This window comes from Astatotilapia calliptera, chromosome 6, assembly GCF_964374335.1.
Source record: "Astatotilapia calliptera chromosome 6, fAstCal68.1, whole genome shotgun sequence".
In the NCBI taxonomy this organism is placed as follows: Eukaryota; Metazoa; Chordata; class Actinopteri; order Cichliformes; family Cichlidae; genus Astatotilapia; species Astatotilapia calliptera.
The window spans coordinates 31,231,659-31,351,645 of NC_137427.1; the positions used below are offsets into that span (position 1 = coordinate 31,231,659).

General features: G+C 41.7%; 4 protein-coding genes across 10 annotated transcripts; 2 read left to right on the plus strand and 2 right to left on the minus strand.

The window, feature by feature from the left end:
- Positions 1–2,854: 2,854 nt before the first annotated feature.
- On the minus strand, positions 2,855–9,619 carry LOC113024494 (fascin-like). The gene is made up of 5 exons (XM_026171637.2): positions 8,579–9,619; positions 5,540–5,696; positions 5,297–5,418; positions 4,879–5,049; positions 2,855–4,122 (listed from the first exon to the last, which is right to left on the minus strand). The coding sequence occupies exons 1-5, from the start codon at positions 9,399–9,401 to the stop codon at positions 3,917–3,919; spliced, it is 1,479 nt and encodes a 492-aa protein (XP_026027422.1). The 5' UTR covers positions 9,402–9,619; the 3' UTR covers positions 2,855–3,916.
- Positions 9,620–13,661: 4,042 nt separating this feature from the next.
- On the plus strand, positions 13,662–22,277 carry iqce (IQ motif containing E). Of its 3 annotated transcripts, none has more exons than XR_013909764.1 (21): positions 13,662–14,100; positions 14,306–14,347; positions 14,518–14,563; positions 14,654–14,803; positions 15,236–15,337; positions 15,567–15,637; positions 15,827–15,940; positions 16,051–16,101; positions 16,195–16,265; positions 16,360–16,432; positions 16,519–16,559; positions 16,694–16,845; positions 17,488–17,543; positions 17,640–17,869; positions 18,028–18,135; positions 18,403–18,670; positions 18,801–18,887; positions 19,377–19,504; positions 19,603–19,683; positions 21,171–21,272; positions 21,401–21,878. XR_013909764.1 is itself a non-coding variant. In XM_026171638.2 (21 exons), exons 1-21 carry the CDS (start codon positions 14,029–14,031, stop codon positions 21,496–21,498), a joined length of 2,142 nt encoding a protein of 713 aa, XP_026027423.2. In that variant the 5' UTR covers positions 13,662–14,028; the 3' UTR covers positions 21,499–22,277. The 3 variants fall into 3 exon arrangements, 2 of the variants coding, with proteins under 2 accessions (XP_026027423.2, XP_080159267.1); XM_026171638.2 differs by having other exon boundaries at positions 19,603–19,685; positions 21,174–21,272; positions 21,401–22,277; XM_080303141.1 differs by lacking the exon at positions 16,051–16,101 and having other exon boundaries at positions 13,695–14,100; positions 19,603–19,685; positions 21,174–21,272; positions 21,401–22,277.
- Positions 22,278–23,332: 1,055 nt separating this feature from the next.
- Positions 23,333–50,751, plus strand: ttyh3b (tweety family member 3b). Of its 5 annotated transcripts, XM_026171639.2 has the most exons (15): positions 23,333–23,854; positions 24,818–25,003; positions 34,141–34,337; positions 39,578–39,689; positions 39,768–39,988; positions 40,638–40,733; positions 40,891–40,963; positions 41,094–41,169; positions 43,389–43,444; positions 43,544–43,636; positions 43,724–43,816; positions 44,141–44,277; positions 46,182–46,355; positions 47,797–47,872; positions 49,311–50,750. In XM_026171639.2, exons 2-15 carry the CDS (start codon positions 24,878–24,880, stop codon positions 49,443–49,445), a joined length of 1,665 nt encoding a protein of 554 aa, XP_026027424.2. In that variant the 5' UTR covers positions 23,333–23,854; positions 24,818–24,877; the 3' UTR covers positions 49,446–50,750. The 5 variants fall into 5 exon arrangements, with proteins under 5 accessions (XP_026027424.2, XP_026027425.2, XP_080159268.1 ...); XM_026171640.2 differs by lacking the exon at positions 46,182–46,355 and having other exon boundaries at positions 49,311–50,744; XM_080303142.1 differs by lacking the exon at positions 47,797–47,872 and having other exon boundaries at positions 49,311–49,477.
- Positions 50,752–54,507: 3,756 nt separating this feature from the next.
- LOC113024500 (beta-1,3-N-acetylglucosaminyltransferase lunatic fringe-like) lies at positions 54,508–64,052 on the minus strand. Its single transcript, XM_026171648.2, has 8 exons — positions 63,515–64,052; positions 59,672–59,720; positions 59,189–59,291; positions 58,957–59,110; positions 57,969–58,054; positions 57,699–57,858; positions 57,391–57,476; positions 54,508–56,199 (listed from the first exon to the last, which is right to left on the minus strand). Exons 1-8 carry the CDS (start codon positions 63,878–63,880, stop codon positions 56,133–56,135), a joined length of 1,071 nt encoding a protein of 356 aa, XP_026027433.1. The 5' UTR covers positions 63,881–64,052; the 3' UTR covers positions 54,508–56,132.
- Between the last annotated feature and the right edge of the window lie 55,935 nt (positions 64,053–119,987).

The window sequence follows — 119,987 nt, forward strand, 5'->3', positions numbered from 1 at the left end:
TTTTTAAATGATGTACACTAGATGGCAGCAGTAGACACATTAAAAAAGCATTGAGACAGTTGGAGTTGCAATTAAAAACTGGGAAGTTGCTGCTGTTGCAAGTATGTGATCTGTGCAGAAGTAACAGCAAAGAGTCATCGATATGTTACACAGGAATCATGGGTATAAATAATGAAATCGGCTTCATATCTTACAGTAGCTTACCCTTAAACAAAGTCTGTCCTGTCTCAGTCAGAGAGGCACATTAAAAGAAAACGTTTTCATGCAGTTTAGATGATTCTGAAGTGTGTCAACTGTGGGCTTCTTCAAAACACTAGCATCTGCTGCAGTTCTCTGATATATGTGTACATGTTTAGACATCCTTGTGAGGACAGAAAATTGCAATGCTACTGTACATGTGGGGACCAACAGTCACCTCTCCCCACGAGTTTGAAGGCATGTTTGAGGCTCAAACTGTGGTTTTAGTGTCAGGGTTACAATTAGGTTATAGTTAGATTTAGGCTAAGGGTTAGGGTTAGGCATTCATTTTTGATGGTTAGGGTAAGAGGCTGGGGAAGGCATTATGTCACTTAGATGTCCTCATTAAGACATGAACATGAGTGAGTGTGTATTTTATTATGGTTATGGTTTTTTACTTCAAGAATCATAAAAGATTTAACGTCCTTTTATGAGTTTGCATAAAGGGACACTGCTGCTAGACATAGTGTATGAGAACACTGTCATTGTGAGTGTGGTACATTCTAGTATTAGCATGTTACTCAAGAGTTCTCCCACTGGTATGACTATAGACACATTACATAATTTATCCTAAAAAAAGAATATATATATATATATATATATATAAATAAATAAAAAAACAACTGTTCTTACAGTTTTCTCAGGATGGTAAAACGCTGTCCCATTTCACTTTGAGGAGTTTCTTTATCACGTTTATTGCCCAGGAGAAAGAAAACCTCATTCCTGCTTTGTCTTCACTTCTGTTCATTGCTCTGTCCCTCCGCTCCAGTGCCATGTGAGCTTTTTTCTGGCAGGAGGATTTGGCTCAAACCCGACATGTGCTTTCTCTTAAAGACTTTATGCACACAGACTGAAAAAGGCATGGGAGGTTATCATATTACCTTGAGCACAGTGGACGCTCCAATCCATTTAATAAGCACTCAGGCTTTTAATTTCCACAGTCCTCATGTGAGTGTGTCAGAAACTGTGTTTGTAGTTACACAGGGCGGTTCTGTTTTGGTTATTACAAGGTTTGCTGGGATTATTCAGCAATGTGTGTTCCATCTTTCAACAGTCATCTTCCTAAAGCCTCGCTCCTGCATTACTTGTTGCCATGGCAACACGCAGAGACCCTGCAGTGAAAGATGAAGGATGATCGTTCGTCTGCTTTTGCGTGTATTCAAACACGTAAGTTTTGCACCCATTATAGCGTTCAAGAGTTGAGATTTGGTCTGCAGAAGAGAGAAAGTGGAGTAGGTTACCTCGTTCTTGAGCTCGGCTGGCTTTCTCCTCTACCGTTTTGGCTCAGTGCACTCTCAGGGGGACGTGATGCAGGCTCTGTCTTCCTTCTCCCACACACAACAGCATTTGCTAAATAGCCTCATCAGAACAAGATGGTTGGAGGAAAAAATCTATGAAAAGAATAATAATGTAGGTCCACCTTCTTTTCTGTTTAGGTGTAACATGAAGAAACATGTGACCCAAATGCTGAGCTCAGTTGTTGCACAGACAGATCAGCTGAGCCCTGTTATTGATCCATATGCACAATTTAATAACAATAAAAACAGCATTATTAAGTATTATCAGGTTTATCTTTTTCACTATGTGCATTTTGTTCAAGCTGTCATCTCTCGACTCGAGCTGTTCAGTTTTAAAGTTACATCTATCAAGCGGATTCCTGTAAAGGGGCAGGGTGACTTCTTGCTCCCAGAGTAGCTATCTTACCTAATCATGTGATCTGCAATATTGCTCTCACTTCCTTTTTCGGACTTGTTTTTATGGGATCAATTCAGTTATATTACGGGCAAGATTAGACCAGAGGCAGGGAACTTGTGAGGCTGTACTTTGAGCATGCTCAAAATGAAATTGTAAGCACACTACCATTTTGCAGCAGCAGAGCCAAGGGCTGGCTATATACACCTTATAAAATGTCTTGTCACTGCACACAATCATCATGATTGGAATATGACTGAAATGATCCTATAAAAACCAGAACAAGGAAGTGAGTGATTAGGCAAGACAGCTGCTCTGGTAGCAAGAAATCGCAGGTGCAAGCTTAACACTGAATAACTTACAAGTTATTGTAAGCACATTGTAAGAACTTTGGATTGAAAGGTCGTCAGGCAGTGAGGAAGCGTGTGGTTTCACACATCACATCCAGTTTAAATAACTCTGAAAAGTGATTTGTGCCCAAGGCTTCATAAGGAGATATCACTAACCCTTTCATCAAGGTTCACCACTTATAACTTTTATACTGTCCCTGTTTCTACAGTTATTGTTCCCATCAATCCTCTTCCGCTTATCCTTATCAGGGTCACATACAACCAACAATTTAAACTGCCATTAAAGAATTTAGTGTTGCATTGAAAAAGTTATTATAGGAGTTCTCATGGTGTAGTCCTGCCCAAACAAGCAAGGAATAAAGATATTTTGGCCTACATCAGTTTGCCCCACATAAAATAAATGAATGTCATATCAGTTTCTGTAACACTCTAATTGGCTGTAGATGGAAGCAGATGAACATGTAGATGGAAGTTAGTGTGAATCTTTAGAAATAATCCCTCAAACCCACAAATGCCCTCTCTTTGTGGAGCTAACCCTTTCAAGTAAAATCAACCAAGAGAAAAACAAGACGATCCACTGTTGAGAAGGTAAACTTTATTGGACTTTTCACTTGATTGAAATGTACGAGCATGAAAGGGAAAAGACAGAGTACTCTATGAAAGGCACAGCCAGAGAGATGACTCCACCATTGTGTTTACACACCAGCAGCAGCAGCAGCAGCACACAATCCAAGGCGGGCACTTCATCACCACAAACATGTGCTTTTAACGTAGTTCAAAAAGGACGCTGTAATATTGTGCTCATTTTTGGGCGCTGTGTTAGAACAGCTGGAATTAATGCATTTTTATTTATATGCATTTGTGTGCGTTTGAGTGCGTTGTGTGTCATTATTGTGCTAAGGCGACTCCTTCACTCGGTGAGTGAGTTTCGAAGCTCCTTTCAAACTGTTTTTATTTTATTCACCAAGAGTGTACAGGCAAAAAAAGACACATCTGCCAGCCCCTGGCTCTGTGTTTCCCATGGTTGCTATGGTTTCAATAATTGAGTGACAAAAAAAGAGCAGTATTTACAGCAGACGCGTGTAAATCAGTAACATTCCTTCATCTGATGAGCATTATGCGTTACACTTTGAACGAGAATAGGAGATGTAAGCAGCGTATAGAGGCAGCAGGACAATTAGCAGGAGAAGGTTAGATACTGCGAGTTATGGGTTATAGTATTCAACACGTTCATTTACACCAGTAGTTACCACAGATAGGCACAACTTATAACAATAACTGTCCTGACGGTTATTAGGTACGGCATGTGTAAAGTTTAACTGGGAGTGAAACAAATACTGTGCAATCACACTACAATGCATTCAGTTAACAGCAAGTCGTTGTAAATCCAAGCCTCCAGTACAAAGACCAGTAAGATGAGATCATTACTGAGAAATTTTTAAAAAACAACAAAAACAAAACACCTTTAGCACTTTGGTTCCTCTCGTCAGCGTCATTTTTCCGCCACCCATCCAAACAAATTCAGAACTGCGCACACGCACACAGGCACGCACACATATGCAAAAGAAAGAAAGAACTGCTACCTACACTAACTACCTCTAGTTTGAAGCATAGTGGAGAAGTCCAGCTGTGCTTTCTCAATATTCCCAGAGGGTGGCGCTCTCCAGGGAGTCTGCACTCGCCTTGAGCCCTCCAGCGTGATCCCCTTTGAGATACTTCCCCCTCAGAGTACGAATGGCCATCTTGTTGAGGTCACAGAACTCGAGCAGGAACTGGACAGGCGATGAGTCGCCGCACACAATGGCTGTGCCATCTCCAAAACACCAGTACTTCCCCTGGGAGTCTGGACAAACAACACACTTAATGAGGCTCCGCAGACACACAGTACACATATATAAGTATATCAATTTTATCAATTTAGTTTAGGAATTCAAGGAAAAGATATGTGACATAATTTTATTTAAATGTTTAAAATACTTTGGGATCAGAATTTGCTGGCCAACAATACAATACAAGATGAAAAATAATGCATCATACTGGCTCCCTGTCAAGCCTGAGTATGATGGTTCAAATGGGAGATGGCCCCGGGTGAGTGATCCATACAGCTATAATGGCTTTCCCATTAGATGCTTAAATATTGACTTTCCCTTAAGCAGGGTGGGGTTGAAGAGGGTTGGGTTGTGGAGAACACTATTTTAAACACCATGGCAAACATCACCACATTCATTAGAAAATCAAATCAAAGCCACGAGACAAGAAAATAGAAGCATTGTTTATTGAACGATCTGAATCTGATACAGGCTCTTTTGCTACAGAGGTTTCAGTCAGCTTCTTTGTCTCATTCTAGCACAACTGCTGTGTTGTGTAGGTAGCTTCAGTTATATTAAGTATATCTATGACAAAACACTAAATATAACTGCACATTTCTTGTTATCCACATTAGACCCGGCTCCCTGGAAAGTATTCAAATGCATTAACTAGTCTCACATAAGTCACGTTCTGTGACTTCTAGTAAGAAAAAAACAGTATGACCTGCCAAAACAACACATTGCATCTAAGTGACACACAATTTTATTGTTCTATTCAAACAGTTACCCACCTTTGAAGGAGTAAGCACCATTGTGGAACTCCAGCTGAAAAACATCGTAGGATGCTCGGTTGGAGTCTAGGGTTGCCGTTCCAGCTTTTCGAGCCCCGATGAACCCGTGCTCCCCGCGGAGGACGATGATTGGACGGTTGATGAGCTTCATCAGGAACTGTTCGGCCTCCCCTGAAGTGAAAAAAGATTAAGGTTGGACCAAACTACTCTGTGGCTTGTTTCATAAAAGCACCTTACGCGGGTATATGGGGGCATTAGAGGACGTGGCATAGGTAACTCGAACATCTGCGCAGGCACCATCAATGCTGAACCATAACATCTTTTTTTCACACATATCACATTTAATATGTTGATATGTGCATCAAAGCTTTTTTTTGGTGAAAACGTTGTATTTGGGAATGTAAGGAGCATGGCTGACCTGCGCTGTCAATGGTAGCAGCCAGCTGCCCGTTCTTCTTAGCAGTCACATACTTGCCATTGGCTGCACGGATACACACACGGCCGTCACGCCACTCCAATTCAAAGTAACTGTTGGCAGACCTGAAACACACCCACACAATAAACAAGCCAGTTATTCCACTGAATGTTGGTTATGCATGAAATAAAATGGGTGTTAACCAACATTCAACATTATATGGTGTGTGCGTATGTGTGTTGTTACTTGGTGGAGGCAGTGCACTGCAGTCCTCCGGTAGCTGTGAGTGTCCAGTATTTTCCAGCAGCGGTCCTGAAAGCACACTTCCTGTCCTCACGGCTCATCTCCAGCTGAAAGACTTCCTGGTCCCCTTCCTCATCCTGATTGGCTGACAAATCCATGCCTAGAAAAGTGGGGCAGACTGCTGTCAGCTTTCCTTCTTGTCTCTGGATGTCTGAAACTTTCAAACCCTTAAATTTATGAACTTTCTCCCGAGAGACTCTTAAAGCCAGAGGATGTCTCAAACTCACAAAGATCTGGGCCTTACTGCACCCATTCAGTGGATTCACCAGTCCTGAATGGGACTAGATAAAAGAAGAAGAAGTAGATGTGGTCATTTGAGCAGAGTAACGATAAAGTAGAAAGTTTTTCCTCATCATTAAATGTTTCATTGATCAGTTAGAATTCTAATGTGTCGAGAACATCTCTGCTTATGATCCATTTGTCAGCCTGCTGACTCAAAACACGTACACTCCAACTATATGCTAAAGATTTGAAACTCAAAAGCAAACCATTCAAATCAAGTGCTGTGTAAAAACAAATGTGTGTGTTACATAGCCATATGTTAACACGCCTTGATCCAGAGCTGATCCAGTCAGCTGTTCCATGCAGAATCGTCTGCTGCTGATCAGGGGGATGACCACTGAGTTGGAGCCATGTTTGAGGTCAAATGACAAGTGCCCCTTAAATGTTCCCCACTTTAAGCTGTAATTCGTTTCACTTCATCTGCAAGGGGAAATAGCTACTTGAGTTCACCCCCAATCTGCTGTTTTTTTCTCCCTTTTTCTTTGTTTTTTACTGGACAACTATATTAAAGTGAATTAATTGTTTTTAAAAAGGCAGCCATCTGCAAATATAGGCTCTGAGACTAAAACCAAAACAATGAGCTAAATTGTAGAGCTGAAAAATAATTGTGAGTTCATCAAAACAAGAAAGAGTTCACCCATAAATCAAATCATGAATTAAATACATGTGCTGTAATGATATTTGTCTAAGCTTTTTTGGTGTGAGTTGCCAGTTTTGCAGATATAAGCGGTTTTCCTACAATATAATGGAACTAAATGGCACATAAAATTGCATTTTAAAAATTCAACTGCAATGTATTTTACATAAATCATGACATGGTTGCTCAGAACAAATCCACCAACCTTGTAATGAACAATTACATGAAGGGACTGGTATTCCACCATATCCCTCCATAGAGGGAATCGTGTTCTTACATATGAGGAGATGTTAGTGAGACCGTGATCAGATTTAATGTATTTGGATATTAAGTTTAAACCAAGCATGAAAATGGAGACGAGATGTGATTCAAGTAACAGTTTACAGAGAAGATAAATTACAGAGAAACAGCAGTTCTCTAGGCAAAAATGCCTTGTTGATGTCAGAGTTCAGAGAAGAATGGTCAGACTGCTTCAAGCTGATAGGACAGCAACAGGAAGGCAACCTCTGGACTGTACAGCATAGAAGATCTCACTGAGTGCCAGTCTTGTCAGCTAAGAACAGGAAACTGAGGCTACAAGTTACAGAAGCTTACCAAACCTGGACAACAAAAGACTGGAAAAAGCTTTTCTTACTCTGTTGAGTTTCAATTTCTGCTGCAACATTTGGATAATTGGTTCAGGATTTGATATAAACAACATGAAAACATGGATCTATTTTACTGTATATTACTGGCTCAGGCTGGTGGTGTAATGGTGTGGTGGATATTTTCTTGTCATACTTTGGGCCCCTCAGTACCAACTGACCATTGTTTGAACACCATAGCCTACCTGAGTATTGTCGCTGACCATGTCCATCCCTTTGTGGCCGCAGCATACCACACCACGTCACAAAGCTTAAATCATCTTAAACCGGTACATGGAAACAAATTCACTGTACTCAAATAGCCTCCACAGTCATCCAGTAGAGCACCTTTGGGATGTGGTGAAATGGCAGAGCCCCATCATCTCTGCAACCCACATCGAGACAACATATTTTGAATACCAGAAGAAGAAACGCGTTAATATGTTTGAATATGAATTTAGCGCGAGTTTAACACATCTATTGATAGGGAAAATGGTTCCAGACAAAGAGCAAAAAGATTTGACCAGTAGATTTCTTACAAAGACACGAAACTGGACTCAGCCTCGCATTACATAAAACCAGTCCACCTTGGAAGAGTTGAGAGAGTAAAAATGTCTCTGTCCTCATTACTGACACCCAAGCTGCCAGTTAACAAAATGCTTGTGCAATGCCCATATTGAGCCCACTGAACCATTAGTGGTTTGTACAAATGCAGCAGCACTGTTATTTCTTTAACAAAGAAAGGAAATTGTGATGAATTATAAGTCCAAGTCCCCTGGTCCTGCTTTCCATCAGCCTTTCAATTATGGTCACAATTTAGGTCACAAGTCACTGCCTTACATACACTGACCTCATTCAAGCAAACCATCCTCTATTTCCCTTGGTATGCTCTCTGTCTGTCTCACACTCACTCACACACTGATAAATCCCCGCTAATGTTGTGCACAGAATCAATTAGAGACCGGGAGGCAACGAGACAATGAGGTTGCATGTGGGATAAAGACCTGTGTAAGGCACACCTCGCTCTTTGTGGCCCGCGTTCTCTGCCTCTCCACCATTTTCCCATTGTCTCCAAAGCAAATCTGCCCTCGTTTTCTGTCTGTTCTGAGATAAAGAACGATGCACAGCTGCAGACTGAAGCTGACCCGGGGCCAGCAACCACAGAGCAGGGGTAGAATTACTGCAGGAAAAATGTTAAACTGGCAGGGACTGCCCCCCGCCCCCCAACAACTACAAAAAAAAAAGCGGAGGGGGGCGATAATGAAAAACACATGGTGTGGGAGGAAAATGAGCTAACGGGGGTCTCTAATTCTGCTCTACTTTTTCATGCAGACACGCAACAGCTGCCTCCTGCTGTGTCCAGCTATGCGGTGACCTCACGGTGAAACTGCATTTCTTTTACTTGGTGTCTCTTGGGTCAGTGCAGCTGTACAGCCTCACCTTGCCTTGTGGAGACGTTTCTCTCGTTGCCTGCAGTCAGCACGACCTGCGCGTGGCTGCGCTCCAGGCCGAACTGTTCATCCTTTCCCACCCGGGTGCTCCTCCCAGACTTCATAGTGCCGGTGGGGCCTACGGGGGCCAGGTAGCGACCGTTACAGTCGCGGAATGCCACTTTCCCGGAGTGGAACTCGAGCATGTAGCCGGTATCCTTGTCCGTTGCTGTGGACAGGTTGCCGTCGTTGCGCAAAAACCGGTTGTCAGAAGTCTCGAGGTGGTAGCGCTGATCGCGGTACACCAGGGTCACAAGCGAGTCGACCCCCCAGGGGACATCCCGATCTATTGACACCTCCTGCCGGGCGCTCAGGTGGGCGAAGCGCTTGCGGGCGAAGCTGTAGAGGTTGACCTGCGGGTGCACGGCCAGGTGCATGCTCCATCTCTCCGCCGGCGAGGCGGTCTGCGCAAAGCAGGTGATCCGGTCCTCGCTGCCGCCGAGGAAGCGGCCGTAGGGCTCGGACTGCAACGACCACCGCCCGTCCTCGTGCACCGTTATGACGAAGCGGCAGTCCCGCTCGCGCGTCTCGCTGTCCGCGGTAACGTTGCCGTCTTTGTCCGTGGCGAGGTAGCGGCCCAGGTGGGACAGGAGGAACACGGCGCTGTCGTCTTCCCCTGTCTGCTCCAGGGTCCACGTCTGCTTCTTCTTCAGGCTGCTGGCCGAGGCGTTGATTTTGAAGCCGAATGTTTCCGCAGTCAGATACTTGCCCTCGCTGTTGATGAGGCCCAGAGGGATCTGCAGCAGGTCCCCGTCGGCGCCGTTTGAGGACATGATTGCAGCTTGACAAGAGGAGCAAAGAAAGGAGATGCTGGTCTTATAGAGAGGGATAGACAGACGGACAGAGGGAGGGAGAAAGACTGTGGGGGTGTTTGAAGGAGAGAGAGAGCTGCTGCTGATGGTGCTGATGGTGATCAGTGTCCCCTAACTGGGTAAAAATCCGGACTGGCTCGCTGGAGCTGCAGGAGTTGCAAGCTTGTGAGGTTTTTTTTCCAAGGCAGTACACGCCCCAGATACAGGCAGAGGAGCTGGAGGGAGATGACTGCAATTTTGACAAACCACTCCACCCCTGCACTGATCTTCACATAGCCCCACACATATAACCAGTATCATCCACACCATCAGCACTAACTTTTCCATTGCTCCTGGAGAACTCTGTGGATTCACCACCTAACAGATTTGGTATGTTTGTGCTGGAAAGAGGCAGAAAAAGGCCATTTTCTGACAATGTCAGCATACAGAAGGCCATGTGCTGGGATCTCTTATGAGTCAAATGTCCCCTCTGAATCTGATGTGGGGTAGTTTGTAGTTTAATGTTCTCTTCCCCCTGTAGTTTTCACAAAATCTGTGCTGAAAAAAAATTACCAAACAAAAGCTACTGAGTGTGGAACAATGCAAACATTGTGTTTTCACACATGAACATCGGAGAGATCAGAGACAAAAGTGCGAATTTACTCAGTTGTTTCCCTTCATTGAAATTCCACCCATTTTCCATCCTGTAGTCTGATCAGCCCTTCCGTCCTTCTCCCCCGTGCTTTGTCATAACTCCTGTCTACACATCCACCTATACTCTGAGAGAGAAAGAGAGAGAGAACGGCGGGTGCTTATCCTTTCCTCACGCCCACAACCCCAGGAGAGCTTTCTGAGGTATAAAAAGCTCCATGAGAAGCTAAATGAAGCTTTTCTCTTTTCTTCTTCTTTTCTTTTCCAGTAGTTGAACATATAATTGATTATGGTAATGGTGTTTTGATTTTGTACCGCAAAGTTATCTTCCTCATAGCTATAAGCCAGTGAAGTTTTCTCACAGCAGCTTTGCCTGCAGAGCTAAAAACCTTAATTCCTAATGTAATTCGAGGATGTAGTTGAAAGACGGGATAGTTCATGAACAGTTCACTTTGTATGCATACATTTTCAGTTACTTGGTTTTAATTTAGGGAGATTAGTGGCTTGCAAATTTGCTGCATGAAAAATTGGTGTGCTGCTGAGTCAGTAACCTGATAAAAATCAGGAAAATCTTTGACAACTTTTCACTTTAAGCTTTTGATCTTTGATAACTGTAAAACAAACGGAGGTTTTTGATTGGTTGATTGATTGATCTGGTCAAGATGAGCATTTTGATGGCACTACTTTTGCATCCCATGCTTGGATCTTTATTTATCATTAGTTATGGCTTATAAAATAATTAGATAATTGGTTATAAATCGCTAAAACGAGTAGCACGATATACCCAAAACAAAGAGAAGGGGTAGCAAGAGAGGAAAGGAATCCCAGATTTGCCCCACCAACAACATTGTCCAATGAAATGAACATGTAGGATAAGCAAACCATGAAAAGTACGGATTTTATATGAGCTTGTGCATATAGTTTGAAGCGGGAGGTTGTGCAGGACATGAAACCTGTGCTGGGACACAGCCTGCAAAGTTAGTGCGGAGGTGGGATATCTGGGGGAGAGGATATCTTACAGCTGGGACTACATCGCCCCCATCTGGCTTTTTGGAGAAAAGCAGCAAGGACAAGAATCTCGGAAAGAAAAAAAAGCAAATTCATCAAGTTAAGGAGAGTCTGGATGTTTTTCATTACCTAACAGTAAAGTCCTTGAGTCTTGGTAATGAACACTGAGTTGTGTATACTTTTGAAGTATAATGCCTGGTTGCCTGTATTTTAGATAGCTCGTGGTGAGAAAGTGTAATGAAGTATAACTCAGCTTGCTCAAATGATACAGTATTTACTACTCAAGTAATGTGAAGCACTGTAAGCCCCGTGAATGCTTCACGGGGCTTACAGTGCTGCGTTCACCCCCTTCCCATTTAATCACGTGTCAGATCATCAAACAAATGTTAATATCAGAAAACGATAATCAAGATTAACACAATATTTTATAATTATTATTTAATTTTTTAAAGAGAAAACGAACCAAACCTACTTGCCCCTATTAAATCATGAATGACCGGGGTTAAATTTCAATTCCACTAGCCAGAGCCCGGCCTGATTACTGGCGGAAGCACTGAATCAAGTTAAATGACAAAATGAAATAGACTAAAAGATCTCATAAAACAACAGCTGAGAAGCAAAATGATTGACAACTATCAGTCTAGATGGTGCTACAAAGGTACAATTACATCATTCACAGGCAGAAAGGTTTTCTATCAGGGAGTTTTCCTTTCATCCCTTTATCTGGATAAAAACAGAAATTCTCTCTTGAGAAGGAGAGACTCCAAAGGGAAACTTTGATATTTAAGATCATTGTTTGAGGACACCGGGCATCATGGTGGTCCAGTGGTTAGGACTCTTGCTTCAAAGCAAGAAGTCACTGGGTTTGAATTCATCTCACTGGTAGGGGTCGTTTCTGTGTGACCTTTGGATGGTTTCCCCTGATAATCTAGTTTTCTCCCACAGTCCAATGGTAAATTGGACCATACTTGTCTAGAATATGTCCCCTTTGCCCTGTGACAGCGGGGATAGGGTCCAGCTTTAGTAGGTGTTGACCAAAATGAAAAGACATCGTGGATGGTTTGTGGGAAGTCTTTATTTTATTATAAACTATGTGATGAAGTCAAGTTATTCAGCAGACATCTGCCCCTCCCTGAGCCTGGTTCTGCCGGAGGTCTCTTCCTGTTAAAGGGGAAGAAACCACTGTTGCCACGTTCATGTTCAAAGTGAGTTATCTGATTGTTTTCTCTGTATCATTGTGTTATTGTATTTTTTGTATTATTGCAGGGTATCTACCTTTCAATATAAAATACCTTACGATGACTGCTGTTGCGTTTTTCTGTTACATAAATAAAATTGAAATGAATTTTAATTATACCATTATCATCTCTCTGTATATGAGCAAAATAGGTGACTGGTTTTATTCTAAAGATACAGACTGGTGAAGCTCTCTAAGAAAAAAGGGACAGCTGTACGATTAAATGGGTTACAATGACTTTGCTCTCCCTGAACAAAAATATGCTGGTCTGCCTGGTTGTGTGGCACTGGGGGTCCAGCACCTGTGTAAACAGTATGAGAAAATGATACAGGAACATGGCCACTCAGCTCGCTGCAGAGTTTGCAGCAAAGAGGAGAATTTGAGGAATGACAAAACTCAACTCCTGACAGTGGACATACAAAAGAGAAAGATTTGATCAGGTTTTTTTCAATTCAGGCAAATATTCTGAACAAGCCAAACTTACTCAGCATCAGAGAGGCTGATACATGTTTGATGTTAGGACAACACCCCTGTGTCTTCTATAAGGCAATAGGACTATTAGGTTCTGTCAGTTATTCTTTGAACTTCTCTTATTAGTTTTTCTGACTTTTTCAAACTGAGCTCAAAGGTTACTTTTACATCCTCATCCCCTTGACTCATGCTATATGGAACCAAGAATGGGTTCAAACAACTGGACTTCAGAATGGTCATATCTGGGCAACTGAATGGCTTTGCAAAGTGATAATAGAAGTCGATAATAATGTTATATTGGATATCTCAAGTTTTTTAGATCGTAAAGGATTAAAAACATTGTTACTCTTTAGTTTTAAAACGCACGTGAATGTTTTGCGCCTTTGTATATCCACTATGATGTATTACAGCGGTGTAAGCTGTAATGCACAAGTAAAAACTAACACCCTTCCATCTGTTAATCATCTATTTTGTAAATTATGGAGGTTTTTTTAGTCCACCCCAGATAGGATCAAATTGGGCTGTATGTGTCCCACGGACCTGAATGATTCTGGGAAGAAGAACCCACTTTCAGCCCCTCCTTGTAGCACCACTCCGAGAGCAGCGGGCAAAACACTACCTGGGCTGTGCTCTATCAAGGTAAACAGAGCTAACGGGTACAACCGGCCAATATTTTCAAAATAAGTTTCTTGTTTAAAGAAATGCGTTGCCCTTCGCTTGAAATCGAAGCGTAGTTTGCCAACTTAAAACACATTATTTCATAAACTACCATTAAATTAAGATAAGCATCACGCGTCACGTTTACTTTCGCCTGTCACGCGTTTACGTTTTTATTTTGAAGACGTCCTCATACAGTTCCGGCACCGCTCGGATTCTTTCTTGGTAATTTGACATCGCTGGTTAACGGCAGCCTGGTTGCTAGACGACTCAATCTGCGACGCCGATGAGAAATCAGTAACCTCTGTACCGAAAGACAGCAGCATTTTAACAGTTTTAAGGAAGCTATGCTCTACAACCCACGTTACCGTATGAACTGCTTATTATTAAGGAAAGTTAGCTGTCCCAAAACACGTAAATTCTCAGTTGTAGCATAGCTAGCGTCTCTTTTGTTGCCCCCTCTGTGTATTTCTTAGCAAGAGAGGAGGCGACGTGAAGTGAGATTTGGGAGTTGGGAAAAGATGACCGAATTAGAAGTGGAAAAAGTCGAGTTTTCCAACCTAACATAACATTTATTTACTAGCGATGTTCAGTGCCAATGCTAAGACGTCTTTTCAGGCGAGTGATGTCCAAACAGATGAAGACTACGAGGAGCTGGTGAGTGTTCTGATCTGGCTGGGTTAAAGATACAGCTGTTTACTTAAAACTGACTTTACAGTGGTTCTTGTTGGAATTGCTTATTAAAAGCCTATAAGGTTCTATAATTTAAAGCCATGGTAGTTTATGGCAGTTGTTTTCAGCACTTTTGACTTCTCAATCAGAGGGGATTTCTGTCTTAGTATGGGTGTCTTACGCCTCCTAGGTTGAGGATGGCTTCTCGCTCCCTGCTGATGTTCCAGTAAAGGTAAACAAATGGACTCGTGAATCTAATCTGTGCCACATGAACACATTGTTATGTCTTTGTTTTTATGGCTGGGACATTTCCTTTGCTTTCGACGTGCTCTTCCGCATGAAACCAGTTTCATAAATACTCCTGTCATCTGCTTTGCCCCCTTCGTGTTTGTCCTCTATCAGAAAACGAAAAAGAAAGTCTCTTCTGGCAAGCCTCCTCCTTCTCCAGGTGAGTCCTGTTCGGCTGCACTGTAGGTAGTATTTTCAGACTCTGTAGGAAAACCCACCTTGAAAGTTATGTTTGCTTTTGTATTTGTAGGGTCTCCATACCTCACCAGTCTGAATGTGAATCACAGGAGAGCAGCAGTGGGTGCTTGGAGACTACCAAGGGCCTCTCTGGGGGACACCAGATTGGACACTCCCGGGGAGACTGGCCCAGCTCGCCTTACTTCCCTCAGCAACGGCCTTGGTAGGTGTCATGAAGGCACAACAAGCTCTGTGAATGGTGCCTACATAAATACATTAACAGTGAATGGGTTTATCTGCTTGCTTGAAATGGAACAGTTTATGGAAGGCTGTACAGCAAAAACAAGGAGGTAAAGGGAAATATAGGTTTTCAGTGATTTCGTCACATATCTGAACTTAAATGCATTATTCATGCTCTGCAGCGCGTCCTCGAAAAGTGTGAAAAGGCATGAGTCAGATGCAGTATTGACTCGTGTTGGAACAGTTTGTGTAAGCCAAACTTCTTTTTAATGTTTATTAGCACATCATCTAGGCTTAAAAACAAGCATGGCACAGGCATCTAACACTGCGTTATTAAAAACAATAGAAATCTGCCAAATGAATCAGGAAACCGAAGCATGTTGACAAGTAGCCTCTGTCTGTTTCTCTTTTTCAGATGTGTCTCAAACTCTGAGATCAGAGTGTGACGCCACACCAGAGCTCCTCATGCAGACCCTGAGCACGAGGAAATCCAAACATCTCCACTCTGCTTCCAACGGTGAGAGAACGCGTTTGTGTATCAGACTTAGAAATGGAGCGAAGAGGGAGACAGAGCTGAAGGTCAGGTTTTTGTGCTGAACAGGAGACGCTTAAAAAAAGGAAAAATACTGGCTGTGAAGGGAGTATGATGTGATATTAGTGCAGTCAGTGTTGTTTTTCACGACTTACAAAGCCAAGCATGTGTTGTCTTCTTTGTGAAATCATTTACCTTCTCCCATCATTTGCAGGTTTGACTTTAGTTACAAGTGATTTCATGAAGAAGGAGGACATGTACGATGAGATCATTCACCTCAAGAAGGTAAGGAGTAACACAATCACACGTTAAAACAAGACTGCATGCCTGCACATCGGTGTAGTGACTTTTCCATCTCGTTTTTGTTCTTCTTCTCAAAAATTCTTCCTCTTTAATTTAGTCAGGCTTCTTTAAAATGTAAATCCTTATGCACTTATTATATGTTTGAGTAGTCACTGGTGCTGTTCTCTGCAGAGCCTTCATGAGCAGAAATCTGACAACCAGCAAATGAAAGCCAAAATACGACGCCTGGAGGAAGACAATGCCAAGAGAGAGAAACAGATAGAATCACTGTTGGATCCCACTAAGGTAAGAATAGAAAATTATTTGTTTTTTATTTTTTCGTGTGTCGTTTTTTTGTCAAAGAAACTAAAATGATGGAAAAAAAAAACCCCAACTGTGCAATGTTTTTCCTGTAGGGATCTGAATATACGCGTAGTTTGGTAGATAGGAAAAGAGAAGGGAGCGTGGTGAGTATATCCAGTGGGTTAGTGAACATGCCGGGAATAAATGTAATTTTTAGGATGTGTTTATAACAAGAAAAGCTGATCCTCTTTGTCAAGGTTATCAATGGACTGAGGCAGAGGATCCTAAAGCTGGAGCAGCAGTGCAGAGAGAAAGAAAACGCCCTGAGGTAATGCCGTCCTCCAACTTTGTCTCTGTATGTTTGGTTTCTGTGTAAAACAGAATGATGCTCATGTGATTTATTTATTTTTTTGCTTGTTCAGTAAACTGCAAAGTGAGCTGAGGGCCACCAACCTGGAAGAACTGAAGATTCGAGTCAAATCATACTTTGAGGAGGTAAAATCAGTCCCACTTTGCCCACAGTGAGTTTGGTGGTGTGTAAAGGAGTTCAGTAAAGTGGGTCTGTTTGCCTTTCCTTTTAGATCCAGAGACTGAGGATGCTTCTAGAAGCAGCTGAGAAAAGGTGACTGACACACACGTGTCTGAGTGTAGCCGAGTTCAGGAGAATCACGGATCTCCGTCGTCATCATTATAAAAGGTTAACGAATAAACGAGTATGTTTCTGGCATTGAGACTTCCTTACCTGCTCTGTTGCAGCTGTCGAGCCGAGAGCAAATGCTCCCAGAGGCAGCAAAAAGCTTTGAGCTCCACAGTTCACCGTCTGACTGAGAACCTGGAGCAGCTTCAACAAGAGAACGTGGCACTCAGAGAAGAACTCAACACCGACAGTCCTGCTGGAGGAGCCAAAGGTCTTTTCTCACACGCCACAACGTAGTGCTGAAAAAACCAGCAAGAGTCAGATATCAGTGTAAAACGCCTACAACTCGCTGTATATTTTACATACAGTATGTACATATGTATAAAACCGGGAGGAGTAAAAAACCAATGATACTGGAACCAGTGTGTTCTATATGTTGATTTAGGGTCCCGTTAAAGGAGCTTGTACTAGAAACATGCCTTCCTGTCTCCTAGTAAAGCTCGCTGCTATAAAACAATTGTATTGTTTTTAAATCCTAATTGGTTAATACAGTTTTTCTTTATGATCTACGTAGGTTGCCATTACTGATTACATTCCAGCTAACATTAAGTGCAATGCAAAGACAAAGGAAACAAAGGAATTGGTATTAGTCTTTACATCTGTGCTGTTGGGCGAAAGGGGCAAAAAGTCCTTGTGGTCATGGATGCAGGCAGCTTCCAGAAGACTCAAAAGTTGTAGTTTTTAAGCCACAACTAAAACAAAATGCTGTGCCTCCAATTAAACACACAAGGAGACTAAATGCACTTTGGTCACAAGTGAAAATCCTGGAGATCAAGAGGATGGTCATAAAGTGGTTACAGTTTTCTGCTGTGTGCTGTAATGTTACTGAAAATAGTGTAATGATGTGTCCCAGATTACAGAGAGTGGAGTAAACAGAGACTGTTGAGACGGCTGTTGGAGGTGGAGAAGGTGAGAGGAAGCCGTAACCAGTTGTTCATGTAAACACGAGCAGTTGCCTGCCTCTGTTTCTAAGCTCGCAGCTAACAGACTCTCTCCTCCTGTCAGAGGCTGGAAGACAGCAAAAGACACGCCCAGTCACCAAAGAGCGCCATCCTATTGGATAAGGAAGTCCAGACCACACTCACTGAGAGTCTGGCGTTTACCATGGCAACAGAGGCAGTGGTCTCCGGGGGAACGCTCACTGATGAAAGGGAGGAGGTTTCGGAGTTGAGGGAACGCTTGAGCCAATTGGAGGAGGAGAAAATGGCACTTGAAGAGTTGCTGTCAAGTAGAGAGTGAGTGACGAGCAGCCTGAGACTGCTCAGTTAAAAAACAAAACACTACTTCTAAATGTAAAAGTCTAATAAATGAATGATGTGAACCTACCACATTATTACATCCGTAACAGCAGCTGTTGTTCTCTATACTTAATCTGTGTTGTCTGTGGTTCCAGTGATGAACTGAAACAGCTGAAGGCTGAAAGAGAAAAACTTGAGAAAGCGACAAAACAGTGGAAAGCTGAACAGAAAAAACTACACGATGAAGAGAGACGGCAGCATAAGTACACTTTCACTCCTGCATTTGGTGTTTGACATGGGTGTGATTCAGTGTGTCCACACTGTTCTTCAATTTGCATTGTTCATAAAATTGATCATTGTAGTTTTAAGTTAAAAGCCAAGTGTAATTCCATTTTAAGTCTTAAGTAATAGATAAATATGTAATAATAATACTAATACTAATAATTATGATGATTTGCAGGTGGAGTTTGCTTTTCATGCAAAGTTGTGTTTATTTACTGCTTTGCACGCGTGTGTTTTGTGTTTCCCAGACAGGAGTTGAAACAGTTGCGAACTCGGATCCAAACTCTGGAGGAGGAAAACAGTAAACTTGCACAGGCTGAGCTTTCCTCTCTTCCTCCCACATTGGCAGAGGAGACTCAGGGCAGCACAGGTGTGAGAGAGGGAGAGGAGAGGGACACGGGGAGCAAAGAGGAGGCAGAGGGAGGTGAGGAATCAGTCACAGATGACGGAGAGAAAGAAGAAATGGAGAAAGCAGCATTAGACATTCAGATATGCTGGAGGGAGCACAGAAACAGGGTATGTAACACGCTTATGCAAAGGAAGTTATTAATATCTGATAGAAATGTTATGTAAAAAAAAAAAATGTCTAGACACTGGCCCAGATTTCTCTTTCTGTCCATATCCGTCCTCTGCATTCTCTTTTAAGGACACGGTGATGCTGCAGTCAGCTTTAAGAGGCCACCTCTTCAGAGACTCGCAGCTGAAGGAGCTACCGGAAGATGCACTGAATCAGGTTTTACCCACACGCTTCCATGCGATGCACTCATATCAAGCCGTACTTGTAAAGCATCGAGAACAGTGTACTAATAAAAACAATAAATGCTACTTTTCATGGATACTTGAAGACTCATGTCTCGTGTTAAGGTTAATTTGAGCATAACGAGTGCTGATTTTGTTTTTCTAATGCTGGGTAATGATCAGCAGGTGTGTGAAGTATTTTCAGCAATGAAGGACTTAAATGTAATTTTGTTTTTCTTTCTTTTTTTCCCTTCAAACCCAAACAAAAGGGGAAAAATTGATTAAACCAGAAATTACTTGTGTGCTGATGTACTTCCAACAATCCTACTAGAGATCATGATGTCCTTAATAAGCCAGAGTCAGCGTTGCAGCTAACACAAATAACCACTAGGTGGCTCTAAAAAACATTTTCTGGTGGGTTGGCTGTAAGCTTTTGTCCCTGCTGAAGCTTTCTTATCTCTTCCCCCTTTTTTGCTGTTTCCAGGTTGAAAAATCCTCAAACTTCAGCGATGAAGCTTCCTCCGTTGGTGACACGCTGGATGATGACGCCTTGACGATGATACAGTCGGCGTGCAGGGGACATCTGGCTCGATGTAGTCTTGCACAAGAAAGGTGACTCATTTATGCACTGAATTAAAAACCAAAACAACAAACAAACAGTCAAACCAAAGAAAAAAATCCACAATTGCTTGTTTGCGTTTGTGTGTTAGGTCTGTGCCTTCTTTAATGGAAAACAATTTTCCCACGCTGGCACCAAGAGGAAGTGCATTACCACACCCACCCAGCAAAAAAGGTGAGGTTCTCGCCATCTTTTAAAAATTGTTTCTATGCAAACACATCCACAGCAAACTATCAAAATATTCATCAGAACACAGCAAAAAACCAAAAAAAGTCACAGCTCTCCATCCATCTTCAGTTCAGGGATAGGGGTTGATGCACCCCAACACGCTGTACAAATGTATTCAGTGCCTTCGTGCTACACTGTAACTGCTCAGTGCTCAGACTTCATATTCACTGATGTATGCACCTCCCTGCTCTCAGGTTCCAAATCACTTATGATTCCTTCCCCCCGGCACTGCTTTGAGTATTGATGGATTTCGCTGGAGCAGTAATGTAATTCTATTGTCCCTGTCTGCTCAGCACCAGCGAGGGCACCGTCTGCCTCAAATAAAATAAAGACTTAAGAGGGCACTCAGCAGACCTTCACACCACTACTGCCTCTACTTTACTAGGAGTAAAAAAGACTGTTTAGGAGCTTAACTGTTTAAACAGAGGCGCAAATGACAAGAAGAAAAAAAGAGTTTGGAAAAATATCCCCCAAACTCTCTGCAAGTAATTCAATGTTAATTAAACTTTACAGAATTATATTTAATGCGCTCACGTCAAGCGATCGCAACATCCGCGATGACTCAGGTCTGTCGCAGCTTCCCATCAGCAGAGCCATCACACAAACGATTGCAGGGATTTGACTGTGTCATGCTGTGATGCAGTTCATTTCAGCGCCGAAGTAGAACCATTTTTTCCTGTTAAATGCCAAAATAGGAAATCAGATGATGACAGTGATTAATTATGAACAGATCGAATGAGCATGGAACTTTCCATGTGACTGAACCGCTCTGTGAATTATCCTCAATCCTTCCTAAGCAAGAAAGTTAGGAGTTCTCTGAGAACATTGTGCGAAGCTGTTTCTGTTTCAGGAGTCCTGCCTTCACATCTGTCTGCCCTAACTGACTCCCCCATTACTTTCCCCGCCATGTCCCAGAGTATTGAGCATGTCACAGCATGCTTGTGCATAGAGCAAAGTAGTGATGTCAGCATTTTCCCCCCTATAATCTTACAAGGATGCCTCTGCATTTGATACCTTGTGGGCTTCACTGAGAGAGTTTAACCTGCATCGTTCCAGCTTCTTTTCGATCTGAGAACACGTGCTTTCTTATGGAGCTTTACAGTGTGTCGTATTGTGTCATGCTTCACTGGTTACATTGTAGTTATATTTTATAAGTTGTAAAGGACAGCCTCCAGTGAAGCTGTTTTTTACCATCTTCATTTGATGTTTTTAATAATGTGGTGAAAGGCCTATCATGAGCAACATGAACTCCCTCGCTGAGCTGTTCTAGATTCCTACAGACAGGGTTTTATTTGTTGAAAAGTTTAGTCAATGCCACGAGAGAAGAACTGGTCCATATTTAAATGCATGCTGTTAGCACTATAGCATCTGTACATGTGTCTCTGAGGGTGTGGCTGAATGGCATTAATTACTCTTTGCTGTTCTGTTAATAAGATGCTGCATCTCTCAGTGATGATGGTGAAGAGGAAGGTGTAAAGAAAAATACCCGGCCTGCGTCTAACATCTCTGCCTCCAGGAAGACACTCACAAAAGGTCAGACAGAGGTCACAGCAAGTGTTTATTTCTTTCATGGCCTTTGTTCTTAAATGTAAGTGTTAAAGGTAATTATAGAGGAGTGCGTCCACACACCTATAAACATGCGTGCTGTATGTCTCCTGCAGCCCAGAGCGAGTCTCGTGACATCGATGAAGACGCCGCTTTCTATTCTGATGATTCTGATGACATCATCGTGTCTCCGTCACGCCCATCGAGAAGCTGAGTAGTCACTAAGTATAGTTACTGAGTATAGTTACTAAGAAGTTTAACTTCTTACTGAAGCTGCAAATAAAAGCTGGGCTGTTCCAATAATGTTTGTAATATCAATGACAATATTCACTGTGTAACACGAGCTGCTCCCATGCCAATGCCAATAACAGGAATATTCTCAGAACGTGTCTCAGTGTTGATGTAAGGTTATGAGATGTTTTTTTTTTCTTTAATCAGACAAGAACATAAAACGAACAGCCCATTTTTGTTGAGTGTGTTATTCTTGAGCCAAATATCTCTGTTTAATTAGTCAGATTTATTTTTGCTTCTTTTTGCCTGCTGCATGGGAATTCAAATTGAAATTACAGTAATAAATGCATTTATTTCTGCTAACCTAGCAGGCATCACTTTAAATTCATCTGGCTTCATCAGGCTGTAATAATCCATAAAATCACATTTGCACATGCCTTATTTGGTAATACATGAAAGTCAGCACACTAATATATTTTGCATGCTTAGTTCGTTATAGCTGAGTCTGCGGTGTGGTTGAGGGAAAGCTCTTAACTGATGCACTATTGAGCCAAACTGTGAATAAGTTATAGATCAGGCTGCTGCAATACTGAAACGGTGAGAGCAGGGGAGGATACACAGGGACTGTGTCTAATGCCAATAATACTTGTGCTTTAAAACAGACAAATGAGTCAATAAAATCAACGATCGAGTGCATTTGTCTCCACATGATCAGTGTAACTTAATTTCTGATACAGTAAATAAAATGTTTTTCTAATAAAATCTCCAGTCTCATGTGGTCCTTCCCAGAAACTATTACCTGTACTTACATTTTGTGCTTATTTTCCCAAACACTTCTGAGAGAAGTAGCATGTACCCCCTATTTTTTTTTTGTTGTTACACCCTTTGTGTCCATACACTTCTTAATGTTTGAAGTCAGCTAATATCAGTTCCACTGTGTATAAAATCAAGCACATAGCCATGCCGTCTGTCTTTACAAACCTTTGTGAATAATGTGTAGTTTTAAAGAGATGGCTGAGTGTTGTGCTGTAATAGGAACCACAACAAAAGCTGATTGAGGTGTAGTGAGAAAAAAAATCACCAACACTCTGCTGACTTTAGAACTGCACAGCTCCAGACCTGCTCTGGCACTGAGGATTGTACAAAAACCTCCCAACAGTATCATGATCAAGAGTTTTAGCTGAAACAAAAGAGAAACTCTTTACTAAAACTCCTCAGAATAGTGACAGAGTTAAGTGTCATTACTCCATAATGTTGTTCATGGATCTCTTCTCATGTAGAGAATAAGTCTGAGAACAAAAGGGGTGCCTCTGGGGAAAACACAGAGAACAACCAGTGAAATATAGGATTTTATTTCAAAATGTATGTATTTGAAATTAGCCCAGTGTTAAAAGTACAAGTGAAAATATAATTTCTATGTATTTATTATAATGTAATAAAAAATCACCCTCAACACTGAAGATGTGCATCCCCTGAGTCTGCAACCCTCAACCTCTGATATCATATTTATTTATATTTATTATTGGTAGGAGACATTAATATTGTTTGGGACTGTTTTTCTGATTTTTTTTTTTTCAAATTTGGAAATATTCCAGGAAAACATTTAAAACAATTTCTAGTGAAAGACCCATTGTGTTGCTTTCCACCTGTGTCGTAGTCATATAGGCTTTCTAAAATAATCTTCACCATTGTGGAGGATAAAACGTCTAATGTGTACTTCCACCACTTCAACACCAGGGGGAGGCTTTTTTGCGCATTTGCCCTCTCACATACACATCTACAAACTCAGGCGCGCGCTTGCAGAAACACACGCGCTCACACGCGCGCGGAGCTGCCGCAAAGCCCCGTCCTTCAGGGCTTTTAAAGCACCGTGTTTGCTTCACGCTCTAACAATACCATCCAATTGAAGAGCCACAACGCTGAACCGGCGGTCACTGTGGGAAGACCGCCGACGAGCACGAACCGTGAGCAGGGGAGGACAGCAACTGTATTATTATTAAAAAAAAATAGATAGTGGTTTGCTGGTCAGATAATTTAACCCCTAATCTGCCGTGACGCTTTTGCGGAGGGTGAAGGCAGTCGAAACGGGAGGACGTCTCGGTGAAATGTGAGCGGACCGGGTCGGTGACCGTTATTCCGTTCTTTTCAATGTGGATGGGACTACAAGCGAGTCGCTCGTTGCAGCTAGCTCGGTCCGGCCGCGTTGATGCAGCAACAGCGCACGGCTGTCGTGCTCAAATCTACCGCCGGATTCGGGAAGACAATAGGTGAAGTATACGCCGGTCTGGACCTCCAAGACTATACCAAACGAGGGTCTGCATCCGCTTGGGCTTCACTAGGTAGGTCATAACACGGTTCCTACCCACCCCAGCACACGGACTTGGATGTCCACAGGCACGCAGACCTCAAAATGAATTCTTCCTTTTCTCCCTTCTCGTTGCCTTGACGACTCTGTGGTACTGCGGTAGATTTAATGGACAAAGCGGGATAGAGCTAGCTAATCTGGGTTTGCTAACATTTTATTGAGCGCTGCGATAGATAAATAAGGCTTGAATGCTGAATGTGTAAGGGTACCCGCGAAGGGGCTGACCTACATGTACCCATACAGTAAATTCAGTACAACGGCCATCCCCCCCTCCCGTTCAAGACACATTTATTTCACGAAGCCTGTGTTTTTGCAGTATGGGCGTAAATTGGGTGACGCTGTCATGGATGCTCTTGTCATGCCATAATTCATGTACAGGTTTAACGTTTGGGCGAAATGTACACTTACTGAATGTCTTGTCGGGCTTTAATTACATTTAATAGGTTATCGGTGATAATTGTTGTGCGGTTGTTATATAGTATAATATAGTTATTATAATGCATTGTGATACTGGCAATAAGCTAAACATACATCACTGTAAAGGAAGGCAACCTCCCAAATAGTAAAGTCATATGTCATATTGCAGTCTTTTTGCCTTTGTAACAAAACACACAGAAACCTGTAACCCCTGTGTTTTACAGCAGGGGTGTTTTATATTGGTCCAATGGGAAATGATCACGAAAGATTCAGCAGCTATACTCTTATTGAAATTAATAAATTGTGAAAATATATGCATAACTAATGAATAAAGAGGGTATCCATTATATTGGCATTTTTGACCCGCCCTGTTAGTGGGTATTGATTACTGTTAGGTCATCACATTAGCCTTATGATAACATGCGAATGCTGCGTCTTACTCTTCATCTAATGCGTTTGGTGACATTAAAAGTTGCTTCGTGTCCTCCTCAGATGCAGTGATTGGCTGTTTCTTTTACAGTGTCCCTGTGAGGAATCGGGCTAAAGAGTGAAGTGAGAGCCGGCAGGCAGCTGCATCAGGATGGCGGCCGTGGTGAATTATTCTCCGCCTTGGTGGGTGAATCTGCTCCACCGGTTGCCTCATTTCAACATCGAGTTTCAGACAGTGAGCAGCGACTTCAGGCCAGAGGACTCTGAGTACCAGAAGGTAAGACAAGTGCGGGAGAATAATTACCTCCCACTCAGAAATTCATCATCTCCTTCATCGTGCATCATTGCCTCATCATCGTACCTCCTGCCACATGCCCACACTGTAATTTCACAGCAGAGTGGCCAAGTGGTGACTGAAGCCGTCCTGCAGCCAGAGTTGTGGGGTCTCTCCCTGCATCGATCAGTGCGCTGTGTGAATGTGTGTGTGTGTGTGAGAGAGAAAAAAAGAGAGAATAAAATCTGTGAGCCTATTCTTGTTCCACAGTCATAGACAGATGAATCTATATAAATAGATACTGCATATGAATAGCCTGACTCTGTAGAAAAGCGAGAAGGTAAAGGAATCTTTCTGTCTTCCATTTATTTTCTGCCAAATACGTTTGTAGTCCACGTAGAGAGTAAATAAGGGAATAGAAATGCAATCTCAAACCCACTCGTGCTTGTCTGACAGTGGTTTAGCCTCTATTAGCCTTTTTAAAGACGTATTTACATTTGTAAACAGTGACTGGTTCATTGACCTGAAGTCTTGCAACAGATATCCGGATATTTGAATTGCACTGTAAGTCCCAGACCGTGGAGAACCTGTAAATCAATGAATTTAGTAATCAGTTAAGACTTATTTTTTTGCAAATTAAATTTAGTTTGCTGTAGAACTCCTATTCTGACACATAAAATATCCAACATAACACAGCGTAGTACTAAGCACCGAAGGTACTTATAATTTCAAAAAATAAAATCAAACGAAGTAAGTAAACACTGTTTTACACTCTGAAACTATAAACCTTTGTTAACAGTGCTCCTGGTGTTTTTTTCACCTTGTAAAGCGCGTGGCATGATGCAGTGTTGGTAGGCTGGAGCAGCTACACAGAGCTGTGCAGGACCCCGTCTACGTGCTGAAACTGTACTGTTACCTGATGGCAGTGCCAAAAACACATGGAGCAGTCAGTAATGTGGGCTGTTTGTCCCATTGTTTGTGCTTTGACCCCTGTCATGATCAAACAGGAAAAAACAATGAAAAAAGCCATTGTCTGAGGTCTTGTGATTTTTATTTTTTTATATTTACATTTTTTTGCCCTTCTTCTTGTTCATCGAGAACTCTGCTGTTGTTCCCCTCAATCTCCAAGCCAACTAGTCAGCCAATTAGCAGTCAACCTATGAATAGCATGATCGACGTTGGTTAAATTCCCATAATTCTTCACTCTGTTTAGCAAAAAAGGTACCAGTTGGACACCAGCACAGGCCATGAATCCATATTAAGTCTGTGTAATCATCTGTGGACAGATTGGGTTTTTTTTTTTTACCTTTCAATGATAAAATGTGGTGGTTTGTGAAAGTATCATCACTCTTGATGAACTGCTTGCAGCTCATACATATATGCAATCTGTAATATGAGGTAGTGAGTAGGAATTGATTTCTTGGCTCTCTAGACACCATTAGAAGTGTAGGAACCAATGGCCACAAATAAATCACAGACAATTTTGAAAACCTATTAATATGTAAAGTCATTTATCACTGGCAGAAATCCCAATGTGATTGTCCTACTTGTATATCATTATCAGTGTAATATCTGCTGATTTGCGAGGGTTGGTTGGACAAAATATGCAGTCAGCACTTTGTGCTCTCCGATGGTCCGTTTTTCCACAAATTTTCAGCATTTTATTGGATTAAAATGAACCTGATACTTGGAAAAAACTAATGAGGAAAAATCCCAAATTAGATTTCTTTGAAAGCATAAAACTAATTGATATCATTCTTGGATTAAACACTGACTGAGTCAGGAACGGTGCATTGGAAAGCAGCTTCATCTTGAAAGGGGGGGGGGGATTTGCCCCAGTTTTGCTGCATTTCATTAGAATCCTCAAACAAGGTGACTCCCAGGTCTCTGCAGCAGTAAACCCAGCCTCGCTAGGCCATATAAAGCAAAGGCACATCACTCAGGATCTCACATTTCATGCACCGCAGTCATCCCTCAATGCATTTGCTGACACTACGGGGAGAGAAGGGAGGGCGTACAAGTTCATGCGCTGAGCGTGGGAAGGCACCCACAGCCACGAACAAGGGGAGGGAGATGAGAACCGTAGAGAGAAGAAGGGAGAGAGGAGGAGGAGGAGGAGGAAGAGGAGTGAGAAACATAAAAAAGGGACTGATTGGAGCCGAGAGGAGAGAGAGAAGGCTCCATGAGCCATGGGAGGTGCTTCCAAATTGCCAAATAGCCACTTCCTGCGAGCTATTCAGTGTTTAACTAAGGGCCTTTGTAGATGTGTGTGCCAATGTGTTTGCCCACTGGAATTTTAAGGACCCCCCTTTTAGACTAATTACATCCTGACATATTTTAGCAAACGAGGCGGTTTCTATGTCAGTGAGGATTTTGTGCTACGACCATACGTTTGTTTGTACAGCTGTAGACGTTGCGTGCACTGTATTTATATATATATATATATATATATATATATATATATATATATATATATACACACACACACACACACACACATATATATATATATATACACACACACACACACACATACATACATATATGTCACGTACAGTATGTTCGCTTTCTGTGTCAGCGCATTTAGAGCTTGCTCGTTGAGATGAGGTCACACAGCTCCCTTGGGGGGGTTTCGTGTGTGTTATTTCGCAAGTGTGTGTGTGAGTGAGTGAATGTAGGGGTTCCATTCAGGGTGAAATCGTTAATTCTGGCTAGACGCAGAGGAGGGAGAGATAGAGGTTGAGAAGGACAAGGAGAAGGAGGGTGAGTTGGACTGGGGGGAGGGTGAAGGGGAGGGCTGGAGTCTGTTGTGGAAGAATGCTCTCTTTCTTTCTTTCACTCTTTCACTGAAGCCCGTCTTTAGATTGGCTCAGTATATCTGTCTCAAAGGCTTTCATGCATCTACTCATCCAGCTGAGAAGCACATAAACACTCGGGCGCACACATAACAAACAAGGTCTTACACAGTGTCTTTCAGCACACGGTGTTCGTCACCGCACCACGACATTTCTCACACACACACACACACACACACACACACACACACACACACACACACACACACACACACACACAATAGAGAGAGATTCTTCTGTGCAGTGTTTTTCTTTCTGATGTGATTTGGCTCGGGTTCATTTGCATTCAGCTTTTGAAGCTGGTCACAAAAAAAAAGAAAAAAGCTCTCCTCTCACACCATGTCTCACTCACTCACTGGTCTGTGATGACTTTGACTGTAGTGGGGATGCTGACTCTGTGGCTTTGTGAAGAAAACCGTTTGCGTTTTTTTTCCTGGATAGCTGAAATAGGAGCTCTTATCCTGAGGTTCTGCATTTGTGTTCATCTGTTTGCGTTATGGTGGAATCGCAAAGTCAGCTCGCAGCCACAGTTAAGCAGCTGCAGAACATTACAGAGGAATCATGTGACCTGTAATAACACACACTTTCATATTGCCAGCTGTGGAAAGTAAGTCAGTAATTGGTATTTTGGATGGTTTGCTACAGTTTGCACTGAAGAAGGCATTTCCTCGTAGCAGTTTAGAAAGATGATGCTAGCGTTGAATGTTTTTTGTGTGCGCTGTCCATGCCTTTATGCTTTGGTAGCTCTTTGACCCAGTGGCACAGGTGAATATTAACAGAATGAACTTGAGGTCAGTGAATGCCTCAGGAAAGAAGTTGAGAGGATAGTAGGCCAAATTACAGAGTAACACACAGGCAGGGAGAGTGCAAGGACAACTCAGTGAAGTGGAAGTGATTGATCCTGTCATCTCAAACACACACACACATGCATGCACACTTGTGGGAGTGCATGTACACACACTTAAATGGGCAGATTGAAAGTAGATCAGTGTGCCGGGGTGTTTAACGTTTAGCCCCTCCTCCAGCCTGCAAGCTGATCTCTAGTGTGGAGATGTGCACGCACGCACACACTAATGTACACCCAGGCTCACCATGCTTATTAGGGGCTAATTGATCCACGCCTAATCTGCACTGATGGTTTGTTAGCCTGACAGTTAATCTAACAGCCATCAAGCACACCAGGAGGAGTTCTATGAGTACTAGGTCAGTTGTTGTTGCTTTGTAAACATAACAGTCATGACTCGCTGATTTGCACTTTTCACTGGCAGGTGATCATTCAAATCATATTTCCTGCAAACTGTGAGATATCTTTCATTTCTAGCTGCTTAAACATAAACTTTCACTTCATTACGTCTCTTAACCACACTAAGCACTGAGTAATTTTGGGGTTTGATAATCTCCAAGACCCAATTTGTGATGGGTTAGGGTTTTCACTTTTTTCTACTGAGTACTGAGCCAGCCCTTATCTCTTTACAGTTTGCTTCCAAGGTGCCAGAATTTGTTGAAACTTTTTAGTGGTCTTTGACATACATAAAAAAGTAATGCACCAAAGAGATGATTCCCATATCTCAGCATTTCAGTGCAGTGTCTCCTTAAAAGATCTGAGTGAACTGGACAAGTGGAGGACACAAAACAGATGTATTAAGCAGATGAACAGTATCTGAAAGTCATGTCCTTAAGAAACAAAAAAATAAACAACGACACGACACAGGACCTGTAAAATGCATCTGGCCTTTTAGTTGATCCATCTATTGTTCTCCAAAGCTTTATCAGAAATGGTGTCGGTGGAAGGGTGACTGTGAAGAAGTTATTCTTTAGGAGGGGAAAGAGGGAGAGAAAGCTGAGGTATGCCAAATTACACAAGAACTGCACTGAAAATCAGTGGCAGTGGGACTTACGGGGTGACGAATCCAAATTTGAAAGCTTTTGTCCAAAGTGTTGTTAGTCTGCACAGAAGAGGTAGAACAGTGAGTGTCTACAGCCATCTGTAAAACAGGGTGGAGACTGTCATTGTTTTGGGAGAATTATGAACAGAGAAAAGTATCATCAGATTTTGATCCACCGTGCAATACCATCTGGAAAGCATCTCATTGGCAAATCCTTTATTTTTCAGCATGACAATGATCCCAAACAGTGCTACAAAGGCATACCTGGATAGAAAAACTATCGGGCATGAATACTATCAGTAATAGCATTGGCCTTAGAGGAGGATCATCTTTATGGAACAAAACGCAGCCAGCATCCAAAGAAGAGCTTTGAATGTCCTTCAAGAAGCCTGGAATAAGAAATTAGAAGAAAGTTTGCCTAAAACGGTTTCGTCTGTGCTGAAGAATAAAAGGGGTTTAATATTCCAAATATTGACTTTCAAGCTCACTAAAATTGTACAAACTCTGTTTATGCCTTATATGGCGTATCTTATTAATTTTCATTTACACGTGTTTAGGTAAATTTCAATGGTGTTTTAAGACTTTTGCATTGGATTGTATATGTAATTCTTTATATGAACAGACTTAATAGTCTGTAGTATAGTTTATCTATAGATAGCTTTATTGTATGTAGTTGATTTTAGTTGCATTTGTTTGAACTACTTGCCTTTTTGATGATCTGTTTACTAGTTGTTTTTCAGACGCCCAGGTTTTCTGTGAAAATTGCTTTTTTAAAATCAAAAATGCACACTCTGAAAATGTGAGTTTATTGATGAAAAAATGACATTTAATTCGTTTTTAAATACTGTTTTGACTAATGCCAATTTTTAAGCCCTGCAGTTTGATTGCATGGCCTAGCCTACGTTTTTCATGAGTTTAAGCTGTGTTTGGAGGCTTGGGTTTTCACCTTTCAGCCCATCATATGGGAACAGGAGATTTTCTCTGTGTTCACAGTGAGTTTCTTTCCAATGTTGTAGCAAAGCATGTCGCAGCCTTGCTGTCTCACTCATGCTCTGTGTTTAATTGGGTTAACCAAACAATTGTATTAACCCTGAAAGACATGCTATAAACAGTCCAAAAATATTTCCCTGCCTAGCAACAGTAAGGCTGTAAATAAGACTTGCAAACACAAAAACAAACCTGCAGAAAGAATTACCTAGTCCCCTGATATCTGATGATCTTCTCATTCATTCAGGCCAGTACAGTATTCTTTTTTTCTTTTCCATTTTGGCTTAGTCATTGCATGAAACTGTTTCAGTGCCGAAGGCTGTCCTCAGACTGCAGGCAGAAGTCTAGTTATTTTTTCTGGTTTCTGAACTGAAATTTACATTCACAATTCTATTATGTAGTTAAAATAGCCTGTGACAACCTGAAAATTGTCTCTGTGAAGCAATTCATGGTACAATGCCACCACTCATGGCTCCGACTCTGCACCCACACACGCCACAAGAAATGCCATAATTAAAAAGCTGGCTGTCGTCTTTGTGCTCTTTGTCATCTGCTCACAAATTTTCCCACACAAACTTATGAAGTAGAAAATGTAAACACTAACTGTGACCTCCATGTTTATTTCTGTATGACATGTGACGTCTTTGCCATTGTTCTTTTGGGCATGCGAGTCACCACAGCATCATGAGCAGTTTGCTCTGAAATCAGATCTCGGCCACTTGAAAAAAAACATAATCCAACCAAAATTGAACTCTTATGAAAGGGGAAACCGTGAATTCATGTAAAAATATTACTTTCTCTCCATGAATGTGTCCTACTAGTGACATGTATCATAATGTATATGTGCAGTTTCATTGCCAGTCTGTTACGGTTAATCTGTATCTCCATTTAGTTTAAATCCCTTTGTTGATTTTACATACACACATACCTATACATAATACCATAGACTAAGAATCAGGAAACTCATGTCATTTCCTCTCTCATCATCTTTAATCTGTTGGGAGGAGACAGTCAGGGATAGCTGGGTAATAACCAGATTTCTTCTCCTTGTCCTCCTCCTTCTTTCTGATGAGCAGGGCTCAACATTGCTAATAGCACATTTGCTGAGATGGACCCTCACTAATGAATATTTTTTCTTACAGTCAGAATTTGCACAATAAAATACTTAAATTTTTTAAAATAAAACTACTGGAGGGGATAATTTAAGACAGACCTGTTTGTTTTGTACAGCACAGCTATTTTAGGAATAAGCGTGTGGTAGTGTAATAAGACAACTTTTAAAACTACACAAATGGCAGACAATGGCCAAGGGACGTAGTGTGTAAACATCGCCAACACTGTGGACTCCATAACTGCAGAGCTCCAAACCTCCTCTGGCATTAACATCAGCAAAAAACTGCACCGGGAGCTTCGTTGGCTAGATTTTCAATGCTAAGCAGCTCCTGTAGGTATAAAGTATAGCTAGCTCAGTACTTTTGTCCATATACTATAGTTGTAACTTATCTTGTAATGAGGTACATCACATTTAAACATTGCACCAGGTCACAGCCATAACTGTAGGATCTCACACAGTAGACTGATGCGTTTAGTAAATAATGATGCCTGGCATGTTTCACTACACATATACTGTATGAAAAATTTTGCTGTAGTATTCTAATGAACCCATACCTGATTAGATTGGCTCTAGCCCCCTATGTGTTGGTATGGTGCTATAGTGCTGTTACATGTGCCTCAGCTCACACACCAAGAAGCACTGACATTATTAGGGTGCATAGTTTTTCTTAATGTGAAAAGAGATTTGTGCCTTCAAAGACAAGTTATCACTTATATGCTTTTGTGAGTAGCTAGCGTGAATTGTACTGCTTACTGAAAAAGTCCAATTTAAAGAGGCAGTGAAAGTAGAAATAGAAGTGAGAACATTGCAGTTTTAGCTGGCCCCTCATTCTAACATTTTAGACTAAGATGCTGAACACGCAAACGTGGCACAGTCTCTAACTAACAGGTTAGCACTGTTTTTTGTGCTCATGCTAGCATGCTAACATTGGCGTCTAGCTCAGTTGGATTTCCAGCTCAGAAAGTCCTTTACTTCAAAAGTAGTGCCATGCCTAGTGGTTTTGACATCGTATTGAATACAGGTGCTTAGCAACTCGTTTTGACCCATATTTACACATAGCTGGTTCAATCCTTAGGAGGATGTTCATGTTTCTCCATTATTTTTTCATTGGAACCATTCTAAGAGGCTCAAGGAAGAAGACCTTTAAAACTGCAGTGATTGTCTGTTTTTCTTCGTGTGTGTGTTCTTTTTTTTGCTCTTCTAATCCTTGCACGAATCCTGTTGGGTTAAGAGACACAGTCCCAGAGATTGCTTTTCCTGATATATTTTATTAAGCTTAAAGATGTAAGGGCATTGCCGTCTGGAAATCAGCAAAAATATGAGGTCAGTAGCAAAAAAGCAGCAGTTTAAAATCTTGGGAAGTCAGGAAGTGTTTGTGGAGGTGGAGTCCCATTGTGTTTATCATCAAGGGTCCCCAGAGTTGCACTGTTGCAGTTTGTCACCATGTAGCTCCGTGGCAGAATTCCTTTGTCTGCCTTAAGTAGTCTAGCAGGTGGAGATTTTTGGTTTTCCAGAAACGTGTAATTGTCCCTCATGGTCCTCCAGTACAATGACTTTTCCAGACAGTCCCAGAGGGGAAAGAAAAATCAACATTTCAGCGTGTGTGTAAGATAAAAAAAGATTTCATCAGTCCCAGCCAAACTGCTGTAACAGCTCTCGTGTCTGTCTTTACCGGCTTCTTCCTTTTTTAGAGTTCACTTCAGTCATTTTTCACATCTGCTTCCTTGTACGTCTCTCCAGCGTGTCTTTTTTTGTTTCAAATTTACTCCCCCTACTTCTCCTTCTGTCTACCCCCATCACCCCCACCCTCTTTTACACTTCAAAGCTTTTAGAGGGTATGTGATCTGTGTGGTGGGTCTCTGGCGCATACAGCTCCCCAGCAGCAGCGCTTCCTCTCACTTGTGGAGGTGTGTGTGTGCATGTGCTTGATGGTGTGCAAATACAGGAGAAGGTAAAAATTTTATGGTGTCTATCAAAAGCCCATTTAACAGTCACTATTTTGGGGGCCTCAAGTAGCAGGAGACAGGAACACAGTTTTGCAAATACATTCACATGTGTCTGGCAAATCATGTGGTCTGTTGGTGTGTCTGGTTTCTGTTCATATCAGCTAATTTGCTTCCTTAACCCACATCCTAAATGGCCCACTTCCTTGTGATAAAGGAAACCTCTCAAACACGATGCATCTGAATGAATCAAGACAAAGTTTAATGGAAAACGTGTAACACAAACTGTACAAAAATCACAAATGTCTTGTTTTTGCTAATTGGTTTTTTGTTTTTTCTCTCACTCTTTCCTCAGTCTGTGTTGCTCCTCGGTGCTGTGGCGTTGCTGTGTTTGGGCCTGGACCTTATTTTCCTCCTTTTCTACTCTTTCTGGCTTTGCTGCCGGCGGCGCAAGAGTGATGAGTCCTCACACTCCCATATGCACTCCCAGCAGCCTAGCGCTGACTGCTGCTGCACCGCTTGGTGCGTCATCATTGCCACACTCGTCTGCAGGTGAGACGTTATTCCTATGAGATCGACTCTTCTGTACAATGTGATGAAGCTGTTTGTGCTTGAGTGCGTTTAGCAACATCCACCTTTGCATCACAGTCTGTAAGATGAGTAAGGGAGGATTGTGTCTCATTGACTTTGAATGAAGTAATGTCGTGTGTTGCTGAACTGAATTGTGGATCTGCTGCTTCACTTTACTTATGCTGAAAAGTTGATGAAAGTTCAGGATGTCGAGCACCATATCAGCCACGTTTATTCAAATGGTCCAGCACTAGCTAGCTCTCGTTAATGTAAAGGTATCCACAGCAACTTGGTTGGCTTGCCTTAAGAGTGCCAGTGTTGCTAATACTTTATTTAAAGTTAGAAGTTGGAAATGTTGACTTCCAAGACTGAATTTATAACTGGAACGCCCCCTCAAGTTGGATTTCCAGCTCAGAAAGTCCTTTACTTCAAAATCCATGTTGGTGGAAGTGCACATAAAAACTGCAAAACCTCTCATCTGTACTACTACTGTTTTGTATTTGTGACTTACTAAATAAGTCACACACAGAGACCCAACCAGGCTCCATCTTTGTGTTTAAGGGCAGAAAAACAGACATTATACTGTATTGCTAGATGGATGCTTCTACATTGCTAGGAGCAAAACAAATCCTCTTCTTTCCTTTCTTTTCCGGCTTGAACGCAGTCAAGTCGGGAGTGATGTCATTCCCTGCTTTGACATCTGACTTCGGAGGTAAATGAAGCGCAGCATTAGACCATCAATCCTGCAAAGAAACAAAACAAAACAAAAGTCAGGGATGCCTTTGTTTGGCAGTGCTTAAGTGTGAATGCTCCCATAGGGCTGAGCCAGCATAATTAGCTATTCACTTGGAAGAGTTGCCCTCTAGCCCTGGACTCAAATTTTCTCAGGGGGTTGCTAAGAAAAGTGTTATACAGCCAGTTAGTGTACAGCGTGCAGCTGAAAAGGGATAGCAGGCTTGTAGTGCTTGACTAACAGGCTGAGCAGTGATGACTTAAGGCAAACGTTTTAATTTTCTTCAATCAGAACAAGTTTCTCTCATCATTACTTTGGAGCAGTGAGTAGCATGAGCAGAATGACTTTGGATTTTTTATTTGTCTCTTACTTGTATTATATGTGTACAACAAACACATGCAGTCAACATGTAAATAATTTTTGAATTAGTTATCATTAATAACTAGTTTTGTCTTAGCACACATTGCATCCAAGGTATACAGGAGAGCATTTCTGAAGCATCCTTGAAGCAAAAGGTCTACAGCAGCGGAAAACCACACCAAGTGACACTACAGTCAGCAAAGAGCAGGAAACTGAGGCTACAATTCACTCAGGCTCGCTGGCCTCAAGCCCTGTATTAACAGTTCAGGCTGCTGCTGGTGTAATGGTGTGGGAGATTGTTTTCTTGGCATACTTTGGGCCCCTTAGTATCAACTGATCATCATTTAAATACTATGACCACAGTATACCCATCTTCTGATGCAGGATAATTAATCATCTCAAACTGGTTTCTTTACATATTACAGTGACTTGCCTATACTCAGGTGCAGCATTTTGTAGTTATTTAAGATCGTGATCGTTTCCCCTCTCTCCACTGCTCTGTTTCAACATGCGTGTGTGAGTGTGTTTATCTGCTTTGCCATGTGTATGTTAGTGTGTTTATCTATTTAACCATATGTGTGTATGTGGGGCTAGCCAAGTAGAACATATAAAGTAAAGATAACAAAAGTGTGCAGATCAATGATAACTCGTCATGACACTGTAAGCGCTATAAAATCTTTCCAGAAAGTGTTAATGCCTGAAATGGTACGCCTCATGGTGGGTAAGCTAGTCCTGATGAGAGAATTAGCAGGTCTATTACAGCTGCACGCCCTGACAGGACAATAGATAAATAAAAAGAGGCCGAGGGTAAGAAGCTGACAGTGAAATGCAGAATAGGTGGCAATGGTGGCAAGTCACCATTCCAGCTGCTGTATCACATGCATGAAGCCCATGTGGCATATTTGGGAGCCAGCCAGGTGGTGACACTTCAGTGTTTGTGTTTATCTGACTCTGAAGGCTTTGTACGCTCTGGGTTCTTTAACCCAAGTGACCCAGTGGTAGGATATTTTGACCACAGATAGTGGAGTGTGTGTGGGCTCTGCTCTTACACAAAGACACAGACGAGCACATTTCTGCCTGCTTAGAGACACACAGACTGTTCCTCTTTCAGTTACCCTCTCATCAATTTTATGCCTCTCCTCTGCTGACTTTTTCCTTCCTCTCTTTCCATTTCTACATCTCTAGTCCTCCTCCTTTATTTATTATTTCTCTCTGTTCGGCCTTCTTCCTGGCCTAGAAAGGTTGCCATGGAGACAGAAGCAGATTTGATGCAGAGACGAGAAATGAATTATACAGTCGGGGAAGCTGTCTTTGTGTATGTGTGTGTGTGCATGTACGCACATTAGCGTGATTCAGAGCTGAAGATCGTTGTTTTGGAGGTTTTCATATGTTATGATTAGCTGTAATATTTCTTATTGAATATGGATCCGAGTATATGTGAACGCATTTGCGTGTGATTTTGTGTGCGTGCGGTTCCATGCGTTTTGTTTTTTTGGGTTTTTTTTTGGTTGGTCCACAATTTAATATGACATCATGTGTTATTTTTGGCTCAGCTCCAGCTACATGTGGGCTTCCTTCATTTGTGTGCAGCTGTAGTGTGTTTATACAGGAGACTCTGTAGCTTGCTTTAGGTTTTTTTTTTGCTGTTGTTGTGAAAAGATCAGCCAAAAAACAAAAAGATCAACATATTTGATTATTAGTTATTTTCTCAAATAACAAACTGGCTGCCAAGAATGAACTGAACACTGTATCTGAGTAACTGATTGTAAAATGCATATTCAAAAACACATAGAGAACAGGTAAGGTAACATGAACTGCTGAACTGTGGATCAATGTAAATGGCTGGATTCCTGTGAAATTTGAATCTAGTAGAATGATCAAAACAATTACATAGAGAGATCATTGGATCAAAAAATATGCATAGCTCAAATGGCTGTTGCTGAAAAAAAAAAGTCAGCCATGTGTCTCATTTTCTCATATAATATTAGTGAGAATATCCAAAAGCAGAACACAGAGGGAGGCAGGGAAAGCAATAGAAAATGAGCATTTACTGTCAGATCAAACCCAGTCCAGAGTCCAGTCTGAAAAGGTAAACAAGAATCCATAAAGAAGCACCAAAAGAACAAGGAGCAAGGGAACAAACGGGAGAACAACAGGGAACAAACAGACGAGCCGACACACATTGATCGGTGTCTAGATGCAGGTGAAAACAGTGAACAGCGGACCGTCTCGAAGGAGGGAAACAAAAGCAGGAAGTAAAGCCAAAACAAGGCACACGAGAAAACTAACCTTCAAAGTAAAAATGGTAGAGGCAAATAACTAATGACGAGACATGAAGACAGCAACGCTGAACAAGGTGACAGAATCTTTGGGACTCACACAGAGGGAGAAAACAGTAAAACTACGGTAATAAAAACCACGGGCACTATGACACTCACCCTGTATGTATCATACACTTTGTATCAATTTTGATTAATCAAAATGTTTTTGATGACATTATTGCGGATAATGTATGAAATTAGAGCCAGAAAGGAGGCCTGGCCAGCACGAATTGGATTGGTGAATCCCCCAGAATAGTCTTAATAGTCATCAGCTGCTTTGTTAGTAGCGGTTTTAATCATCAGAATGCTGTCTGCTAACTGAATGCATTTATTTTGGACTGCAGTGAATCTGTTTGCACTGGAAGTGATCATAACCCAGCGTTGTATTCAGCGTTTACTTTCTTATCTGCTGAGCTCCGTCTGACTGCACTTAAGTGTGCTCATTTAGGTAGAACAAAGCATTTTTAGCTCATGAAGTCAGTTCATTTCAGTTGAAAGTGGACTGAAGCAGAAACTAAACAGAGCGCAGTTTCTTTGAGGTGACCTCGTTAAGAACAGCTTGCTGTTCCTAAAAGGCAAAAAGATGTTCTAGTAACGTATTTGTATTCTCCCGTTTGGAGGTTGTTTGTGTTATCAGAACTAAGCTGGATAGTGTTTACTGTCTCTTATTTGATTTCTCAACTTTTGCCTTAAAGGAGGATCTCTGTCTGTTTCATATCCTAAGCTTATGCAATCTCCTGATAGGAGCAGCTGGTATTAAAACCAGGGAGATAAAACTCATGGAGAGAGGAAAGGAGGGATAAAAGGGAACTAAGGGACAGAATGGGTGTTGGGTGAGAAGAAGAGGATGTGTAAACAGGAGCTGAGGGAGGTGGTTGACTGTTTAAGCTGAGATCACATGGAGGATGGAGTGAGATGATGGGAGGCAGGGATGGGTGGGGAAATGATAACTGATGAAGTAGACAGTGGCTACATCAACGCACAAAGCACATTAAAGGGCTACTGTGCTTGTTTTTTATCACCACTCTGTTTTTCTTCTGTGTTTGCGGTTTTATGTCATGTATGTCATAAAGCTCTGAAACACACACGCAGACACACACACAGCGCAGACCCTGTTGTAAGAGGGGCTACTCAAAATCTAATGGGCTAGAATGAATTGCTGTAATAAGGGCCATAAATTTCTCTCTACAAATCTGTCTGGTGTTATTGTGCAGACAGCATCATCAATACAAAAGCATACAGTCGGGCACATGCATACAAGGGGAGGGCAGGAGCTTTTACAGGCTGAGTGAGGCTATAAAAGCATGGTGAGGAGGGGGGATGTCGGGGAAAAGGGGTCAGGAGTGACAAAACACAGAGTGGAGAAGATTTCTGTAACGGTGGTGGTGTTGGGCGGGCGACGGGTTAGTCGTAGCGTGAACATGGTTAAGGAGGACGTGGGCTTGAAATAAAGGAAAGTTGGGGGCCAGTAACCCCAGATATCGCAGCATATGTAATGTGTGAACGTGGGTGCAGAGCTGCAGAAGGATCATATTATTTGCGGTCTGGTGACCCAATTATTGTTTGGGCTCCGTGTGTGTGTGTGTGTGAGTGTGTGTGAATCATTTCTGGTAGTCCTGTGCTTGCCCGAGGCTTTAGGGTGACACCAAAGCCGAAAAGCCAAAGTGCTCAATGTCGCCTGTTGCTGGTTGAAAGAGCAACTGCACTCAGCAGTTCAACTGTCAGTGGGTAGTTCTGTATGATATGAATTTAAAGGTTAAATTATGTGCTGTGTTTACATGTGGGATGTCTTGTTTTCTGCCTCCTAGCGCTGGCATAGCCGTAGGATTCTATGGAAACGGAGAGTCGAGTGATGGAGCCGCGCGTTTAGCGTACTCCTTCCGTCATGCCAACCGCACCGTGTCTGGAGTGGAGAAACTGGTGAGTTGTCCACTGATTGCAAAAAATTTATTTATTTATTTATGGAAAACCTTCCTAATGACAGTTTTTTCTTTCTAGGTTTCAGACAGCGCCCTAGCCTTAAACCAGACTGTGGAGGAGAACTTGGTCCAGTTAGAGACAGCCTTCCAGGATCAGACAGATTATGTGTCCATCGTCCAGAAGCTCCAGGGACAGCTGGATGAGCTGGTGAGGCTGATGGTTGATGTTCCCTTCTGGTCCAATACTGAGATCTCCCTGGAGGACTTGGCCCGTAAAACGGAGGCCTTTGACTTTTACAGGTAACTACTGACCAGCATGGATTTTGTTTCTTACTCAGACTCAAGACTACTCTTACATTCTCTCATACACAAAGTGTTATACTGTAAGGTTAACTATTAAAACCACAGATGATGGACCATGTGTTCTGGTCATATCCTCAATCAAATCAAATAAGAATTTAAATATTTTAGGTGCACAACAGCAGAATTCAACAAATGTTAGCAAGAAAAGGCAAAATAACCAGTTCTAGTTCTAACCAGAATGAAGGCTACTCGCTTCCTCTGACAGACACATTGGATCAACAATGTCATGATGCACCTTTAAACGGAGAGGCTGAGATACATGCTAAAAGGAGCTCTTAAAAGCTATTCATGGATTATGTGGAGATTGTATCCTTCGCAGTAGTTTGTGAATGAATGGGTACTCTGATCTCATTCTTTAACTGTGAATGGCTTTCATCCCTCTTTTTCTGTTCATGTTAACCTGCTTTGTTGTTTTTGGGGCAATGACAGAAAAAGTGGTTGATAAAAAAAACAGATTGTGATGCTGTTACGTGTCGAGTCTTCTAGTAAAGCTTTAATTAGCTTTTCCTTTGCATTGCATATGTATCTGTTTGACTTGGTGTTGTATGTTTGTATGAAACACTGTGATAATTATTTTTATTTACAGGTGGTTGGGGTACCTTGGCCTGTTGCTCTTTGATGTTCTCATTTGTCTTCTGGTGCTGTTTGGACTGATACGCAATTCTAGAGGCACTCTTATTGGGTATGCTACCTTACATCACACACCAAAGCCTGCTCCTATTGGACAGATCAAATTGTGTCCTGCCTCTGTGTGTGCTGAGACTGTCTCCTGTATAACGTGTTGGTAAGCTGAATCTTGCTTTAAAAAGATATTTTTTTTGGGGGGGGTTGTTCTTCAGAGTGTGTCTGCTGGGTGTTCTGACTTTGATCATCAGCTGGGGATCGCTGGGCCTGGAGCTGGCTGTCGCTGCTGTAAGTGTAACCATGGCAACACTGCTGAGCTCTCCGGCTCTGCAGTGATGTAATCTTTACCCACTGCTCGAGTGAGTTTGTTCAGCACGTTACTGTAGCCTGATGTGTCATGTGCACTCGCCCCCCACAGTCAGCCAGCGACTTCTGCGTCTCCCCCGATACCTACATCACCAGGGTGACCAAGGAAAACGATGTCATTAACCAAGGTATGGAGACGAGAAAATAAATCATTGGCCTTTTTTCAAAACCTTTTGTGCTTCTTTCACATAATCATAAAATGAATTTAACAAATTGTATTGCGGTGTTGTTGGCTTTGAAATGATGGCTTTTAAGATGGGGACCAGGTCTGTGACCACTTGCAGTCAGTTGCCCTCTGTAAAGCAACTTTGGTGGATGAAACAGCAAGAAGTGCTGTTAACCTATGTGCCATCAGGTTGCGACTGGATGGAATCAAGTTGGAAATGAGGTCAAATCTGATAACAGCAATTAACTGATATATATCGACGCTAATTGGATATCTGTTGTTGTCTACATGCACAGAAATTTACTTACAGTCAGAGTCCAGCCAGAACCTCATAGATGTGATGTAGTTTCTTCAGGACAGTGAATTAACTGAAAAATGACAGGTTGTCTGTAACTTTGCTTTTATATAGAAATACAACCAGTGCAGTCGAATCTTCTGTTGGACAGAGATAATCACACACGAGTTACACTCATTGGCGCAGACTGACTCAGACTGTGAGCGTGTCTGTGTTTATGAATTATATTAATTTCACAGCTTTGCCAATCTGTCTGAGAGGGATTGCAGTCAGTCCAAGTTGGGTCACAATTCTTTGGAGACACACGACCTGTCGAGACCCATTGTGGTTGAAAGTAGTGCTGAGACACTTAGGATGTCGCATGCTTGACCTGTGGCAGGAAAAAACTAAAGAAAAAAAAGTAAATTAAAAGCAATCATAAGGCAAGGAGGTTATTATCCTATTTCTGTTGTTGTGTGACTGATCCATAATCCACCTGTATTGACATTGGCTGTAGTGTGTCTAAACGGTGCTGGTAAGATAGGCATGAAGTGCTACAGGGCTAAAACAGCCTTTTCCAGTCTTGCAGACCACTGCCATCTATTTCAAAGTCTGTAAATCTGTGTGCAGTCCAAACCTTAAACCACAACTGTGGTCATAAGACGAGCTCATGAAGTGTTTCTGTGTTTTCATTTACTCGTTTTTATCTTCTAACGATTTACTTGTTGAAGCTGATTCTCATTTAACACTTTTAGTTGCAGTATGCGATAGCCACATCTCCATTATGGTTTTTACATCATTAATGAAGTCTAAGGGAAGTTAACAATTAAAATATGTCAGATCCCCCCCCCCCCCCCCAAAAAAAAAATTAAAATCCGGTGGCTTTGTGCAAATAGTGATATTTCTTTTTTCAAATTTATATTATTTATATATCACACATAATTATAGTTTATATTATAATTTTTCCCATTTGTTTATCATATGCAAATTTTTCCTGTCTACTTGCAGTTTCTTCACAGCCCCACCAGGGGTCTGTGGCCTACCATTTGGGAATCTCTGGATAAAAGAATATTTATGCTGCTTGAAGACAAAAGCATCCCACATTTTGTTTTGGTTTTCACCAAATAAAATATCAGAATTTAAAGAAAGGGTGCGACACTTTTGGATCCAGAAGTCCTGGAGAAGGGATTGTCATGTTTAGAAATTCTCTGTTAATTATAAATCCTGAACATTTTATGGTAAAGGGATGTAGGGTACGACCCTTTATATGCAAATGCTGCATATTGACAAAAAGTGTGAGCTGAAATGTCTCAAACAGAGTCCATTTTCCTCACTGACAGTTGAATCTCACCCTGACATGTTGGTGCTATTTAAAGAAACAAGTGTGTGTGTTTGTGTGTGTGTGTATCCAGCAGGATTGTGTTTGATTGGCACTCTGGTATCTAAAAGCTCTCACTCTCTCTCTGTGCTCACTGCAATGCATCAGCAACCCTGTACTCCCTGCTCGCTCTGCCCGTGCTTGTCTCAGATTCAGAAAAAAAACCCAACCTGACTACATTTCGTTTTTCATTTAATTGCATTTGTTCTCTCTTTCCATCCTGTTATATCCCTCTTTACTTCTCAGTTGCTCCGTTTCTTTGTCTCCATTTCTCTCCCTCGCTCGCCTCCTTTCACTCATCTAATGACTTCTGTTTGTCTGTCAGTTGTTTCCGCTTTGTCTGTTTGCTGTAGCGCACAGATGTTGCCTCTTTAACACACACACACTGAATTATGCCTGAGTGGAATTGCAATCATGGCTCAATACAGTCATACTGGATATTATTTTACACGTGAGGTTTTTAAATGAAACTGTGCAGTCCAAACGTTCCCATCGTCATAGTGATCTGTATTTACTGGCATGTTCGCAGATATCCTGCAGTATTACCTGACCTGCAGCTCTGGACAGATTAACCCCTTTCAGCAGGTGAGGTCTTTGTCATTGCTGTTGCATCGTTGGAACACAGTTTTCTGCAATTTCTTCCTTTCACGAGGCTGTTTTGCTTTGTTTTTTTGTTTTTTGCAGAGGCTGTCGGGGAGCCACAAAGCATTGGTGGAGATGCAGGATGATGTGGCAGAGTTACTGAGATCAGCAGCACGTGACTTTGCCAGCACCAAGGTGTGTCTGTGTGTCTAGATGTACATAAGAGCAGATATTTACAGTATATTTGAGCATACATGTGTAACCTTCGCTCTGCGTGTGCAGGGGAATCTCGAGCAAATCCAGTCTGTGCTGAATTCCACCGAGGTGGGCCTGCACCAGCTGACTGCTCTCGTCGACTGTCGCAGCCTGCACATGGTGAGTTACAGGGTGTGTTGTGGTAAAGATAACGTCCGTAATTGAAGCTTAAAGTAGACGTGTGCAGTGACTCTACGGCACGGCTGACACCGTTTTACGCTGTGCAGTTACATTTCTGTTGAGATGCACACCAGATCATGACGCAGGCTTTCAGAGGTTATGGTGAAGTAGAAATCCCCTGCGACTTCTCTCCTCTCCTCGTGTGGTGGAAACATGCACAGTAGCTTTATTTTTTTTTTCCTTTGTGTGACTGTAAATAAGGAATTGATTCATTAAAGGACTACTTTAGGGCCAAAGCTCTCCTCTACTCACCTCTCCTCGTAGGACTACGTCCAAGCACTGACTGGCTTGTGTTATGATGGCGTGGAGGGTCTCATCTACCTGGTTCTCTTCTCCTTTGTCACTGCTCTGATGTTCTCCTCTATTGTGTGCAGTGTGCCGCACACCTGGCCTGGCAAGAGGTAACACACACCCACCCTCACATTCTCTCATTCACACACACACACACACACACACACACACACACACACACACACACACACAAGCCTTTACATCCTTAAATCCATCTCTTCAGTTAACTAATGACTGACACATCACTAGCTCGTTAACATCTTACTGTAACTGTCTAACTGATCTCAGCTGGTGGACTCGATAACAGTGGGAAGACCCATAAAGAATCGACTCGGTGCCCATGCATGTCATTCTTTTTTAAGTGTACCTGCCTCCCAGACTGTCGTATCACTCTGTACTCTGTACTATCTTCTTGCCATCTTTGCATCTATACAGTTTATTTTATCGTTTGCCGGTGGACAAACCGGCAAACCGTTTGGCTGAACATTGTTTGTATGTTTGTACATACTTCTCATTTTTCTTTTCTCCTCTTTGGACTTGGAGCACCAATGTCGTGTTAGACTTTATATCACCACAGTTTGTTGTTTTTTTTGTTTGTTTCCGTGCCCCACTTCCTCCTTATGTTCTTTCCCTTCCTCCTCTCCCCTGTGTCCTGATTTGGAAATGCTTTGGGCTTCAACGAATGGTGATGCATATGACCCCCACGGTCAGATTAACCACCGCTACCATTCATACAAATATTCGAACGAGCAAATAATTCTGCGATAAAATCAGAGAAAGAGACAGGTAGACTTTGCTCGCAGTGACCGTGTCACTCCGGTGAAGGATTTGAATATTGAAACAGCTGTGCCATGATAGTTTTTTTCTTTTGCTTCCTTTTACACTTGCTGTTTGCGGGCATAAATCGGCATGAATCGCAGTGTATGACCCAACAGGTATGAAAAATAATCAATCTCTCAGAACAAGTGCTCACTGGGTCTCTTGCCTGTAAAGACTGACTGTGTCGCAAACTCCATTTTGGTTTAATGAGTAACACGTCTCCATCTGGTGGCCAGTTGGGGCAACAACACCTGTCGCTTATTGTCTCTGTTAACACGGGGCTTAGGCTAATTTATTCATCATACAGCTTCCTGCCTCTTTACCTTAATTGAAACTCTTTCAGTCTGATGATATATTCTTAGCATATGGACAGCTGATATAGAGTTGCAAAAAAAATCACTGGAAAAAAAGAACCTTATAAATAATAAAGCCTACACGTACACATGCATTACTGTGACTGACCTTACTTAACAGAATCCAGTGCTTTTCTGCAGCTGCATCCAACTTCCAAATCAGCACGTATCTTATCTGATGCCTCATTTTGTTACGTTGCTGGCTGTTTTACATTTTTGACCATTTCTTTTGTTTTTTTGTCTGAAAATGGTTTGCCCAAACCAGCCATATTATCTTTTTTTTCCTGATGTTTTTGCTTTAATTTCATGGAGCACACAGAGATGCATGAATTATATAAAAGGACATTCTTGAAATCGGACACTGTTTGAACAATGCGACCTGTTAATAAAAGGAGCAAACTCTCTCAGCCAACAGTGGATGACTGCATGAAGAAAATGACATGCATGTTTCTACCAATGACATGGAATACAGAAGGGTTTGCTACTTTATTACAGTTGATGATTACTTAACAACACATAGCAATAAAGGGAAATAAAAGTGTCCACTCTGGACCTCACTGCACTTGTGGTGGGTCTGTTTAGTAGATGAATGCTGCCCAATGTTCCTTTTCTTCTTGTCCAGCTGCTTTGGGGCCGGAGGGCGTAGCCTTACCCAGATTTTAATATCGGGGAACTCCTGATAGTACAAGTACACCTTCCCCCTTCTCCTAACCTCCTCTTCAACCACTTGTTTACACTCTGTTGTCTCTCTCGGATCTCCCTCTCCCTGTACCTTTCCCTCCCTCCCCCCTTCTTATTCATCATGCCCTTTCGTGCCTGGCCCTTACCCCGACCAATTGAAGGATGGATGAGGAAGACGGAGAGGACGAGTCGGGCGCCTCACGTGGCGGGGTGCACGATAACCTGTACCGCGTTCACATGCCCAGTCTCTACAGCTGTGGCTCCAGCTACGGTAGCGAAGCTAGCCTGCCCGCTACAGCCCACACTGTCAGCAATGCCCCCGTCACTGAATACATGTGAGTTAGCACCCACCGCTAGCTAGAGGCTAGCAGGATCATACACTGCCTGCCAATAGGTAGCTGATGCTTGCCCTCCCCCACACCATGTGATCTAGGCTAGAAGTGCAGCAGTGCTTACTGCTTGTGGTAATGATAAGTTAGAAAAGCTGTTAAATAGTTTTTTAAAATATGTATGGCTTGCATGTCGACTGCAACACACTGTCAGCGATATTTGTTACTCAGTGAGTTAGTACTTATCATCTTTGAGATGCTAAAAGAAAAACAGCTGCTTGCTGTATAAAAAAAATTCAGCTTTGCACTCGCATAGTTTAAGTTAATAGTTGCACCATGCTTGCTGTTGCCACAGGACTGAATTGCTTGTTCATAATAGGAAGTAGAGAAGATAAGTAAGCATATATCTCTCCACAATTAATAAACACAATGCAGTGTTTGCTGCAAAGGGAAGAATGATGGTTTTCAAGCCACAAAGAAACCAGAAAGTAAGACATGTGCTAATTTGAGGTTTTTGGACCATCGAAGGACCACATTCACCAACCCTGTATGAGTCTATATTCCAAAGCATACCACAGGGTTTGGTTTGAGCTTTTCCTGAAAGTTAGATGGGAAGTCTCATCCAGTCATTACTTTCCTTTTTGCCATAGCTAAGCTGTCATTGCATAGGTACACAGTCTCATATGGTAGTTGAATCTGTTGAATATGACAAGCTCCAGATTGTCATCAATCCTGGAAAATAAGTTTCATAACATAGTTACAAGGTTTAGGAGCTGGTTTGGCAGTAATGCAAATCATATGTTTACAGTTAGATGAACAAAGCATGCAAATCCATCATTATTAAACCACAGTACACTAAAAAACCCTAAAAACTGAGTGTCGCATGAGCGCTGGCTGGCTTTGATTATATTGAGCTAAATAGAAAAAAAGTGCAGCTTATCCATGCCGGGGTTGTTGGTTTCTGTACCCAACGTGTCCGCTTGCAGTAATAGAATAAACAGCCTCCTCAGCATTTAGCTCCCTAATAAATTTTGCTTGCACAGGACATTTACAGACTGTTATTAAGTTAAAAAATATCTTGTTGAATCCTTTAATAGTTGAAATGTTGGCCTGAAAAAACGATTGCTGCAGAGTTCTTTTAAATGTGGGCCTGAGGCTAATCTCCGGTGGCTATCCATGATGATAACAGTCCTATTTCACTGAGTCCCATTGTGAGATTCAATATTTTGCCTTTGTTCTGAAAGTATGTTAATTATGTTAGACTGTGGCCGAGGTGTTTTAAGCCCCTGTAGTACCAAGCTTACGTCCTACGTTGGCAATAATTATTGAGGTAATTTTTCAGAGGCCATATGTCAGAGTCATTGTGTTTCAGCGATGAGCAGATCCGCACATCATGAGCTCAGCGGCAGGGTGACGACATGCAGTAACCTCTTATTCTATAATGCAGGAGCCAGAACGCAAACTTTCAGAACCCTCGGTGTGAGAACACCCCCCTGATTGGCAGGGAGTCCCCTCCACCCTCTGTAAGTGCACACTTTCTAGAACACATTCTCCCACAGCTATCTTCCAATAGCCACAGTGCTGCTGGGACACATTTCAAATCCCACACAGTTGGCATATTATTCATTTAAGCGTAACAAGCAAAGAACGGTGTAAATTATTCACTATTTCAGATGTTTCATAGTGCGCTATGTGTGGATATTGGAAGGTAGCGCCACCCACCCACCCCAAATCCCTAAAACACTGCAAGTGTCCTCCGTGCTCACGCTAGACCGTGATCACAGATCGCCTTCATGTAGGTCATTTTGGCAGCCTGGGAAAACTGGAAGCTTGAAAAAGAAGCCTGTCGTTATAGTAAGATCTGCACTTGCATCAAAAGAAGGAGGCAGACTGTTTCGATAAGCGCAACTGCCGGGTCATGTTTGGCTAAAGTTGTCTTCTATTTCTGATGTAAAACGTCTGGTTGGCGCTGGGTGATGTGCAGACCACATAGATTTTTTTTTTCACCTCAAAGACTTTTTTTTTCAACCTCGAACTTTGTTTTTTTGTAAGAAATGAAATGCTGACTGTTATGGCTTTTAAAAAAGTGCTGCTGGGCCTGTAGTTGTGGATTTCGTTCCATGCAGTATCACCTGTACACTTCTACATTACAATACTGTGGAGTGACAGCATTTATTGAACAAATCTGGTGTTATTACTTCAGGGCTCGGGTTGCATTCCTCGCTCGGTGCAACCTGACCCCGAACCCTTGCGGGTCAGAGCTCATATAGCTTATATTGCAATTCTAGCAAAACTTGAGCCCAAGCCTCTTAAAAGTTCCCGCTCCTCCTTCCCTCCCTTGTTCCCACACCGTGTCTATGTGTGCATCTTCTGGTCGAGGTGTATGTGTCCTGTGTTTCCCCCTCACCCTTCACCATTGCACAGCCACAGGAGCACTTATTCCCCCACCTCCACTGTTGAAACGTAGCAGCCAGCAAAACGGCCTGCCGCTCGCCACTCTTAAGACAGGGCCGATGGCTGGGCCGCCGTCCTGTGCACAGCTGCTCTTCTGTCTTCTGCAGCGATGTGGAAACCGCAGACCTCCGACTGTAACTACCTCGGTGCTCCCGAGAGACCACTAACTCATACCAGGCTAACCTACTACATCAGAAGTAGAGCAACTAACTACGAATGAACCACATCTGCTAATTTACAATAACATCATCCTGACCTAATCAGCTGTTACACAATGAATAACTGTTGTAATCAAACCCCGGCTGTCCAAATGACTGGTCACAGTATTTCAGCTGTACATGTGTGTTTGTGTTTGCCTTTCATATCGATCTATCTACAAGCATTAATCTTTGTTTGTCCGTCGTTTCCTTGTCTTCTTTTCATCCTCTTCTCCTTTCTCGTCATTTCCCACTCTCGTCCCTTTCTGCTTCTTCTTCTCTTCTTTTTTTGTATCCCCTGTCTCTTCAGTACACCTCCAGTATGAGAGCGAAATACCTGGCGACCAACCGACCAGACCAGAACCGACGCTCCGTTCCTAACGACCAACTGGATCCCGCTAGCCGGCCTCACCCCGCTGCTAGACCACAGTCCTCAGTCCACTAAGAAAGCACTTCAGCCACAACACTGCCTGAATCCAGTTCTCACAGCCAACAGCAAGATCCAACACGGCCCACAGCACCAGAGCTGGGTGCTTTTTTTCCCAGTTCTTTTTCCAGGTCCACTGAATTTAACCAACACTGACCGGTTCATCAGCAGAACTCATCAACCAGATACCACAGCACATGACTGCACTTTTAAAGCTCAACTTCTACTTCTTTCCTACATAAAACCAACATAACTGAAAAGGCAGAAGAGCACATCGTAGAAGATCAATGCTTCTGCTTCTCTTCTTTATGGACACACACATACATACACACGCCCAAGCTGCTTGATCCACCACTGCTGCGAAGCCATAGTTTCTTCCTCCCAACTTGCATCTGTCCACTGCCGTCCAGTGAAGGCATCCACGCTGCTCTCACTGCTCAACCGCCCCTGACACACTCACACACAGGCAAGCACACAAACACACACACACACACACACACTGTACAGAGCTGTAAATAGTGACCATGTGCTTTATTCTGAGTTCATGAAAAGTAGACTGTTCAATCCTTTACTGGTAACGTGGTGTGCTGTGTGTTTATCATGGAAATGTTTGCTGTATCTCTCATACAAACACACACACACATGCACACACAAGTAGGAAGATAGTCTAACCAAACACTCATTTGTGTAAATAATAAGCCAGTGAATCAGAAAGCCATGCTTAGATGAACTGTACCACCAGATCCCCATTCTCTCTTTAGCTTAACATTGTCGTCTAAGACTTGAATTGTAAGCTCAAAAAAAGAAAGAAAAAAAAGTGTGCCCGCGTGTCTTTTCCATACTTGTTAACGTGCGCATACGTTTCAGTTACGAGCCAGTAACCCTGTTGTGAAATGACTGCTTTTGAACTTTGGGAAAACGGAGTCTGAGACAACGGACATACGGAGGCTCAAACCTGTGCCAAAAAACTGAATAATTCAATGAGGGATGCCTGATTCTGCCCTCATTTCCTACTGCCTCCAGATATCTCGAGAAAGGACGGGGAAAAAAGAAACCTCACACGGAATCTTTTCCCTCCGTCTGTCAACGATAAGGGAAAGAGGAGAGACATTTGGAAAAGGGAAGGAGTGGACCGATAGTTGCAACTACACATTTGCCAGGTGCTATGTAAAGCGGTCGAGGATCCGGACTGAGGAGGGACAGAAATGTTTTTGTTACTTTTAATGCTTTTTTTCCTTTTCTTTTTTTTTAAATTCAGGGATTTGTTAAAGAAAAGCAGAGCGGCTTTCCGTGATTACTAAATGTAAATTGTGTCCCGAAGCCAGAAAAACTCCATTCCTGACTGAAAAAGATGTTACATCAAAGTTTGTTTTTATCATAAGCTGACATTGATGCTGTGATACTGTGACCAACTGTAGTATTCTGTTTCTTCCTGTGCTTTTATTTTGGTGACCTCAGATTTAACCTTTTAGCGCAGATATTGAATCTTTTATTTTCTTTCTTTCTTTTTCTACCCACAAGCACAAATTCTCTTCAAGGTGACTTTGTGAGATGGAGAAGTAAAACTCACTGCCTGGGTCACTGCCAGTGGCTTTTTCCCCTCCCACTCTGTGTACAGTATATAAAAAAATCCAAACACAGTAGTCGTGAACCCGCGTGTGTGTGACATCACTGCGACGTGATTGGCCGTTGCTCTATGTCACTGTTACTCTGTGTGAGTAGTGATTAAGTGACTGGCAAAGCAAGCAAAGGCTGGCCTATCTAGCCCGAGTCATTCCTATACTGACGTTGCACACACGTTAACGGACACACACATACACACTTTGTGCTTTACTGACACACACCTTCCATACATACTGCAGTATTCTTTAAAGCCCATCTTTCCCTACTTTTATCCTGTTTACATTCATATCTAGAGCGATAGTAGCAGCACGTCCCCCTCCACCATGCTGATAACCCCGTGCATTATGGGTGATGTAGTAGGTAGTAACCGAATTAAAGAGAAACCCCCAATTCTGTAGTCGACCACCCTGAACTCCCGTACGCTGTTGCACCACCCAATCCTGTACAGCATTTTAATACTGTCTTATTAATCGATGACCACTTCTCGTATTAGCGAGACAATCTTACATGTGTGATTTTACTAGGAAGGAAACGTCCATGTTATGGTAACAATGCTACCTATGGTCTAGTACTTTTACAATGTTTTATTGCACCATGGATGCAAACAGTGTTAAGATCTGTGGGACTAGTCACTGATTAATGGCCTTTCATAATGTTTTTAAACTCTTACAGCACTCTTCATATCACGACATGTCTTCTTCTTCTTCTTTTTTCTTTTTTTAAGTGTTTCGCTGTCTTGTAAAAATCAGACTTTAAAGATAAAATAATAGCTAGCTGTTTTGTAGGATAATAAAGGCAAGAGCAGCGTTTTTCCTCTCTTATTAATGGTGAATGACTCTCTGTCTTGCAACTGTTTTAATAAGACTATTACAGTGTCGTCCGCGCACCTGACGCAGTGCTGCGTTTGAAGTTCTGTGCCAGTGCTGTCTGTGATTTGGCTGCTCTGGTACAGTATGTCGTGACGGGTGGGAAGAGCCCAGTAAGAGTCAGTAACGAGTGGGCGCTTCTCCGTGTGGTAATTACAGGACTTCAAATGCACGACTGTTCAGATGTGACAGACAAACAATGTTTTCTATGGCTGTTTTTATTTTCTGATGGTTTAACTAAGATATTAATGATATACATGTCAAAACTGTGGTAATGATATCATTCAGCCTGGAATAAATGTTTTAAAAAAAGAAATTAAAGCAACTTTAACGTACTGATGAAGACCGTTGCGTCTGTTTTTTTTTTTCTTATCACCCTGTTCCCTGAAGGTTTTACCAGGTTTAACACAGATTTAACAAGGTGCTGCAAACATTGACATGACAACATTACACAGTTGCTGCAAATTTCTCTGCTGCACATCCAGGATGGAAATCTGTTCCACCACATCGTAAAGCTGCTCTACTGGACTGAGACTGCTGACTGCAGAGGCCATTTGAGTGCAGTGAACTTGTCGTTATGTGCGAGAAACCATTTTGAGATCATGTGAGCTTTGTGACGTGGGTTGCTTTCATGTTTTTTTCACACTAAATGTCTCAACTTCCTGTTCTTATCTGAGAGGAGTGGTGTGGTCTTCTGCCGATGCAGAGATGCTCTTCTGCATGGTTATTTGCGTTACTGTTGCTATTATCAGCTCAAAGCTTTAGCCATTCTCCTCTGCCCTCTGGCATTAACAAGGCGTTTCCACCCAGAGAAATACCACTCACTGAATATTTTCTCTCTTTAGGACCATTCTTAATAAATCCTACAGATGGTGGTTTGGGAAAATTCAAGTCGATCATCAGTTTCTGAAATTCTCAAAGCAGTCCATCTGCTACATTCAAAGTCACTTAAATCACCTTTCTTCCCCATCCCAAGTTTGAACAATCTTAGTGCCTTAATGGATTGATTTGCTGTCATTTCCTTGACTGATTAGACGTTCGCACTGACGACCAGCTGAACAAGTTTATCTAATAAAGTGGCGGATGAGCGTCTTTACTGTAAGCTGATATTGCAAATGTTTTAAAAGTGCTGGAATCTCTTCAGTGACACTGAAATATTGGTTTTTACAGCCATTTAATTTGGCAGACTCCATCATTTCATTATTGATGGGATGCTATTTACCAGCATCTTCTCCTGCACCATCAAAATGAATACCAGTACAAATCACATCAAGAGGAAAATAAAAGCGACTGGACCGATGTCAATGAACAGAGAGAGCTACTTCCATTAATCTTGACAGTGTAGATATTACAATAATGAGTGCAGCTGATGTGAAGCTTGAATCTCTATAGAGCTACATTTGCATGGCGAATGATTTGTTTGGTCGCTCTATGACCTCTAGATTCTTACAGATTAAGAGCAGCAGTTTTTACTGATGATTAATGAAACCTAGGAGAATAGTATAAGATACATTTAGCCTAGTATATTAATAAACAGCAAGTTTACGCCTCAATAAGAGGACTGTCATGGCCACTTCTCCACCTAGTGGTTGATAGAGCGTTTTCAGACTTGTGCGCAGAAGTAGCAGCAAGCACGATTCATGCATTCATGAGACTCCAGACGATGCAGATTACTTTGAGCAGGAAGCAGAGACTAACAATATCATTGCTACATTTACAAGTTCAGTGTTTTGAGAGAAGTGGCACTGAGAATCTACCATCCATAATAAAATATGCCATGTACAGTTTAGACATACCAAACAGGCCGCACGTTTAATGCTTTAGACAAAATTCATGAGAGGACAAAACTTTCGGCTTACTTTTTATTTTGCAATAATGTCTGGATTCTGGATTCTGGATTAAATAAGGGGAATGATTACTTAATAATCAGCGCAATTTAATTTGTAATTGCGTTGTTTAAAATTTAATCTTGAGAAAGACAAATTTTGGATCTCACAGGCTTGATGGTGGAGCTAAAACCTACAGTGTTAGGCGGATAAAAAGACGTCTGACCTTGAAATGCAGCGCAGTTACACATACAGCCAGCAGGTGTCGCTGTCCACTCAGATGAGTGTGAAAGCCCAAAGTGATTTTTATTCACTGGCTAAGTTTTCCTCATGGTTAACACAGCCTGACACCGGTGGGTTCACAGCGGGAGAGAGCACGCACGCACGCACACACACACACACACACACACACACACACACACACAGCTAATCTTTGGGTTCTGCCTTTATCTCTTGCAGGCCCTTCTGCGTGGCTTGATCAGATAAGAGGACTGTTAGTGTGAATGTGTGAGGGAAATGTCAGAGGGTTATGAGTGCGGAGGAGAAGTCCCGCCAGACAGAAACCCATAGATTCATGAACAAGTAAAAAAAGGTGAAAGGTCAAAGTGCATTTTTCTTCATAGCTCAAAGACTTCTTCAAACAAACGGCAGATTTCTTTTCATGTAAGAAGTGTGAGTGTATTTGCATGTGCAATTTTTATCACTCCAACTTGTTTGTGATTGGAGAATTCGCCAATAAGCAATTGAGTAAAGAGAACAAACAGCTGATTGATAAAACACTTTAATTATAACCATACAGTCCAGATACTGGAGAGAGCCTTTCTGCTTCAGGAGCAACAGTTATTATATATACACATTCACGTGGGGAGGGGCGGGGGTGGACTTTTAATTGCACAAACTTCCTTCAACACACAGAAAGACATCAAGACGACTCAACATGAGTCAATGCTCAAAAACAAAAACATTTTCGAAGCAGTGCAGTCATGTTCCTTCCATTTGCATCAATAACAACCTTTACAAAGAAGTTTTTGTAAAGGACAGTTTGACATTTTGGGGAATCTGATTGTTTTCTTGGAGAATTAAATGAGAAGACTGACATTACATCATACGACAGAGTAGCCAGGCACAAACAAGAGAAGAAAGTCATTTCCCCAAAATGTCAGACTGTTCCTTTTAGTCTTTTAATCAAATGACAAACTGCAAACAGCAAAAATAAGAGAAAAACGTGAAGTTCTAAAATATATACACCCAAGAATGGGGTTTATATTGAACACTGATGTTAAAAAAAAAAAAAAAAAACCCCACATTGTTTTAACACTATGGACACGTGGTTTTTTTTTTCCTTCATGATGGGGAAATGCAGTGATATACATTCTCTGCTGTAAAAAAAAAATCTCTTGAAAGAAGAGAGAGGATGCTCAAAGGAAAGCAGGACAGGCTACACTATGCAGCAGTTTAGATCCAAGTGGGGCCAAGTCTATAAAAGTCCTAATGGAGCGGCGCTACTGGTACTGAGCATCTCTCTACTTTCAGACTGTGTCATATCTTGCACACAAACTCCAGATAACACTGGTGAAATCAGATCGACACATTGTCCAAATTTGCCCTTTCTCGTGTAGCACGCAGCAGGAGAAAATCCGCCTCAGAGTGTGCAGAAGGCATGACTCATCGTGACTTCAATAGACTAATACCTGCTCGGCATTCTTCCACAGGCGCAATCACACATCACGCAGACTCTCGTGTTCGTGAACCGGCATGCTAAGGATCAGCCGATCTGACTGCAGCTTCCCTGGGTTATGTCGGCAAAAGTTCAGGCCTTGAGGTGCGTGCCTGAATCGTCGCTCCAGGCCTGATAAACTTGAAACTAAAATAGCTGAGAGTTTGCTATGAGTAAGCTGGCGTTGGCATTCCCTGTTCTCAGAGGATGAATGCGATCTTATGATCATAAAATGTGTTATAAATCCATGTAGTCAGACCAACATACAGACTTTAAAAAGCCCTGCTTGAAGGAGAAAAGCATCTTTGACTTTGACATTTTGAAGGCCTTTTGCATTACTGCAGAGTCAGATAAATAAAATTCATACTGTCGGGGTCAGCATTGCGAGTATGAAGGCACAATAAGCCGTCAGTTAGCACAGCTTGGCAAAAAAAAAAAAAAAGTCAATCTCCATCAGTTTTCCACGTAAAAGACACGTGACTTTTACACACTGGGTCAGAGTTCAAGTGTCCTAAAAAGCCTGTCTTCTAGTTGAGTTGTAGAGAGGCAAACACAAATCTCCCAACTGCCTCGAGACATTCTCCGGAGTCGGGAGCGGCGGGACTCGGCAGATATTTACGTTTTCTCCCCCATCGGTCCATCCCTTCCTCCCTCTTTTGTCTCTAGATGGGTGTTAAAGTCGCCAGGGGCCAGGGCACCAAGGAGTGTCTGGGTACAGCAGACAATGGACAGACCTAAATCTGAGAGAGAGGGGGGAAATGAGTGCGACAATGCCTGGAAGCTGCCAACTGGGGATTTCAAAATAAGGCCGTGGATACAATCAGTCACACACGCACGCACACAGACAGACAGAGGACAAAGCCAGGAAACTTGTAGTAAAACATGCACCACAAGTGCTTACATAAAGCTTACTACACATGTATGAAAACTATATTTGAAAGCAGACTGCCAAAGCAGCTGTGGGATTACGATGAATAGATTTAAAAAAATAAATGAAAAAAATAAAGAATAAAAAACTATTGCAGGCTTTACTGATTTTCTATTCCCCTCCATTAGCCGCCAGTGGCTCACAGCGAGCTTATCTCATTACCTCCCACCATCTAGGCACACTGCCATCAGCACCTGCTAACAAAGTAGATAAATAAAGAGAATTACCTCAATTCAATACACAACAATATAATTACTGGCCAAAGAGCCAAGGGAGGGGGGAAAGAAGGGAAGGAATCCCCTTAATGTTCTCCAGCCTTTTGTTTTGCTTTGCTTGGATGTGCTACGGTCCTTGAACTGTAAATAATCACAGTGAAGGTGACCTTTTGATTTTTTACTGACTATTTTAGAGATCAAACAATTACACCGTTGTGTCCTGTGCTCAACATTACATAAGGAAACAAACTAAACTACCAACGCCGTTGTCAATCACTTCCAGGGCCAAGTGTAAAGTATGGTAGAGGGGGATTGGAGTTGGGCTTGGCCAAGCCTTTCCAGTGAAAGGAACTCTTAATGCTTCAACATACCAAGAGATTTTTGGATAATTTTGTGCTCCCAACTTTGTGGGAACCGTTTGGGGATGACCCCTAACATGACTGCGCACCAGTATACAAAACGAGATGTGGATGAGTGAGGTTGGTGTGGAAGGACTTGACTGGCCTGCACAGAGTTCTGACCTTAACCTGATAAAACACTTCTGGGATAAAATGGATGCGAGCCAGGCCTCATCCAACATCAGGATCTGACCTCACAAATGAGATTCTGGAAGAATGATCAAAGATTCCCATAAACGCACTCTTATGCTTTGCGGAAAGTTTTCCCAGAAGAGTTGACGCTGTTAATATGATGTGCTGACATAATAATCCCTCATGTACGTGTGTGAGAAGGCAGACAAGCGAATGTTTTTGACAACATATGGTCACACGTTGACACAGAAAATTTACCTGGTGGGATCTTCTTCTATAGTAAACGGGCCTTTCACGTTAACAGTGTTCCTGCTGTGGTCCACTGTGCCATAGCTGAGAGTGACCTGATGGGAGGGCGACATATATGAGGCTTGTTAGTTTGTCTGTGAGCAAAAGCCACCAAGGCAAAGTTTGTGAAACTGAGCAAAAGGGAGAGATCCTCAAATTCTGATGCAGATCTTAATCACGCTCTTTAAAACTGTGATTGGTCTTTGTGCAAGATGTCTCCTCATCTGCCCTTTTCGTTTCTTTGGCGTCACAATGAGTCTTTGTGTGGACGTGTGTACCTGGTTGTGTATGTCTGACACCAGTCCCAGATTCTCCAGGTGGGAGTGAAACAGCCCTGAGCGGATGAGGCTCACGCCGAGCAGCGCCTCCACGATGTAACCAACCGTGCAGTCATCAGGGAGGCGGATGTGCTCAGCTGTGGTCATGAAAGTGCCATCGCTAGAACAGAGAAGGAAAGAATCAGTAGATGAGACCTGAGGCTGAAACAAAAATAAATAAATTAATTTAAAAAAAACAAAAAAACAAATTCATCTTAAGTGAGGGCATACCTTGCCCAAGGTTTCATCTTCAGGGAGAGGCCACGGCTCAGACAGAACCCTGCTCCTCCGGTGGCAAACCAGAAACGCACTTGCTTCTACACACACACACACACACACACAGCATGAATATAAATGGACTGTCCACTTCCTCTCTTATTAATTTATTCATTTTCCACTTTTGCAAATTTCTGAATGTCGATAAACAATCTTAGGACCATTGTGTGATAATTGTTTCAGCTTCATGTTTTTATTCTAGAGTAGCTTTGCGTGTCCCAGTGTCTGAAACAAGCTGTTGTCGCTGCCTTCCAACTAACTTTAAACCAGCTTTATTCTTATTGGTTGCCCCTCTCAAACAGCTAGTGGAAGGGGCTGCTGTACGGTGGCCCTGATCAGTCAAACACTTACAACAGCAGCAAATAGGCAAGATAAACGCTAACAAACCCCCACAGAACACAACTGAAGTGTTTTTGGGGAGACGATAACATGAGAACAGCTGGGGAAGTGACAAGCTAACAGTATCTGGCTAATTACAAACATATTGACACGATTATATGAATCATGCAATTAAAAAAAATAAAAAATAACCCCACACACAGTATCTTTTTCTCCCTGAAAACACTGATGAATCCTCCACCTTAAGCGTGTCTCAGTGTGACCCTTCCCATGTTTTGGTTTCTGTCACTTCCGCAGCTGTTCCATCACGTTACTGCGAGATCGTTTTTTTCTACTTCTTTTCATTCAGCTCCTGTTGTGTTTAGTGCGCTTTTGCAGCATTTTTTCTATTTGCTGGTGTTTTCTTATGTTACAGTCTGTTTGACCTCTCGGGGCCACCGTACTCCCGTCCGTCTGTGACGTCAAAGAGAGCCAGGAGTAGAAAGAAAGAAAACATGAGAGAGAAGAAGGAACAAAAAGGCGCAAGCCTGCATAGTTACAAACCTAAAACATTCAATATTTCAATTTTAAGGTAAAACTGTTCTACGAAATCATGCCAAATTACCATTTCGTCAGTGCCGGGCCTCTCCGTGGCCTCTATCGGTCGCTCCAGGCTGGGCCGCCCAATGTAAACGTCCTGTGTGTGGCTGTACTGAGACAAGAGTTTCAGCAGGGAGCCTGTGTTCAGGTAGTTATCATCATCAACGTGACAGAACCACCTGCGACATAACAATGCTGTGGGTTAGTAAACTGTGTATGTGGGTGTGTGGTGCAGTGTGGTGTGGGTTGCGCCTTACTTCTTCCCAGAGCTGATAAAAGCGTCATACTCCAGAGACATTTTACAGGACAGCGCCTGACGATTGTGTGCCTGCGAGCAGTTGGTGTTGATCAGGTGAGCTCCTGATGATCAATAAGAAGCAGAAATCAATGATCGAGGCAGCCTCGACTTAAGCAGTGGAGCTGTTTAAGTATTGGATTTCATTATATCCTGACTGCTTCAAAACACCCTTATAAAAAACACCCCAATTACACATTTCTGCACTGTGCAATACAATGAGAAGAATAACTGATTGAAAGATGAACAATTCCATGAGTAAGAGGAGGAAAGGCCTGTTGATTAAACTGAAGTGACTTCCTGCACTTTGTGGAAACATTACTGCCCAGTCAGCAGCCTGGTCCCTGATTTCCTGCCTCGCACACTGTAGATAAGACTGCAGCTACTCAGCAAAACTGCTGTGTGTGTTTGTGTGCGTGTGCGCATATGTGTGTGTGTGTCTCACCTATTCTTTTCCTCAGCTTCTCATCCTCCCCATCAGTGAACACGTATGTCTGTGGAACAAAGAAAAAAACAAACAAAACACGACGGCGGTCATATTATTTCAGTAATCTTTCCTGAGTAGCACAGAAAGAAAAACAGCAACCACGCAGGTGATGACTGCATCAGCATTTCACAGATCACATTTGTGATTTCAGGTGAGACTCATCCCGTTTCCACGAAGCAGCAGTAAGCAGCGCCGACGCTGTGCTGACTGAGCGCCAGGCCAAAGGTAAGCCTCCCGTCTATCAGCAGCGCAGCAGCTGGCTTCGACCCCCTCGCTGCGCGTCTGTGTGAGCGTTAATGTGGTGAGTGACAGGGTTGAGGGTCACTGTGCACTCAGGAAGCTGTGCAGACCTCGTAACCCTCCACAGGAAGTAAAAAAAAACCAAACATACAAGTCTCTAAATAGTCTGTTGTTTTGGCTTTTTTTGTTCCAGGACAATGTGTTTGAAATGAAAAAAATCGCAGGTATAATGTGCCCACTGTTGGGAGTAATTCTGAACCCGTTTATAGGTCCTGGGGGGGGTAAAGAGTTGTCATATTTAGTCCCCGCAAATGTTCAGGGGTAGAAGTAATGATGTGATCCCCTGCTGAATTTGTAAGTGAGCAAACTTACAAATTCAGCAGGGGATCACATCATTAGTTCCCCCATTGTAGGATGATGCAGCCGGCCGTTTACACAAGGTATCTGATGATTTTACATCCTGTCAGCTCAGTCCAGCATAAAAGCAGTTAAAGTGTTAAAGAGCCAACTGATGAAAAAAACTGAAACCCCCCAAAAAGAAAAAGGGCGTATAGAGCTAAACGCTAACACCTAGCTTGTTGTGCTAATATGTTAAAGCTAAATACAGACTGTGGGTCTGAAAAGGGACATTCTTTCTCATGGCCAGCAGGGGGCGACTCTATTGAATAGAAGTCCATGAAAATCACCCAATTTCTCAATATCAAATTTAGGGTAAACAAGTGTGGCAAGTGCAAGTATCTAATACATAAGGTCATCACTGTACTTGGCAGACAGTTTGTTTCAGGAATCTCCGATTGAGTGGATTTAATCTGTCTCTCCGTTTTCCTTTCATTGTTGTTCATAAAGAGAATTCTTCATGGTTCGTTTATGACTTTATTGTCTATGTTCGAGTGAGGCGTTAGAAACTTAACATCTGAAGTCCCCAAAACTCCTACATAGAACAAAAAGATTCTACTGCATTTCGATGGTAAGAGGACAAAGAGCTGCAGCGAAATCATTTAGCAGCTAAAGATCATTTAAATGCTGTTAGTGCTACAGCTTTCCTTGAAGTCTACAGAACTTCTCCACAAAAGTTGCCAAGAAGTTTCTTGCTCTGCCAGCGGACAGATGAATACTTGATGCGAGAGGATGCTGCGGTCCAGACCTGGCAGCAGGGCAGATGTCCAAAGTCTGCTGCAACCTCCAGCCACAAACTGAATGCAAAGGACTTCCTAGGACACTAAATAGCAAAACCCATCATAGCACTGCGTTGTGTACCCTCCACAAATCTATCATGTACTGCACACTTTTTTCATTTGACAAAATAAATTCAAGTCTTTGCATCTTATAGGCTCTTTGTTTCCAGGCTCTTTCCTTGTTCTTGAGTCAGTTTATTCCCTCCTGACATGCAGCATGAATATATCAACAAATCTTTGCTTTAAGTACTACGTGATCAAGAGAGTAAATGTGACTGACCCCCAAAAAAAACAACACTCCAGCCAGCTGTGAGATTCTGTCAGTCTTTTTTTCCACTCTGAGCCTCTTAAGCCCCCAGAGTCAGCTTCTGCATCAGAACGCCTGCGTAAGAGTGCGTTCTATGACAAACCAGTGCACGCCTGAGCCAGTCTAAGAAGGCAGCAGCGCGGGGGGAGGAGGAGAAAATGTAGACCTTTTTTGCTTTTTGGGAGGTGGGGGTAGGTTGCCAGGAGTTGGGCTGGCAACCCAGGGAGAAAAAAAAAAAAAAAAAAGCAGCAAAAGCCAGTCAGTGTGTGTGGTGGAGTGCGCGCGTGTTTATCCTCGTGATCAGACACGTTTGTAACTTCCCATGAGAAATCCTTCGAGTTCCCAGGGTATGTGTGCGTTTGTGAAGGTCTCTGACTGTGCGTGTTTCCATTACTCAGCAATGTTACAGTACAGAGGTGTGTCTGGGAAACAGGTAGGGTTACAAACACCTGACTGTGAGAGCTAATGCACGATTATGCCCCATACGCACACGCCAATTTCCACATAAACTGTATTTACATGTCAACAGTCTGGGTGTAGCACTGAACTCGAATGAGCTTCATCCCCTCAAACACTGAGGTTTAAATGGATGATCGCATGATCCGCAGTCACGTCTGCCTTTGATTACGAGCTTTGAAGCTGCTGGGTGCACTCAACCGCTGGCCCATGTGTTTTATAGCAAGGGATTCATCCTTGACTCACTCACCACCGCACCTCAGACCAAAAAGCTGTCTGCTCGTCCTGTTTGATCTTAAATATTTATCTGTGAGGCACTGAAACTCCTCCTGTACCAGCCTCTCCCTAAAACTCCAGCACTTCTAAATCCTCATCACAGGACTAACGTTTAGAAAGGAAACTGTAGTGATCGGCCAATTCATTAATGACTCATTTGGGAGAAAGTTGAAAAATATTTTGTAGTCGTTTTCATTTTTTTTTTTAAATAGACACAATTACAAAAAAATCTGAAGACTTATTTTTTTCAGAACATGAAAATGATTAGTTGATGATTAGTCTTGTGCACACAGTCTGAGTGAAAACATTTATAGCACAAGAGACAAAAACATCTTGTTTGGGTAGCTTGAGGTTAAAATTCAGCTGCAAGCACAGTTTCATGTTGAATCCTGATGATAATTTGAAATAATTCATCTCAAAAGACTTAAAAAAAAAAAAATCTGCAAAGTAAGTTGTCTTCCTCCCCTTAAGCCCCGACCACCAAGGCAGAATGTGGAGGTTTCTTCCTGTTAAAAATGAGTTTTTCCTTCCCAAGGTCGCCAAAGTACTTGCTTATAGGGGATCATCTCACTGTTGGTGTTTGTTCTGTTTTCTCTCTATTACTGTAAGATAGTTACCTTACAAAGTAAGGCGAGGCAGCTGTTGTTGTGATTTGATGCTATATAAATAAAATCGATAAGATTAAATGCGCAGCTCTTTCATGTTAATGTTATCGCAGAGACAAAGAAAAAAATGATCAGAATTGGCTCATGTCATTAGGCCTGCCTGTAGCTGTATCGTGTCAGCACATCAGCAGCAGTGTGATCAGCCTGTTTGCCCTCTGATCTCCATCTCATACATTACAGAAGGACCCATCTCCGTTTTACAGCTCCCTGCCTGGAGCATCAAAGAGCCGTGAGTGCGGTTCAGGGCAGGACTGATAATCTGGGTTACAGGGGCATTTTCCTAGTGGGCCGAATATAAAGGATTCATGTAAAACGAATGGCTACTTTGACCATGAGCAACTACTAATAACTAAAACTTGGCTTTTAATTGTCACGTGCTGTGTGGCCGCCTAGACCCACATTTCCAGGGCCATGTTATTTTGTCCCAGTCCAGCCTGTCCCGGACTCACACAAAGACTTGGGGATGTAAATGGCAATCGCAGCCTTCGGTGTATGAAACCTTTAGGACACGCCTTCCCCAATTGTGCCTTTAGTGAGTTGACCTGAAACTAAAGGGTGCTAGAAACACAAGTATACAGACTACCGAAGGGCTGAAACCGAAGTGCTTAAGACAAAATCCTGTCGTCATGATGTGAAGAGAAGCTGGCCCGTTTCTGAGTAACAGGTGGGCCATCAAACCTACCTGTGGCATGTTCCTGGATATCCAGGTGTCCAAAAGAAGCTCCAGTCTCTGCCGGTGATACCTGCCGGTGGTTTTTACCGCTATGAACAGATCAGCCGGGGAGAGACGCTCCACCGGACCGGTTGGATCGCTGCTCCGCGGGGGGCCGCTCACCGCTCTTCTCTCCCGGGTCAGTTTGCTGAAATATGCTGAGAAAACTTTTCCGCTCGTACCCGCGGCTGGAAGCTCCTCCGGGACTCTGCAGTTTGGGTGTCCGCCAGTCACTACCAGCATCCCGGTCACCAGCAGACAGGTGACCGCGGCGGCAGCAGCGCGAGGTCCCGCGGAGCCGAGGAGGCCTTTTGATACCCACACAGGTTTCCACATCGTGGACGCTTTTAGAGTGAGAAAGTTTCTGAGAGCGCTTGTCTCCGGATTACAGCATCTCCACTGTAGTACCCAAATCACAGCCGTCCCGCGTGTCTCCTTCAGTGGATGACCTCCCACTGAGTGGCTTGCAGCTGTGTTTAACACAAGTTATCCACCAGTGGGCGGGACTGTTTTAGGTCCGGTTTGCATCCAGTGGCAGATTTGAGCGTTTAGTGTGGGCGGAGATCCAGCAAAGAAGCAGGGAAAGTCCGCTGCTCAATACACTTTAAAGGGACAGCTCACCCCAGCGTCCAATAGACATAGTTTTCCATTGGCCTGTACGTATGTGTATACAGGGGTGAACTGTCGCTTTAAAAGACAAACTTTCTCAAGTTCCCTATAAATCTTTTGGGACTTTGTCTTGAATAAAGATGCAACCAGTGTGATCAGCTGCAGAAGAAAAACAACTCATGTAACCCCCCCCAGTCATTTAGAGGAACAATATCCCTGCTCCAAATATTTCATTAAATTTATTTTTTAATTTTATTGGCCATTTGCTGTGTTCCATTTTAAATTTCATACTTGTCCTTTTACAGCCTATTTGGTATTTCTCCAATTTCTGAGCAGAGGGGCAGGGTATCACTTACTGTTCCTACACAAAGCAGTGTTTTTGTGTTGCTTATCTGCTTAGCCAATTTAATTTCAAACTTATATATAACTTCTTATTTCATAGTGTAATCTTCACATGCTTTATCAAAAGTACAGTCTGTTGATTCAGCCGCTAATTATTTTCACAGTATTTATGTCTTTAGGGAATCGCTAAGCTTAGCTTAGCTCATAGCTGACTCGCTAGCAACATGGCCTCTTCGAGAATCTTGGAGTCGTGTTTGACCAGGATATGTGCTTCAATGCGCATATTAAACAAATATGTAGGACTGCTTTCTTCCATTTGTGCAATATCTCCAAAATGAGAAACATCCTTCTCAGAGTGATGCTGAAAAACTAGTTCATGCATTTATTACTTCTATGCTGGACTACTGTAATTTGTTATTATCAACATGACCTAAAAACTCCCTGAAAGAGTGCTGACAGGGACTAGAAAGACAGAGCATATTTCTCCTATATTGGTTTCTCTTCATTGGGTCGCTGCCAAATCCAGAATCTAATATAAAATCCTACTCCTCACATACAAGGAATATCAGGCCCCATCTTATTTTGATTATAGTATTGTATCACTATTGTATCAGTCATTAGAGCTCTAGGTTCTCAGACTGCAGGCTTACTTATTGTTCCTAGAGTATTTAAAAGCAGAATGAGAGGCAGAGCCTTCGGCTTTCAGGCCCCTCTTTTGTGGAACCAGCTTCCAATTTGGATTCGAGAGACAGACAGTGTCTCTACTTATGCTGCAATAGTTCTAGGCTGCTGGGGGATTCCCATGATACACTGAGTGTTACTTCTTCAGTGATCCTTTTTGCTCACTATTTAACTATTTGTTATAATTAATCTCTGGCTCGCTTCCACAGCATGTCTTTGTCCTGTCTTCTTCCATTCACCTCCTGTAGGTCACGGCAGATGCCAGCATATGACCCCCTATAATCAAGCGCTTTGGCAGCAGTGGAAAGGAAAAACTCCCTTTTAACAGGAAGAAAGCTTCACCAGAACCAGGCTCAGGGACAACTAGCAAAAGCAAAGCCATCTGTGCTTCTAGAACCAACCAGTCCCAATTAACAGGTTTCTCCCTGTTAAATGGGAGTTTCTCACTGTCTCCAAGCGATTTTCTCGTAGGGGGTAATCCGATTGTTGAGGCTTTGTCTGTATTATTGTAGGGTCTGCCGTGAGGCGATTGTTGTTGTTGATTGTTGTTTATTTAACATTTAATAATTATTATTATTTAATAATTAATTATTAGAAACAGAGCTCTTTGGAGTTTCCTTTGATTTTTTTTAGGATGCATTTTCCAAATGAAATTCATAAGTCCTAATTTGGCGAAGAGTACTGTCTCAAAATATCCCATGAGTGTTAAAGCAAGGTTTGGAACCCAATGATCAAAAAGGACGGTGCCCGAATTACTTATTCACACATTCCTTGTGTTGCGTATGGATGATCCATAAAAGTTTATTCAGCCATTTCATTTTATTTTGCATCTGTCTCATCTGTTTCAGCGGTCTAGTTTTCATTAATCTGACCAATGTTAAATTAAAATCAGCACCTGAAAAAATGAGGTTCTCCAATGGGACACAATTAATGACCTCCCCTGTGATGCTTGGAAGGAAATATGGCAGGTGTTTCAAATGCAGCATAACACACATGATAAATCAGCACAGCCGTTTCAGTTGTTGGACATAAAAGTGGCAGTTCTCCTCTCTGGAGAGTGTATTGAATTCCTCTGTGTGGAAGCCTGGTGGGTCATTCTCCAAGAGGACAGATGTTGAAAGAGGCCGTGACAGAGGAGCGTGTGTAGTGCTGCCAACTCTGTGCACTCTCACACACAGAACACAAGACGTGCCAAGCAGACAGGTTGCCAGATCCACCAACCATCTGAGGAATGTTTCCCCTCTAATAGTGTGCAGTTTGTTTGTGCTGGTCCCTCAAGCAAATTGGTGTAATGTTGCATTTTTCAAAACACAGAAGCCTGTCTCAGACACTGATAAAAGACTACTGCATGCTGTCATCCTGTCTTTAGGCACTGTAGATAATAATTATATTCAGCTGGCATCTCAGTTGTATGACATGAACTATTGATTTGATTGAATTTGTTCAGTTACAACGGAGATGGCCCAAAAAAGTTAGTAAAGGAAGATAACATTTAAGTTTTGAGTTTGGTGGTCACACTTCTGTTCACTTCTGTGGTCCAAGGAACTGATTAACTTATCTTTGAAGCTATTTTAACCCTTTACAGGAAACATTTAAAAATACATTGTTCAGTCACAAGCAGAAGCAGAAGTGGTAATAATATCCAATATGGCTAAAAACTAATACTTTTCTTCAAAGATTTAACTTAATTTAAGTTCATTCACTGACAACTGAGCGTGTGTATTCTGTGTTGGATGGGGTGCCTTCCATAAAAGAGCCAAGTGGACAGCTGCAAAAGAAAAGCAAGTACATTTTTGAGTCAATATCCAGCAGCCTGTGGAAGGAAAACAGTCAAAGGAAAGTGTAGATCTACTAAAAAGCAAAATAAATTGACATAAAAACTTTGAATACTTAACAGTAGGTTAAAAAAGGATTGTAACTACTAGTGGTACCTCCTCTTTCTTTTCTCATATATGATTCAGTCAAAACTAAACAAGTATTGATTTGCTAAATGAATTTTAGCAGTAACAGGAATGACAGTAAAAATAAACACTAATGTATGTAATTTTAATACAAAAAAACTTGCTTTAAGGTCGTAACACAAATAAAATCATATATTTCTCAGTTGAAACTGTCTATAAATTGGTTAAATTTCTCACTGGATCACCGTCTGCTTATATGCAAAGTTGTTGCAACATCCAACCCTATTGACTACTACTGTTCTGTTTATAATAAGGCATCTTTTAGAAATAAGTATGGCTCACTAGATGCACCTGGTGCATGCCTAAAAAGAGACTTCCCATCTCTTACATATGATGGTGCCACTATTTTTGTGCCACAGAGTTCTAGAATCCAACGCAAACAACACCGATCTCAAATTTTAGAACAGGCTTCAAATGTGTAATTCTTAACATTCGTCAGCTTACCACTGTTAGTTCTGATGTTATGACCTGATGTGTAGGAGCAGGTAGGGGCAACAAACTTCCTGATTTTACGAACAACACTGAAGTTTGAAATCCTCCAATATGTCACATGACCAGATCTTTCATGTGTGGCTGGTAGAAACCAATGGGCTTCTACAATCTCACAGTGAGTCATGCGAAGTCCAATTTGGATGTTTATATAAGTTAGAAAGGAAACAGAGCTAGAAGAGAATAAATATTAAGCTGACATATATGACATATGTGTGTATCTTGCTTCTATAGCTTGTTGTTGAAGTGCTTTAAAGCAAGTGATGGTAAGTCCATTTTAAGACAAGCACTAGTTCCATCTAGTGAGCCATACTTAAGTTATTTTTTTAAATGTGATAACACAAATGTTTATCAAACAGGTCAAAAATGCTCTTTCTCAGAAAGTTCCCTCTCTGTCACACACGATGCTAGTTTGTGACATGTCTCAGAATGATTTGCGTAGGTGCTATGATGTGTGATCAGTATCTTGCATCCTGTGGTTTAATACTATTATGATAAGCGTCATGTTAGCAGGAAATCCTTTAGCCGATTAAGTAGGAAAGTGACATTAAATTTGGGGAACCAAATGGAAATGTTTTGTGGGTGCCACCCCTCCCCACACACTGCTATCATTTTAGATAATAATCACTTTTTATATTTTTCACCTTGGTAACTTTATGCACAAGTCTGAAATAGGCCTCTGGGATCTGAATGAGGTAAATATTGTCACTACAGGGTACGTGTTAGACTTTATCAGCACAGTTACAGTCACATGACCACCGTGCTGAACAAATTGCGCCTGCAGTGGAAAACCAGACTCGATTCTAACTTTGAACAGAGGTTGTGTGAATGGTTGTGAATGTGCTTTTCCTTCTGATACATCAATATGTTGATATATTGCCTATGTCCATTCATAGCAGACCAAACTAATTAAGTAACAGATAAACGACTGAATGGAAATGTTCTGTGAATTAACAGACGTTTTCTTTTATAATTCAAGGACAATCTGGGCGATAAGCTGCCAGAACTGTGATTTTACTAATTTATGTATTACAGTTGAAGTCCAATTTTATCTGCGCTGACATGACTGCAGGAGTATTACTTTATCAAGTGGAAAAACTGCCGGCAGGACTTGAGATCAAAGTGGCCCGTGATGTAAAATGAGTTTGACATTCCTGCTCAAAGGACTTTCTGAATTTTGTTGTGGTCACTTTGGTTTGTCTGTGTTTTCTTTTGGGCTTGGTATCATTGCTTGTTAGCCACACTGTTTCAATTTTCTAAAAGTAACTTAAAGTGTGTTTGTCTGAGACTTGTGTGAAACAAAGTAAAAGTTTAGTATGCTCAACTTGTTGTATGCACTCAAGATACGAGTGCACCAGTGCGTCTGTTTTCAAGCATTTCTGCAACTTTGTGAAACCAGTGACCCCACATTCACACCCACTTCTCACTGTGATTGCTGTGTGAAGGTGTTAAAGGCTGGGTTTAAACTTCTCTGGCTCCTTTTATTTCACATACAGAACTTTAAATGAATGTAAACTCTTTCCGTGCCTCCTTCCACTGTGGTGGTTTGGATCATATATAAAGGCTTTTGCCTTTCGACACATCTGTTCGACATGTTGTACGAATCCCTTCTTTTGTTGTCTGAAACAGCCCGTGGGCATACTTTTACATTGGGGTTACATGCCCACAAAGACAGTTATGCTGACATGCTGATGTTTTGCAGGTTGTTCTGTATAAGCATCTTAAGCCCTTTTCAGAGATGGGAACCGTAATACCGCTGCCTTCACCAGTCTGTTGGAGTGATGATATTCTGTCTTTAAGACACGGATCTCTTTTCTGTTTCTTTATCTAAAGGCTTCATTCAGACATACCCATGACAGTGATGGAGAGGAAAATGGCACAAATGAAATTGGACAGTTCATCAAAGTGGCATCTAATGTGGTGGTATAGTGTTGGCTTGGAGCTGTGGGAGAAACAATACTGTGTTTTATTGGTCTGTAGAGATGCTGCTGTTGGTGGTGGAGGAGATCAGAATCAGGCTACTCTGACGAAGTAGTCTTCGTGTGCCCTCTGCTACTAGATCTGTATAGCCTCTCTCTTTCAGGTCTCTGCCTCTGTAATTCACCTGGACTTTAGACTTGTGCCAGACTTTATGCAAATGATGTCATGGTGTTTATTTGGACGTGAAGCTGGCAGGTTCAGGTGGGAAAAAACACGTGTCTGAAAGAGCCACCAGTTTAGAGTCGTGCAGTCCAACATTGGCTAATTAGCAGTCAACACAAAGCACAGCTGAGGCCTATTTGAATTTCATGAAGGCTATAAATGTCCGGTCTAAGAAGGAGACTCTTTTAAACCAGATTTTACTTTCAACACATTGTTGAAATATGTCATACAAATTCTAAATGTTGACTCTAGTTGCTGCATTAAAATAATAGAACAGGATTTATTGAAAGCCTTGATTACACCCTGTTCTGAACACAGAGAGTTGGAGACCCCCAGCTGAGTAGTCATTCCTGTGCGTGCATAGTTGGTGCATTGTAATGTAAATTCTCCACTGACGAGGCAACACATCAAGCAGTCATTCAGATGTCTGCACAGGCCCTTGTGCTCACCATCTGATGATGACCATAGTGAAACTTGTCAGACTTGTGGATGAACTTCAACTTTCAGACAGAGGAGTGAGAGGAGTTTTTACCCATGCAAAACGCATTCCTGTGCAGTCCTCCAAGATCCTGACTGGAAGCAGATGACGTATGCGTCTGCCGAATGTTGATTGGTTGATGAGTGGGCTGGAATAGAGCTGGAAATGATACCAGGAATGGGAGAACTGTTAAACAAAACTTCAAATATCAAAAACGAATGCTTGAAAAGCACAGACAGTAGTTTTCATTGATACTTTTCTTTGTTTTCAACATTCGGTTTCACTTCAGCTTTTTGCATGTCATAATTTCGCTCTCCTTCTCAGCTGGCTCATGAACTAATAACAACATAGGCAAGAGTGGCCCACAGACCGGTTGTAACACATACTTTGTACACTGCCTTCATCTGACAAGCTCACTGCAGGCAGACAGGCAGGCCCTGGAGTGAAGCGGACAGCCAACGACCACCCTCTGCTCACCCATAAATTCTGTTTTAATGCCACCGATCAGAAATAAAGTGTAGTTCAGTAATAGAAACACTGTAACTACAACAAGTAGTGAATCATGTCCACGCAAGTTTTCAAAGTAACAGCAGATACATTTTTAAGTTCATGAGATGGAGGCAAACTAAACATTTTTTTAATGTCTTACTTCTCAGCTGAAAGGTTTCTTTAGTTCTAACAGCTAATGAGCTCCAAGCCTACAACACCAAGTATCAGCCACCTATAATGCATCCCTGAGATCCCCTCCCAGTCGATTCAACCCACCGTTCACGACTTAAACCACGACACCTTAATACCTGCATGATGGCAGGGTGGGGCAACATCTCACAAAGACTTCACACCTTGGGCTCATGTGCCGCTAACAACTTGCATTGTGAACGTGTCTCAGGACCACCTCCAAGGTGACAACCCCACCTGGGGCTTCTCACCACCTTTTAGAAATGCAGAAGCCTTTTAGATGAGAGGAAAACACCTTCAAAAAAATGATTCTTCACCCACAAAAGTTTTGAGAAAAATGAAAAAAAAAAAAAAAAAAAACCCACCTGAAATGTTTAATGTGTAAAATCAAAGTTTTATTTATTCAAATAATTAATCGTTAAGGAGAATGTGCTTGATATAAACTGAATGCATACCAATCAAGTGCATTTCATTTGACCAGATTACAGTGCATTAAATGCAACATTTGAACTCATGTAACAAAATTATACAGAGAATCTGAGTACGTTTGCTCCAGGCGGCAGACTTCAAAGAAGTATAACAGGAAGCACGTGCCCACAACAGAATATAATCAAAACATGAGATCCTACACAGACAACAGCAGATAAAACAGTTTCACATTACTCCAAAAATGCTCTAGATTTACGTTTTTTTTTCTTCAATATAATGCGACGATAAACAAGAAACAGTTCAAATCTCTGACTTCTCTGAGTTGTGTTTGCGTGTTTTTCTTTTTGGTGATATGAGAAGCAGATTCTCTGCCATGCATAACATACAGAACAAGCACAGCTGATGCTCTGAAGAGACACATATTGAGAGAATCAGTGAAGAAAAGAGAAAAAGCAGACCGCTCATTATTTTCCCCTCTCTGTGTCCCCTTCTGCCTGTCTTCATCATGAAATCCCTGTTTATTACTTCCCTTCAAAGATAAGGGCAGTTTACTGGGATCATTAAGAGCACAGCATCTGAAACACATATACACTGTTTGTGATAGCTTTAATTTCTTTTTCTCAAACTGTATCTGTGCAGCCACCATGTGAGCTGAAGCTGTGTTTGTGTGCACGAAGTCTCCAGAGCATGCTATGGTTGTTGAATGGACTCAAGAAGTCATATCTATAGTCCTGACAGAAGATGTTTTATCGGTGTGCTGCCAATGTCGAAGTAAAAATGAAGGTCTTCTGCAGCACCGTGTGCATTTTCTATGTTAAACACTTACAAAGACTGTAAAGCATCTTTTTGTTCCTCCCTGTCTGTCTCTCATCTTTCAAAACGTACATTTTTACTATTTTTATTATTTTTGTTTTACTTCACCTATCTGAATGCTTTTTCTTTCATTTCTTTTTCTCAAATCTCCCCCTTCTGCTTCCCTCTTTTTGTGCTTTTCCTTTCTGCCCCTTCTCTCCTCTCTTGTTTCAACTTGTCATCCACACGCTGCAGAATTCAGAGTCACAGGTCACAGTTTTCCAAGCCTCAACTTGGGACTTTTCCTCTGGTTTCCTCTCACTCTACAAACTCTATGCACACACATAAACAGAAAGAAGCCCACACATTCTCGAGCCTTCAAAGTCTATTTCATCTCCAAGTTTGAATTGATAAGTTCGACGACTTCCTAATTGTGCTTATTTATGAGAGGGGAGAAAAAAAAAAGAAACAGTGGGGATTGGGTGATTGGAAGCGGGAATAAGAATAAACAATGAGGATGTTTTCCTCGTTCCTTTTTTCCAGAGTGACGATTGCTCTCAGACCACATCTAATGGAGAGAAGTCTGGCGTGTGGTGGGCTGTGAGTGGGGGTGGGCGGTAGGGTTAGATGTATCCCAGGTGTCAGTTTGGGATGAAGAATTGGGGTTGCCATGGCGTCACTCGTGGTTTCCGGGGATTCTGATTCACAGTGTGATATTGATTAAAGGTTTGGGCTTCCCTGAAAAAAACAGGAAGTATTTCATTTGGTGTGTATTTGTGAGTCCGCAGAAGCTTCTTAAACTGCTTCAGCTGCTCCTCACTTCATCCTGACTGATAAAACCATCAGACAGACATACAGTAATCCTCAGAGAGCAAATATACGTGTTGTTGCTCTCTGGTAAAATCTCATAAAGTGATACACAGCCGGGCCTCTAGCTAGAACAGGATCCGCAAGTGTCTGCAAATGACTCAGGACTTCGGCATGGGCATCACAGAAACTGGGTCTGCACACATCCCAAGCCTCGCAAGAGCCTCCTTTATCTTATTTTAGGAACTGTAATCCAATTTTTAGAAATGAGATAAGAATTACATGGACCTTCCTGGCTAGATAAGTTGATATGAACAAATTGTAGACATGGAGACTGAGTGAAAATATGCCCTGAAAGGTCACCCTTCCAAATTTGATGGTACGTGGTCATCTTTGCTTCTCTGATACGGAGCTTATTGCAATAAATGCCCCTGCATAATCTAATAAATTTCCTTTCACATGAATAAACATTTTCACAACAGTAATTATTTAAAGGTCATTTTTCAGCATAACTTGATCCACCTGCAGAAAAGAAAAAAAGAGTGTTTTGATTAAGTAACGTCTAAATTGAAACGCTAACTTGTATATCACATGAAGAGAACACAGGAGTGAAACAAGTATGCTATTTGTTGAAGTATTTGGCAGCTAGTTAAAAACACAGGAGAATCAAGTCTTAAAGTTACAGAGTATAAAATCTCACCGCTAGACATCTGAATTCTGTTTTCATCTTCTTTCTTGGGGATAGAAGCTCCTCTTGAGTCTCTCTGTCCTTGCCCGGAAGATGCGGAACCTTCTACCAGATTGCAGAAGTTGGAACAGTTTGTTGCCAGGATGGGACGGGTCCTTCAAACTGTTCCAACTTCTGCAACTTCTTATCTTCTTCTTCTATGATTCCTTAAATCTTGAGTCTGAGAGTGCAGATGTGAAATAGAATTTGCCCCCATGGCTTGCTGATGCCTATGGCGTCTCTTCTCCTCCATCTTTGGTGTACTACATACGTACAACATCCATCTCGGCCATCGTATTCACAGACCAGTGTCCAGTCCTCTGTATTTTTAATGGATTTATTCTTTGTCCATGAAAAAATATCAGGGTGTTGTAAGTCATGTGTAAACACTAATAAATGTATATTTATGTATATGCTTTTTCTCTAATAAATTGACTGTACCTTTACAAAAATAAAGACCTGATCTGTACTGGTATTTGTTGTGAAAGGAGCAAATCAGGAGCCGATTTCAGGGCCTAAATGTAAACAATATTCATATATCTGACAGATAATTCATTGTACAATGCAGAAAAATAACTTCTGTATTTAGATGTGACATTGATGCATTTGAAGCCATGCTGCATATTCCTCCCAAGTACAAGGAAGTGATGCTAGTTTTATAGCTCTGCAGGGCAACAAGCACCAGTGACCATCTGTCCACAGGCAGACTGTCACGCTCGAGTATCCGCATTTATGTAATGCTGTGAGACTCCATCCATCCCAGTTCTAAAGGGCTAACATAATTTAATTCAAAATGTGAAGAGTTGCTTTAGAGTGTAGATAAAATAAAAGGATAAACAAATGTCCGCACACTCATAGTGACACAGCAATGATTCATAGCTCATATTTTGGTTTCACTGGGATATAATGCAAATGTAATTAACTTTTCCATTTCTGCAAATTGAAAGATGGGTTAGCTGACTTTATGTTTTTAAGAGAGATTGTAGCTCCATGTCTTTTTTTTTACTTTGACATCACAAATGAAGTAAACTTATTGCAAAAATGCCTTATTGTTTGGATTATTCAAAGCATAATCTTCTGCATTTTTGCTTTTTTCTGTGGGACTGTTGTTCTCTTAAAAAGGTCAGTGAAGATTTTAACATTCATGGTAATTCAAATCAAATAGCAGTTTGTTCTGCTTATTGTGTAAACAGCCTCTGGTATCAGAAGTGCGGAACAAAATCTTTTGACTAACTACTGAGAAAAATTGAAATTTGTAAAGGGAACTGAGGTTTTCTTTCTCCGTATTCACTTACTGAGAAATAAAACAAGCTCTTTGTTATGTCTGCTATAATCCCACCCTTTCAGAAGAGAAGCTCGGGGGACCATGAGTCAAAGTTTTGTTTTTGTCAAACTGCAGTTTCAAGGGTCAACGTGTTCACCCTCAATCTCGTGAGCCGGTTCTGTTGATTTGTTGTCAGAAGATTTCTATATTGTCTTTGCTCCCAGGCCCATTGCAGACAACTCTAACCTGAGATGTTTCCAGCGCAGCTACTTTGGAGTACGAAAAGAGGATATAAGTGTCGGTGATCAAAGGCTTGAAGCTGAATTTTGGAGTTTGTTGTCAGCCTCTTCTCTTGGTTAACCATCAAACACTGATGTTCAACATTTCCACTGAACTAAATCCACCACAGAAAATACAAAGATATCAGTTTCTCCACCTAAAGTTTCCTCTAAAGACCAATTAAAATGCTCAGAATGCACTTTAAAGCTGAGGGATCCTTGAAATAATTTGCAATGAATGGTGACATTTTTATTGGTAACAATGGTTCCAACTATGATTTTTTTTCAATCTACTATCAGTTTAAACAGGAGGAACGATTTGTTGAACAAATTTATTTTATTTTTGTTTTTAGTCATTTGTGTTATTTCACCAAAATATGATGGGCTTAGAATGTTTTTTGGTTTTGTTTTTTTTTAATTTTCTTAAAAATGTAACAGCAAGTGTTTCCACCCCCTGTGTTAAGTAAGTGCTTCAAATGTACTCAATGAAAAAACCATAATAACAGAAACCAGTCAAGCAAACTTAAACTATTTCTTATGCCTTATGTAACCCAGTTGTGTGGAGCTGCTTGACAACATGTCTTTTTAAAGTTAACTCAATACAACTTTGTTGCTTTTCGTGTAATCTTTCGGAGCAACGTATGGCTAACAGACTGATAGCAAATTCAGTATCTGAAAAACCTTTTGACAAAATGAACAACCAGGGCAGACAGCAGATCATGGACAAACCTGCAGTTTCTGGGATGTTTTGACAAGATTTGTAGGCCACAAACACAATATCCTTTGTATTGTACGTGTAGATGAAACTTTCAAGCTACACATCCCTTTGAAAACACCCAAGTTTGGCGTGAAGTTCTGGTGAAACTGTCAAGCTAAAAGCTAATTTTTTGTATAAAAATGATTGAGTTGAGTTGAGAAATTCTTTTATTTGTCGGTTGCACTTGACAACAACTGAGATGACAGACCTTGCCGACCGTACATACAATAAAATCATAACTAGTTAGAACATTGCAGAATATTGATCATAGATAAAGAAAACAGTTTAGCTAGAGCTGCTAAAAGAAGCATTCCAGTATAAAGCATAATGGGGTCCTAAGGTTAGTGCCAACATCAATTGGTAACCATTTAAATGAGTAGAAGAAGTAAACTGTGGCTTTTGCTTCTATAATTTCAATTATGCCTAATATAATCTGAGATATGATATTTGACATGTTATCTATCGTACAATTCTTAACTTCACTAAAGGTGACAGGCTGCTCAGTTTAAACAGAACTAATATACTAAGTGAAAAAACATGAATATCAACCAAAGAAAACAGAGAATAACTGATTTACATAAAACATCTATGTAAATAGTCGAAATTTTTTACCATTCAAAGCTGTTTAGATCATTCTCATGCTGTTTAGATCAACCTATTTGCACACATATTCATGAATCATTATATCCTGTGCACTTTAAACGCTTTGTCTAATCACACAAATAATGTTACATGCATGTCTTTGGACTGCATGCATGCAAAGCACACATTCCTGTGTAAACGGACTTTTTTTCCCCCCTCTTTGCATGAAACACATCAATTTTGAGGAAATTTAAAAAAAGAGAACTCAAAATAACTCAGAGCTAAATTTTCCTTTTGAGACCATGAGAGACTAAATGGATTCAAAACGTGATTTCATCAATAAGCTTCTGAAATAACCTGATTTTCAGTTTTGTTGCAAACATACAGATTCAGCTCACCTTAAAGAACCGTTTAAGCTCCTTTCTCTTATCCTAAATTGAGTGCACCCCATCTTAAAACTCATTTAATTCCAATCCACAAAAGCAGTGGAGTGACCTCTGTGCTCAAGCTAAATGTCGACTTGATCAAGCCAGCGCCTGCTTTCAGATTGGACCATGAAAGCAAATTCACTTTGACCCTGTGTGTTCCCTTTCCATTTCCCAAACACAAGATCTGTACCTATGACACAGCTACTACCATCTCTCATCTCTGATGCATTAAGCATCTTCTTGAAAACTCCTGCAGCATAACTCTCTGTCATAATATCTGAAATACTTTTTTTGCAGTAAATTCACCCACACCTAGAAACTGTTAAACAAAAAGAGCATGTTGCCAAAATGTTCCATTCAGCAGTTATAGGACGTAATACGTTCCTGTAGCTGTCAGTGTTTTAATGACCATTTGTAGTAAAGCACCCCCTGGGTGTACGGCTGCTGATTACAGTATGATGTATCTCAATTTTTATTAAGCTGGTCTTTTTTAGAGGAAGCTTGGATGAACACGGAGCTTTGTATTGAGAAATTACATTAATCTACTGCTGCTGGCACAAATAAAGATAACAATACGTAGCTGAAGAACATTATCAGAAGTATTGTGTGGCTGTTGTGCTTACTTTTACACTGAGAGCGAAACTTTATAAAGCTGTGCAATAAAGTCTTCATTCTCTCTTTATCCCGTTTATCAACTTATGGTGAAAAATAACAGGATGGATGGGTTTCATTTTTGGCATTTTCCCTTTTTTGGATAGTGACAGAAAGATAGTCTTGCCCCAACATCAGGGGGCAAGATCCCCTGATGTTGAGGACAGCACTCAGGCAATGTAATGAGAAAATGAGCTCTTATTGGTCAACTGCAAAAATGTAGGAAACAAAAAATAAAGGGACAAAACCAAAGAGAAACACAAGTGTGTATGTAGGGTAGGGGACAAATTACACAAGTTGACACAGGTATGAACAGGGTGGAAACAATTCATGTGTGGCAATCAAGAGAAGATTAAAGACACAAAATAAAAGCACAACAAGGAAAAAACAAGGAAAAACAATCACCAAAAATCACCAAATCACCAAAAAAAAAAAGGACACATGAATATACAGACAGGTTAGGGAGGCAAAGACAGGACATAAGAAGATGTAACAATTAAATGAAAACAGTCATTATTTGATTTTAGCCCAGAATCCAGATAGTACACAACACAACATACCTTGACCACTTAACAGTGACGTTCCAGGGAACCGATTTAGTGAAGGTCTTTAAACATCTGGGTTCGACCATCCAAAAAACTCCAGAAAGTGCACAAGAGGGGTGAAGAAGAGAGTGCAGGCAAGGTGGAGTGGATGGAGACAAGGCTCAAGGGTGATTTGTGACACAACGACAGAAGCAAGGGTGAAAGCAAAGGTTTACAAGATGGTAGTGAGACCTGTTAGGAGGCCATCTGTAGGTTTCTGATCTGAAAATTCTGAGATTTCCATTGAGAGTGAGGGACAGCTCAGGTTGAGCGCTTTGGAGACAAAATTAGAGAGGCATGTCTGAGATGGTTTGGACCAAGAAGTAAAAGTCAACTTTTCAGACAGTTGTGATGGAATCATTAAAGTCAGTCGGCTGAGGCTGCAGGTTGTACAGGTGATCCGAGATAATGGAATCATGAAATCTATTTGATGTATTACCTTAGAATTACATCAAATTTTCATTTCAATTTTAAATCAATATTTCAACAAAAAAATGGTCATTGAAGCAAATTCATGGACCAGACAAGGAAAATTCAGTGAGACAAACTGTTCATCTTCAGCCTCATCCCGGCTCTCGTTGTAAAAACAAACAACATAATTTTGGAGTTGTGAAAAGCACAATTTCTGTGAGAGCAGATAAACAAGTGTGTTATTGCTTAAAGAGGGGCTTATGCAAAGCAAGAATTATCTGGTCCTGTTGTGGATTTTGTAGCTCGAGATGTTATTTATGCTGTGAAAGCAAACACTGCTGCTTCATTTCAGCTTTAAATGATGTAATGAAAATGCAACATTATAAAAAACAAAAAAACAAAAAGTACAACTTTCCTGTTTTGCACTCTCAATCAGATTCACGTACTGCTAAACATGATCTTTAGATACAGCGTATTAAGGGAGGCGTGATATGCCTGAAGTGCTTGTCATCATAACTGAAAGTCTGTGAGGATGATGCACGAGGTGACCTGAGTCCCTGCTAGTCCAGTGCCAGGACCCAGAATAATGACTGCTTAAAGCATTTATACAGGGCATGCACAAGCCTGTGTATGAATGTGTGTGTGTATTTATAGTTGACTAAATAAGTGTGCAGTACTTAAATTGCCACCTCTGGGCACTTTCCACGGGTGACAGGCTGCAGGCAGAGGGCAGCAGGGTTGGGCCTGTGAGTTACAAAATTCCCTGCCACATAAGGGCAGGAAGCAGTAACTAAAGGAACAGTGAACGGGGGAAACTGATTCTTATGCTTTAAAGATTATAAATTGAACTCTGGAACAAAAAGAAAAAATGTAAAATCTTAATTGTTTTCCTGCTTTGTCTCAGCTGAACATAAATAAATAAAGGTCCTATTTTTGAACACCGTCTACATTAAATCGCTTTCAAGAATCAGAGTAACTCTATAAAGTGTTGCACTTTAGTCTGGTCAATTTTACACGATATGACAACCTCTTAGCTTGTGGAGGACATTAAAAATGCCTGCTTTAAATACACATTTCATAAAAATAGATTTTCACCAAGAACCTACCTTTCGAGTCAATTTCAGGTAAACCTGCCATCCTTTGCCTCTTCTCCTGCATTCTGCCCCTTTTTTATCCACTTTTCACAGATCCACCATCTAGTAAAGGCAAAAAAGGGAGTTTATCCTCATTTTTATATTTTCCTCATATTTATCACGTTAATCTAAGATTATTTATGGTAACCTAAAATTGCTCGTGGACATTTTTTCCCCTGAACTAAAGACTTCAACATTATAGCTTTACTGTTTATCTCTTTTGAACATTTTTTTATACTTTAATATCGAAGAACTATAAAAATGTTTCTCCCACTGGGAAAAATGATGCTACATCTTCAACTTACTGAGTATTTTGAAAGTTTGAGTTACGTTACCAAACCACATACACACCTGATATGCTAAGTCTGCTTTGCTAGGCTGCCTTCCGGGCCTCCTTGCAGGTGATTTGTCATGACAGGAAATGCTCATTTGAAACGGAAGCTTCACAAGCTTTTCCACTTTAACTTGTACAGTGCCTGCGCTCTGCAGCCAACTCACCTACGTGGAATTATAATTATTATTTATTAATTTTAAAATTAGCGTTTACATTTTCATTTACTTTTCTTTTGGGACATGTAAAGCCTGTAAATATGGAAACGTGGGGAGTTTGAAAAATTGAAGAAGACCCAGTTACCTAAACGAGAAAGTGAACCAGGAAAGCACCGTATAGCATACAGGTAAGGCAGTTTGTTTCTACATTTGCGTTTGGTCTTGAAGTGTGTGTTTTAGTGAATATTTATTACTGAGCGAAGTAGAGTGTGACGAGTGTTTCCTTTACAAAGTCATGTTTTTATATAGAGAAGTGAGCTGGCGGCTGGTTTTGTGATAAGCCTGCTGTTTTTGGTAGATGTCGGAGGTTGCCATTGCATTCATTCTCGACTGGGATACAGAGTATGGAGCTAAATGTTTGCAGCTTCCTCTAAATGCACTTTGTGAATGGATATTGGCTGTGTTCATCATTTATGTGTCAGGTGATATAGCTGGCTGGTTGTTGCTGCTCTCTCAAATGTGTTTTATGGCTAATATGGCTGTGTGATATTCCACTAAATTATACTGCTGCCAATCTAAGTGCATTGTGTGTATTATTATTATTATTATTGATATTGAATGAGTCTCTTGAAGCTATTCGGCTCATTTTTCTTCTGCTGGCTGCCTGGCTTGTGACATATGTGCGTTTGTGCTTCTCGTTGTTGCCATTATTTTGAGGGGTTTCCTTTTGTCTCAGAAGAAACCAAGTTTGAAGCATCGAGTTATAATCAAAGTGTGTTTTGTGAGAGGGGAAAACGTTTTTGAATGTTATTTTCTTAAAAAGACTTCAGGAATCACATTCGTCTTATAAGCTGGACCCATATTAGGTTATTTATTATTTAATACTACAGTAAGTGCAGTGTTTATAGGATCATTGTGGACTTCAGCTCTGCCTTCAACACCATCCTTCCAGACCATCTCCGAGGCAAGCTTTCCCAGATGAATGTGCCTGATCCCATCTGCCGGTGGATCACTGACTTCCTGACGGACAGGAAGCAGCACGTGAGGCTGGGAAAGAATGTCTCGGACTCCCGGACCATCAGCACCGGCTCCCCTCAGGGCTGTGTTCTTTCTCCTCTGCTCTTCTCCCTGTACACCAACTGCTGCACCTCCACCCACCAGTCTGTCAAGCTAATCAAGTTTGCAGATGACACCACCGTCATTGGGCTCATCTCGGACGGGGACGAGTCTGCCTACAGGAGAGAGGTTGAACGTCTGGTGTCTTGGTGCAGCCACAACAACCTGGTGCTGAATGCCCAGAAGACAGTGGAGATTATTGTGGACTTCAGGAAGCACACAGCCCCACTCCCCCCCCATCATCCTGACTGACACCCCCATCACCTCTGTGGACTCATTCCGCTTCCTGGGTACCACCATCACCCAGGACCTGAAGTGGGAGCCCACCATCACCTCCGTCATCAAGAAAGCCCAGCAGAGGATGTACTTCCCGAGGCAGCTGAAGAAATTCAACCTGCCAACACGGACGATGATGCAATTCTACACTGCAATCATCGAGTCCATCCTCACCTCCTCCATCACCGTGTGGTACGCTGGAGCCACTATCAGGGACAAACAGAGACTGCAGCGTGTTGTGCGCTCTGCTGAGAAGGTGATTGGCTGCAGACTCCCATCTCTGCAGGACCTGTACACCTCCAGGACACTGGGGCGTGCAGCTCGGATCACAGCTGACCCTTCTCACCCTGGACACAGTCTGTTTGACCTGCTCCCCTCAGGCAGGAGGCTCCGGTCCATTCGCACCAGAACCTCTCGCCACAAGAACAGTTTCTTCCCCTCTGCTGTTGGACACATGAACAATAACCACATGATTGTCCCCGCCACTAACATATGACCCTACGCTGTGTCACTGTATCATTCCATGTTTGGCACTGATCACCACCTGCACTCATGTATATATCTTTCTACGTAGCACTCATAATTCTTATTCTCATGTATATATCTCATGTATATCTCATGCACATATCTTTCTTTCTACATAGCACTTTAATTCTTATTGTCTGCACTGAAGCACCGCAGCAATTTCCTAATGTTGTAAACCTCAACATCTGGCAATAAACCCATTCTGATTTCTGATTTCTGAAGAAGCGTGTGGAAAAACCAAGGCGCAAAATAACTGTCCATGAACTGAGAAAAGTCAAGCGTGCAGCTGCCAAGATGCCACTTGCCACCAGTTTGGCCATATTTCAGAGCTGCAACATCACTGGAGTGCCCAAAAGCACAAGGTGTGCAATACTCAGAGACATGGCCAAGGTAAGAAAGGCTGAAAGACGACCACCACTGAACAAGACACACAAGCTGAAACGTCAAGACTGGGCCAAGAAATATCTCAAGACTGATTTTTCTAAGGTTTTATGGACTGATGAAATGAGAGTGAGTCTTGATGGGCCAGATGGATGGGCCCGTGGCTGGATTGGTAAAGGGCAGAGAGCTCCAGTCCGACTCAGACGCCAGCAAGGTGGAGGTGGAGTACTGGTTTGGGCTGGTATCATCAAAGATGAGCTTGTGGGGCCTTTTCGGTTTGAGGATGGAGTCAAGCTCAACTCCCAGTCCTACTGCCAGTTTCTGGAAGACACCTTCTTCAAGCAGTGGTACAGGAAGAAGTCTGCATCCTTCAAGAAAAACATGATTTTCATGCAGGACAATGCTCCATCACACGCGTCCAAGTACTCCACAGCGTGGCTGGCAAGAAAGGGTATAAAAGAAGAAAAACTAATGACATGGCCACCTTGTTCACCTGATCTGAACCCCATTGAGAACCTGTGGTCCATCATCAAATGTGAGATTTACAAGGAGGGAAAACAGTACACCTCTCTGAACAGTGTGTGGGAGGCTGTGGTTGCTGCTGCACGCAATGTTGATGGTGAACAGATCAAAACACTGACAGAATCCATGGATGGCAGGCTTTTGAGTGTCCTTGCAAAGAAAGGTGGCTATATTGGTCGCTGATTTGTTTTTGTTTTTTAATGTCAGAAATGTATATTTGTGAATGTGGAGATGTTATATTAGTTTCACTGGTAAAAATAAATAATTGAAATGGGTATATATTTGTTTTTTGTTAAGTTGCCTAATAATTATGCACAGTAATAGTCACCTGCACACACAGATATCCCCCTAAAATAGCTGAAACTAAAAACAAACTAAAAACTACTTCCAAAAACATTCAGCTTTGCTATTAATGAGTTTTTTGGGTTCATTGAGAACATGGTTGTTGTTCAATAATAACATTATTCCTCAAAAATACAACTTGCCTAATAATTCTGCACTCCCTGTAATGTAGCTCAGTATTTAAAGGAATGCATTTTTTTTATGATGCATATAAGTATGTAGACTGCATGAAAGACAGATTTCACCATTTGGCTTGTGGACCCCTTGTTGAAAGTTTGGCTTATTTTGGAAACCTAGGCAGTTAGCAGCTAAAGGTAGCACTTGTTAGCTAGTGTTAGATGGAGGGACTTTTCTGTAAGAAGGTTGCCTGATGGGTAATGTATTTTTGGCATAGGTCCGGTGTTGGAGGGGAAGCGAGGGATAGTTCATTAAGAGGGGCTTTTCACCCACCACAAATGTGCTACCATGCAGTACGAACTGCATGTTGCTTGATAGGGATGACCTATTTGTCTGTCGGTCGAATGCTGATTAGTTGACAAGTGAGCCAGTATAAGGAAGTTCACTAGAAATGTGAGAAATTCAAGAAAACCAGACAGGTTTTCCATGATTGCCCACCAGCTGCCTTGGCGATACCCAGTCAAGCATAAAACAGAAGTAAATTAGAAGTAGCCACAGCAGCCCCAAATATGTCTATGCGGCCCAGTTCTGAGTGAACTGTTAGTAGCCACTGGGGACCAAAGTCCTGTTGGTTTAACATCTCTGTGTATTTATCCACTTTACTGAGTTAACCCAGAGTTAACCCAGTTAGGTTCCAGGTTAGAGATTAACATGTGTGAAATCACTGCATACTGACCAATCCATTCTCTGGGAAGTAGTGGGATTATTCCTGGAAGATTCCTCAGACATCTGTGCATAGAGTTTAAAGTTCTGTAATACCAACCAAAATCTTTGGGTTTCCCTGAAAAACATCAGTATTGAGTATTGATTCTTGTATATGTAACTTTACGCCTTAATTTTTTCCTATTGGCTGCAAACATTTTAAAACAATTTTGTTGCTCTATAAGCGTTAATATATGAGAGCACTTACTTACATAGTTTATGCCATCAGTCAGTTATATCATTGTCTTCATTCTTTGCTCTGATAAACATAAAAGCAGCTGAAAGAATAAAAAAACCTTCTAAATATTAATTTTACTTACTTAATCTAAAGCGATATCCATCTTTCATATACAGCTTATGATATAATTGAAAGCTCATGTCATGATGACATGTCGTGGCAGACCCTTACCCATTCAATTTCAACTTTTGAAATTTAAAGTTCACCAGTCTGTGAACTTTATACATAGTCTATACAAACATACACATATGCTGCAACACTGTTATTTCCCAGTTTCTGGGTATTGGAGAGTAGATTGGCACTTTCTCACACTGGGCTCCAGAGCAGGTTACCCCGGCCATATTGAGAATGAGTGCCGATGCATCCAGTAACTCGGGAAGGCAATCAAATGAGTTAGGACTCGTGTATTTGGCTGTAATAGAAAACACAGAATGCCTGGAGAGCATCATATGTCTTGGATTATTATTCAGGATTGGATGGTTTGTTGGTTTTGCCTTTTTTAGAAAGAGAGAGTTTGTTTAATGTCGAGGAGAGAAGACAATGAGAAACAGATCTTTAAGAGTTTGCATGGAGCTTACAGGGCTTCAGCTGGCTCATCACAACATGTTGTTTTCTGTCTTTATTCTATTTTTATCTCCGGTTTCCCCCCCCCCCCGAAATGCTCACCCTTTTGTTCGCTGACTTCAGTACCTCAGTTTGTTTCTGCCACCATATGGTTAATTCTGTGCCATGGTAGGTACTTTCCACTGCAAATCACCACACAGAGGAGCGATACCGAGCACTGTGTACTGATGCCAAAACTTCCCTGGCCATTGCTTGTGTTTCATATCATCTGTCCGTTTTCATAGTGTAATGCAATTAAAATCACACTAACAGTGAAAAATATGTGTGTGTTTTTAGACTATCTGAGACCTTTTGTTTCTTTTCCTGAATGAATAAAACCACATTTCCTTCTGCATGTTATCCAGTTTCCAGAATGTGTGTGGGTGTCTCTGCATGCTCTCGCTGTGTGTATATATATGTGTGTATATACGTGTGTGTGTGTGTCCAGCTACAAAAAGAGGTCCTGTCATCTTAACCAGGATTGTAAAGTCATGTGCTTCTCATTAAAATACTTCCCTCAGTTATGGATAAAAGGACTGATAGTTTTCAACGTCAATGAAAAATCAATTTGCATACATGTTTATTATTATTTTATTTACAGGGAGTTTGTGTTTGTTTATGTGTGTTGTGGGGACATAAATATATTAAGTCAACAGTGTGAGGAACTATCTTTTTGGGGGACAAAAAAGTTTCACGATATTACAGCCAGGAGAAAGCTGGGTTAAATAAGTAGAGCTTTATGGTTTTGTTTTACTTGATTTGTTTTTGCTGAAGTTGGTGTTGATAGTTGGGATGATAACAAGGCTGCGAGCCATGAAAGAAAAACGCGAGTGATGATCATATGATTAATAAAAGCACGAATAAATCTTCACAGATGACTTGGCAGCTATTTGCCAAAAGCTGATTAAGACCATGTGAGTCCATTAAACAATATCACAACCGCACATAACACCCAGGATGTGTGTGTAATTTTGTGCATGTGTGTGTGCTTATGGGTTAAAAGTGTCTCCTGTGGGTATTTGGAGACAGTGTGTGACCTGCAGGGATTTGAAAACCACAATCTTTGATCACAGGAATTCACGGAAGTCACCCTAACGAGTGCTCTGTGTACATTCTCTGTGCATTATTTGTCGATTACATTGTATTTGAGGTTGTCTCATGCACAAAGTAAAATGAGGACAAGCAGATGCTGTAAAAGAGAGACAGATGCGACTTTAACAAGCTTGCTGAAATGTGAGGACATACAATGAGATTGGATTATTATAGCTATTAGATGCAGTGGAGCACACTTGCTGCTTCAAGACTACAAGACTACTAAATCCTTGTTTTTACTTGTCTAACTTTAGATATAACCATTTCTGAGAAATCTCTAAACACAAGAAAACAGAGGGGATGGAAAATTAAAATCAAAGCAGAACTTGACTGCTACCATGTTATGTGCATGTAATCTATATTATTGCTAGGTGTCTCAGGTGAATTGAAGGTAACATAGTGATTACATTCTGTAAAAGATACTAATTCCCCTTTAAACCGAGCTGTGTGGTGAAGAGTTGGAGTTAGAGTTAAAGTTAACATTGGGATAGTGTCACGGTCTGTTTTTGATTATTAATATTCTTTGATTCAGTTAGTTGCTGGTTATACTTTCACGTCGAGTCAGTTATGTTTTCTTGTCTGTTCTTTCCTGGTCTCTATGTCCCGTGTCTCCCCAGTCAGTCGTGTCTCCATGTCACAGTTTGCTACTCTTGTCTCTGTGCTCCATGTTCGCTCTGTCTTTGCTATCACCTTGGACAGTCTCGTGTCCTGCGTTCAGTGTTTTCGGTTTTGCTTACGCCCTGTTTCGATTTGTCAAATTAGTCCCAGCTGTGTCTCCCTCCTGTTTCCCGTTCCCTCGTTACTCCCCAGAGGTGGGACCAAGTCATTGTTTTGCAAGTCTCAAGTAAGTCTCAAGTCTTTACCCTCAAGTCACAAGTCAAGTCTCAAGTAATGTCAGGCAAGTCAGAGTCGAGTCTCAAGTCACTGGTGTAAAAGTCCAAGTAAAGTCACAAGGCTGAAACTTTGAATTTCAAGTCCTTTCGAGTTTTTAAAAAAAAAACAACGAAAAAAAAGAATGTTGCAGTTATGCTAAATGTAAATATTAGACCATGTGATTTTTAAATCTCTGTTTTTCTCAACACATGACAAAATAGTGATCTAAGAAAATATACACAAATTGTGAAATTGCACCTCTATAAAATGCAGCTCAATTACATTTAGCTCCAAGAATAATTTTCACCAACAATTCTGAGATAAGCTGCATGTTATTCTTGGATGCGCTTGTAGGACTGGCTTTAAAATAGCATGACAAAAAAATATATATATATTCTCTACTTACATGTTTTGCATATTGCATTTCATCTTTTTGTTGACTACTTCATAGTTTATGTACTTGAAAAAAATAACTCCTTGCAGCATTTTTGAGCGTTTTTCTTTTTTTCTTAAAAAAAATCTGGTTAATTTGATTGGCTTGCTACAGCTCCCGCACACATACGGACGGAGTGTGGTTTGAATAAATGAATGAATGAATTGAATTAATGGTGCACACTTTCTATATAATATGCGTGTTAAATTTTAGATTTGGGGTGAAATATCAAGTCTTTTCAAGTAAACCGGTTCAAGTCCAATTCAAGTCCCAGGTCATTGGTGTAAAAGTCAAGTCACAAGTCTTAGAACATTTTTTCAAGTCAAATCTAATGACTCGAGTCTGACTCGAGTCCGAGTCATGTGACTCGAGTCCACACCTCTGTTAGTCCCCGGTGTATTGGAGCCCTGTGGTGTCCTCTGTCCATTGTCGCATCGTTACTGCATGTCGCTGTGTGTCTTTTGCCTTCTTGCTCCCATAGCTAAGTGTTTCCTCCTAGTTCCCAGTTTCAGTTTCTAGTTCTAGTTCCCAGTTTCAGTTTCTAGCTTTGGTTAAGTTTTCTTGTATCAGAAAAAGTTTTGCACAGCTATTAAAGCTGCTTCCTTCAGTTAAACCTTTTGTTTTGAGTCCTGCATTTGAGGCCTACCACAGCACAAGTCATGACAGGTTCTGGCTCGGATAAACATTTGATGGTTACTTCTTAACTTATTCCTCATTTCCACAACGACCCACAAGGTTTGACTCGACTCAACTCGGTTTCAGTTATTTTTCCATTATAGTACCACCTCAATGTGTGTGGGGTTGTTATAAGAACGCGGCTGAAGTCCTGTGACATCATTTATATATGACACAAACAACACAACAATGGAAGACGCTGAGATGATGGTAAGTGTATGCACTTTGTCATTGGACAATGGTGTTGGTCTTTTTGTAGCCATTTCCCTCGAACTTGCCTGCTCGTGTCCCCGACAATCCACTCGCCAAGTTTCGAGTTTGAATAGTTGTTGGGACTGTGTCCTACTTATGCCAGGTTAAGTTGTCAAACTATACTGAAACGGGCAATAAGGTTTTTGACCACTCGAGGGGAAAACATTACCATATTTTCTCTCGTCAAGCGATCCAGACATTTTAGTGAGTTGGTAATGTATAAGTGGTATGAAGAACTTTCCAGAACCACATTTCAATATCCTGTTACCTCAGAACAACTAGTGTTATAGGCCATTATGTCTGCGATCTTGTCAAAATAGACAAAGAGCTTTTTTGCAGTGATGTTAAATTAAGTGTTAAAAGCAGTGAAAGCTGCAGCCGTGGTTTGCTCTTCTCATCTTTGTGACGGGGGGAAGTGCATCTCTGAATGAGTGAATGGGAGTTTAGTAGAACCATCTGTGTGATATAATGAAAAAACCAAACCTTAATAGAGACTTGGGAATTATGGAAATGGGTGAATAGGAGGGTGAGAAAGTCAATAAAGAAGTTGGAAAAGACGCTAGGCGTGCGTGTCATCCAGCCTCATTCTCAGATGGCGAGTCACTCAGTGGTACAGTCACAGTGAGTGAGACTTACGACCTTGTCTGCAGACTACATGACACAAGATCGAGTCGTCACCTCTCCCACGATTGAGCTGCAAGCTGCACTCCACATTCTCACTTACATCAAAGAGAGCAGCACGATGATAAAATCCACAGTGTGCATGTGCCTGAGTGTCACACTGAGGGCAAGAGACACAAATAAGATTGAAGAAGACAAACAATGTAGGAAAGACGGAGGGAAATGAACTGTTGTTTAATCTGACTCAGAGCCAAAACATGTCTAATCAGTCTGACCTGATACTGGCGCGCGCACACACACACACACACACACACACACACACACACACACACACACACACACACACACACACACACACACACACACACACAAAGAGAAAATGAAAAGAAAACATGAATACGGAGGCGAGTGAGAGGGATGTTTGGTTACCGACAGCTTTCTCAGGACTCACATGTATTAACAGTAAGAGGCAAATGATCACGACATTAGAAGACTTACCACAACATTATGTTAAATATGAAGCCAAAGTACTGTAACAAAGGAAAACAGCTAGCATGGGTCTGAAATCAACCTCCCACTTTCCCTGAAGTTCACTTTTTATCAGTATGTCTTGTTTGTTTGAAATTGGAAAATGACAAATTATGATTTTTTGGATGGTTTTATCCTCTTCTGTTTCTCTGGAAATCCCCCCTGGCATGGCAGACCTGATGAAATAACTGAAACTGGAAGTCTTCTTTTCTTGTTTTGCTAAGCAAAGATAATTGTCACTGTGTGGGAGTGAGAAAATATTGCAAGATCTTTGCCAATATCAGTGACTCCTCATTGCACAAGTGATAAAAATCGACTCTGCAATGTACTCTTCGGGATATTAAAATGGCCTGTAGTGTGGTCTTCTGCTGTCATAGCACATCTGCTTCAAGGTTTGATGCACTGTGCGTTCAGACTGGTTACCTGTTGCATTCCTATCAGCTCTGGCCAATCTCCTCTAACCTTTGACATCAGCAATACAGTTTTACCCAGAGGACTGGATACTTCCTGTTTTTGGGCCATCCTATCTAAACCCATGAGATGGTTCTGTGGGAAACCCAAGTAGAACAGCAGTTTCTGAACTACTCAGACCATTTTGCACCTATGTCACCTTAAAAAGTCTCCTTACTCTCCTTACTTCATCATTGCTTGGTTTGAACTTCAGCAAGACTTCACAGTGTCTCTGTACAGTCAATTGAACAGAACCTAATAAAGTGTGAATTTAAACCCAGTATCAGCACTAATTTGTGTACATGGAAAGATTCTGGATGACTTGTGTATCCTAAATTCTGTGACAGTGAACAATCGCTGTTGGAGTGGCCCTCCAGTTAGGCAGGGCTTTTTAAGAGATTGATTCCCTTCACCTTCAACTCCAGCCTGTTACCTTTGCCTCAGTCACCTGCTGTCCTCAGTATGATCCCTTCATCCCCTGAAATCTAATGGCTGATTATGTTCCCCTGGTGATTCACTCTTAACCCAGCTCCTAAAATGTACACTGTCTGCCCAGACACACATTTTCTAAGCTCAACCCCTCCTCAGGCTGCGCACAAATTCAGGGGAGCCTCCGATCTCCCCGTCAGTCCTCGGCCTCGTCACGGTGTCACAGTCAAGAAACTCTAACTGAATCTGCAAAACTGACATGATCTTAAAACAGATAAAAGTAAAATATTAAAACAGCCAATGTCGTTGCTTTTCCTTCTTTGATCGGCACAGAGAAACAAACTAAATAGAGCAAATTGCAAAGCACTGCTTTACTGAGTTCGATTGGTTTTTTCGTACTGTTTGCATTTCAAGTTGCATCTTAATGCTGGACTGAGCAAAAAAAGAAAAAAAGATGATGATGACGGGAAAAGGGAAAATAAATCAACAGATCAGGTTCTGTTTGTCTCACACAGAGTGATAAATCTACAGCTGTTATTCAATCTTAAACATGCGTGTCTTGTTAAACTGTCTGCTGGCCCTGAGTGTGTGAGAACTGCATTTTACTTGCTAAAAGAGATTTTTCATTTTACAGCACATGACACTTATGGCAGCTGGTGACCTCCCTGTGAGAGAGCGAGTGTGTGTGTGTGTGTGTCTTTCAATGTGGAATCCATATACATGTCTAGTATTTCATGCTATAAAAATGTAATCCTTTAAAAACTTTCTCCAGAAATAACATCACCCAATATGTAAAACAGAGACATCACATAAAACTAAACTTTCTATCATAATTCTAGATTATGACAGGTCTGACATCTGTATGCTGCCAAGATACTTATACTCACGGGCCGCTTTGTTAGATACACCTTGCTAGTACCATGTTGGAACCACTTTTGCCTCCAGAACTGCCTTCATTCTTCATGTCACAGATTAAACAAGGTCCTGGACTCATTCCTCAGAGATTTTCGTCCAAATTTTAACATCAAACAGTTTCTGCAGATTTGTTGGCTGCACATGATTTGGATTTTCTTCCCTACCACATCCCAGAGGTGCTCTGCTGGACTGAGATCTGGTGACTGCGGAGGCCATTTAAGTACAGTGAACTCATTCCCATGATCAAGAATCATCCGACCTTTTTGACATGGAGCGTTATCCTGCTGGAAGACGTCATAAACGCCAAGGAAGGATGGATTCATGCTCTCTACCATCCAAGATTTGCAGTAGAATTAATTTCCAATCCAGCTTTGGTGAGCCTGTGTAAATTGCAGCCTCAGTTTACTGTTCTGGGCTGACAAAGAGGGCACTTTGATTTGAGATTTGAGATGTTCAGAGATTCTCTTCTGCATACGTTGGTTGTATTGGGTGGTTATTGGCTTCCTAATAGCTCAAGTCCCACCATTCTCCTCTAAACCCACCCAGAGTACTACCTCTCCCTTGATATTTTGTCAGACCACTGTCTGTAATCCCTGGAGATGGTTGTAGGTTGTAGATCAGCAGTTTCAGAAATACTCAAACCAGCCCATCTATGACTGACAACCATGCCAGATTCAAAGTCCCTTAAGTTACCTTTATTCTCAGGAAACTCGGCTCGAACTTTTCCATTACAATTGAGTACCACCTAATGTACGTGGGGTTGTTATAGCAATGACCCCAAGCACCCACCTTGTGACTTTGTTTGTATGCTACACGAATGCTATGCTATTGTTTCTGTGTAGTCCTTTTGCTTGTTGAGGGGTTTTGACGTTGGTGAAGGAGATGGTCTCACGACTCATCGACTGACATTACTGACTAGCCAGTCGGTCGCATGCAGTCTTTTGATGTCATATTTTCACCTTGGATCACCTTGGAACCCAGATCGAGGATGTACTAAAAAGCACCTGGTACAGGGTAAAATCACCTAAATTAAAACTCTAAAAACCGTGTCGAGCCATGTCAGGCCGACCTAAGTAGGTACTAATGGAAAAGGTCAATATATGCATTCTATTTCTTAACTTTTATCAAATCTTTAGCGTCAATCTGACCCTTTGCACAGACATGAAAAACAAATTCGTCAGATCATTTTTGAAATTTTGCATCTATTTTATAAAAGCCATATTAGCAAAATTGCTCCCAGATTATGAACCCTCCAGTGTTTAAATGTAAATCATTGTCAGCCGCTTTAGATTATATGGCCTGGTCACAACCTTTTGTGATTCAGTTTTCAAACCAGCTGGCATTAGTTCAGCCTCTGCCTTTAGTTATTTGCTTGCTTGCAGCCCTATCCTGTTTAACTGGAATGCTCATAACATGGACCCCATTAATATCTTATTTCTCTGCTGTTACTGGGAAAAACAAATTTAAATGATGAATAGTGCTCTGCTTGTGCAGGTTTGGGCCAATGTGTGTTGCTGTGGGTACAAATCCATTACCATTTCCTGTATTCCCCTCGGTTGCGCACCTCTGTGTAATAGCCCTTATTATTGTCCTTGTCATTATTATTCTGTGGAGAGCTGTAGCCTGCTGGGTTAGAACTGAGGTGCTGATGGATTGGGAGAAATCAGAGGGTTGGAACAAAAGAATTCAATAAAGAGAAATTAAAGTTTTCACAGTTACGAACCTTTTAAAAAAATTTTTTTAAACAGCTGAATTTAGAAGCATTTAGTTTGGAGAATATTATCGTCATCCTCACTCGGTTATTTCCAGAAATGAATGTGTTTGTGCTTTACGGGTGCGAAGTGTGTGAGTGATAAAAACGCTTCCAATATGGCAGCGCATTAATCTGTCAGGAAGAAAGGAGCTGACACCTCTCTCTTTGTGTGAATGCGATAGCGACAGACACTGAGTCTTATCTTATCAGCGGGGTACAAAAAGAGCCTGCAGCAGAGGTGTGTCACATCAGTCTGACACCTGCAAATCTGCACTCGGACACTGCCAATTACATCACTGTCAGGAACGCATCCGTCAGACACACACTCAGACATCAGCGCACACACACCCATTCTGCACTTCTGGTCATTGTACTGGTTTCTATAGCAGTCGAAAAGAATGTGTAGTTTACTCCGCACAGGCAGGATGGATTTTAAAGTCATGCTACATGCTGCCATTAAGAGCAACAGGCTTGGGCTGCACTTTTTCTGTTGCCTGCCGCCACTATGCAGTGGTTATTTCAGGAACACAGAGTGTAATAAAGGCCTGAGACGGCAGTTTACGGGGCAAAAGAGCATCTGCAGAAAAGTCTAAAAGGAATACTTTTGTCTTGCACTGGCCTGGTAAATTTTTTGTTAGAACTTGGCCCGGCCATATAGGGTGTTTGTTTAATCTGCACAAAAATAAAAAGGTTTAATGGGGGATTGTCTTTGGCACTCTTTCTCGGCCGGATCAGAGGTTTTCAGTGGATTTTATGTCATCACTGTTATACTTCCAGGAAATATAACAGTGGTGACAGGTGCTTTTGTTGCCTTTGGAAGGCCATGGTTCCCTCTCTTTGTTTAGCTACGCTGCTGACTGTAGTTCATAGACTGCATGGATTTATGTATGTTATGTGTTGCATGTGTACAAACTAATCAATAGCATTGGTCTAACTTTCTGCAAGAAGGAAATTTGAATTTTCCTAAATTAATAAACTAGTATACCGACGCTTTATGAGTCATTATTAAGCATGTATTGATTCCTATGTAAGTGTCCCTCAACAACTGTTACTGCTTACTTAATGATGCTACGTAAGAAAGCCTTTGAGAAATTATAGGTGTTTAGCCCATTGTTTCTAACTGGGATTTATCAGTTTTGAAAAATAGACCAATATATTGATGACTTGTGTATCCTTAATTATGTGAAGGCCAAAGTATGAAAACACACACACACGTGCAAAAATGTCACAAGCACTATCGAGCAATGGAGGGCAATGTAACGCTAACTGTATAGAAATGTTGGCTTATCAGAAATCTAGTATTAATAATACAGACAAAAGATGGATGTAGCTTTGTTGTTTAAAAAAGGAAGCCAAGCCAAAATTTCAGAAAGGAGGATTTTCCAGGGTATGCTCATTGGCTGATGCCTTGTGATCGGCAAAGTGCATCGCTAATGAGTGTGGGGTTTCACAGCCACACCTACTCCCCTCTCGTCACATCTAGTTCTAAAATGTTAAGACGGCAACACTAAAAAACTTCACTGGTCCACCGGAAAACACAAAAGTGATCTTTAGGCTTCAAAAACGTGACTTACAAATCAACTGGTGACATCACGGTAACTACAGCCATCCTTGTTGTCTGTTCACAGTCTGACATCAAAGACGGAGGTAAAGAAACGCACGTTTGACACAAGACAAAAATCTTCCCTATACACAAACAAATGCAGAAACTGAGTTTCTGGACATCCTTACTACAGAATCACCTTTTCAAAAGCTCAGTTACAGTATCCAGACATAAAACACAGCCAAAACGTATAGATAACATCACATTTACCAGAATACTCGTGTATGTGTGGACACCAGAAAAATGGTCAGTGACTACAGTCAAGGGCTCACCGTATAAGAACCACATAGAACAATGCATAATTAGATCATGATCTAATTATGCATTATTAATTGATATATTAATAAGTGCTTGATTATGACTTAATCAGCTAGTTAATGGTAACTGTGTTTCTTCTTATACATTGTTGTACTAATGAACAGTGTTTGTGTGGAAGGTGGAGTGGTAGCTTGCGACATTTTTATTGATTTATAATCCATGACTTCATGAATCCATTAAAGGCCTTTGGTCTTCATGACAGATCAAACTGCTATTTTATTTTTTTAATGGAGCCCTTTCACACTACAAAGAGTGCATCAGTAATGGACTATAAATGGAGAGTCTGACAGACGTAAATTCCACTTTGTCCTTCGTAAATCTGTTGCATTCAGAACCGAACACAGAAATGTCTGTATTTTAAATTGATTTGTGATTACATAAAACTCTTATTACAGGGAGTGCAGAATTATTAGGCAAGTTGTATTTTTGAGGAATAATGTTATTATTGAACAACAACCATGTTCTCAATGAACCCAAAAAACTCATTAATATCAAAGCTGAATGTTTGTGGAAGTAGTTTTTAGTTTGTTTTTAGTTTTAGCTATTTTAGGGGATATCTGTGTGTGCAGGTGACTATTACTGTGCATAATTATTAGGCAACTTAACAAAAAACAAATATATACCCATTTCAATTATTTATTTTTACCAGTGACACCAATATAACATCTCCACATTCACAAATATACATTTCTGACATTCAAAAACCAAACAAAAACAAATCAGCGACCAATATAGCCACCTTTCTTTGCAAGGACACTCAAAAGCCTGCCATCCATGGATTCTGTCAGTGTTTTGATCTGTTCACCATCAACATTGCGTGCAGCAGCAACCACAGCCTCCCACACACTGTTCAGAGAGGTGTACTGTTTTCCCTCCTTGTAAATCTCACATTTGATGATGGACCACAGGTTCTCAATGGGGTTCAGATCAGGTGAACAAGGTGGCCATGTCATTAGTTTTTCTTCTTTTATACCCTTTCTTGCCAGCCACGCTGTGGAGTACTTGGACGCGTGTGATGGAGCTTTGTCCTGCATGAAAATCATGTTTTTCTTGAAGTATGCAGACTTCTTCCTGTACCACTGCTTGAAGAAGGTGTCTTCCAGAAACTGGCAGTAGGACTGGGAGTTGAGCTTGACTCCATCCTCAACCCGAAAAGGCCCCACAAGCTCATCTTTGATGATACCAGCCCAAACCAGTACTCCACCTCCACCTTGCTGGCGTCTGAGTCGGACTGGAGCTCTCTGCCCTTTACCAACCCAGCCACGGGCCCATCCATCTGGCCCATCAAGACTCACTCTCATTTCATCAGTCCATAAAACCTTAGAAAAACCAGTCTTGAGATATTTCTTGGCCCAGTCTTGACGTTTCAGCTTGTGTGTCTTGTTCAGTGGTGGTCGTCTTTCAGCCTTTCTTACCTTGGCCATGTCTCTGAGTATTGCACACCTTGTGCTTTTGGGCACTCCAGTGATGTTGCAGCTCTGAAATATGGCCAAACTGGTGGCAAGTGGCATCTTGGCAGCTGCACGCTTGACTTTTCTCAGTTCATGGGCAGTTATTTTGTGCCTTTGTTTTTCCACACGCTTCTTGCGACCCTGTTGACTATTTTGAATGAAATGCTTGATTGTTCGATGATCACGCTTCAGAAGCTTTGCAATTTTGAGACTGCTGCATCCCTCTGCAAGATATCTCACTATTTTTGACTTTTCTGAGCCTGTCAAGTCCTTCTTTTGACCCATTTTGCCAAAGGAAAGGATGTTGCCTAATAATTATCCACACCTGATATAGGGTGTTGATGTCATTAGACCACACCCCTTCTCATTACAGAGATGCACATCACCTAATATGCTTAATTGGTAGTAGGCTTTCGAGCCTATACAGCTTGGAGTAAGACAACATGCATGAAGAGGATGATGTGGACAAAATACTAATTTGCCTAATAATTCTGCACTCCCTGTAGATATAATAAAAGGAAAGTCGTTTTTTCATGGGTACTGCAGTTACATTCAGTCATTTAGGCTGAATATAAGAGAAGGAGAAATGTCACGATGAAATATGTATGTTTGTGTATCTCCTCTAGGAGAATCCAGGATAATTGATATTAAAAAGCATCTCAGGGGTGGCTGTTGTCACCAGTGAGTCATCATAGCGTGAGAAGAAAAGCTCTTTCTCACACACAGAGGCATAAAATGCTGCCCTCGCAGTGCAACACTTTCCACTGACACTGATAAGCAAACAGCCCGGGGACGCACGCAGAAGAGTTCTTAGCACAGCTTTAACATTCTGTGTGTGTTTGATCTATCGCTTTGTGCGCACATTACATGCATACTCATCTGCACATCCGCCTTAAAATTCTTTGAAGCAAGTCCACCTAAAGCAACCCAATCGAAGCCCCCACCCCTCAATTGCCTTCCACATGTTGAATTCTCCTCATGACTCAAACACGACAAGAAGAATCAGCGGGAACCAATCAGAGGATAACTTTGAGCTTACACTCAGATCCACAAGCTGATTAACTGACACTCTGACCATATCTGGAGTTTGTGCCAGGCTCTTCACGGCCCTGTAGGCAAAGCTGCCTCAATCCCTTAAAACACTGTGAGCGCTTTGATTGGTGGTAACCTCAGAGATCAGCAGGTTTTTTTCAAGGTAACTCCTTCAAACTGGAGATAAGGATGAGCTCTGCTTACTGATCCAGTGTAAATACGCAGTGTTAGGATTTCCACTGTATCATAAAATACGAAAAATCAGCCAACCTATTCTGGACTTCCCGCTTTTCTGTTCCATCAAAGGTCAGCAGTGCTCAGCCAGCTGGCAAGTGGTCAGCAATTAAAGTTGTGTGTAATGTGTTGTACAGCTCCACATGGATTTACTTTACCTTTACTTATGAAGTTATTCTGATTTATCTTATAGAACTGCATATCCCTACAACTTCCTAGATGCTAGGTCTGTCATGTAGTCCTGTTATGCGTTTACACAATTTGTCACTCCTCTAGTTGTCAGCAGGAGCCTGTCTGTATATTGCTTTTAGAAGTAATTAGATGACAATTTCCAGTTCATTTTAAGCAGGTTTTCACATTTGCATTACACACACGACTTAGCACTTTGAAACCCCCTGCCGCTTATAGAGTAATTCTATGCCTGCATGCCATTATTATAATCACAATTTCAGTAAGCAGTTGAGAAAGGTGTTCTTATTTTTACACTGGTCGCAGGATGGGACCACCAAACTGAACCCCTCCACAAAGCAGACCTTCAGTGTGTGGACACTTCTGGTGGTTAATTTAAAGGCTGCTTGTGCTGATAATGGTGACAGCATTAAACTGAACTGTTTGAACAACTGTTCAGTACAGTTCGACTGAAGTCAGTTTTATTTATATAGCGCCGAATCATAACAGTCGCCTCAAGGCACTTTATGTTGTGAGGTTAAGACCCTACCGTATTAGAGAGAAAACGCCCACAATCAGATGACCCCCTGCGAGCAGACACTTGGTGACAGCAGGAATGAAAAACTTTCCTTTTAACAGGAAGAAACATTCAACAGAACCAGGCTCAGAGAGGGGCGGCAATCTGCCGCGACTGGTTGAGGGTGAAGGGAGGGAGACAGGACAAAAGACACACTGTGGTAGAGAACCAACGATGAATAATAACTTATGACTGAATGCAGAGTGGTGTACAAATACATGAAGTGACAGATACAGGTGAGTGAAGGAAAAACAGTCAGTGTATCATGGGAAACCAGGCCTGTCTCTTGAATCTAAACTGGGAGCTGGTTCCATAGCTGAAGTATCTGCCTCCAGTTTTACTTTTAATGAGCTAACTAACTAGTGTGAAGCCCAACAGTCAAAATGTTTTATGAGATACAACCGATTGTTTTTGTTGTCTAAATGCAACTTTGAGAAGAAATGGCAGCTGGGTGCCTTCTATGGTTTTGAGGCAGGTATTATGTGCCCAGTTTGCTCTATGCAAATGAAGAAATGGGTTGAGAATTTACCACAGATACTTAACCCTTCTCCCTGCCCCCTGCCTTTAGCCTTGACTATAACCACACGCATACAACAAATCACACTTGCTGTATGGACAGCCACAAGGGAGAACCTTTTTAAATATTTCCTTTCCACACTGGACGTGTCTGGGCAGCCCGCAAAAGAATAGTCCAAACCCTGGAGGTCTACAGGCAGACCCCTCCATGAGAAATGCATGGTTTCACTTCGCTGTCATTGTCCACAGTGCATAAACCCATTCATCTCTATCCACGTTTAGCCAAACTAGACTTAATCCACTGGTGTAACTTACAGTTCCCAAAGGACCATTCCAACGTGTCCATAAAAACATAACCGGGCACTATTCCAGCACACAAGGCAGCTTATTTTTTTTCCATTTTGTTATTATTTTTTTGAGCTGCTGCTCACATGTGAGGACAAATTCAAGCGTGGAAGAACGCCACAAGATGGTGCTGTAGCCTCTTTCTGCAGCGCACCACCCCTGAGTACTTGATATAAATGCATGTTTACCTTTTTCTAGCCTCCATGTTCAACAAACACACACACACACACACACACACACACACACACACACACACACACACACACACACACACACACACACACACACACAGAGAGTTGTGTATGTGGGATTTCACAGACATTACATCGACTTACTTGCCTAAACTTACCCCCAAGCCTTAGTGTAACCTTAAATCTAATCTTACTACTACCTTAAAGCACGCCTTCCATACAGACATGCACACACAAACAAATGTATGAATGGGCACTTGTCCATTTATCATTATTAATCTGACCATCCACACAAACAGATCCACCTCCTCAGGCTCCTGCCACTTTTTGCCCAAAGCTTAGCATGTCACTGCGAAGGCCAGGGATTGATGGTTCACAGACGCTCGGAGGGAGCTGATGTGATCTGCTCATCATGCAACTCTTATCCCCATGAAATGGACCGGGACTCATTGACGTGTCAGCATGTACCAGAAAATCTAAAGTGAAAAATTAATCTTGTGGTGCCACAGGGTATTACGCTTGCACAGTTTGTCTGTTCTGCACCACCATTCTCAATCACCTCCCCTTCCATGCAGATGCATCTACCCACATATCACCCTTACTCTCCTCCATCTTTTTTCTTGTAACTACACCCCCCGGCTGTTTGTGTCAGCTTTTTTTTTTTCTCCAGAAACTGCCTGGTGAAATGAGGGTGGAAAGACTAATAGCCTGTAGCCAACAGATAAAAGAGGCCTGTGTTCTTCCTATGACGCTGTTGGTATGTACCGGACAAGGACAAGGGATGGAGTTCACAGAAGGGTGAAAGAGCAAAAACACCAGAGTGCATACAGGAGCATTCACAGCACTTCATTTGTTTGTTTTTTGTTTTTTGTCAAGTTGCAGCTTTATTTCAAAATGGAACCGCACAATACCCCGTAATGACAAAAGGAAAAAATTATAAACAAAAAACAAAACAAAAATCTTCCATGTACAAAAGTATTCACAGCCTTCAGTCAATATTTTGCTGAGGTGCCTTTGGTAACAATTAAAGACCCAGGTCTTCTTGAGTCTGATGCTACAAGCCTGCCACACCTATTTTTGGGATTTTTCTCCCACTCCTCTCTCCAGAACCTCTCAAGCTCTATCAGGTTGGATGGGGAGCACTGAGGCACAGACATTTTCAGACCTCTCCAGAGATGTTCAGTCAGGTTCAAGTCTGGACTCTAGCTGGGCCACTCACAAAGTGGTCCTGAAGCCACTTCTTTGCTATCTTGGCTGTGTGCTTAGGGTTGTTCTCCTATTAGAAACTGAACCTCTGACCCAGTCTGAGATCTAGCAAGATCTGGAGCAGGTTATCATCAAGGATGTCTCTGTCTATGTCCACCTCAACTTGTCTCCCAGTTCCTGCTGTCAAAAAGCACCCCCACAAAATGATGCTGCCCCCACCATGCTTCACTGTAGGGATGGTATTGGCCAGGTGATGAGCGGTGCCTGGTTTCCTCCAGACATGACACCTTGCATTCAGGCCAGAGTCACTCTTTGACCATCGAGTTCTTGATTACCCCCTAACTACAGTCCTTCTACCCCAATAGCTCAGATTGGCTGGGTGGCCAGCTCAAGGAAGAGTCATTTTTTCTGTTCTCAAACTGTTCTGCCATTAGCAGCTCAGTCTGAGTGGAGTTTATTTCTCCTCCTCTCACCTCATGTTATGTATTTTCATTGTTTTTTCCTATCAGCAGTGTGCTGCCTGCTGTAACCCATAATTTCCTTCGGGATTAATAAAGTATTCTGATTGTGATTGTGGTGCCAAACTTTGTCTACGTCCACACTAGCCCGGATAGATTTGAAAACGGCTTTTTCGTCTGAAAACGCTCCGCGTCCACACTAGCGTTTTGAGTCGTTTTCACAGAGTTCTGCGTCCCCACTGAAACAGCCCAGAGCACTTACGTTTCAGTCCTGCGCATGCGCAAAAGCAAGTGAGAATTAAAGAATTTGAAGGAAAGCTATCAGGAGCATGTACAAACTGATAATAATATTTTGTTTAGGGCTTTCAAAATTGAGAGCAATAAAAACAACTGCTGTATAATGCCCTCCGCTATCTTTGTTTAATTGGTCACATGACTGCATCACATGACTAAAATGCGTCATCGTTTTAGAAAGTCTGCGTTTTCGAGTGTCCACACTGCGACTGGGCAGCTCCGTTTTCAAAACGCTGCGTTTTTCCTTGAGGAAGCGATGTGTTTTCAAATGAAAACTCATGAGTGTGGACGTAGCCTTTATCAACTGAGAGATGATGGAGCCCACTGTGCTCACTGGGACCTTCAGTCCCAGTCAATCCTGTCTCTGAGGTCTACAGTGGTTTGGTCTATGCTCTGAAATGATCAGTTAACTATGGGACCTTATATAGACAAGTGTGTGTCTTTCCAAATCAAGCCCAGTCAGTTGTATTTATCACAGGTAGACTCCAGTCACGTTATAGAAACATCTGACAGATAATCAGTGGAAACAGGAGGCACCTGAGCTCAGTTTTGGGTGTCATTGTAAAGGCTTTGAATGCATGTAAGTATGTAGATGTTATGTATTTTTTTTATTTGTAATATTTTCTCAAGCAAACCTTTTTCACTTTGTAATTGTGAGTTATTGCGCGTAGAATTTAACATACCAAATACATACCAAATGTATAAAAAAAGAAAAGTAAAGAAACATTAACCTCAAAACGTTTCACAGTATTTGGAAAGCTTGTAATAACAAAATGCTGAGAAACACAAAGACGGCAGCCAGTCAAGTCCGCTGGGATTTCCTGACATCTCAGATCTGGAAACAGATTTGTTTTCACACTCCATGCTGCCAAGATCTATAAACTCACAGGATGATTGATCACCAAAAACTTCAAACAAGCTGACTATAAGTTTGAGCACACTTTAAATCTAACTTCTTTATAAACACTGAATAGAACAAAGAAGGTGTAGATTCTTGCCTTTTTATGACAGAGTAAATCCACTGAAAGCTGTGACTCCGTCCTGCAGCTACGGTCACTGACTGTTCTTCTTATCTTACATGGTAGCACACGAGCTAACACTCATGCAGCTCTCAAGGTCAAAACTCATTCCAGTCTATCCCACACACAAGCTAAAGTCAGCTTAACTCAAAAGCAAGGTGAAAGAGAGGAAAAAAGGATAAAAGCACGTACACTATGATTCATATTACAGTAATCAAGTTTTTGAAGTTTGTTTCATTCAGATTGAAAACAGCTCTGGTTTAAAGCAGCTAACGTCCTTTCTTTCTGTCTTTTTTCCTTTTTTCAGCTGGAAATGAAAATGAAACACAGTCCCGGACAAGCACAATTGTATTTTCAATGACGGTTATTTTTTTTTGTTTTGTTTTGTTGCACTAATTGCAAGGTAGCCTTCCACAATGTTCATGTTACAAAATAATTGAGCAGGGAAGCATGTATTTGACTGGCTGCTGCTGTGTCTTGCTGACTGGATTGGCCCCATTCAAGTAAATGAACAGACAGTGGTTTTTCACGCAGAGATGAGATTGTAATTTGTCATTTTGCCCTAAAATTAAATGTCTCTTGGTAGATAATCACATTCACAGCCACAGTGGTTTCCAGTTCATTTAACACGAATCTGCAGAAATCAGTCTTTGAACTGTGGGAGGACCCCGGAGGATCAGCAGGAAAGGCCGAGGCTGTGGTGGCCATGGTCAGAATTGTGTTTGCTTTCTCTTTCTGTGAACCAAAATAAGTGGGAACAATGAAGCATAATGAATGAATTCCATACACATTCAGAAACCATTCATTGAATGAATATGGTTTAATTTATTGGGACCGTACTGTAATCCTTGATCAGATGAACATGAGGGTTAGGCTTTTAAAAATCTGTAGTCCGTGGCCAATTTTAATAAATTTTTTCAACCACGTCTAATATACAGGAGGTAAAGTTTCACACTCATGCTTTGTAGAAGGGAGCTTCCATGCCACTCAGTACCAAAGAATGAGGTGAACATTAAAAAAACTGATTTATTCCACACAAAACTGACAAAAAAACTAAAAAACTGTCTGGTTGCAGTCCTAATTATCTCTTCCTGTCAGTGTTATAATGTAAAAACATCTTTAAATTGTACCTACACTGTACCACTGCTGGATAGATTCACAACAGCAGGATGAATTAATGGAGCAAGGTATGTTAAATTACAAAATAAATCCAAATAACAAAGTTCAAAAATTACAAATTAAACATAGCAACATATTTAAAGGTGGGTGAATACATTCAAGCAAAAACATTGACCTGCTGTGTTGTTATGGCCCCGCAACAGGCTGCGGAAGTGTTCCCAGCCATTCACCCATGGCAGCTTGGAAAATCCCAGAATGTCAGCAGTTTCTCAGACTACCTTTCAACCATGCCACATTCAAAGTCATTTAGATCATATTTCACCCCCATTCTCACATTGTTTTGTCTCTGTCGACATGTCTAATTGGCTGCAGAGTCTCGGTTTATAGGTCTAAAAATTATGCAGCCAATGAGATCTTTTGTTTTCTCTGACAGTTTTTAGCGTTTCTGGTAATTCAAGTATTCCAAACTCTGTAACGGTCTCTTCGAAAAACAGCTCCATTGGTTAAATTTTGCTGATAGATTCCAGCAGTTTGCTTGAGCAAACTACTGGTTTTGCTCACACACAGTTAGGGCAGATAAATAAAAATAAAAATCCCCAATCACACCATCACCGGGCTCTGCTGAGTCTGAAGCTGCCTTGCTGTGCTTCGCTCGATATTTCCTGAATACCTGCGTCAAAATCTTCAGACCCTATCCCGTGTTTGTGTTTTGAGCTAGGGGAGAGGGGAAAGCTAGCGGAAGGAGATTGGGAAATATAAATCACGGGGAGTGGAAGTTTTCTCGAGGAGAGGAGTTGTATAGCTGCAGATATATCTAGAGTGATTCTGGAGGGAAAATGGTAAAACGCTAAATTGAGGGATGGCTTGGTTGCCCAACAGAGCAAAGTGAGCATGCCCAGTGAGCATACAGAGCTGGACCCTGAGAGTACTTTATGTGCTTTTTGAATGCTATCTCATTTTTTGCAAATGCTTTCAGCTGAGTGCTCTTTTTTTTTATCAGTTCTGAATGAAAAAAAAAAAGGATTTGAACGTGAATATTTTTTTTAAATTGAATCCAACTGGGACAATCCAGAGGTAGGCAGAGAGTACCGCTCTCTCTCAGGAAGCCCATACACGAGGAGAGGGGGCAAGAACAAAGGTGACTTAAGAATAATGAAAGATTTATGATGAAAAGCAGAGGGTTGGGAGTGAGGAGCTGCCCCGGGCTCTTTGCTGCACTTCATTTCAAAAGCATCCATTTCCTCTGTAACCCACATGGGTGTAAGGCACACGCTCTCTCACACACAGGTGGACTAACACATCTACCGATATACGATGTCGTCAATTTACATGATGTCTCCGCGGGAAATTGGCTTCATGATGAAGAGGAGGACGGGGGCATAAAATGAGGCTATGAATGTAAAATTATAGCACGATCGTTGATACTGGGTGGTGAGAATGTGACAATATAAAATGTTGGCACATCGAGGCACGGTGTAAATCTGGCGCTGACGTTATGCAACAAACGAGTGTTGGATTGATATACTCTTTACGACTGCCCAAACATTAGTTTGTTTCACCTCATTTAATAGTAACCGCTCAGTGCACAGACAGCAATGTAACAGCTATCTGTAGCATACTGAGAAAAATGTTCTCAGATGTCTAAAATGTTCCTGATCGTTTTCCCCCCGAGGGGTGGGGTTATCCTACGTGCAGAGAACGAGACACAATGGATGTCACGTCACGTGTGACAGGGACAAATAGCACTGTGGGGAACATCTTTATGATAACTGCCACGACACCCTGACACCATTCTTCCTCCTAACTGCCAACATTATTCTGCAGAAAGGAAAACAAAAAGGAACATTAAAAATAAAATAAGTCAGTAGATAAAATGCGAATAAAAAAGGCCTTTATCAGCGTTCCTGCTATAAATGCTTGCATTTTAATCTCACAGAGTGCCAGCAGCAACACAGACTGAGGTGCGTCTGTGTAAGATCCTATTAGAGGGCAGAAAAGATGATAACGGTGTCGTGATTAACAGGTGTCTGAGATATTAACCTAATGTACAGTGTTTCTATATGTTAGTTTTTGCTGATGTGAATGTAAAAGCTCAGATTAGAAACAGACTCCATGAACGGTGCCCTGCCGCTCTCTGCTCAATTCCAATAAAAGTTATTTGTTGTTTCTACCTCAAGATCTCTTGTTCCACCTTAGACAGATCATATCAAGATTTTATTTTTGCACCACAGTCTGAAGGTAATGTTGTGCGCTAGTTGTGCGCACAGTTTTGCAGAGCATCGTCTGCACGTTGTGGTTGTTTACTGTCACCAGAAGGCAGAACAACCAGCCTGTCGGCTCGTAAATGTGTGTGGTGTAGACAGTTCTTCTTCTTGTGCCACATTCCATTCATTTAGGATGTAAACTGATTCCCCTTATGTGTCTTTATACATATAAAACATATAATACTCCTGGAGTGTGAACACCTCCGAGCTGCTGAAAAAGGCCCAACAGAGACTGTACTTCCTGAGAATTCTCAGGAGGAATAACATCACACAGAGACTGCTGGTGTCCTTCTACAGAGCCACCATTGAGAGTGTTCTAACCTACTGCATATGCATTTGGTACACTAGCTGCACAGGGGCTCAGGGGAAAGCACTCCAAGGGATCATTAACACCGCCCAAAAGATCACTGGCTGCCCTCTCCCCACACTGGAAGTTCTACACAACATCCACTGTTTTAAAAAGGCCCAAAACATCATAAAAGACACCTCACATCCTGGCCACTCCCTGTTTGAACTGTTGCCCCCAGGCAGACGGTACAGGGCAATCAGAGCAAGGATTAATAGACTCAAACACAGCTGTTATCCAACTGCAATAACACATCTGAATACTACAAAAAAATGTCCATCACGCCACTCTTGTGTTAATCTATGCACGGTCTGAAGCATGTGTGTGGGAATGTATGTGAATGTTTACTGTTACATCTTATTAGTATTTTAAGTATTCTATCTATTTTATTTATTGAATTTTATTGTTTTATTTATATTTTGATATTGCTAGGGATGATGCAATGATCGGGGACCATTCTTAATTTCGTTGTACCTGTGACAATGACAGTTTCTGATTCTGATGATTCTGATAATACAGGTCTGTGGAGTTCAGTGTGTCTACCAATCAGAATGGTGGTGGATCATTTCCCAGGCTGCTCCGGTCTGCATGTTGAAGGATCGTTGGGAATGATACAGAACCCTGAGTTGACCCCGCAGCGTCCATTAGACGTGAGTGTTTGTAGTTTGAGCTCTTAGCTACAGTAGAAAATTGCTGTGTAACACTTTGTCTCTGCTCATTGTAAAAATTCTTACATTAACGTTAAATGAGGGGAACAAGGCAATGCTCATCCTGTGTCTTTGCTCTGCTAATGTGCTCATATTATCCTAATCATAGCCCTGTAGGTAGCACACGATTATATGGAAGCTAGGCCAACTCCAGGAAGCCTAGAAACACTGCTGTTGTTTAATTTTTAATTTTTAACCGAAGAAGAGTTCAGACCCAGAAATGGTGAATGACGTCAGACTTAAGAGGCGGATCACCAGATGTGAGTGCAATTATAAAAATAAAGTGCACTAAATAGGAAATTTGGCAAAAAGTTTTATAACAAAAAAAAAAAATCTGCTTTTGTTTACAGATGATGTGCGAGATCAGTCGTCAGTTAGAGACAGATGTGAGCATCATGATGTCATCCACTGGTTTTGTGAAGTCCTGTTTTCAAAGCTTCAAACTGAGCATTTCTCCATCGCAGCTCTTTGAAAGCAAACATTATAGAAAAAAAAAGGAGGAAAAAAGGATGCTGCATGCTAATACTGTAGAGACATGACTCAGAAGGCAGACCTGGCCCTAAGCATACTCTGCTTTATCATCCTCCTGGACACTAATGAGGACCAAAGTGTACAGAAAACCTTCATGTTTCTTACAGAAGACATGAATGCAGTGACCGAGCCCATAAAGTCATCAGGCGTTTACTTTGGGATTCAGTCTTCAGGACCATAGCCTAGGTCCATCTTTGTGCTACAAGGTTTTTTTTTATTTGTCTTCTTTTTTAAACCGTCGTCTACTTCCTTTTTCTTCTCTTTCTTCACTTTTAGTTTCCCTATCGCTAATTTTCCTCTGTCAAACCATCCCTCCTTCACTACATCCCTGAACCGTCTCTCCTATTGATGCTGCTTCTGCTAAAAAAAAGAAAAAAGAAAAATGGGCCAGTCATTTTCTCCTTACGAAAGAATTACTGGCATTGCCACTGGTGGGATGACAGCATAATGACTAAACAATCGACCCTGAGACTCCAGCCGAACAACCGTTATTATTACTTATGATTTATGTACTGCATCCAGCCCACAATGTACTGTCATGACAACAGTAAATACTATTTAAGTGGTGAACTACATAAACCTAATCTTTAACATGGCAGAAAACTGCATCTTTTATTCCAGGTCGTGTAGCTAAAAGCTCAGGTATTTACACAGAGAAAATAATAAGAAATCTATTTTTTTATTAAAAAATGTACATTTTAATCACCCTGTAATGCGTGCTGAGGATGAAATGTGGCCTTCAAGTTGTTTGAGATCTTTAAATGTGTCTTTTGCTAACCTCATCATAACTTTGGCTCTGATTCACTTCATGCTCCACAGTGTAACTGTGTATTTCAGAGAAAGTGTTTATAATCGATTTTTTATTATCAAGCATCAACAGGCCAGCGCTCATTGTAAATTAGGTGTGTCATATAAAAACATGATTTTCCAGGCCTGTCCGTGAAAAGTTTTCCAATAAAGGACGGGCAGCAGTTCTGTCATATTTATTTGTGAAAGTCAAAGCTATTCCAAACTCGAATCCCTCCATCTGTTCTCTTCTGCCCAGGTTCAGGGCTATTTGTGTCCAAGCAAAGAATGTGATGACACAGGTTTGAAACATGCTGCGACGCTGTCCTGTTTATCATCTTTTTCCATTTTCTTTGGCAGATATTGGCGTCAAACAATGAGAAAGGTCGTGAAAACATGGTCTTAAATTATTCCCATTAAACTCAGGAAGTGACGGGGGGGTGGAAGGAAACAGATCCGAGAAACGGTGCTGTGTGGATGTCAATTTTTCGTGAAATCACTTTTAAGCTAATTGTATGTTTGCAGTCATTAGTACAGGACAAGCATACGTGTCATGGATAAAGGAGAAGGATGCAGAGGCAAATGTCATTACGGGGGAGTCATTATTGGGGAATATGCTTCAAATTTTATGTGCAGAGGATCGTTAGCGGTGCCTGAAGAGATTGATTGCCCTCAGGCGCTCACATAGATAGCCGAGATGGTTTGTTAAACACTCAGAGATTCAATTAATGCGTGTGTGAGTGCATGTGAGAAGGTGGAACATAATTCATGTGCCTTCAGCTGGGATCCCACTGTTGCAGCAGAGAGAAGCCCTCGTGATTAATGACAATCTCTTCCTGTCCCCAGAGAAAGTACAGCATAGATAAATAGGTAGATACATGCATAGATACTCAGCTTGAGGCCAATCTTCAGGCTGGGACATACCGACCTGTCACAGATGCAAAGAACAGGAAGAAGGATGTTATCATAATCATGGCACACTTACTCTTAATCTCTGATAGATGTCACAAACTGAGATATGACATGTTGATTTGACATTTATTTTCACTCCCACAGATTTAGATACTCATGTCATCATCTTCTTCTTCATCTTTTGAGATGCTCACTGAAAAATATACAGACTTATTACAGGCTTTACAAGTTTTGGACATCAATCACTACAGGATGCATCCATTCATTTTTGTCTGCTTATCCTCATCCCAGTCACATCTTCCAGCTCATCTGTGGGATATCAAGTTGTTTCCAAGGCAGCCAAGGGATATAATCTCTCCAGGGAATCCTGGGTCCACTTCAAGGCAGCCCCCTGCCCCTCTCGTTCCCTGTGGGTGTTGGACTCATCACCTCTGTCCTTTGTTACTGACCGTGTTTGTAGTCTGGACAGAATATTTAGGCATAGCCAGGTAGAGGGTCTCCAATTTGTTGGAAGCAGGAGTTTATCTTTGCTTTTTGCAGATTATACACTTATGTTAGCATCATAAGGTGGTGATCTCAGTGCAGTTTGCTGCCAAGTGTGAAATGGATTGAGAAATTAACACCCTCAAGACTGAAACATTGTTTCCTAGCTGGAAAAGGACGGATGAGTTTAAGTATCTCAGTGTCTTGTTCATGAGTGAGGGGAGAGGGAGAGCAGAGTTGCTGCCGTGACAAATTGAAAGGAGCCAGCTGAGGTGGTTCAGGTCTCTGCCTAGGATGCAACCTGGACGAGACGAGGTGTTTGGGCATGTCCTACTGTAGTGGTCCCCAACCCCCGGGCCACGGACCGGTACCGGCCCGTGAGTCGTTTGGTACCGGGCCGCGAGAGTTGAGGCTCGGGTGTGAAATTTCAGGGTTTTTATCGTTAACTCTGTCTCCCTGGGTCTTTTCCCGTGTTGTATTTGTGTGTCTTATTTTGAAAGAAATATTTATGCGTTACCATAGTGACCAGAGAGCATTAAGGGGCAGAGAGGTGGATGTTACTCTCAATGTTGTTGGCGCATTTCAGGAGGACGCTGCTAATAAAGTTACACAATTGCATCATTTTTTTTTTGTTGTATTTGTCCGCGACACCTTAAAGACTGGTCTGTGAAAATATTGTCCAACATTAAACCAGTCCGCGGTGCAAAAAAGGTTGGGGACCACTACTGGACCTACTGGACCATCATGTTTGTTTTGTGTTTGTGATCATCAAAAAAAAAAATAAAAAAATCACAAACACAAAACAAACACTTGTAAATTCAATCCCCTCTTTTCTTTCTCACGACTTTGTCTCAAAGAGCAAGAACAGAAGAGAAGCGGAAGAAGAAGAAGAAAAACGTGGAAGTGCCACAGTGAGACATGCACACAAATCCTTTGTGTCTTTTGTGTTTTACTTAAGGAAATTGACCAACAGAGAGTTGTTTTGACAGTCGTGACCTTTTTGGGGACACAAAGACCAAAATGTGTTCAAAATGGACTCTTGCCCACACACACCGCTAAAGCAGCTGTACAGTTATGAGACAGGGGTAGGTGGTTCGAGTATTTCTCTTTGTTAAGCTGTTCCAACCTTTAATCCTGTTGTCATCCAAGCTAACAAGCTGGCTAAATGACAGCAAGGGCTGATTTCTTTTGTTCCACTAAAATTAATCTTAAGAGTTTTAACAGCTTACAGCAGCAGCCACCCGTGAGTGACAGCTTGTCGCACAGTAAGATCGGAAAGCCTGTGAATAATGGAGAGCAGTCGAGGGTTTGAACGTGTGTTTGCCATCAGACAGCGATTGCTGCGTGATATGAATTAATAAAAATATGCCAAATAAATTACAGTACCAGCATTTTAGTCATCAACTCATCATGTATTTATTTCAGTAACCCCACAGGGCATGTGAAAAAAAATCTATCTCTACCAGAAACCCACATTACTGTAAATTGCACACTGAAGCAGTTTTTTTCTTGAGACTCTATTTCTGTTATTGACTAAAGCAATCAAGACAGCTTGTTTCAGCTGAGCAGAGAATGAGCACTGCTTTAGTCTCACTGATGGATGATGCCTTCAGATTGATGAGTTCTGTCAGCAGGATTTTTCCCTTTCATGGTGAGGACATTAATCCGAGTCACTATTACTGTTCAGAACTCACCTTTTCCCTGAAGGATCTCATTTTTTGGTGCAGCTGTTTCATCTGTTTTACTCACAGATCAATCAGTTACCATTAAATGGAGCTTTTTCTTTAGAAGGACTGTGCTTTTGTCATGGTGGTTCAGGTCTGTTACTCTCTTTAATGACCAATGCCCTTTCCAGTGAATTTTTACAATGAGTTTCATGTATAGCTAAGCAACTGAAACAAATGTCAATGAAGTGACCTTTTTTAAAAAACAAAAACCAACCAAAAACCAACCAAAAACCCAAATGCGTTTAGTTAGTCTTGGGTAGGCTCACCTGATTATCAGAGCTCTCACTGAATCCCAGCAGATGCTGTTGGCCTGAGAGTGATGGTCAGAAGCTGTTTTCTGAACTTGTGTTGGAAAAATCAAGTTGGAATATCGTCCACATTTGCAATTTCTCACATGTAGTGCACAGCAAGAAGCACCCACTCCGTTTTAGCTACTGGAAATGGTCTGTTTGGTTTAGGCGAAGGTGTTGCCGTACAAGGAGAAAAGAGGAAAGACACAGCTGGACATCACCTGGACTTTGCACTTAATTGGACATTATATCAGACATTTATATTCTCATGTGCTACTCTATAAAGCTAATTCCTACAAAAAGTTCAGGCCTAAACTGTGCATCGGTTATGAAGTCCGTATCAGAGATGCAATATGATTGGATCATCCATTCAAAACCCTTGTTAGTGCTTGGATGTGAGTACACTGCCTGGACTAATGCTAGTTTTCATTTGACAGTAAGATATAAGTTATAGCTATTGTGTGATGACTGCAAGAACTATGCAGTGTTCCATGTGCAGTTTGGGGTTTTCTCTTCAGGTTTGGGATGCTCGCAATTATTGAGAAACAAAGAATTCGGAGACTTACCAGGACCACTGAAGAAATATAGACATATCATGACTTGCAAATCAGATGGCTAGTCACACTTGCTGAGACCTCCCTTGATTTCCTCCGATCTTTCTTCCTTTGTTACCAAACCTTTATGAACCATGAACGCTGAACCTAATTGCTGTTGTCACCTTGATCTAAAAGTATTAAAAGAAGAGCTTGCGACAGTTCAGTGGTCACCACAGATTTATCCACAATGCACAAGTGCAAACAACAACAACAAAAAAATGCTGCTGCTCTCTTTTGTTGTCAAGCTAGCTTCTCCAATAGCACAAAGTGTCAGTGATTTAAAGGATGTATGCAAACACTGATCTTTATCGGTCACAACTCTGTTTATGATAAGAGCGATCTGTCATTTGTTTTATATCCAACTATACCCCACATACTTCATGGGTATGTTTAAACTGATGTCTGTTTACAGATTTCACTTACTTGCTGTAGTGGAATACCGCTGATCAGTAATAGCTCTTCTTCCTAAAAAAAAACACTGGGTTTATTTCACCCTGCCATATCTTCCATTAATGAGGTTATCTGAGCGCTACGAGTATATGATAACTTTGGATTTTCCATCTGTACTGTAGAGATTCTGGGGAATAAGGAATTGGAGAAAACAGCATATCAGGGCAATTACTGAAAGCACATTCATGAGCCTTTAAGGCAGTTCATGTTGATGTAACTGAGATTGCAGAGAAACCAGCCAAAGCTGGAGTGTATTTATCTTTCAGTGGTAGCTGACAAAATCTACAAGGTGTACATCCTGGCACATTCCTGCAATGTAGAAATTGGCAGACACGAACCATTTCATTTTATTTGTTCCTGTCATATCTGTACAAACACATTCTAAATGTGTGCAGCTGTAACATGCAGCGTTAGAAGAGTGGAGCGACCCCCACCGCCCCACCCCGTGGTGGACATGTACTTGCCTCTGCAAAATGGACTTTTTCTTTTGAGACTTGCTCTCCTCTGATAGTAGAGATGACACTATGCAGGGGGATGATCCTGTTCCAAATCTATGCTGATTCATGCATGGCTTTTCAATAGTCCATCAAGCATAGCACTCTATTCCAGCATGAAAAGTAGCACCAGCTCAATGAAAGAGAAATTAAAGGATTCACAGCAGCAGATCCTCACAAAAACACCCAAGAAAGGTTACTCAGAGTCAATCACATGTCCGGTCAGTGCGGCCCCACACCGATGTGAAAAGATCAACCCTAACCTGACTGTCAGTCACTGCTTGACCCGCAAGTTAGAATTTGCTGTAAAACATACGACCGAGTGAAATCATTTTCAGATATTTATTCACTCTCTCTACTCGCTTTTCCTAAAAGTCCAAGGCCTTCTGTTTATCTCAGTAGATGGACCAGTGTTTGCCTGCTTTCCTGTTTGTACATTTTCAGTGCTGTGAGGAGTTGCAGGGCTGCTGCAGGGCATCCCTCCACACCAAAGCAACAAAGAAGCCAGAAGTCCTTCATCAAAGCAGACTTTTTCCTGAGTCTGACAAGGAGGAATATACTGTAGCTGCCTGTTTCTGTAGTCATTTATCTAGATGACAGCAACCAGTTATATGGTGTGTGTGCTTTGTCCATTCACTCAGATTGAGACACATCAAGGTCGATGGTCACTGTGTTCTGTGAGACCTGGTTGCTATCTTTCAGCGTTGGAGTAAGTGCTTCTCAAGAATCGTCAATGGCGAGTTCCTTATCTGCCAGTTGATGGCTTTGACCCTATTCTGGGGTCATGCCGCCAATCAGTGCAACAGAAGTCAAACCAGCTGTCAAGAAGATGAAATGTGGGCCAGACAGCATCCCAGCTGGGGTGTGAGAACTCCCTGGCTGCCATAATGCCTTAATTCTCACAAGCCAGTTCAACTGAATCATTAGTCATGACGAAGTGCTTCGGTTTGGATGACCAGCACTACAGTGCCCATTTAGAAGGGCAAAGGTGATGTCATGAAGTGCACAAGTTATCAGCTGATTTGGAGAAAGCCTTCAACTGGATCCTGAAAGAGCTAATCTTTGCTCTTCAGGCACTCAACGTTCCAGAAGACCTTGTCCAGTCCAACTGCTTTACCTCACCATCAGTACAGTACCCAGGGGAGACCTCGCTGCCTTTTATCATCAGTGTTTGGGTCCACCAAGGATCATCCCTTTTGCCATTGTTTTTCATCCTCTGCATGGACAAATCAATGGTCAATCTCCTGTTGTGGATTGTAGATTATAGAGAAACTAAACCTAAAGACAGTGACATCATCACCACCGACTGTAATACCCTCCTGGATACACAGGCTTGGGTCATCAGCTCGCTAGGACCCCCTGTCCCGGGCAGATGCCTGTTTGCCTAAAGTCCAAGATTTACAAGATCATTGAATTCCCAGCTGCTCTTTATGTACCTAATTGCTGGTCAGCAACAACAACACACGTGGATTCTAGGCCTCACCCTGGCAAGATATCAGAAAATGAAAATGAAAATAAATGGCACTAATCATAGAAAAGATGAAACTTCAATGGTATGCACATGATGCCAGAAGTGATGAGGACTCTGTGTCAAAAAACTCATTGCCAGAGGGATGTTTAAAATCCGGTGGCTTTGCTGCCTCAGGGAAGACACGCAGCTTGAATGTCACGCTAGAAGACGCCTTTGATCGCTTCAGGTGGAGACAGATGTGGAACACAGTGGACCCCATGACTACGTGGGACAAACGCTAAGAAGATTTGACTGACAGCATGCTGTGCTTTTGCATTTTGAGGTGATTTCACATTATGCTAAGTTAAATGGCACAGCTGACCAAATGACGCTGTGTGAAAGGGGATTTAGTTGCGGCGAATCAAAATTGCTATGGTCCCCCGTCCTGCCACTGCTGCTTCAGGCTTCTCATCCTCTTGCCTTCTTTCTTTCTTTCTCTCTATGTCGTGCATCTATGAGTCTGCATGGGCTTTTTTGCAGGGGGCGTGGCATGCAGCGGATTCCCTCACTTCCTTCGCCGGCACGGCTGCTCATCCTTTCACTACTTTTGATGCAGTTTGAGGCTGTTTCAAACATTCTTGTTGAAATAACGACTGTTAACTCTTTCCGTGTGTCCTCCTTCACTCTGCAACAGGGTTAGGACCTTAACAAAAATGGCATTTAAAAATCGCATAAAACTCTCCCAAATCAAACATGCAGAGCTACCTGCTGTGGCGATCCCTTGTGAATAAGGGAGCAGGTGAAAGTAACTCACTCGTTTTTGCATTTAATTGCATTACTGGTGTGCAAAATAGGAGAAAACGGGATCGAGAATATTCTGCGAATTCATTCATTAATGTTCAATAAAATCAACAAAATCTGGTGAATTCAGTGATTGTACCTATTATTTTATCTTTAAACACGACTTTGTCAGCAGTGATAAATAACAGATTCGCTAACAGGCTTCGGAGTACTGCTTATAGGCCCACTGTGGTTCCTGGATTATGAAAAAGAAGTTTCAAAAACATTTCCAGAAAGTGAAAATAATATTAAAAATCCTCAAATAGTAAATGGAAAAACACTTTCTATATGACAGGGCGGTCCAGCTGTTCAGTGGTTCGGTGCAGAGTTTGAACGATCTCCCTGTGCTTACGTGGGTTTCCTCTGGGCACTCCAGTTTCTCCCACAGTCCAAACAAAACATGCAAGCTAGGTTATTTAGTGATACTGAATTGGCTGTGGATGAGAAGCAAACGAAGAGCTTAAAGTGCAACACCTGTATGAATGCATGGTAAATTGTGACTTCTAGTCTGAAGCATTTTGAGCGGTCGGTAAGACGAGAAAAGCCAGTGAATCTTCCTAAAACATTCAAATCTAACATTACTGACTAAACACCTCCGTTTGAGCACAGCTCATGCTGTGATTTGATTCAGACTGATTCAGATGTATATAGGTGTACAGGAAGAAGTGGGCGGCCACTGCTGCCCTTTTGTTTTCCCTGCCCTTTTCATGCTGAAAAACAGAAACAGTCCCCAAACAAGGTGCTGCAAACACCCATTCTCAGATTAGCCACAAACGGGCACTTCCTCTGCAGCATTCACTCTGTGCAGTGCACATTACCCACCTGGCAAACTCTGCGCCATGGATTTTATTTGTCAGCAATGAGCATTCAAGGTCACAGAAATTTTTTTATCTTAACAAAAAGCACACTCTCATTTCCTGCTCCTACATTTAATAAAAGGACTGCAGCTCATTTAAACATCACATACCTGCCAAACCTGCTCACAGATGCTGGACGCAGGTCAAGCCCATCAAATTCATCATTTTAATGCTATACGTCAGGGGTAGGCAACCTTTCTGATGGCGAGTGCCATTTAAAATTTCTCTGAATGCGGGAGGATTCCGTCTTTTTACGGGACGGTTGGCAACTCTACTAACTAACCTTATGAATTAAATAAAGTTCAACATCAGTAACATCAGAGCACCCACCCAGCTGTATAGAAACTCTGTCATGCTGGCTAGAACGCAGTACGAGTTATTGTAACTGACTGTAAAAAGTCAGCACAACGAAAATAAATTCCACCTAAACTTGGTTTATATCTGACCCAGATAGACTGCAGCTCATAACTTCTTACCTGAAGTTCAGTTCACCTGACACTCGGACCGGCGGCCGCCTTGGGTCTCTCCTCGTCCTGCCTCCGATCTCCCTCATCCACGTGCTGGCCTCCACCACTTGTTAATTTTACTGAATCTGTGGAAGCTCCGCGATGCCACCACCAAACAACTGAGTTATTTTTACACACCGGCCAGCATCTTGCCAATCCAACACCTTTCATTGTTTATACCGTTACAAAAAAAAATAAAAAAAATCATCGGGCCACCGAGCAAATGCCCGGTATGCCCGATGGCCAGTCCAGCTATGGCCTGCCATCAGTTAACCCTTCGCGTGTCAACTGTGGCACGCGTGCCTAGGGTTGCCAACCCCTGCTATACATCATTAGCTGTATTACTGCAGTACTTTTTTTGGTCTTAATAATACTAATGTCAGCATAATCATCAGCCAGGGGGCAAATTTGAGAGGAAAGAAAACAAATTGATTGGTAGTTTTCAGATTTTATGGATAAATGTGATGTCTTTTTGTTTTTTGAATCATGTATGAAAACTTTTTCGGAGGTTTACTTACAAGTTCTGTGAGCAAATCTCTGGTTTGGTCACAGACCTGCAAGCTTAGACTCACCGAGTGTGGGAGTTGCAGGGAACATAAATGATTTAGTCTTTAAAATGGAGTTAAATAATAAATATCAGGAGCTGACTCATTACTTCATCACCAACTTTTCATGCCAGCAGTCAATATCTCAGAGTCAGATTTTCTTTTCTCTTCTTTATCTGTGTTTGATGTGGAGGATTCTTTGCATTATTGTACGGAATGAATGAAAAATTCTTTTAATGTCACAGATCGAGACTTCTCTTCAATGCAAACTATACTCTTTTTATTTAATATTCATCTTTTAACCTGGAGGGTCTTAGAAAAATGCATACACTATCGGTCTTAGAGCCACAAATCGACCACGCCCAAAAAAGTGCTATAAAAAATTTATATATTAATATTTTTTTCCACTTTAAATTAGCCAATCTTTTAGACCTACTTCTCCTTGAAATATTCATGTCAAGTTTTAATTACATTTCGCGGATTTTAACCCTTTATATCCCGGTTTCGTCACATGAGCGCACTGCTTTTTTTGCCCCAAAAAACAAAAAACTTGAATATTTTCCAAAAAAAACATTTGAGGTAATATTCAATTGTTATTATAATTAGGCCTTTAGATGGACTAAAGATTGGCACCAAGAGTCATTTCGATCGCCTTTTTTTTTTTTTTCCAGGAGCGCATTTCATAAAATGCACACTATCGACCACGCCCAAAAAGTGCTATAAAAAATTTATATATTAATATTTTATTCCACTTTAAATTAGCCAATCTTTTAGACCTACTTCTCCTTGAAATATTCATGTCAAGTTTTAATTACATTTCGCGGATTTTAACCCTTTATATCCCGGTTTCGTCACATGAGCGCACTGCTTTTTTTGCCCCAAAAACATAAAACATAAAATATTTTCCAAAAAAAACATTTGAAGTAATATTTTATTGTTATTATAATTAGGCCTTTAGATGGACAAAAGATTGGCACCAACATTAATTTCGATCCGGTTTTAATTTTTTTTCCAGAAGCCAAAAATGTCCCCAGGCGGCGCTGCTGCTCCTGCTCCCCCGGGGAGGAGTGCCTCTGCCGCGGGTGTGTTTCGCGCAGCGCCGGAGCATATGGTTCGGTTCCCGTGTCTGCAGCACACACTTCCGCTACCACGTGAAAACAAATACGTCATTTCCTGTTGATTAAAAAAAATTAATGCACCCTCAAATGATCCTAAGGTCAGAAAATGGTCCGGAACGAGCAGCGGGCCAAGCTGCTGCTGTACGCGGGAAATTAGTCTGCCTTTTCCGGGTATCTGTCTCGAGCAGGCCAGGCCGCTGGAGAACATGTGTATGTTCCAGCAGGCGTCACATGTGGAGCAAGGGCGCCACCCGGTGGACAAATAAAAAAATTACAACTCTAAGGCCAGTACTGCAAGCGGAAGCGGAAACATAACCGATCACGATCGATTTGACCGTAATTTTTTTGCCGTGAAAAATAGCGTTTATAAAGGGTTTCAATGGGGCACAAATCGACCACTAGGACCAATAGCGTAAGTTTATCGCTAGCTTAGCCACTGAAGCTAATTTCCGGAAGTCATACTGAAATTTTAACAGTAAATGTGACCGAACTTTTTTTTGCAGACTTTCGCTATATTCCATTCAACACTGTGCAAATGGCAGGTAATCGAAATTTGAAAATAGCCACAAATCGACCCAAGACTCTCCAGGGGTTTTAATCAGATATTTCATAGTGGACTGGGTAAATGCGTCAGATGAGGTCAAAAGCCATCATCCTGGATTTAAAGTTAAATTTATCATCTTTGTTCTTCGCACACGCCAAAGAAAATGTGTTGCTTGGCCCACATTAAAAGTGTGAGAAGGGGCAATTTTGCCATCAGCCATGAACTCCATGTTTAAAAATGGACGGGAGATGCAACCTGTCGACCTGTTACCAAATAAATTAGTCCACTGTGGAGAGACTGACAGCAGTGTGTGCATGAATTTCAGCCTTTGATAAAAATGTTTTGTGACAGGCAATTATTAATTCACCGAATAGAAGAAGCCAAGTGCTCAAGGTCCATGGCATTTTAACATAACATTCCAATTTAATTAGATAGAAAAATGGACATTTATTCCTCATGCGAGCTCCTATTTAGCAGGACAGGCTATTCTTCCCAGGTCTTGTGCATTGCTGCAGTCACCTCAGAGATCTCTGAGCTCAGTGATTATCAGTGTTAACGGAGACAAGGTGCGATAGGGTCAGTAACACTAGCCTCTCCAATTATTCTGTCCTATTTGATTAATTTGCATAATTTTCCTTCAGCGGTTGTGACCAGCATGTAACTGGTCTGCATGTTATAAAATGCTCTGAGTATACAAAGGGACTGCATGATGAGCAACTGTATGGCCCTGTTTGCAGACAGTAAGCACAGCAAACAGTATAGAGCAGGAGTCGGCAACCTGCGGCTCCGGAGCCGCGTGCGGCTCTTTAGTCCTTATACTGCGGCTCTATGTGGTTTGGGAAAATAAATTA

Coding starts and splice junctions, on each gene's coding strand:
- LOC113024494 (XM_026171637.2), bottom strand. CDS start 9,401: ATGTCCTCAAACGGCGCCGACGGGGACCTGCTGCAGATCCCTCTGGGC. Junction 5,697..8,578: donor AAACGTCTCCACAAGGCAAG/GTGAGGCTGTAC, acceptor CCACTTTTCTAG/GCATGGATTTGTCAGCCAAT. Junction 5,050..5,296: donor TGCTACCATTGACAGCGCAG/GTCAGCCATGCT, acceptor TTTTCACTTCAG/GGGAGGCCGAACAGTTCCTG.
- iqce (XM_026171638.2), top strand. CDS start 14,029: ATGTTCAGTGCCAATGCTAAGACGTCTTTTCAGGCGAGTGATGTCCAA. Junction 14,564..14,653: donor CAAGCCTCCTCCTTCTCCAG/GTGAGTCCTGTT, acceptor TTGTATTTGTAG/GGTCTCCATACCTCACCAGT. Junction 19,505..19,602: donor TGTAGTCTTGCACAAGAAAG/GTGACTCATTTA, acceptor TTTGTGTGTTAG/GTCTGTGCCTTCTTTAATGG.
- ttyh3b (XM_026171639.2), top strand. CDS start 24,878: ATGGCGGCCGTGGTGAATTATTCTCCGCCTTGGTGGGTGAATCTGCTC. Junction 34,338..39,577: donor ATTGCCACACTCGTCTGCAG/GTGAGACGTTAT, acceptor TCTGCCTCCTAG/CGCTGGCATAGCCGTAGGAT. Junction 40,734..40,890: donor TCTAGAGGCACTCTTATTGG/GTATGCTACCTT, acceptor GTTGTTCTTCAG/AGTGTGTCTGCTGGGTGTTC.
- LOC113024500 (XM_026171648.2), bottom strand. CDS start 63,880: ATGTGGAAACCTGTGTGGGTATCAAAAGGCCTCCTCGGCTCCGCGGGA. Junction 59,111..59,188: donor TTTATCAGCTCTGGGAAGAA/GTAAGGCGCAAC, acceptor GTTATGTCGCAG/GTGGTTCTGTCACGTTGATG. Junction 56,200..57,390: donor ATAGAAGAAGATCCCACCAG/GTAAATTTTCTG, acceptor CCTCTCTCTCAG/ATTTAGGTCTGTCCATTGTC.